Below are 135,153 nucleotides of genomic sequence, written 5' to 3'. Positions count from 1 at the left end.
GTTTATTAAATTGTTTGTTCATAGTTAAAGTTAACTGTAGTAGAATGTAAGAATAAAAGGCAACAATGTTCCATTGGCATTGGGTTGTTGAAGTCAGGTCCTACCCTACCTTTTCCTTGTGGGCTTTTTCACCCCCTGGCACTTTAGCAATGCACCCATGAAAGTCCAACAAAAGCATTAAATACAACCACAGCTGTGTTGGGTCCAAGTCACCTTGAAAAAGTTGAAATGAGCAATATTGAAACAGTAACCTAGACGATAGAAATGGTCAGGTAGTCGGTAGTGTAAATTATGACTTAAAGGCACAAACATTAAAAACACTTCTATCAGTCCAAATAATATTGATATAGTGTTTTAATTGTCTCTCTTTCTTTGAGGAAAGACTCTTTAGATATCTGAGGGTCATTAAGGAAAGTGACTGGACGACTAAGTCTAGCACACAAACCAAATTAAATTGATATAGTGCTTTTATTGTCTTTCTTTCTTTGAGGAAAGACTCTTTAGATATCTGAGGGTCATCAATGAAAGTGATTGGACGACTAAGTCTAACACACAGACCATTAGTTCAGTTTCTCAGGCGCAACACAAAACTTAATGGGAAAACACAGGAGAATTTTCATGGCCTCAAATGACATGTTTGTAATGTAGTAAAACTTTGTCAAGGATGGTCTTGAAGGTGATCCAAGGAAATTTTGTTGCTAATATGAAACAAAAGAAACATGACTGACGGACTGAATTATGAGAATTTATAAAACAATTGATTAACGTTAACATTTAGGTCTGCTCTGAGAACATCATCAGTGTACGCTTAAAGGAGCATTCCAGAGTTTTAACCAAATTTTAAATCTGAATATTTCGAAAAGCAGAATAGCTATAGAAATGTTACTAACATTGTTAAATGTAAAAAAGTATTCCTCTGCCAAATCTGCTAGTTTTTAATTGGAACCACTACGACGTATGAAAACTAAAATTTGGTTCTAGAGTCGCCATTTGATATGGATACTAACCTGTTCTGTGACGGCATATTGATACGTATTTAACTTGGTTCTATATGTGTTGATCTTGGTAGGAACCACTTGTAAAAAGTACTGGTAAATCATATTGGCTACAAAAAAGAAAGAAAAACACATTTTGTTTCTTCAACGATGCTTAAAAGAGAAATGAAATAAGACACATCTCCTATAACTGACTTGTGCATAATATTTTAACCAGGGGAGATGAGGAGGGGTAGAGTGGGGGAGGGGGTGCGGACAGGATATTGCAACCATTCCTAGTTTACAGTACATCAAATATACCTGATATTACCCAAACTTTCTTCAACTTTGTATTAAAAGTTGCAAAAGATAGCATCATTTTGCATCTAAGCATTCAAAGTTGAGTAAGTAGTCATCACATCTTGATCCTCGCTACATTCACTCGTTGCTTAATATACACACAGTAATGATATTGTTCATCTACACTGCACACAAGTGTGTAACATGTTTTTTAGATCCTCCTGCAAGCAGGAACTCGCAAAGAAGCCTAATTGGCTTATCAAAGCCGCAAGCTGACCGAAGTCAGTCTCTTAGATTCATATTTAACGTCCATGATTATGAATTGTCAATTATCAACAACTCTGTAAATGGACGACATACATTAATCTTGGAGTGACTCGAACTCAGGGCATTATGATTGAAATGGCACCGGCGTTAACCACAGAGCTAACACTCCTTGAGACTCTTCAACAAACAATTTACTCTTTAAATACTCTTTAAAATAATCTTTAACATACAATACAACTAACATACAATCAGTTATTCAGCAGGGGCGTATCCAGGGGGGGCGCAACAGGCACGCGCCCCCCCTATTGGCCGTCACCAAAAAAAAAAAAGTTTAGCAAAAAAAAAAAAAAAAAAAATTGATGACGACCTTTATGTGAGATGTCGGTGATCGCTCAACCCCCCCCCCCCCTCCCGTATGCTTTATTTTTTGTTTGCCAAAAAAAGGTTCTGGCGAAGTTCGGCGGCATAATAGTTTTAGAAACATAGATGGTAATTGTGTTTGTATTATCACTATAAACACTAAGTGACATGCCAGCCATACTAAATTGTGCATTTTGTGTCCATATTTACTGGAAATGTTGCTTATTATTAAGGTCGAAAAATGGATCACATATGGCCATGGGCGGCGATCCTGGGTGGAGGGGGGATATATCCCCCCATGAAAATGGGTGGAGGGGATGTAATGCACCATATCCCCCCCCCCCCACCAAATGCCAGGGATAAGAATATTTTCATGCCTACATTTATGCATCTTCGTTAATGTACGGCTCTTTTTTAGCTTCATTTCTCGCCTACCATAAACGCGGTGCGATCTTTTCAAATAAAGCGTCTTTATAAAGCAAAAATAGTTGACTGTAGGCTTCATTGGCCCTATAACAACAAAATGTATTATTGCGCCCACGGTATTGATATAGTACATATATGCACCCTCATAGTATTCATATAGGCCCTATAGTAGGCCTACACACGTACATGTTCCCTCGAACAGCTGAGAATCTCATGTAACCAGGGTAATGCTTAATATACGTTTCACCTGGATGCCCTAGCAATCGGTACCTAGGAATGTAACTATGTGTAATTGTGTATTGCATGTGTATAGGCCTATAATAGCCTGCATGAGGCCATTTTCTTCATCGAATAATATAAAAGAGCTCTCGAACATTCTAACGTTGCGCCTGAAACAAGATTGACAGGGGCAATTTTCCCAAAATAATACCCGAAATTAAAAAAAAAGTATTTTGGATCCTGATTATGAGATATTTCGGACATGACATCCCTATTTTAAAGTTGGGTATATGCCGCTTGGAAACCTCGGGAAGTGCCGTTTCCGGCCATCTAGAGGGTTTGTTAATCACAAAATTTTCTTGTACGCTTCGCTTCATGGTGGCGCTACGCTAAGATAGTCAACAAGGTCATATCCCCCCCCCCCCCACTCGGAAGTACAGATCGCCGCCCATGCATATGACACCATTTTGCATTTCAGCCCTTCTTCGAAAGCAAAAATTGTACACCCCTCCCCTTAGACCCATCCCCCAGGACGGCGATCATTCATGCCTGACGCCCCCCCTATTGGAAAATCCTGGATACGCCCCTGATTCAGTGTACAGCAGGGGTTCTCAATAGGCAGTCTGAGCCTTTGAAAGTTTTTAATCCAGAGACCACCCCTACAATTTTGCACGAGACGAATGTATTATAGTGCATGCCTAATGTATTATAGTTTTGAGTACCACACCTACACTGCATTTTGTTCAATCCAGTAGCAATTAGAATTTTGACTTTTTTTGGTCCTTCTGGTCAAACCAAAAATGTTCTCTGGCTCCCAGTATTTGCATGGTCGGGCATAGCTAACACGGAACACAGAAATTTTACTGAACGTGAATAAATACGATGTGACCTTGAAAAATGAACAGAGAATATAACTTACAATCATTAGATATTTTCGAATCACCATCTAAAGGGTTGATCACGCCCGTTCCCGGTACACCAAAGGATAAGTGATCGATTCGATGTGAAAAGTTTTGCGCTGTGAAAAAAAGAGACCAAACAGATCAAAACTTTTGAAACTGACATATCTCAATTATACATTGTATTGTCAATTAAAACCAGTGTAAGGTTACCCTTCTGTGCTTTTGCAAATGTTAAGATATATGTATGTATGTATTGTATGTATTTTAGATCCTCCTGCAAGCAGGAACTCGCGAAGAAGCCTCATTGGCTTATCAAAGCCGCAAGCTGACCGAAGTCAGTCTCTTAGATTCATATTTAACGTCCATGATTATGAATTGTCAATTGTCAACAACTCTCTAACTGGACGACATACATTAATCTTTGAGTGACTCGAACTCAAGACCTATGCATCAGTTTTGTGAGTGTTTACCATGGAATTCACGAAATGGCTTAAAGTGTTCCCTCTTCTCTGTACTAGTTTACATTCAGGATATAGTGTCCAGAATAACTCACCTACTCCTTTACCAATCATTGATATATGAGCGTGCCCCCTGTTGAAAGGAATGTTCTGTCCGATAGTGACGTGGAAGTTACCAGCTACCTAAAATGTAACAGTTTGAAACCAAATTCTTCTCTCAATAACTTTAGCACTCCTTTAATACTTCTTAATTGAGTTAAATTAGCACTTAAAGAGAGTCTTGTTAGTTCTTATTAAGTTTGTTTTGCTCTCTTTCTTTTTTGTCTAGTTTTCCTTACAAATTTCACAAGCCGACAACAGTTTATCAAACTCAGGCACCCGTGACAGACCTGACACCCAGACCAAAGCCATTTGTGCACTTCCATAAGAGTGAGTTTGGAAAGGAATTACTTAACCACCGGTTGAACTGGAAATGGACCTCGGGAATAATGATTCTAGTATTTTAGCAGGGTATGGGAAAGTGCACCAAATGTACTTAAAATAGTTGTCACTACACAAAACTAGATTTAATGAGTATAAACATATGTCACAGGTTTGCAGCGCTTCCATGGATAACTGGGATGAAAAACTGTTACGTTACCGAGAGAAATAAACTCAGCACAGACTGCTGCAAGTTTCATTGCATTTTCTTAACTTCCATTATATTGCCCATGGCGGTGATCTGATCGAATCCTAGCAAATCACACATACTAATATGTTTGTCTTATATCTATCAATTCTTTTTCTATTCTTTAAAGCATATTGTCAGGTATTATACCATTAGTTAAAACTTTCTCTCTAATTGTTTTTAATGAATTACAGGACTAGACAGGTAAGGGAGGGGGGTTGTTATAGTTAGGGGCACAAAGGTCTTGCTCTTAGGGATAGAACTGACTTCTTCAAGATGTAATTCCATTGATCCATTCTTACTCCTCCTTTCCTACAGTGGTACTTATATTCATATCTCTTGTCTTTATGATAATATTATGATAAACAAGTAAATAAAAAAGAACTGAAATGTAACGGGAAGATGAGGTCATAACGAGGCCGTGACGACCGAAACTAAACTGATCTCTATTATACCACTCCTCTGTATCTCCCTACGAGATGGAGGGTTACTGTACGTTGCAAGTTTGACCAAATTTTGGTTAATTTCTCACCTTATTAACAGTAATGGATCCATGAATTCTACATGCATCAAAAGGTTTTTCTAATTTCGTAGGCACTGGCCTATCATGTGTTAGACCTTGATAACCTGCCTTCAGCATCACTTCCTGAATAGCCTGCTCTTCGGCCACGGCCTCACGGATTTTCCTTATCGTGCTAGAAGAGGCAAAAGGAAAAAAATTATCAGGAATTTGCTGCGGTTGTTATCGATTTGAAACAACTTGTCACATTGTTACTGTTTATTTGAACCTATAGCACCATCAGGGTATTATAGGCCTGATTTTGTATGTGTTTCAACCACTTTAAAGTGGAGCAACGTGCAGACCATCACCAAAGCTATATCTGATGAGAGGAGCTGGTCGTTCTTCTTTGCTGAGTTAGTTTTTCGAGAGAATTCCACAACAGATGGTGAATACATGGAGAAGCTCTGTTCCAGCACGGAAAATTTACAACCACGTGTGAGCTTTGCAAGTATGCATCATTTGCATAGATTTAACAGCATCATACAAATGAAACTTGTACGTAGAAATTGCGACCACATCCATCATCACAAATACTTTTTTTTTCTTTTTCCGATTCAATTCAAAATTTATTTCTCATGTGATCGTACTGAAGAAAACATAACACAAAAGTAAAGTAGAAAAATAGCTGAATATGAAGGAGACTAGAAAAGAGAAATACTGACAATGGGCTGTAAAGAAAAACGATACTGTACGACAAAGAAGCTTCAATTCAACAAAGATATTGACAGATTACAGACGAGAATGTAACAGGGCAGAAGAAAAGAAAAGGAACCAGAATGCTGGTTTCGATGATGTAACATAAGCAGTTTTCTTCATGAATCTGACCTAAAGTATAGTGAGGGTGTACAACCAAATAAGTGAAATAAGAAAGGGATTAAGGCACTTACTTCATATTTACAGTGTTCAAATTGTACGATTTATTAGTTTAATACTTGTGTATTAGACAAGCCAGTGGTTAGTTCTTAGTATGCCAACCCTGCATGATTGTATAGTGTATTTTTTATAGGTACATGCCACTATCGGCATTATTACTCACTACTTTGCTATTACAACTATTTAATACCACTTATCTTAAGTTTATTTAATACTCACTTATGCCATTCATTCTCCTCTTCACTCATAGCAAAGTAAACTGGATCAGTCTGCATGCTGTTATCGTAATTGATAGCTACATCTCCGGATATATCCACTACGTCGGCACCAAGGTCTGGGGGGGGGGGGAAGAAGGAAAAAAAGGGCGAATATATTCACTTTTATTTTACTGATAACAAAAATAAGAATGGTTTTGTCGTAGATATTTCACAATTTTTGACTTATTCAATGTTCACAGACCCAGGCTACGAAATTATCGAAACGACATTTTAATGTAAACTTTACAGACTTGTCTGACAGCACTAACTTATCTCCTACTTTTGTAATTCCTGTTTTCACAATGGCATAAAATCCATCTTAAATTGAGTATTGAACCATCAGGATAAAACTTTTCAAAAACCGCTTTATGGTGGTAAAATATTACGTACATCGTGAAGGTGAATTCTTCTGCTTGAAAATCTCAAGATTTAGAAAATAAATTTTGGCATACAACACTCACAACAAAGAAGTGGGGAGGGGAGGGGGAGGGGAAGAGCACTGGACATACCTTAGACCCTCCCATGGTATAGAATCCATGCTTCTTATTTCTGTTCAAAGCTATGACCCATCACAAGGAGCTGCAAATACATCTACTGTCGGACGTAAGATTTAAGACTCCTTACATTTTACAATTATCGACTTTGCCGTTTGGACAAGCTGAAACCGTAAAAGATGTGATTATACATTCGTGAAAACCTTCAATGTTTCTAAGCAATCACTTACGAGCACAATGCATAGCGACAGTCAAATCGGCATTTATTTGAAGTTTGCTGTTCAAATCAGCATCCACGTCATATTGATATTTCATCCGAGACTTCAAGAAAAAGCGAACCTCGGAGACGACCAGAACAGCAATCAAAGAGAATGTTAGAAGAGCAACTGGGAAAGAAACAAAGATAGAAAATGAGGTTGTCGCAAACTTGCATGCTGAGTAAAAATTCCACACATGCATTTCATTATTGCATTCTACATATTGATCAGCATAATTCTCTTTTGGTATCAGAAGGGAGAATGTAGTAAGTCTATATTCAAACCTCATTAAAGGGTGTGAAGACTCGCGCAAAAAGAAACGTCTTATGCCGGTAATTTGACCTAGTTTCGTATGAGGTGTAACAGAAGTGTTAAACACCACCATCGACCCCAGAAAATACACACACAGCTTGCTACCGTCGGTAATTAGACACTAGTGTACAGTCAGTACATACAGCTGCGGTCAATACCCACAGCACAGTGAACAAACGATACAGTGATGAACATCTCATGTCCAGCTAAAGATAACAAGGTATAACGTTTCATTACTGTCTGCATTTTGTAGCGACACAAACAAAACATCACTTGCAAGCAACAGAAAGTTAACTTTTTCAGATGGCGGCACGCGGTTTGGGGAGGGTCTTCGATGCCTTTAAGTTAGAGCCTTCTGCAGGTAATATCATAATGGGAATATCCCTAGTACAGTACTTGTACTCATGCTATTGTACTGAATACTACTAAGACTGTTAAGTACCCACTGGTGATATCATCAGCTACTTCTTTTCTCATAAGTTGATTTTTTTTCTAAGGAATGAAGAAGGTTACACCCCCCGCCCTCCCCCCCCCAAAAATAATATATATTTTTTTTTACAGGGTTTGCTTGCAAAGTGTGAGTATATTGGTTAGTTAACATACCATGAGAATGTTCACAATTTTCATGTTAAACAAAGTTAACTCAATGACACTATACATCAAAGTAAACTGTTTGCCCAAATTTGATTTATATGTGACACAAGATATTCATGTTTGCTTTTAAGGATGTTGATCGATTGAACGACTGAGTGATCGATCAAATTGATTGATTTATGAAATGACAAACCTGTTCCACCACCAGCAGATGCTTCTTGGTAATCTTCTGGGACCTTTGCAAATGCGTCCAGCTCCCTCACGACCTTCAGGGTTTGCTTTCTGTTAAGTCGTCTCATTATTGATCCTTTCACTTTATGTTTCCATTTCTTTGAAATCAATAAACTGCATGGATTGATAAAATGTAGGATGTATCTGCAAAAACAGGGAAAAAAACATGAGAATACATTTTTCTCGAAAAGGATGATGCAGTGTGTGTGTACCCACACAGTAATCTATAGATATATATTTTAAGTACAGGTATCAAACAGTCCCCTGCAGTGTAGCATATTAAAGGGTGTGAAGACTTGCGCAAAAGAAACAACTAATGCCGGTGATCTGACCTAGTTTCGAACGAGGTGTAACAGAAGTATTAGACACCACCATCGATCCCAGAAAATACACACACAGCTTGCTATCCTTGGTAATTAGACACTAGTGTACAGTCAGTACATACAGCTGCGGTCAATACCCACAGCACAGTGTATAAACGATACAGCCATGGACATCTCAGGTCCAGCTAAGATAACAAGGTATCACGTTTCATTACTGTCTACATTTTGTAGCGACAAGTACAAAACGTCACTTGCAAGCAACAGAAAGTTAACTTTTTCAGATGGCGGCACGCGGTTTGGGGCGAGTCTTCAATGCCTTTTAAGTATGTATCCCACACAGCAGGGCCATAGGAATCAGATCACAATGTGATCAACAACTTAACCATTTTGAAAATGGTATATGCTAATATATACATATATAGTCTATCAACTTTACATCCCAGTTAAATTGACATACAGTATTACAGTTTAAATTGACTTATAAAGTCTTTTGAATTTGACCAATTTAAATAAGTGTACATGTTTCATAATTGTCAATATCATTTGACATTCTTAACAGTTACCATAACCAGATTAAATATCTATGGATATGTCAAAAAACAGCATCTACAACAAGTCACACCAGTTTATATTAATGATTTACCTCATTAATGAAATTTGCTATCACAATTTCGAGAATGATTGACAGCTCTGAAGTTATTCATGAATGTCGAACTGCTCATGTCTTGCCACACAATTTTTAAATAGTCAATGTTTAAGTTACACCAGTGATCACTATTAGTTTCTTGTGACAACTGATCCTGATTAAGACGGTTACAACACAGAGTTAAGGTGTTCTGCTATCGCCGAGGTCTATATATGTAGCTGTAGTGTTGGCTAGTTAAAGTTAAAGGAATAAAGGTCTATAGCCTAGCTACTGTACAACTTAGTTAGCAATATATTTACATTGTTGACAAAAAACACACAGTACACTTAAGCTATCATGGGCCTACAGCAGTGGCGATCACTTGAAAAGAATGTAGCATCGTTATATACTTTCAAGCAAATTCACCCAATGCAAAGCCTGGGTACGAAAAAAAAACCCGAACAAATTGATCAAAATATCGCACAACTGGTATTCTAGCAAGGTAACTACAGTATGACCGTGAGCAAAGTGTCCCACGTAGCCATTGATAGGCCTATCATGAATGTAATTTGTGCATGTAGCCTATGTATGTAACTTAGACCTATGCTTGAATTACTAGCCTGTATGTATGACTGTATGAATACGTCATATTGACGCAAATAGTGCATTTTTATCGTACAAAAAAATTGGGTTTCTTTTAGCTGGTAAGGATTATTTTTTACCAATGTCATCCGAATGTGTTGTTAAAGCTGTAGCGCACAGGATTAGAAATTAACATTGATAAGTATGGCACGCCAAGAGAGATGTAAAACAAAAACAGTAGGCAGTGTCAGTTTTTTCCAGTATACCTTTCAAACAATTTATTAATAGAAAGTTTAGAATAAACAATTTAAAAATAGGAAATAAAATCAATAAATATGTATGAAAGTGAGGTCATAGAGTTACGGATATCTTCCCATAATTTCGTTATATGACGGTTTGTGCTTTCAATCACCTTTGACCTATGGTGAGTTTGACTCTGTATAGCGAGTCATCACTGACTGAAGCCCAGAAGTCCATTCCCTGACCTACAAACACATCAGTTTTGAAGTTGGTTTGGATTTAATTTACTTTAATGAACTTACATAATGCGAAAATTGAGAACCTAATTGCCAATAATAGGCATGATGACTTCGGCCATGTTGTCATTTTGACATGCTTTAAAAACCTTTGGCCTCTGACCATTAGTGGATGTCACAAGTGAAAAGAATTAAAACCCATTAGGCATACATACACTAAATTTGAAGTCCATATTCCTTTTTTAGCTAGCGTGATATGGAAGTTGGTGAGATTTATGACGAACCGGTCACAGACGACGAAGGTAAGGTAGAACGACTGTATCTGTAAATGATGGAGGGAAATGGTCAATTTAGAAAGTATGGATCGTTCTGTCAGCACGCCACACCAATTAGTTATAAATCTTTCTTGTAGTTTATGCGTAGCTGTACGTACATGGGATGACCTAATGGTATTTTATATACATATATACATACATAATAGGGAATTGACATCTCCGCTAAAAGGTCATATTTCAATGGACATACAAGGGAACTATGATATCCTGGTCAAAGAATACGGTGGTACAAAATCTCAATTAGCCCTGCTTCCCATATCTTCCATCCAGTGTCAATCATTAATGTTGTCATACCGGTCAATTCTACAGGGTTCGTCGGTCCCGCCGACTCGAAAATACATTACAGGGGTTGCAACCCATTTGGCGGATATGTCTAATTCTTTAATTCGGGCCTTCTACTCCACGGTGGGTTTTTAAAGTGTTCGTTCACTGAAAAATTACCAAACCAATAAATGAAATGAAAAACAGGAGTGTATGAGTATGGAACGCCGAAAGGGTTGTATTATGTTAATTGTTTAATTCTATGCTGCCTGTTGACGTCTCCTTTGATGTTGTTATCTCCTTTGATGATGTTGTCTCCTTCGATGTTTTTGTCTCCTTTGATTTTTAGCCTTAGTTAGTATAACCATAGTAGTATTTAGTATCATATTATTAATATTAAAATGTGTTTAGGTGCAACTTCAAGGAATGTGAGCCATAGTGGGCTAATATAGTGGGCATATCGGTGCTCAGAATTATATGTTTACCATAGATATACCACAGATAATGATGCAAGCAACAAAAATGCGTTAATGTGAAGTATTTATTATGCCCCAACCTGTCAAAGGGTATACCCGCATTGACAAAACTATCAGCTAGCCAAAAGAAATATCGCGGAGAGAGACTCTCGATCCATGCATGAAACTGCAATGCGCTGTTAATCGGGTGAGTATAAAGAATGTAACTTTTTAATTAGAAGGAAATCATATAAATAGGTGTTTCTTGTGGCTATATATATGGGTAAACATGCATAAAACCGAAATAAAAAGTTTCGTATTTCTTGCTTGGCAGCTCATGTTACTTATCTATGGAATTTACTATGATCCTTCCGAAATGTATCAATCATGGATCCTGAATTAGTGTGCAATACGGATCAACTCTGGGAATCAAAAGTTATTTTCTATTGAATGTAATTTCGATTAAGTATCATGCATTTACGTACAAATATGTCTTTGGTGGAACTTATGCAATCTCTCGTTATTGTAAACAGTTGAACCCGCATATCTAGTAAGAAAATATGTGTCATTTATATAGCTTGTCTTATACAGCTTGTCTAAATTTGTATCGCATTAAAGCATTTCCAAGAACGGTAGGATATATTTCTTATCAACGAAATTAACACTGAACTCTGGACCATGCATGTGAACATCCATTATCCGAATCGTGCATTTTCCATTTCCGTGAATTTTCGAGCTGATTTTACTTTTTAATTTATATAGTTCAGCAGTATCGTCAATTAGTAAATCATAATCTTATATATTTGATATTTACTGTAAGCCTATAATAAAATACCTGCTATATATCTAATATCAAATCAAATCTATTCTTTGGAGGGCTCGACAGCTTGTTGAAGGTCCATTTGATTCTAAGGTGCTTTATCAACAGTACATGTAGTAATTTGACGTACGTTACTAAACTGGTCGTCCTAATGTGGTTGGCCCGACGGCAGATTTAATATATGGCCCATCTAGATATCCAAATGAAAAAGCCATGAGCCTTAAAGAGCACATGGGGAACGTTTGCTTTACCGAATGAAATTATCAATGTACTTTAGCCTCTTCGCCACCTAACGTCCGACGTGCCAGCCTCGCGGATGGTTGGTTACTTTTCCAGTACTTCTCCCATGGGACCCGGGAGGCTGCACCGGCCTAGTCACGGGACTGACTATGAACATATGAATAATAAATAAAAATATAAAAAATAGAGTTGTTGATATATAGTCTTGACTTAGTTGTCGATAGTGTCACGGTGAATGTAGGCCAAAGTTCCATTTTATAAGTACTTATTCGTATTCATATGATTGATGTAATGTATTTGTCAAGAATACACACGAAAAAAAAAATATTCATACCTAAGTCTGTAATTAACTTGTCATATGAATTTCTTTAGAAAAGCGGGTACAATTTTCCATGTTGCGTGCCTACAGGCTGATACTGTTTTTCAGCCAAAATATTCTCTTGTCGCAAAGTTACTGCAGGCATGATGATAGGCATGCCAAGGTCAGTAGAAAAGTCATAGAGAAGATACAGAAGGTTGTCACGGAAGCTCATGTAAGTGACATTATAGAAGGATATAGCCTATTTACTACTGTCATATCAGCATGGTTGCACATTCCTACTATTTTTCACTGGAAATAAATAAATATTCATTTTTAATTAACTTTAACCATTCCAATTGAATTGACTCTAGGATGACGTCCACTGACAATACATTGAAACGGATAGGCCAGGAACTTTCATCTCGAGGGATGCCAATGATCGGGATATTCTACGCCACTCTCAGTGCTATTTGCTTTTCCACTGAAGACATGATACTTTACCAAGTTATTGAGAACTTTCATCCAGCTTTCATATTCGTCTGTAACTCATTTGTAGTCCTATGTCTATGTTTAATGTTTGCTATCATTGTAAAACTTCGTTGGCATCCAGTTTCTTCCACCCAAGTTTTGCTGATCATTCTCTACGGCAGCTTTGATTTTACATCCCAAATAGCTATTTCTTTATCTATATTTAGCATTGGTCCAGGCAATGCCGTTGCGTTGTTCTTTACACTCACAATTTTCTCTGTAATTTTCAGTGTTACTTTTCTGAAGGTCAAACCGCGATTAAAAGATTTATTCTTTGCAATTTGTTCAACCGGTGGAGTAGCACTGATAGCTTTGGCACTGGCACAGGAAGATTTATCCAAAGAAGGATTCAGCTTGCCAACACCTTACGGCATATGCTCGGCCATCGTGGCTGCAATGTCGTTTTCAGGATCGCTTGTTGCTGGGAGGAAGCTAGCGTGTTATGAGAATTCACATTTTCTTGTTAATCTTCTGTCATACTCTTGTCAATATCTCCTGATTTCCATGATTTTGTGTTCCTTCCTTGATGGTTGGTCTCTACCAAAGACACCAAGAGATGTTTTGACGCTTTCAGGAACTGGTGTGACTACCTTTGGTGGGTTTCTATTCGGATATCTTGCCGTCTGTAGGGAGAAACCTACCACAGTCTCTATCATATTAACATCAGAAATTGTTATGACCTACGTTGGACAGTTCATTTTCTTCAATTTTAGTTTCCATTGGCAGATACTAGCTGGATCTGTCTTAATAATATTTTCGTGTATAGGTACAATTTTCAGTGAGGAAGTTGATGAGATTTCTGACCGTGAAGCAGTTTCAGAGGTTGAAGGTAAAGAAGAGGATGAACAACGGCCAATATTGAAGTAAAACTCAACTTACTGCAAGATCTTTTATTTATCTTTAGCATGCAGCGACACCATTTGAAAATGATGGAGGTGAATGACACTGAGGAAGTATGCCATGTTCTGTCAGCATGATGCTTTGAAAGAATGTGTTTATTGAAACTGATGAGTGCCTGCTATTAAAAAAATGGTCGTGTGACAATCCATATCTATATACGTTTCGTCTTATTAATACTTTGCACATAGCCTTTTGTTTTGTGGAGGGCAATTTAAAAGTAATATAAAATGATGTTAAGAAGATACGGTAAAAGAATATGCGGGCAAATGAAAGTTTAAGTACTTTCATCAAATCTATGAAAGTCAATCTATCGTCGATTGCATGTTACATATCTATGGGCATGTTGGTTTATCGTTCCCAAACGATACACCTATAATATTAATCAGTTCTCTCATATAAATTATATACAAACGTTATAAACAAAATAAGTTATGTATAAGCTCATTTCTGGTATATCTTATTAAATTTGAGTATGAAATATTCAATATGAAATGGAATATGAAATTTGAATAATTTGAATATGAAATATTCAATATGAAACATTCATCCTCTGCAAAAGATCCTGCTGGGATCAAAACGTCAAGCCATCTTACTTTTACATATTAATTTGAATATCTTAGATATTAATTAACTGATCTGTGAGTCTGTGATTTGTCTGATTGCACTTTGTTCTTCACACTGATTGTAAGTTCACAATGGTTAATACAATAAGTGGAAGAAAGAAATGCAGTCTTAACTAATATACATTGCCCATTGCAATGTGTTTTTCTGTGGCGCATTACATAGGCTATCATCATATTTCTTCTTGCCTAGAGGCAAATAAAGGCCTCCACAGAGCGTCTCCATTCGTCTCGGTCAGAATCTGCGTTTCTGGTCTCATTCCATGATCGCCAACCAGTTTCTGGTCTCATTCCAAGATCGCCAACAAGCGATGGTCCACTGTCTTGTCCTGCGCCATGTTGTTTTTGGTCGCCCTCCCTTTCTCCTGCCCCTGGTGCCCAAGTCATGCTGCTGTTGCTTTCGTTGTTTGGGTTTTGGCGCAATATATGCACAATGAATTTCCATCTTCTTTTCTTTATTTCGATGCTTTTCGATGCTTCGATGCATTACATAAACTTCTCCTGATATTTTATCTTGAACTATTTAGTTGTACAGTTAGTTGTATACGGTCGCGCTAGAAATCAATGTACGAAACAGATTGTTTGAGCTCTCTATAGTGTTCAACAGACGACTCCGGCGCTAGCAAGATCATGCATGTATATTAATTAATGTGCAAACCATTAGCTGTTATACGTTGCTGCAGGGACATAACTATTTTGCACGATTGAAGTAAATTGTATCAAGGCTTACATGAGGAAATGAAGACACTTTTGAAATGCAACAGTGAATTTAGATCGCGTTGCTAATAAAAAAAAATAATCAATGTAAATGATCAAACCCGCATGTTAAACGTGAGTGTTGGGTGCTTGCAGTTTCTGATATCAATTATTCAGACTTTTCAGGATAAATATCGTTTTAAAGCTCAAGATCAATTTATCGAGTAATATTTAAAAGTCGTAGAGACTTGTACGTAGAAAGTTTTCGCCAATGATATTACCTATGGAACGCGAAAAGGGCAACCATATTTCGTTGTCTAAACTAAGTTTGTTGCAGTCTAAACTTAAGTTGTTGCTGCTGTTTTACCACGTTGTTGCTCAAACTCACGTTGTTATTTTAACTTCCGTTGTCTAAACATACGTCGTTGTCTAAACTTAGGTTGTTGCTATCGGCGCGGTTCAAAATTGCTCAACCGCGTAATGTAAACCAGAATGCAAAATGCATTGAGGTTTCGATGACTTCAGTACACTAGAAAGGTGTTAGTATAAGCAGAACTAGCTGTTACTATAGAAATGGCCCGAACAACCATTTTGATACATTAACACTACGGCATGATAAACACAGGTCAGTCTACTGTACGTGGCTATACACACCTGCACCAAAAACAATAGGGGTCTTGGAGGTCCAAGTCGAGTCCATTTGGAGTCACCAAACGCAAACTTGTGGAAACCTTGTTTTATAAGCTACCGTATCTCCCACAGCCAGCCAGGCTATCAGATAACATGTGCGTTAGTACAACTCATACGAGTATAGGAGGCTGCACGGTAAACAACTTTTAAAATGTTATACTTATAGGTTATGCATATACGCTGTGAATGTTGGAAATCAAGTACAACGTCGAGTGTCTAGACAAAGTACCAGCATAAAACTACTGCACTATTAAACTGATTTCATTGAGCCCCTCCAACAATGTGTAGAGGTAATCTGGGAATGTAAAGTAAAGTAAAAAGTCAAGTAAAACGAGTGTCGAGACAAAACTGCCAGCATAAAATACTGTACTTTAAATTGAATTATTGAACCATTACATGATGTCTGGATATGTTGTGAATGTCGGCAATCAAGTAAAACGAATGACAGTAATATTACTAAAGACAAATTTTTCGTCCCGATCGAACACCAATTGCGTTTATTATATGACCTATACTTTTACTAGTGTTTATAGTTGAGAAGATGCGATCTTATCACTGCCTGTACTTTGTGAATGCTCTACACAATATATATATTGCGGATGCCATCCAGTGCCCTAGCTTCGCTGTTTTACAAGGGCTGCCGTCCGACCTTCATTTCGCCTGCCCTGCCACTCTTTCCTCCTCTCCAACTCCGTATATAGTACCTCGATGCTTTGACCTGCTTTGACCTCTTGTTACTCACGAAGCGCAGACTACATCCAACCATAGAGAAACTGATCCAACATTTACCCTGGATGCTTTTCAGTATTTGGAAACAACCAACTCCACGAAAATTATAGTATTTAAATAACATTTTTACGCAATGTCGAAACTTCAATGACTACTTTTGACGATGTATGACTGCAGTAGTTTATGCACACGAATTAGTGTTGCACCAGAATCATGACTTGAAGCACGTGGTCAAAGGGACCGCAAAAATTTACGCAAGTTTGCAACGAAGAAATAACTGTGGTATAAATGCACATTTTACATTATCAACTCTCAAAAGGGAGAGAACATAACATACTGTGAGACTTAAAGTCCTTTTCAGTATCAGAGATGTTGTGGTTGCTTCCCGCAAAATTCATAGATTGTCTCAACTCATAACTTTCTGTGATAAAACAATTATTCAAATATGACATTAACAATATAAATGTAAATAACGTCCTCGGATTTGTATCAACTATCATGTAAATATCGTTAACAACGTGATTTTGTTCGACAAATCAGGTTGTTAAGGATATTTACATGGCTGTTGCTACAAATCCGGCATGACATTAACGATTACCCACCCCCCCCCCTTTTCGCGTTACATAGTTAAACCATCATACTTTGCGTTCATTGAGCACTGAAGATGCAAGCATTTTTGCAGACAATGGGTAAGGGACTATTAACCAAACAAATCTCGGGAAATTTGAGAAAACATCATTGGCTGTATTTAGCATGAAAATCTCTGTAATAGATATGTTGTTAGCACTGCACGGAAGCAACTTGCGGTTGATTGTTATAATTTTTTTGGAAAAGAAAGAATGATGTTCGTTCACAATGTGGTCACAACGGAACTTTAGATAGCAACGAAAGTGTAGATATCAACGTGAGTTTAGACATCAACGTAAGTTTAGACATCAACGAAAGTTTTAGACATCAACGTGAGTTTAGACATTAACCGTAAGTTTATAAATCAACGTGAGTTTAGACATTAAGGCGCGTTTAGTCGTCAACGTGACTTTAGACATCAACGCAAGTTTAGACATCAACGAACAACAGCAACATGGTAAAACAGCAGCAACAACTTAAGTTTAGACAGCAACAAACTTAGTTTAGGCAACGAAACAAACTTAGTTTAGGCAACGAAATACGGTTGCCTTTTTCGCGTTCCATAATTACCACGTTTTCTGCATATAATACTTTTCACTGGAAATTCAAAGCCGCCGATCCAGTGGTTTGTATAGGTTTATTGACTATATACTGATTATTGTTATTTAATTATTTAATTAATTGTTATTTATTTCAAGCGGATCTTAAACACGGTTCACTGGTAACGGAGTTTTATTTGTTTGTCTCCTTCTATGTTGTTGTTCCCTTCGATGTTGTTGTCTCCTTTGATGCTGTTGTCTCCTTCAACGTTGTTGTCTACTTTGATGCCGTTGTCTCCTTTGATGTTGTTGTCTCCTTTGAAGCTGGCGGCGCTGTTCACTTTTATGACGTCAAAATACGTAAACAAATTCAAAGAATTTAGTGCTTCAGAGCTAGCTAAAATGTCCGAGAGATACCGACTAGCCCATCTTGAAAGGGCCAGGTTATACGAACAAAATGAAAGCAGAAATGATGGTAATCTCTGTAAAATCGGTGCAGAACATACGAAAGTCTTTCAACCAAAGAAAAAGAGATTATATGTGGTCAAGTTACAGGCATGTACCTAGCCTAACATTATGTATATAATTTATAGCCTTAGTTAGTATAACGTTCCCCATAGTAGTATTTAGTATATTATTATTAATATTAGTTTAGGTGCAACTGCAAGGAATGTGTGCCATAGTGGGCTTATATAGTGGGCATATCGGTGCTCAAAATTATATGTATACCATAGATATACCACAGATAATGATGCAAGCGACAAAAATGCGTTAATGGAAGTATTTATAATGTCCCAACCTGTCAAAGGGTACCCGCATTAAAAACTATCAGCTAGCCAGAAGAAATATTGCGGAGAGAGACTCTCGATCCATGCATGAAACTGCAATGCGCTGTTAATCGGGTGAGTATGAAGAATGTAACTTTTAATTAGAAGGAATTCATATTAATAGGTGTTTCTCGTGGCTATATATATATATGAGTAAACATGCATAAAACCGAAATAAAAATGTTTCGTATTTCTTGCTTGGCAGCTCATGTTGGTTATCTATGGAATTTTACAATGATCCTTCCGAAATGTATCAATCACGGATCCTGAATTATTGTGCAATAGTAAGAAAATATGTGTCATTTATATAGCTTGTCTTATAAAGCTTGTCTAAATTTGTATCGCATTAAAGCATTTTCAAGAACGGTAGGATATATTTCTTATCAACGAAATTAACACTGAACTCTGGACCATGAACATCCATTATCCGAATCGTGCATTTTCCATTTCTGTGAATTTTCGAGCTGATTTTACTTTTTAATTTATATAGTTCAGCAGTATCGTCAGTTAGTAAATCATAATCTTATATATTTGATATTTACTGTAAGCCATAATAACATACCTGCTATATATCTAATATCAAATCAAATCTATTCTTTGGAGGGCTCGACAGCTTGTTGAAGGTCCATTTGATTCTAAGGTGCTTTATCAACAGTACATGTAGTAATTTGACGTACGTTACTAAACTGGTCTTCCTAATGTGGTTTGCCCGACGGCAGATTTAAGATATGGCCCATCTAGGTATCCAAATGAAAAAGCCACGGGCCTTAAAGAGCACATGGGAACGTTTGCTTTACCGAATGAAATTATCAATGTACTTTAGCCTCTTCGCCACCTAACGTCCGACGTGCCAGCCTCGCGGATGGTTGGTTACTTTTCGAGTACTTCTCCCATGGGACCCGGGAGGCTGCACCGGCCTAGTCACGGGACTGGCTATGAACATATGAGTAATAAATAAACATATAAAAAATAGAGTTGTCGATATATAGTCTTGACTTAGTTGTCGATAGTGTCACGGTGAATGTAGGCCAAAGTTCCATTTTATAAGTACTTATTCATATTCATATGATTGATGTAATGTATTTGTCAAGAATACACACGAAACAAAATTTATTCATACCTAAATCTGTCATTAACTTATCATATGAATTTCTTTAGAAAAGCGGGTACAATTTGCCATGTTACGTGCCTACAGGCTGATACTGTCTATCAGCCAAAATATTCTCTTGTCGCAAAGTTACTGCAGGCATGATGATAGGCATGCAAAGGTCAGTAGAAAAGTCATAGAGAAGATACAGAAGGTTGTCATGGAAGCTCATGTAAGTGACATTATAGAAGGATATAGCCTATTTACTACTGTCATAACAGCATGGTCGCACATTCCTACTATTTTTCACTGGAAATAAATAAATATTCATTTTCAATTAACTTTAACCATTCAAGTTGAATTGACTCTAGGATGACGTCCACTGACAATACATTGAAACGGATAGGCCAGGAACTTTCATCTCGAGTGATGCCAATGATCGGGATATTCTACGCCACTCTCTGTGCTATTTGTTTTTCCACTGAAGACATGATACTTTACCAAGTTATTGAGAATTTTCATCCAGCTTTCATATTCGTCTGTAACTCATTTGTAGTCCTTTGTCTATGTTTCATGTTTGCTGTCATTGTAAGACTTCGTTGGCGTCCAGTTTCTTCCACCCAAGTTTTGCTGATCATTCTCTACGGCAGCTTTGATTTTACATCCCAAATGGCTATTTCTTTATCTATATTTAGCATCGGTCCAGGCAATGCCGTTGCGTTGTTCTTTACACTCACAATTTTCTCTGTAATTTTCAGTGTTACTTTTCTGAAGGTAAAACCGCGATTAAAAGATTTATTCTTTGCAATTTGTTCAACCGGTGGAGTAGCGCTGATAGCTTTGGCACTGCAACAGGAAGATTTATCCAAAGAAGGATTCAGTTTGCCAACACCTTACGGCATATGCTCGGCCATCTTGGCTGCAATGTCGTTTTCAGGATCGCTTGTCGCTGGGAGGAAGCTAGCGTGTTATGAAAATTCACATTTTCTTGTTAATCTTCTGTCATACTCTGGTCAATATCTCCTGATTTCCCTGATATTGTGTTCCTTCCTTGATGGTTGGTCTCTGCCCAGGACACCAATAGATGTTTTCATGCTGACAGGAACTGGTGTGACTACCTTTGGTGGGTTTTTATTCGGATATCTTGCCGTCTGTAGGGAGAAACCTACCACAGTCTCTATCATATTAACATCAGAAATTGTTATGACCTACGTTGGACAGTTCATTTTGTTCAATTTTAGTTTCCAGTGGCAGACACTAGCAGGATCTGTGCTAATAATATTTTCGTGTATAGGTACAATTGTCAGTGAGGAAGTTGATGAGATTTCTGACCGTGAAGCAGTTTCAGAGGTTGAAGGTAAAGAAGAGGATGAACAACGGCCAATATTGAAGTAAAACTCAATTTACTGCAAAATCTTTAATTTATCTTTAGCATGCAGCGACACCATTTGAAAATGATGGAGGTAAATGACACTGAGGAAGTATGCCATGTTCTGTTAGCATGATGCGTTGAAAGAATGTGTTTATGGAAACTGATGAGCGCCTGCTACTACAAATGGTCGTGCGACAATCAATATCCATATACGTTTTGTCTTATTAATACTTTGCCCATAGCTGTTTGTTTTACAGTGGGCAATTAAAAATTAATATATAAAATGATGTTAAGAAGATACGGTAAAAGAAAATGCGGGCTAATGAAAGTTTGAGTACTTTCATAAAATCTATGAAAGTCAATCTATCGTCGATTGCATGTTACATATCTATGGGCATGTTGGTTTATCGTTCCCAAACGATACACCTATAATATTAATCAGTTCTCTGACATAAATTATATACAAACGTTATAATCAAATTATTTTATGTGTAAGCTCATTTCTGGTATAGCTTATTAATTTGAGTATGAAATATTCAATATGAAATGGAATATGAAACTTGAATAATTTGAATATTCAATATGAAACACTCAGCCTCTGAAGAAGATCCTGCTGGTATCGAAACGTCAGGCCCTCCTACTTTTACATATTAATTTGAATATCTTAGATATTAATTAACTGATCTGTGAATCTTTGATTTGTCTGATTGCCTTTTGTTCTTCCTACTGATTGTAAGTTCACAATAGCTAATTCAATAAGTGGAAGAAAGGATAGCAGTCTTAACTAATATACATTGCCCATTGCAATGTGTTTTTCCGTGGCGCATTACATATATTATCATCTGTCTTCTTCTTGCCTAGAGGCAAATAAGGCTTCCACAGAGCGTCTCCATTCGTCTTGGTCGGAATCTGCGTTTCTGGTCTCATTACAGAATCGCCAACCGGACCTCACTCTTTCTATGTCCACTGTGCTGCGCAATGTTGTTTTTGGTCGCCCTCTCTTTCTCCGGCCCTCTGGTGCCCAAGTCTTGCTGATGTTGCTTTCGTTGTTTGGGGTTTGACGCAATATTATGCCCAATGAATTTCCATCTTCTTTTCTTAATTTCGATGCTTTTCGATGCTTCAATGCATACGTCTCCTGATATTTATCTTGAACTATTTAGATGTACAGATAGTTGTTTACGGTCGCCCTAGAAATCAATGTACGAAACAGATTGTTTGAGCTCTCTGTAGTGTTCAACAGACGACTCCGGCGCTAGCAAGATCATGCTTGTATATTAATTAATGTGCAAACCATTAGCTGTTATACGTTGCCGCAGGGACATAACTATTTTGCACGATTGAAGTAAATGGTATTAAGGTTTACAAGAGGAAATGGAGACACTTTTGACATGCAACAGTGAATTTAGATCGCTCGTTTACACAACAGTGTAGTCAGATGGAACCTCACGTACTAACTCAAAGAGATTCATTATTGAATGTTTTACACGGAATACAGAGGAGAAAATGTTTAAATCTCTTCAGATAAAGATAAAAGTCTAATCTTACAGTGTGCCAATTAACATATTTCGTCTGTTCTAATATAATACCTATCATTTACTACATAGAACAAATGTTATGTCAATTGCATCACATTAGATATTTAATATAATTACAAGAGACAAATATCGTAATAATAAACTAAAAATAAATAGTAATGCATTAATATATTAATTAACTTCACATAAACGGTAATGGACTACTGTATTCCAATACACAGTAATGCATTATTGTAGTGGTAGATGGGGCACTTCAGCAATGTAAACTGTTCCAGTTGAGAATCCTGGCGTTGCTAATTACATGTTAGTACTATGCTTGTTACAATTAAGCGGCATCCGTCACAGACTTGGCAGTAAAACAATCAATATAAATGATCAAACCTACATGCAAAACGTGAGTGTTGGGTGCTTGCAGTTTCCGATATCAATTATTCAGACTTTTCAGGATAAATATCGTTTTAAAGCTCAATATCAATTTATCGAGTAATATTCAATTGACGTAGAGACTTGTACGTGGAAAGATTTCTAGTTTTCGCCAATGATATTACCACGTTTTCTGCATATACTACTTTTCACTGGTAATTCAAAGCCGCCGGTCCAATGGTTCGTATAGGTTTATAATTATAATTGTTATTTAATTTTTTAATTAATTGTTATTTATTTCAAGCGGATGTTAAACACGGTTTACTGGTAGATGTACTACTATTTCTTAACGGTGTTTGATGTTGTTGTCTCATTTGAAGCTGGCGGCGCTGTTCACTTTTATGACGTAAAAATACGTATACAAATTCAAAGAATTTAGTGCTTCAGAGCTAGCTAAAATGTCCGAGAGATACAGACTAGCCCATCTTGAAAGGGCTAGGTCATACGAACAAAATGAAAGCAGAAATGATGGTAATCTCTGTAAAATCGATGCAGAACATACGAAAGTCTTTCAATCTAAGAAAAAGAGATATATGTGGTCAAGTTACAGGCATGTACTTAGCCTAACGTTAGGTATATAATACGTAGCCTTAGTTAGTATAACGTTCCCAATAGTAGTATTTAGTATATTATGATTAAAATTAGCCATAGTGGGCTTATATGGTGGGCATATCGGTGCTCAGAATTATATGTTTACCATAGATATACCACAGATAATGATGCAAGCGACAAAAATGCGTTAATGTGAAGTATTTATTATGCCCCAATCTGTCAAAGGGTATACCCGCATTGACAAAACTATCAGCTAGCCTGAAGAAATATTGCGGAGAGACTCTCGATCCATGCATGAAACTACAATGCGTTGTTAATCACGTGAGTATAAGGAATATAACTTTTAATTAGAAGGAATTCATATGAATAGGTGTTTCTTGTGGCTATATATATATATATATATATATATATATATATATTATATATATATATATATATATTTCGGTTTTATGCATGTTTACTCATATATATATATATATTATATATATATATATTATATATATATATATATATATTTCGGTTTTATGCATGTTTACTCATATATATATATATATATATATATATATATATATATATATATATATATACATATATATATATATATATATATATATATATATGAGTAAACATGCATAAAACCGAAATAAAAATGTTTCATATTTCTAGATTGTCAGCTACTGTTACTTAGCTATGGAATTTTACAATGATCCTTCCGAAAGGTATCAATCATGGATCCTGAATTATTGTGCAATACGGATCAACTCTGGGAATCAAAAGTTATTTTCTATTGAATGTAATTTCGATTAAGTGTCATGCATTTACGTACAAATATGTCTTTGAACTTATGCAACCTCTCGTTATTGTAAACAGTTGAACCCACATATCTAGTAAGAAAATATGTGTCATTTTTATAGCTTGTCTTATACAGCTTGTCTAAATTTGTATCGACGTTAAAGCATTTTCAAGAACGGTAGGATATATTTCTTCATCAACTAAATGAACACTGAACTCTGGACCATGCATTTGAACATCCATTATCCGAATCGTGCATTTTCCATTTCCGTGAATTTTCGAGCTGATTTTTTTTTAAATTTATAAAGTTCAGCAGTATCGTCAGTTAGGAAATCATAATCTTATATATTTGATATTTACTGTAAGCCTGTAATAAAATACCTACTAGATATCTAATATCAAATCAAATCTATTCTTTGGAGGGCTCGACTTCCCGTTGAAGGTCCATTTGATTCTAAGGTGCCTTAATGATCAACAGTACATGTAGTAATTTGACGTACGTTACTACACTTGTCGACCTAATGTGGTTGGCCCAACGGCAGATTTAAGATATGGCCAGGGGCGCACATCCGGGGGGAGATGGGGGGGGGGGTATACCCCCACATTTGGTCAAGGGGGATGGTCTACACAATCATCCCCTCCACTTTCCAGTCCGATATAAAAATATAAAAATAAGTTCAAATTAAATTAAAATAAAATAAAATAAATTAAAGTTAAGTTAAAATTAGGTTAGGTCAAAATGCTGAGGTTGCAACCTCAGTACTTTTGCAAGCTGTTCTCACTCCAGGGTTCCATACACTGCAAACAAACAACAACAAAATGTAACGAATATAGGCCTATGATATAACGTGTCGGGGCGTCAGAACATGTTGAGGATGAAGGGATATGCTTAGCCTACTTGAAGAGCTTGCATCGTGTTGACGTCTAAATGCCTCTTTAAACACTTACATACATTTGCTAGCGTTCAAAAAGCCTCAACTATGTTTCTGTATCACATGCCATGTGCACAAGGATGAGCTGGACAAGATCGACGCTGTGGATATGGCAAGAGAGTTTACCAGCCGATCCGACGTAACAAACTTCGGCAATTTCTAGACAATTTGCACAGCCCAAGTTACTCCATTAGGTTGGTACTTGATTTGTCTTGTACGTGTTCTGCGTAAAGCACTAATGTTTTTCCAACCATGAATGTCCATTCAGGGAGGCATTAGAGTAGTAGGGCAGTCGCGACTCGCAGTAAACTGATGCAAGAGTTTAAATCACTCAACTGGTATACGATAATCCCCCCCCCCCCCCACGTTCATACTGTTGAGTGTTATCCGGGGTAGAGGGTAACAGTCGAATGGGCTTCCAAGCGGGGGTGACTTTTACCCTTGAAATTCTCACATGCCTGTTACTTCTCCACCAGGATGGAGACTTGCCAGCTGCTCGGATTCTTTTGTTTCACTGAAAATATAAGGGGCGATTGTCTCACTTCTCCCCGAACTATATGTGACGGTTAAAATGACACGTATAGGGTTATTTCCACTGGTCATAGACTAATTAGCATAATATGCAAGGTGTTTGTAGCGTATTCAAGAGTAAATGCCAAAACGTATTGTTAGGGAGCGAGGCGCGCTAAATAAAAACAAAAGGTCTCTTACAAAGAATGAATATTTGAAACACATGCCCCTAATTGCAAGCATTGCTTCCAGGTGGAATGGGCAAATGAAATGGAACACGAGGTTTAGAAACTTCACTTCACTCTGAGCATCTAGGCAGAGCAGACAGCGGTTTTAGGCGTTAGTAAATAGGGCGTCGATCACAGTATATATGTCGTGGAGAGAGGCCTAGGGTATATATTACCGGGAGAGGCTACATTGTCTGGGTAGACGGTATACTTGTGTATTGATATCTGTTTGAGAGTACCCTTCACCGACCACATGGAGACACCTGCCCCATGCCGTGACTCAGAGGCTGTCTAAATCTTTTCACGTAAGTGGGAATTTGTTTCAATTGATTGACTAAGGAAAATATATTAATATATATTAATTTGGTAGTTTGTAGCTAATATTAAATGTCCTAATATGAGAAGTGTGTTTATAAGTAGTGTAGTATAGCTCAATGGTAAATGGGAATAACCCATATGTGGATTGAATTGTACTTAAAACTATAGTATATGACATAGGGTTAATTTGAAATGCATGGTTTGAATATTAATTGCCGGAGAGACAAATCCGTTTTCGATTTGAAGGGTTGGGAATTGGCTATATAATAATAATGTTAATTTTAGGGATAGTCCACTTTTATTACTGTATAACGATAATGTTGTCCTAGTTAGAGCAGCTAGGGGGATTGAGTACATGATGTAAAATATTCATTTTACTGACAAGAGAAAACATCATTGTATCAATTTTATTACAGTATACCATTTCCTGGGAGACGAAACTCAGTGCTCCGTTTTGTGTTATATACTGGGAACGTTAAGTCAGAGCCTGTTTAATTTAGAGAGGAGCCACGAGACGGAAGATCCGTGCGTATAGCAGCCAACGTTGAGGCCCTCCCTCCGTCTGTATATTGGGCGATAACATCATATATGGTTATACGCAAGAAAACATTATTTAAAAGAGATATCGACTAACGACAGATTAGTTAATAAGGGAATTGTCGTGGAGAAAAAAAAACCCGACTTCGTTAGTTAAAAGGAACCTTTTCTGTTGAGTAAAAGAAGGGCACCAGTATACGTTAAGATTATGTTATGTAAAAGACTTAATGTAGCAAAGCAGCTTATGTGAATTGTAGTGTACAATAATAAATTTTCGTTATTTATAAGCATACTGTTACATTTCATCTTTTTTCATAAGTGTTAAAAGAACCCGAGTGGGAATTTATTATTATTTGAATTTCCCACGTCACACTATATATATTCAGCTGTTTTTCATCTGTAAGTTGTGTACACACATAGTGAATACTTTCATGTAATATGTTGGTCACCTATTGCACCTTATTCTCAGTTCGAGTGAATTATCGAGGTTACATGAACGTTTTCATCAGCCTCATACAAAAATATGTATTTCCTGTAACGAACGATATCATTCGAAAAAAATAAACTTCCCAGATCTCTTAACGTACGTAAGTATGGACATCTGAGATGGACTATCGGTAAATCCGTTCATCATTTGTCATCTTCTGTCCGTCTTTCCCATTTAGTGTCCTACTAGTGCCCTAACAACTGGGGAACGTTGCAACTCTGATCGAGTGATCGACCCTGCAAACCTCATCTTCGAATTTTGTTGATGTATAAGAAGGAAAAAACAGAACATTGCGAAACGCAACGCTATGATAGCAGTGGGTCACCCTCACAATTTGAGAGTTTGTCGGAGAATCCTGGATGAAAATTGATAACTATTATTGGATTTTGTCGATTGGAGTATCGGCGTCGGGGAGTAACGGCGCTGACGTCAGGGAGGACACTGATAGCCATTAGCCGCCAGGAAGGGATTGTTACAGAGAACCGTCTATATCGACCACAACACCGAATATGGACGGTGAGGCACTTGAGTAATGAACATGTATGGACTATGGATGGGGTGATGGACAAAGGTAATAGAGATACAGAAGGTGAATACGGGAGCATGGCAGACAGAATAAATGAAAGAGGATGCACAATTCATTATGATTATTGTACCATCTCAACTCATCTGACATGTATTACTTTTTTCATAGATTGAATATTTTCTCAATAATTAAGGAATTGCATACATGAAATTCAGCTTAAAACACTCCGGGGGGCCGTTTCCGGCCTTCTTGGGGTTTTTTAAAGCCTAAAATTTTCTTGTACGTTCCGCGCCATCCGATGGTGGCGCTCCGCTTAGATAGTCTACTAATATCACCCCCCACCCCACTCGTCGGAACGGATGTGCGCCACTGGATATAGCTCATCTAGATATCCAAATGAAAAAGCCATGGGCCCTAAAGAGCACATGGGGGAACGTTTGCTTTACTGAATGAAATAATAAAGATACGTTAACCTCTTCGCCGCCTTACGTCCGGCGAGCCAGCCTCGCGGTAGGTTGGTTTCTTTTCCAGTACTTTTCACCGATGGGACCAGGGAGGCTGCACCGGCCTAGTCACGAGACTGACTATGAACATATCAATAATAAATATAAATATAAAAAATATAGTTGTAGATATATAGTCTTGACTTAGTTGTCGATAGCGTCACGGTGATTGTAGCCAACGTTCCATTTTATAAGTACTTATCCATATTCATATGATTGATGTAATATATCTGCCAAGAATACACACGTAACAAAATTTATTCATACCTAAATCTGTAATTAACTTATCATATGAATTTCTTTAGAAAAGCGGGTACAATTTGCCATGTTACGTGCCTACAGGCTGATACTGTTTTTCAGCCAAAATATTCTCTTGTCGCACAAGTTACTGCAGGCATGATGATAGGCATGCAAAGGTCAGTAGAGAGTCATAGAGAAGATACAGAAGGTTGTCATGGAAGCTCATGTAAGTGACATTATAGAAGGATATAGCCTATTTACTACTGTCATAACAGCATGGTCGCACATTCCTACTATTTTTCACTGGAAATAAATAAATATTCATTTTAATTAACTTTGACCATTCAAATTGAATTGACTCTAGGATGACGTCCACTGACAATACATTGAAATGGATAGGCCAGGAACTTTCATCTCGAGGGATGCCAATGATCGGGATATTCTACGCCACTCTCAGTGCTATTTGCTTTTCCACTGAAGACATGATACTTTACCAAGTTATTGAGAACTTTCATCCAGCTTTCATATTCGTCTGTAACTCATTTGTAGTCCTATGTCTATGTTTCATGTTTGCTGTCATTGTAAGACTTCGTTGGCGTCCAGTTTCTTCCACCCAAGTATTGCTGATCATTCTCTACGGCAGCTTTGATTGTACATCCCAAATGGCTATTTCTTTATCTATATTTAGCATCGGTCCAGGCAATGCCGTTGCGTTGTTCTTTACACTCACAATTTTCTCTGTAATTTTCAGTGTTACTTTTCTGAAGGTCAAACCGCGATTAAAAGATTTATTCTTTGCAATTTGTTCAACCGGTGGAGTAGCGCTGATAGCTTTGGCACTGCAACAGGAAGATTTATCCAAAGAAGGATTCAGTTTGCCAACACCTTACGGCATATGCTCGGCCATCTTGGCTGCAATGTCGTTTTCAGGATCGCTTGTCGTTGGGAGGAAGCTAGCGTGTTATGAAAATTCACATTTTCTTGTTAATCTTCTGTCATACTCTGGTCAATATCTCCTGATTTCCCTGATATTGTGTTCCTTCCTTGATGGTTGGTCTCTGCCCAGGACACCAATAGATGTTTTCATGCTGACAGGAACTGGTGTGACTACCTTTGGTGGGTTTTTATTCGGATATCTTGCCGTCTGTAGGGAGAAACCTACCACAGTCTCTATCATATTAACATCAGAAATTGTTATGACCTACGTTGGACAGTTCATTTTGTTCAATTTTAGTTTCCAGTGGCAGACACTAGCAGGATCTGTGCTAATAATATTTTCGTGTATAGGTACAATTGTCAGTGAGGAAGTTGATGAGATTTCTGACCGTGAAGCAGTTTCAGAGGTTGAAGGTAAAGAAGAGGATGAACAACGGCCAATATTGAAGTAAAACTCAATTTACTGCAAAATCTTTAATTTATCTTTAGCATGCAGCGACACCATTTGAAAATGATGGAGGTAAATGACACTGAGGAAGTATGCCATGTTCTGTTAGCATGATGCGTTGAAAGAATGTGTTTATGGAAACTGATGAGCGCCTGCTACTACAAATGGTCGTGCGACAATCAATATCCATATACGTTTTGTCTTATTAATACTTTGCCCATAGCTGTTTGTTTTACAGTGGGCAATTAAAAATTAATATATAAAATGATGTTAAGAAGATACGGTAAAAGAAAATGCGGGCTAATGAAAGTTTGAGTACTTTCATAAAATCTATGAAAGTCAATCTATCGTCGATTGCATGTTACATATCTATGGGCATGTTGGTTTATCGTTCCCAAACGATACACCTATAATATTAATCAGTTCTCTGACATAAATTATATACAAACGTTATAATCAAATTATTTTATGTGTAAGCTCATTTCTGGTATAGCTTATTAATTTGAGTATGAAATATTCAATATGAAATGGAATATGAAACTTGAATAATTTGAATATTCAATATGAAACACTCAGCCTCTGAAGAAGATCCTGCTGGTATCGAAACGTCAGGCCCTCCTACTTTTACATATTAATTTGAATATCTTAGATATTAATTAACTGATCTGTGAATCTTTGATTTGTCTGATTGCCTTTTGTTCTTCCTACTGATTGTAAGTTCACAATAGCTAATTCAATAAGTGGAAGAAAGGATAGCAGTCTTAACTAATATACATTGCCCATTGCAATGTGTTTTTCCGTGGCGCATTACATATATTATCATCTGTCTTCTTCTTGCCTAGAGGCAAATAAGGCTTCCACAGAGCGTCTCCATTCGTCTTGGTCGGAATCTGCGTTTCTGGTCTCATTACAGAATCGCCAACCGGACCTCACTCTTTCTATGTCCACTGTGCTGCGCAATGTTGTTTTTGGTCGCCCTCTCTTTCTCCGGCCCTCTGGTGCCCAAGTCTTGCTGATGTTGCTTTCGTTGTTTGGGGTTTGACGCAATATTATGCCCAATGAATTTCCATCTTCTTTTCTTAATTTCGATGCTTTTCGATGCTTCAATGCATACGTCTCCTGATATTTATCTTGAACTATTTAGATGTACAGATAGTTGTTTACGGTCGCCCTAGAAATCAATGTACGAAACAGATTGTTTGAGCTCTCTGTAGTGTTCAACAGACGACTCCGGCGCTAGCAAGATCATGCTTGTATATTAATTAATGTGCAAACCATTAGCTGTTATACGTTGCTGCAGGGACATAACTATTTTGCACGATTGAAGTAAATGGTATTAAGGTTCACAAGAGGAAATGGAGACACTTTTGACATGCAACAGTGAATTTAGATCGCTCGTTTACACAACAGTGTAGTCAGATGGAACCTCACGTACTAACTCAAAGAGATTCATTATTGAATGTTTTACACGGAATACAGAGGAGAAAATGTATAAATCTCTTCAGATAAAGATAAAAGTCTAATCTTACAGTGTGCCAATTAACATATTTCGTCTGTTCTAATATAATACCTATCATTTACTACATAGAACAAATGTTATGTCAATTGCATCACATTAGATATTTAATATAATTACAAGAGACAAATATCGTAATAATAAACTAAAAATAAATAGTAATGCATTAATATATTAATTAACTTCACATAAACGGTAATGGACTACTGTATTCCAATACACAGTAATGCATTATTGTAGTGGTAGATGGGGCACTTCAGCAATGTTAACTGTTCCAGTTGAGAATCCTGGCGTTGCTAATTACATGTTAGTACTATGCTTGTTACAATTAAGCGGCATCCGTCACAGACTTGGCAGTAAAACAATCAATATAAATGATCAAACCTACATGCAAAACGTGAGTGTTGGGTGCTTGCAGTTTCCGATATCAATTATTCAGACTTTTCAGGATAAATATCGTTTTAAAGCTCAATATCAATTTATCGAGTAATATTCAATTGACGTAGAGACTTGTACGTGGAAAGATTTCTAGTTTTCGCCAATGATATTACCACGTTTTCTGCATATACTACTTTTCACTGGTAATTCAAAGCCGCCGGTCCAATGGTTCGTATAGGTTTATAATTATAATTGTTATTTAATTTTTTAATTAATTGTTATTTATTTCAAGCGGATGTTAAACACGGTTTACTGGTAGATGTACTACTATTTCTTAACGGTGTTTGATGTTGTTGTCTCATTTGAAGCTGGCGGCGCTGTTCACTTTTATGACGTAAAAATACGTATACAAATTCAAAGAATTTAGTGCTTCAGAGCTAGCTAAAATGTCCGAGAGATACAGACTAGCCCATCTTGAAAGGGCTAGGTCATACGAACAAAATGAAAGCAGAAATGATGGTAATCTCTGTAAAATCGATGCAGAACATACGAAAGTCTTTCAATCTAAGAAAAAGAGATATATGTGGTCAAGTTACAGGCATGTACTTAGCCTAACGTTAGGTATATAATACGTAGCCTTAGTTAGTATAACGTTCCCAATAGTAGTATTTAGTATATTATGATTAAAATTAGCCATAGTGGGCTTATATGGTGGGCATATCGGTGCTCAGAATTATATGTTTACCATAGATATACCACAGATAATGATGCAAGCGACAAAAATGCGTTAATGTGAAGTATTTATTATGCCCCAATCTGTCAAAGGGTATACCCGCATTGACAAAACTATCAGCTAGCGTGAAGAAATATTGCGGAGAGACTCTCGATCCATGCATGAAACTACAATGCGTTGTTAATCACGTGAGTATAAGGAATATAACTTTTAATTAGAAGGAATTCATATGAATAGGTGTTTCTTGTGGCTATATATATATATATATATATATATATATATATATATATATATATATATATATATTATATATATATATATATATTTCGGTTTTATGCATGTTTACTCATATATATATATATATATATTATATATATATATATTATATATATATATATATATATATATTTCGGTTTTATGCATGTTTACTCATATATATATATATATATATATATATATATATATATATATATATATATATATATATACATATATATATATATATATGAGTAAACATGCATAAAACCGAAATAAAAATGTTTCATATTTCTAGATTGTCAGCTACTGTTACTTAGCTATGGAATTTTACAATGATCCTTCCGAAAGGTATCAATCATGGATCCTGAATTATTGTGCAATACGGATCAACTCTGGGAATCAAAAGTTATTTTCTATTGAATGTAATTTCGATTAAGTGTCATGCATTTACGTACAAATATGTCTTTGAACTTATGCAATCTCTCGTTATTGTAAACAGTTGAACCCACATATCTAGTAAGAAAATATGTGTCATTTTTATAGCTTGTCTTATACAGCTTGTCTAAATTTGTATCGACGTTAAAGCATTTTCAAGAACGGTAGGATATATTTCTTCATCAACTAAATGAACACTGAACTCTGGACCATGCATTTGAACATCCATTATCCGAATCGTGCATTTTCCATTTCCGTGAATTTTCGAGCTGATTTTTTTTTAAATTTATAAAGTTCAGCAGTATCGTCAGTTAGGAAATCATAATCTTATATATTTGATATTTACTGTAAGCCTGTAATAAAATACCTACTAGATATCTAATATCAAATCAAATCTATTCTTTGGAGGGCTCGACTTCCCGTTGAAGGTCCATTTGATTCTAAGGTGCCTTAATGATCAACAGTACATGTAGTAATTTGACGTACGTTACTACACTTGTCGACCTAATGTGGTTGGCCCAACGGCAGATTTAAGATATGGCCAGGGGCGCACATCCGGGGGGAGATGGGGGGGGGGTATACCCCCACATTTTGGTCAAGGGGGATGGTCTACACAATCATCCCCTCCACTTTCCAGTCCGATATAAAAATATAAAAATAAGTTCAAATTAAATTAAAATAAAATAAAATAAATTAAAGTTAAGTTAAAATTAGGTTAGGTCAAAATGCTGAGGTTGCAACCTCAGTACTTTTGCAAGCTGTTCTCACTCCAGGGTTCCATACACTGCAAACAAACAACAACAAAATGTAACGAATATAGGCCTATGATATAACGTGTCGGGGCGTCAGAACATGTTGAGGATGAAGGGATATGCTTAGCCTACTTGAAGAGCTTGCATCGTGTTGACGTCTAAATGCCTCTTTAAACACTTACATACATTTGCTAGCGTTCAAAAAGCCTCAACTATGTTTCTGTATCACATGCCATGTGCACAAGGATGAGCTGGACAAGATCGACGCTGTGGATATGGCAAGAGAGTTTACCAGCCGATCCGACGTAACAAACTTCGGCAATTTCTAGACAATTTGCACAGCCCAAGTTACTCCATTAGGTTGGTACTTGATTTGTCTTGTACGTGTTCTGCGTAAAGCACTAATGTTTTTCCAACCATGAATGTCCATTCAGGGAGGCATTAGAGTAGTAGGGCAGTCGCGACTCGCAGTAAACTGATGCAAGAGTTTAAATCACTCAACTGGTATACGATAATCCCCCCCCCCCCCACGTTCATACTGTTGAGTGTTATCCGGGGTAGAGGGTAACAGTCGAATGGGCTTCCAAGCGGGGGTGACTTTTACCCTTGAAATTCTCACATGCCTGTTACTTCTCCACCAGGATGGAGACTTGCCAGCTGCTCGGATTCTTTTGTTTCACTGAAAATATAAGGGGCGATTGTCTCACTTCTCCCCGAACTATATGTGACGGTTAAAATGACACGTATAGGGTTATTTCCACTGGTCATAGACTAATTAGCATAATATGCAAGGTGTTTGTAGCGTATTCAAGAGTAAATGCCAAAACGTATTGTTAGGGAGCGAGGCGCGCTAAATAAAAACAAAAGGTCTCTTACAAAGGATGAATATTTGAAACACATGCCCCTAATTGCAAGCATTGCTTCCAGGTGGAATGGGCAAATGAAATGGAACACGAGGTTTAGAAACTTCACTTCACTCTGAGCATCTAGGCAGAGCAGACAGCGGTTTTAGGCGTTAGTAAATAGGGCGTCGATCACAGTATATATGTCGTGGAGAGAGGCCTAGGGTATATATTACCGGGAGAGGCTACATTGTCTGGGTAGACGGTATACTTGTGTATTGATATCTGTTTGAGAGTACCCTTCACCGACCACATGGAGACACCTGCCCCATGCCGTGACTCAGAGGCTGTCTAAATCTTTTCACGTAAGTGGGAATTTGTTTCAATTGATTGACTAAGGAAAATATATTAATATATATTAATTTGGTAGTTTGTAGCTAATATTAAATGTCCTAATATGAGAAGTGTGTTTATAAGTAGTGTAGTATAGCTCAATGGTAAATGGGAATAACCCATATGTGGATTGAATTGTACTTAAAACTATAGTATATGACATAGGGTTAATTTGAAATGCATGGTTTGAATATTAATTGCCGGAGAGACAAATCCGTTTTCGATTTGAAGGGTTGGGAATTGGCTATATAATAATAATGTTAATTTTAGGGATAGTCCACTTTTATTACTGTATAACGATAATGTTGTCCTAGTTAGAGCAGCTAGGGGGATTGAGTACATGATGTAAAATATTCATTTTACTGACAAGAGAAAACATCATTGTATCAATTTTATTACAGTATACCATTTCCTGGGAGACGAAACTCAGTGCTCCGTTTTGTGTTATATACTGGGAACGTTAAGTCAGAGCCTGTTTAATTTAGAGAGGAGCCACGAGACGGAAGATCCGTGCGTATAGCAGCCAACGTTGAGGCCCTCCCTCCGTCTGTATATTGGGCGATAACATCATATATGGTTATACGCAAGAAAACATTATTTAAAAGAGATATCGACTAACGACAGATTAGTTAATAAGGGAATTGTCGTGGAGAAAAAAAAAACCCGACTTCGTTAGTTAAAAGGAACCTTTTCTGTTGAGTAAAAGAAGGGCACCAGTATACGTTAAGATTATGTTATGTAAAAGACTTAATGTAGCAAAGCAGCTTATGTGAATTGTAGTGTACAATAATAAATTTTCGTTATTTATAAGCATACTGTTACATTTCATCTTTTTTCATAAGTGTTAAAAGAACCCGAGTGGGAATTTATTATTATTTGAATTTCCCACGTCACACTATATATATTCAGCTGTTTTTCATCTGTAAGTTGTGTACACACATAGTGAATACTTTCATGTAATATGTTGGTCACCTATTGCACCTTATTCTCAGTTCGAGTGAATTATCGAGGTTACATGAACGTTTTCATCAGCCTCATACAAAAATATGTATTTCCTGTAACGAACGATATCATTCGAAAAAAATAAACTTCCCAGATCTCTTAACGTACGTAAGTATGGACATCTGAGATGGACTATCGGTAAATCCGTTCATCATTTGTCATCTTCTGTCCGTCTTTCCCATTTAGTGTCCTACTAGTGCCCTAACAACTGGGGAACGTTGCAACTCTGATCGAGTGATCGACCCTGCAAACCTCATCTTCGAATTTTGTTGATGTATAAGAAGGAAAAAACAGAACATTGCGAAACGCAACGCTATGATAGCAGTGGGTCACCCTCACAATTTGAGAGTTTGTCGGAGAATCCTGGATGAAAATTGATAACTATTATTGGATTTTGTCGATTGGAGTATCGGCGTCGGGGAGTAACGGCGCTGACGTCAGGGAGGACACTGATAGCCATTAGCCGCCAGGAAGGGATTGTTACAGAGAACCGTCTATATCGACCACAACACCGAATATGGACGGTGAGGCACTTGAGTAATGAACATGTATGGACTATGGATGGGGTGATGGACAAAGGTAATAGAGATACAGAAGGTGAATATGGGAGCATGGCAGACAGAATAAATGAAAGAGGATGCACAATTCATTATGATTATTGTACCATCTCAACTCATCTGACATGTATTACTTTTTTCATAGATTGAATATTTTCTCAATAATTAAGGAATTGCATACATGAAATTCAGCTTAAAACACTCCGGGGGGCCGTTTCCGGCCTTCTTGGGGTTTTTTAAAGCCTAAAATTTTCTTGTACGTTCCGCGCCATCCGATGGTGGCGCTCCGCTTAGATAGTCTACTAATATCACCCCCCACCCCACTCGTCGGAACGGATGTGCGCCACTGGATATAGCTCATCTAGATATCCAAATGAAAAAGCCATGGGCCCTAAAGAGCACATGGGGGAACGTTTGCTTTACTGAATGAAATAATAAAGATACGTTAACCTCTTCGCCGCCTTACGTCCGGCGAGCCAGCCTCGCGGTAGGTTGGTTTCTTTTCCAGTACTTTTCACCGATGGGACCAGGGAGGCTGCACCGGCCTAGTCACGAGACTGACTATGAACATATCAATAATAAATATAAATATAAAAAATATAGTTGTAGATATATAGTCTTGACTTAGTTGTCGATAGCGTCACGGTGATTGTAGCCAACGTTCCATTTTATAAGTACTTATCCATATTCATATGATTGATGTAATATATCTGCCAAGAATACACACGTAACAAAATTTATTCATACCTAAATCTGTAATTAACTTATCATATGAATTTCTTTAGAAAAGCGGGTACAATTTGCCATGTTACGTGCCTACAGGCTGATACTGTTTTTCAGCCAAAATATTCTCTTGTCGCACAAGTTACTGCAGGCATGATGATAGGCATGCAAAGGTCAGTAGAGAGTCATAGAGAAGATACAGAAGGTTGTCATGGAAGCTCATGTAAGTGACATTATAGAAGGATATAGCCTATTTACTACTGTCATAACAGCATGGTCGCACATTCCTACTATTTTTCACTGGAAATAAATAAATATTCATTTTAATTAACTTTGACCATTCAAATTGAATTGACTCTAGGATGACGTCCACTGACAATACATTGAAATGGATAGGCCAGGAACTTTCATCTCGAGGGATGCCAATGATCGGGATATTCTACGCCACTCTCAGTGCTATTTGCTTTTCCACTGAAGACATGATACTTTACCAAGTTATTGAGAACTTTCATCCAGCTTTCATATTCGTCTGTAACTCATTTGTAGTCCTATGTCTATGTTTCATGTTTGCTGTCATTGTAAGACTTCGTTGGCGTCCAGTTTCTTCCACCCAAGTATTGCTGATCATTCTCTACGGCAGCTTTGATTGTACATCCCAAATGGCTATTTCTTTATCTATATTTAGCATCGGTCCAGGCAATGCCGTTGCGTTGTTCTTTACACTCACAATTTTCTCTGTAATTTTCAGTGTTACTTTTCTGAAGGTCAAACCGCGATTAAAAGATTTATTCTTTGCAATTTGTTCAACCGGTGGAGTAGCGCTGATAGCTTTGGCACTGCAACAGGAAGATTTATCCAAAGAAGGATTCAGTTTGCCAACACCTTACGGCATATGCTCGGCCATCTTGGCTGCAATGTCGTTTTCAGGATCGCTTGTCGTTGGGAGGAAGCTAGCGTGTTATGAAAATTCACATTTTCTTGTTAATCTTCTGTCATACTCTTGTCAATATCTCCTGATTTCCCTGATATTGTGTTCCTTCCTTGATGGTTGGTCTCTGCCCAGGACACCAATAGATGTTTTGATGCTGACAGGAACTGGTGTGACTACCTTTGGTGGGTTTCTATTCGGATATCTTGCCGTCTGTAGGGAAAAACCTACCACAGTCTCTATCATATTAACATCAGAAATTGTTATGACCTACGTTGGACAGTTCATTTTCTTCAATTTTAGTTTCCAGTGGCAGACACTAGCAGGATCTGTGCTAATAATATTTTCGTGTATAGGTACAATTGTCAGTGAGGAAGTTGATGAGATTTCTGACCGTGAAGCAGTTTCAGAGGTTGAAGGTAAAGAAGAGGATGAACAACGGCCAATATTGAAGTAAAACTCAATTTACTGCAAAATCTTTAATTTATCTTTAGCATGCAGCGACACCATTTGAAAATGATGGAGGTAAATGACACTGTGGAAGTATGCCATGTTCTGTTAGCATGATGCGTTGAAAGAATGTGTTTATTGAAACTGATGAGCGCCTGCTACTACAAATGGTCGTGTGACAATCCATATCCATATACGTTTTGTCTTATTAATACTTTGCCCATAGCTGTTTGTTTTACAGCGGGCAATTAAAAATTAATATATAAAATGATGTTAAGAAGATACGGTAAAAGAAAATGCGGGCTAATGAAAGTTTGAGTACTTTCATCAAATCTATGAAAGTCAATCTATCGTCGATTGCATGTTACATATCTATGGGCATGTTGGTTTATCGTTCCCAAACGATACACCTATAATATCAATAAGTTGTCTCATATCAATTATATACAAACGTTATAATCAAACTATTTTATGTATAAGCTCATTTCTGGTATATCTTATTAAATTTGAGTATGAAATATTCGATATGAAATGGAATATGAAATTTGAATAATCTGAATATTCAATATGAAACACTCAGCCTCTGAAGAAGATCCTGCTGGTATCGAAACGTCAGGCCCTCCTACTTTTACATATTAATTTGAATATCTTAGATATTAATTAACTGATCTGTGAATCTTTGATTTGTCTGATTGCCTTTTGTTCTTCATACTGATTGTAAGTTCACAATAGCTAATTCAATAAGTGGAAGAAAGGATAGCAGTCTTAACTAATATACATTGCCCATTGCAATGTGTTTTTCCGTGGCGCATTACATATATCATCATCTGTCTTCTTCTTGCCTAGAGGCAAATAAGGCTTCCACAGAGCGTCTCCATTCGTCTTGGTCGGCAGCTGCGTTTCTGGTCTCATTACAGAATCGCCAACCGGACCTCACTCTTTCTATGTCCACTGTGCTGCGCAATGTTGTTTTTGGTCGCCCTCTCTTTCTCCGGCCCTCTGGTGCCCAAGTCTTGCTGATGTTGCTTTCGTTGTTTGGGGTTTGACGCAATATTATGCCCAATGAATTTCCATCTTCTTTTCTTAATTTCGATGCTTTTCGATGCTTCAATGCATACTTCTCCTGATATTTTATCTTGAACTATTTACTTGTACAGTTACTTGTATACGGTCGCCCTAGAAATCAATGTACGAAACAGATTGTTGGAGCTCTCTGTAGTGTTCAACAGACGACTCCGGCGCTAGCAAGATCATGCTTGTATATTAATTAATGTGCAAACCATTAGCTGTTATACGTTGCTGCAGGGACATAACTATTTTGCACGATTGAAGTAAATGGTATTAAGGTTTACAAGAGGAAATGGAGACACTTTTGACATGCAACAGTGAATTTAGATCGCTCGTTTACACAACAGTGTAGTCAGATGGAACCTCACGTACTAACTCAAAGAGATTCATTATTGAATGTTTTACACGGAATACAGAGGAGAAAATGTTTAAATCTCTTCAGATAAAGATAAAAGTCTAATCTTACAGTGTGCCAATTAACATATTTCGTCTGTTCTAATATAATACCTATCATTTACTACATAGAACAAATGTTATGTCAATTGCATCACATTAGATATTTAATATAATTACAAGAGACAAATATCGTAATAATAAACTAAAAATAAATAGTAATGCATTAATATATTAATTAACTTCACATAAACGGTAATGGACTACTGTATTCCAATACACAGTAATGCATTATTGTAGTGGTAGATGGGGCACTTCAGCAATGTAAACTGTTCCAGTTGAGAATCCTGGCGTTGCTAATTACATGTTAGTACTATGCTTGTTACAATTAAGCGGCATCCGTCACAGACTTGGCAGTAAAACAATCAATATAAATGATCAAACCTACATGCAAAACGTGAGTGTTGGGTGCTTGCAGTTTCCGATATCAATTATTCAGACTTTTCAGGATAAATATCGTTTTAAAGCTCAATATCAATTTATCGAGTAATATTCAATTGACGTAGAGACTTGTACGTGGAAAGATTTCTAGTTTTCGCCAATGATATTACCACGTTTTCTGCATATACTACTTTTCACTGGTAATTCAAAGCCGCCGGTCCAATGGTTCGTATAGGTTTATTGACTATATACTTATAATTGTTATTTAATTATTTAATTAATTGTTGTTTATTTCAAGCGGATGTTAAACACGGTTTACTGGTAGATGTACTACTATTTCTTAACGGTGTTTTATTTTGTTGTTCTCTTCGATGTTGTTGTCTCCTTTGATGCTGTTGTCTCCTTCAACGTTGTTGTCTACTTTGATGCCGTTGTCTCCTTTGATGTTGTTGTCTCCTTTGAAGCTGGCGGCGCTGTTCACTTTTATGACGTCAAAATACGTAAACAAATTCAAAGAATTTAGTGCTTCAGAACTAGCCAAAATGTCCGAGAGATACCGACTAGCCCATCTTGAAAGGCTAGGTTATACGAACAAAATGAAAGCAGAAATGATGGAAATCTCTGTAAAATCGATGCAGAACATACGAAAGTCTTTCAACCTCAGAAAAAGAGATATATGTGGTCAAGTTACAGGCATGTACCTAGCCTAACATTATGTATATAATTCATAACCTTAGTTAGTATAACGTTCCCCATAGTAGTATTTAGTATATTATTATTAACATTAGTTTAGGTGCAACTGCAAGGACCGTGTGCCATAGTGGGCTTATATAGTGGGCATATCGGTGCTCAGAATTATGTTTACCATAGATATACCACAGATAATGATGCAAGCGACAAAAATGCGTTAATGGAAGTATTTATTATGTCCAACCTGTAAAAGGGTATACCCGCATTAAAAACTATCAGCTAGCCAGAAGAAATATTGCGGAGAGAGATTCTCGGTTCATGCATGAAACTGCAATGCGCTGTTAATCGGGTGAGTATGAAGAATGTAACTTTGAATTGGAAGGAATCCATATAAATAGGTGTTTCTTGTGGCTATGTATATTGGTAAACATTCATAAAACCGAAATAAAAAAGTTTCGTATTTCTTGCTTGGCAGCTCATGTTGGTTATCTATGGAATTTTACAATGATCCTTCCGAAAGGTATCAATCATGGATCCTGAATTATTGTGCCATACGGATCAAATCTGGGAATCAAAAGTTATTTTCTATTGAATGTAATTTCGATTAAGTATCATGCATTTACGAACAATATGTCTTTGGTGGAACTTATGCAATCTCTCGTTATTGTAAACAGTTGAACCCGCATATCTAGTAAGGAAATATGTGTCATTTATATAGCTTGTCTTATACAGCTTGTCTAAATTTGTATCGCATTAAAGCATTTTCAATAACGGTAGGATATATTTCTTTATCAACGAAATTAACACTGAACTCTGGACCATGAACATCCATTATCCGAATCGTGCATTTTCCATTTCCGTGAATTTTCGAGCTGATTTTACTTTTTAATTTATATAGTTCAGCAGTATCGTCAGTTAGGAAATCATAATCTTATATATTTGATATTTACTGTAAGCCATAATAACATACCTGCTAGATATCTAATATCAAATCAAATCTATTCTTTGGAGGGCTCGACTTCCCGTTGAAGGTCAATTTGATTCTAAGGTGCCTTAATGATCAACAGTACAAGTAGTAATTTGACGTACGTTACTACACTGGTCGTCCTAATGTGGTTGGCCCGACGGCAGGTTTAAGATATGGCCCATCTAGATATCCAAATGAAAAAGCAATGGGCCTTAAAGAGCATATGGGGAACGTTTGCTTTACTGAATGCAATTATCAAATATACTATAGCCTCTTTGCCGCCTTGGGTCCGGCGTGCCAGCCTTGCGGATGGTTGGTTATTTTTCCAGTTCTTTTCACCTGGCTCCCATGGGACCCGGGAGGCTGCACCGGCCTAGTCACGCCACTGACTATGAACATATTTTTGGTTGTCGATAGTGTCACAGTGATTGCATGCCAAAGTTCCATTTTATAAGTACTTATCCATATTCATATGATTAATCTGATTGGTGTAATAAAACTTTGTTCATATCTAAATCTGTAATTAACTTATCACGTGAGTTTCTGTAGAAAAGTGGGTACAATTTGCCATGTTACGTGCCTACAGGCTGATACTGTTTTTCAGCCAAAATATTCTCTTGTCGCACAAGTTACTGCAGGCATGATTAAAGGCATGACCACCTGTTGATATAGCATATATACTACTGTCATAATAGCATGGTCGCACATTCATACTATTTTTCACTGGGAATAAATAAATATTCATTTTTAATTAACTTTAACCATTCAAGTTGTTTTGACTCTAGGATGACGTCCACTGACAATACATTGAAACGGATAGGCCAGGAACTTTCATCTCGAGGGATGCCAATGATCGGGATATTCTACGCCACTCTCTGTGCTATTTGCTTTTCCACTGAAGACATGATGCTTTACCAAGTTAGTGAGAACTTTCATCCAGCTTTCATATTCGTCTGTTCCTCATTTGTAGTCCTATGTCTATGTTTAATGTTTGCTGTCATTGTAAGACTTTTTTGGCGTCCAGTTTCGTCCACCCAAGTTTTGCTGATCATTCTCTACGGCAGCTTAGATTTTACAGCCCAATTGGCTATTTCTTTATCTATATTTAGCATTGGTCCAGGCAATGCCGTTGCGTTGTTCTTTACACTCACAATTTTCTCTGTAATTTTCAGTGTTACTTTTCTGAAGGTAAAACCGCGAATAAAAGATTTATTCTTTGCAATTTGTTCAACCGGTGGAGTAGCACTGATAGCTTTGGCACTAGAACAGGAAGAATTATCCAAAGAAGGATTCAGCTTGCCAACACCTTACGGCATATGCTCGGCCATCGTGGCTGCAATGTCGTTTTCAGGATCGCTTGTCGCTGGGAGGAAGCTAGCGTGTTATGAGAATTCACATTTTCTTGTTAATCTTCTGTCATTCTCTTGTCAATATCTCCTGATTTCCATGATTTTGTGTTCCTTTCTTGATGGTTGGTCTCTGCCCAGGACACCAAGAGATGTTTTGACGCTTTCAGGAATTGGTGCGACTACCTTTTGTGGGAATTTATTCGGATATTTTGCCATCTGTAGGGAGAAACCTACCACAGTCTCTATCATATTAACATCAGAAATTGTTATGACCTACGTTGGACAGTTCATTTTCTTCAATTTTAGTTTACAGTGGCAGACACTAGCTGGATCTGTCTTAATTATATTTTCGTGTATAGGTATAACTGCTAGTGAGGAAGTTGATGAGATTTCTGACCGTGAAGCAGTTTCAGAGGATAAAGGTAAAGAAGAGGAGGAAAAACGGCCAATATTGAAGTAAAATTCAACTTACTGCAAGATCTTTAATTAATCTGTAGCATGCAGCGACACCATTTGAAAATGATGGAGGTAAAAGACACTGTGGAAGTATGCCATGTTCTGTTAGCATGATGCGTTGAAAGAATGTGTTTATTGAAACTGATGAGCGCCTGCTACTAAAATTGGTCGTGTGACAACCCATATCCATATACGTTTCGTCTTATTAATACTTTGCCTATAGCTGTTTGTTTTACAGAGGGCAATTTAAAAGTAATATAAAATGATGTTAAGAAGATACGGTAAAAGAATATGCGGGCAAATGAAAGTTTGAGTACTTTCATCAAATCTATGAAAGTCAATCTATCGTCGATTGCATGTTAGATATCTACGGGCATGTTGGTTTATCCTTCCCAAACGATACACCTATAATATTAATCAGTTTTCTCATATAAATAATATACAAACGTTATAATCAAACTATTTTATGTATAAGCTCATTTCTGGTATATCTTATTAAATTTGAGTATGAAATATTCAATATGAAATGGAATATGAAATTTGAATAATTTGAATATGAAATATTCAATATGAAACATTGAGCCTTTGAAGAAGATCCTGCTGGGATCGAAAGGTCAGACCATCTTACTTTTACATATTAATTTGAATATCTTAGATATTAATTAACTGATCTGTGAGTCTGTGATTTGTCTGATTGCACTCTGTTCTTCACACATTGTAAGTTCACAATGGTTAATACAATAAGTGGAAGAAAGAAATGCAGTCTTAACTAATATACATTGCCCATTGCAATATGTTTTTCTGTGGCGCATTACATAGGCTATCATCATATGTCTTCTTCTTGCCTAAAGGCAAATAAAGGCCTCCACAGAGCGTCTCCATTCGTCTCGGTCAGAATCTGCGTTTCTGGTCTCATTCAATGATCGCCAACCAGCGATGGTCCACTGTCCTGTCCTGCGCCATGTTGTTTTTGGTCGCCCTCTCTTTCTCCTGCCCTTCTGGTGCCCAAGTCATGCTGCTGTTGCTTTCGTTGTTTGGGTTTTGGCGCAATATATGCGTAATGAATTTCCATCTTCTTTTCTTAATTTCGATGCTTCTCGATGCTTCGATGCATTACATATACTTCTCCTGATATTTTATCTTGAACTATTTAGTTGTACAGTTAGTTGTAAACGGTCGCGCTAGAAATCAATGTACGAAACAGATTGTTTGAGCTCTCTATAGTGTTCAACAGACGACTCTGGCGCTAGCAAGATCATGCTTGTATATTAATTAATGTACAAACCATTAGCTGTTATACGTTGCTGCAGGGACATAACTATTTTGCACGATTGAAGTAAATTGTATCAAGGCTTACATGAGGAAATGAAGACACTTTTGAAATGCAACAGTGAATTTAGATCGCTCATTTACATAACAGTGTAGTCAGATGGAACCTCACATACTAACTCAAAGAGATTCATTATTGAATGTTTTACGCGGAATACAGAGGAGAAAATGTTTAAATCTCTTCAGATTAGGATAAACGTCTAATCTTACAGTGTGCCAATTAACATATTTCGTCTGTTCTAATATAATACCTAGCATTTACTACACAGAACAAATGTTATGTCAAATGCATCACATTGGATATTTAAAAGTAATTACAAGACACAAATATTGTAATAATTAACTTCACATAGATAATAATGCATTAATATATTAATTAACTTCACATAAACGGTAATGGACTACTGTATTCCCATACACAGTAATGCATTATTGTAGTGGTAGATCCCCTCTTCAGCAATGTAAACTGTTCCAGTTGAGAATCCTAGCGTTGCTAATTACATGCATGTGAGTCTTATGCTTGTTACAATTATGCGGCATCCTTCACAGACTTGGCAGTAAAACAATCAATGTAAATGATCAAACCCGCATGTCAAACGTGACTGTTGGGTGCTTGCAGTTTCTGATATAAATTATCCAGACTTTTCAGGATAAATATCGTTTTAAAGCTCAAGTTTAATTTATCGAGTAATATTTAATTGTCGTAGAGACTTGTACTTGGAAAGTTTTCTAGTTTTCGCCAATGATATTACCACGTTTTCTGCATATACTATTTTTCACTGGGAATTCAAAGCCGCCGGTCCAGTGTTTCGTATAGGTTTATTGACTATATACTGATATTTGTCATTTAATTATTTAATTAATCGTTATTTATTTCAAGCGGATCTTAAACACGGTTTACTGGTATAGATATGCTACTATCTCTTAACGGTGTTGACGTTCTAAATTTCAGCCTGCATGCCGGGATATATGCGACAATTTGTACTGCTACACCGGATAACTGCCAGCCTGTCGTATAGTATTCGTGATGAAATATTCATTCTACTTCTCCTGTGGATGGCAGAGTGTCTTCTTCCGTTCAGCAGAACAGAAAAAGTTACACTTAATACCGTGTACAGATTAAAGAAAAACCGAAATATCAAAACAGAACGGAGTCTCTGGCAGGTTCAAATGGCCATGGCTACCAACCTCATCGGTTTAAAGAGTTTCAAGATATGTGGGAAATGGCCGTGCTAGATTCATGTTACCGTCCCCTGGAGGGGAGAGAGTAGACAGACAAATATAAATTTTATCTGATAAAATGGCGTTGCTGTATTCTCCGTACACATAACAATTTAACATTAACCCTGAAACAACTTTAAGATGTAGCACTTCACCTACAGTAGAGACTTGATGCCTCTCTTGTGTAATTAATGTAGGTATTGACATGTCTGTTACTGAACAGTTGGACAAATAAGTGAATGAGTGTCCTTACTTCTTTACATAACAATATTTATACTCAATTAACAGCACAATGATCAACTATATGATCACTCCTTGAGGTCATGAGGCTCCTTATACAATTTGTATGATTCAACCCTATTCATTTGCTTACCACGCTTCCCTATGCACTACGTACTGTTACACAAATGCATAAAACCTAGAGCAACTGCTACCTAACACACATTATAATACAGACCATGCCTACAGCTGTCAAACCTATGCTAATAGACTTTGTATTAACAGTACAGCCTTGCCAACATAATATACTATCACATGGACGTATGGTCAACGTAAGCCAACGGCCTGGCCGTAACTATGAAGAAAACTAACTTTATAATCATTGTAAATATGGCAACAAGCCTGCTTTAAGTAATCAAAGAATGACCGCTGAGGAGTCATTTATCGTTTGTAATCATTTAAGGTAAAATTAATACATTATGTACATACCTGGAGGGGAGAGAGTAGACAGACAAATATAAATTTTATCTGATAAAATGGCGTTGCTGTATTCTCAACCAGCAGCGTGCCCAGCCCCCGCAGTAAACAAACTGACAGATTGGAATCTGCTAACTTCTGACAACCTGAATCGATGCGAACGCAGTCGTATAAATGACGATAATACTGCCAATTGGAAAATGACAAGTTTTTTTTGTAGGGGGCATAATTCATACCTGTCACATTCATACAACATATTTCCCATTTAACAAGGCCTACATTGCTCTAACTATGAACATAACATTACATAGGTAACTGATTGGACGAGAAGGTTGGCTTCGTGTTGAAGTTTTATTGTATAGCCAATCTGATATATTCCCTGGTTTGGTGTATTTTCTGAGCCGTCATTTCGCGTCAGTTCATTAACGAATTAGTTAAATGAAAGTACTGCTAAATAATATTGGACATAAATTATTAAGACGTTGTTACAATACACCAAGTAAACGCAATTTTCATTACTGAACGTAAGTGTTGGCTGCAATAATGCAAGGGAAGGTAAAGCGGCCTACAGTTGTGAAATTGAGGAACGTGAAAATGAGGAACAAGTTGGTGCAAGTTGATTCTGCTGGTACTACGTTCGTAAGTCTATACTTTCAAGGTCGCGGATCCTAATCTGTTTGGTGCGATATTTACATGAGATACAAGGCTATATATACGAAAGATTGCCGGTTAGGCCGCCATCGACTACATCTCAAACTCGGTTTCCTTGTACACTCCAATGGAACACGGCAACTCGATGGAACAGAAATGGCTAAATTGGGATACGACCATCATCAGACGTTTGGCCGATGCGTTTTGTTCACAAGCCAAAGCATCCATTGGGATAGGATACGCCTTCCTGTGTGCTATTTGCTTTTCGACGGAAGATATGATTGTAAACGGAATTGGTCAGAACTTTCAACCTGCGTTTATTTTCGTTTGCAATTCGGTGACAGCGCTGATTCTATGTGTAACGTTTTGTATTATTTTTCGGCTTAAGTGGCGGTTAGAAACACACGTGCAGTTGGCGTTACTGGTCCTTCATGGCCAATGTTACTGTGTGTCGCAAATTTCAACTGCATACGCTATATTCAGCATAGGTCCATGGAATACAATGGCTATGGCTTTTACTCTGACTACATTCTCGACCATCTTCAGTGCAGTATTTCTGAGAAGTATTCCTAGTATCAAAGATTTGTTGCTCGTGATTTGTTCTACTGGTGGAGAAGCTTTAATCTCACTTTCACTTGAACAAGAAGTAGTTAGCAAGAAAGGATTCAATCCACAGTCCACAGTATACGGTCTCATTGCGGCAGTCTTGTCGGCATTGTCTATTTCTGGGATGCTTGTCGTCGGCAGAAAGTTAGTGTTTGATGAAACTTCACAAGCTCTTGCCAATGTTCTAGTATCGTATTCATGTCAATTTACTGTCTTGTCTGTACCTTTCTGTGCTTTGCTTGACGGGTGGTCTGTTCCTAGGACACCGACAGATATCATTGCCTTGTTAGCGACTGGTTTAACCTCTTCTGGAGGGATGGTACTTGGATACCTCGCCGTATGCAAGGAGAAACCAATCATAGTGTCAATCATATTAACATCTGAGATCGTTTTAACCTACGTTGGTCAATGTGTCTTCTTCACGTCTGACTGTTTATATTGGGAAATCGTAGTTGGATCATTGTTAATTGTGATTTCTTGCATTGGAGCTGTACTTACTGTACTTAATAAGAAGGAAGATGCGATTGATGATGACGTGAGAAGAAATTCTGAGGAAATTGACGACGAGCACCAACCGATTCTGGAATAAAGTCAAATAATGTAGTGAGATTAGGCTAAATTGTAGAGAGCCTATACTCGTAAGCTCGTAAGCATTCTGGCTCAGTTTTTCTGTACCCAATATTCGCCCATATAGGTTTTTTACTCGGGCAGTTTGGAAATCTACTATATACCAGTGCAAGATTACGTACTCGGACTAGCGCTAGCAGCCCTGTTCTCGTACTCATAGTAGGGAATTATATTTGTACGCATACTGTTGTGCATTTCAAGTCTGCATTTACAACTAATCGTTGCAAACTGCCGTATGTGCTACATCAAGTAAAGAATGGCGTATATAAAAGATTGAAATGTCATATACGTTTTGTAGTATGTTATTATTACTAATCTTACGTATGGAAATATCTATAGATCTCAACTATGCATTACAGGTGTGTAACAAAGAATCGATTGATGTATGATAATTGATATCTCTATAGAATAGTGTGGGTAATCAAAACGATTGTTACAAGTCTATCATTCCAAGGTGTACAATTAAAAGATGAATATATATTATAGCATTATGCAAATTATATAGTTGTTAATTGCATAAATAAAGATATTCCAATTGCTACACAGATATGGTGAGCTAAACCAGCATGTTGAATGGATAGCGGTCTGAGGAGAGGTGATACATGCTCAAGCCAAATACGCTTTTCACCAAATGCAAATAATTTATGACTGCTCTATGTTTGTTATACCTTTATTGATGTATCATATTTAAAGATTAGCTTTGCGGTTGCTACATAAGAAGATTCATGAAATCATATACGGATTTCCTGGTACGATGAAAAACACGACTAAAACTGTATTACAACATCATCGTCGTCGTCATTATCGTCATTGTGGTATTATATCAATAACATTGATTCTAGCAAGAATTTCTTAACTTCAAACTAACATTATACTAATTAATAGTGAACGTAGTGTGTGCATATGTGTGTATCTGATCGGGTTAAGTAAAAACAGGATGAGCTCTTAGATTCAGCAGTTGATTGTTTGAATTTGCAGGTAGAGACATCACTGTGAGTTCCGGAATAGCCTAATTAAGATAGTGAAACCAATCAAAAGTATTCAAATTTCAAGATATGTTTTTGGCTTTTGAAAAACATTGTATACATTGCAAACGGAATCAGCAAACCCATCATTTTAATAAAGTGATATGGTTGTAATCGTTTAATCTCGTCGACTCTTTCAGTGCAAATTATTGGTAAAACAAAAGAAAATATGGTACCAATTTAACAACATGTTTATTCTGTTATGGGAATATAATTGTTGCTTTAATATACAAAACTCGATCCTGAAGAATTTAGAAGAATCAGAGATAAATAGTGAGAGTAACTGGGTTATGGGAACAGGAGGCTAGGGAATTTTTTGTCATGCAACGACAATACCCAGTAAACATTTTGACGTCGGATCGACGTCGGGTTCAGGTCCAGATGGTCGGTTAAACGTCGGTGTCCAACATAAGTAGTAGTTCAGACGTCGGATTGACGTCACAAATTAATCCTTTCAATTTCAGACGTCCTAACGACGGCGGATGGACGTTTGTTAATATCGTAGTTATATAAAGGTAGTCTTTCCGACGTCGGATGACAGCCCTTTAATATACGTCGCGTGTCTATGGTCCATCCGACGCCGAAATGACGTATTATAATAGACCTATAATAAAAGGTTCGTTGGATCGACGTCGGATGAACTACGGACAGGCGACGTCGCAATAAGAACGTCCCTCCGACGCTCAAACGACCAGTCAGAATAGACTAATCATAAACGGTTCGTTGTATCGACGTCGGTTCAACTACGGACAGGAGACGTCGCACTGAAAACGTCCCTCCGACGCTCAAACGACCAGTCAGAATAGACTAATCATAAACGGTTCGTTGTATCGACGTCGGTTCAACTACGGACGGGCGACGTCGCACTGAAAACGTCCCTCCGACTCTCAAACGACCAGTCAGAATAGACTAATCATAAACGGTTCGTTGGATCGACGTCGGTTCAACTACGGACAGGAGACGTCTCACTGAGAACGTCCATTCGACGCTCAAACGACCAGTCAGAATAGACTAATCATAAACGTTTCGTTGTATCGACGTCGGTTCAACTACGGACAGGCGACGTCGCACTGAAAACGTCCCTCCGACTCTCAAACGACCAGTCATAATAGACTAATCATAAACAGTTCGTTGGATCGACGTCGGTTTAAGTACGGACAGGCGACGTCGCACTGAAAACGTCCCTCCGACGCTCAAACGACCAGTCAGAATAGACTAATCATTAACGGTTCGTTGGATCGACGTCGGTTCAACTACGGACAGACGACGTCTCACTGAGAACGTCCATCCGACGCTCAAACGACCAGTCAGAATAGACTAATCATAAACGGTTCGTTGGATCGACGTCGGTTCAACAACGGACAGGCGACGTCGCACGGAAAACGTCCCTCCGACTTTCAAACGACCAGTCAGAATAGACTAATCATAAACGGTTCGTTGGATCGACGTCGGTTCAACAACGGACAGGAGACGTCTCACTGAGAACGTCCATCCGACGCTCAAACGACCAGTAAGAATAGACTAATCATAAACGGTTCGTTGGATCGACGTCGGTTCAACTACGGACAGACGACGTCTCACTGAGAACGTCCATCCGACGCTCAAACGACCAGTAAGAATAGACTAATCATAAACGGTTCGTTGGATCGACGTCGGTTCAACTACGGACAGACGACGTCTCACTGAGAACGTCCATCCGACGCTCAAACGACCAGTCAGAATAGACTAATCATAAACGGTTCGTTGGATCGACGTCGGTTCAACTACGGACAGGCGACGTCGCACGGAAAACGTCTCTCCGACTTCCAAACGACCAGTCAGAATAGACTAATCACAAACGGTTCGTTGGATCGACGTCGGTTCAACAACGGACAGGAGACGTCTCACTGAGGACGTCCATCCGACGCTCAAACGACCAGTAAGAATAGACTAATCATAAACGGTTCGTTGGATCGACGTCGGTTCAACTACGGACAGGCGACGTCTCACTGAAAACGTCCCTCCGACACTCAAACGACCAGTCAGAATAGACTAATCATAAACGGTTCGTTGGATCGACGTCGGTTCAACTACGGACAGGAGACGTCGCACTGAAAACGTCCCTCCGACTTTCAAACGACCAGTCAGAATAGACTAATCATAAACGGTTCGTTGTATCGACGTCGGTTCAACTACGGACAGGCGACGTCGCACTGAAAACGTCCCTCCGACTCTCAAACGACCAGTCAGAATAGACTAATCATAAACGGTTCGTTGGATCGACGTCGGTTCAACTACGGACAGGAGACGTCTCACTGAGAACGTCCATCCGACGCTCAAACGACCAGTCAGAATAGACTAATCATAAACGGTTCGTTAGATCTACGTCCGCTCAACTACGGACAGGCGACGTCGCACTGAGAACGTCCCATCGACGCTCAAACGACCAGAACGAATAGACTAATCATAAACGGACAGGCTAGATCTACGTCCGCTCAACTACGGACAGGCGACGTCTCACTGAGAACGCCCCATCGACGCTCAAACGACCAGAAAGAATAGACTAATCATAAACGGTTCGTTAGATCGACGTCCGTTCAACTACGGACAGGCGACGTCGCACGGTAAATGTCTCTCCGACTTTGATATAGTTGGTTGGATCGACGTCGAATGAAGTGTCGACAAGAGACGCCATATTAAACGACGTTAAAACAACAATTCAAAATAGACCAGTCATAAACGATTCGTTGGATCGACGTCGGCTGAACTAGTTCGGTGTTGGAACGGCATTGGCGATAGAAGTATATAAGCTTCCCTCTTTATACGCTCCAATGACTATCTAGAAATATACTATATCATAAACAGTTCGTTGGATCGGTGTCGAATCAATTATGAACAGCGGGCGCTTACGTGAATACGTATACCTTCGACGTTTAATACAGTTTATTTATATAACGTAAAATAAACATTTCGAAATACGTGTATCCATGACATCCAACTTAACACTGGCAATCATATGCGACTCAGACGAAAGCTGTGAAAGTACCGTCAGTATATACAACAACTTCTCGCTTATCATGCCGTTATTAAGGTAAGTAAAACTTAAATGAATCCAATAAAAGGAGACATATTTTCAGTAAAATGAAACTATAGAGCAATGTTAAACATGTTAACAAGTATATTGCAAATCTACACTCGTTTTCTTCCATAACACTTGCACTGCGAGTGAAAGAAAGAACCATATCTGGTGCAGTAATATTGAGGTAACGTTTAACTTAATTGATTCGGTCATGGCAGCTCCATATAACAATTGTGAATCAAGTAATCGTTTGACGCACTAGAGCATACCTCGTTATACCACATCCCATATCCTCACAAACACATCCCCGACTACGCTTTTATAACACTTCCGTAGACAAATGTGCGTCGGCAGCGCTTTCATCTTCTGCTGAGCGAACGTGAAAGAGGAATGTCAGTTTTCCTAATATGCGCTGTCCAAGACTATGGTAGCGCAGAAGGGACATTGCATTGAACAGTTACCGACTTTTCTAAACCACAAACAACGGTAAATTGTCGAGTTGACGAGACGATAACGTCATAAAATTCACAAACTTGGTATTGAATGTTGTTAATTTATTAATTTTCTGTAATTTGCTGAGTCGCACACTGAGTTGCTACTATCTCAAAAATGACAGAAATCGGAAAATGTTGACGAGATAAAGTATCTCCTTCAAGTTTCTGCAAATTGGCAGGTTACCAACTTTAACAAAACTACAAATATCTGAAAAATGTTGAGATGGTAACGTGATTCTAGAAATTGCCGTTTTGACCGTACAACCGACGGATCTCGTCAACGGATTAATTTTCTGTAATTTGAAGAGTGCCAAACTTTTTCAAAGAAAGTCGGGAAATTAAAAAGAAAATTACTCTTCAATGATTTGACGAATTGCACTATACTAATCTCGCGAACATAGCATTATATAATTGCGTTGAATTTTGGTTGCTCCATAGTGGAATTCAGTGTTGTTGCTTGTTCATTTTTTAAATAATATTTACGAGTTGTAATTGTGCAACATGACACTTTAACGGTGGTCATAAGGGGACATGTCTCACACATTATAGAATAACTCAACTTCTTGCCAAAACTCGTGGTTCTGTCGGGTACCGACGCTTTCTTGACATGTCTGTCAAAAAGCTTATACCTGTACCATTGGTTTAATTCTAGGTAGACTGGCCACTGTTTAGCCATGTAGTGCCCCCCCCCCCCCCACACACACACAGAAACACTCATTTGTAGGGAGTTTCATCCGCCATTTCCGGTCACAATCTGTTTGTTAATTTGGTGTGGGCGCTAGGGCTGTTGCCACGGCAACTCAATTTTAAATTGGAATTAATGTAAACAACATAAAAACAGTACGACTCTTTCATACCGTTTTATATTTTCACAGCACAGCAGACTACCCCCAACCTCCGCATTAAATCTCATGTATAGGCTGGGTCATGTAATGTATGATTAGCCATGACCCATGATAATTGGTCATATAGGCCCAATAATCACGTGCAAATAAACAAAGGGTCAAGTTTTTAATGCTTTAGTATAGGTCAGGCCCATCTTTTAAGTGTTGCCGAGGCTGAAACTTCTAGAGTGTGGGACCTCCTTTATAGCTACTGGTTATCTGCTAACTTAGGTAGATCAAACATAGCTCCTGCGCCAGAATGCGATCTATTTTCGCGGTTATAAAACACTACCGTATTTTATTCTTAAATACGATCGTGCAAATGCCGAACCTGGCTTAAGAAATAGAAACAAAATTGACTCCTCGTTCAAAACGGTCTTTTAATGAGTCAACCATTCGGACAATTGAAAATACAAAAGATTACATTTTCTTAGCACAAAGTACGTCAGTACAAAACTGTAAACATGCAAAATAAAGCCTACATATAACGTTCGGACATTCGGTGAATTAAAGGCTGTTGACAAAAGGATCCAAACTAAATTAGAATAAATTACTTCCAAATATTTCTTGTGCAAATAGTGTGAGCTATATCACACTAAAATTTGATAAAGATCTAAGCCTTAATAGCACGATTCTGTAGAGCTGTTACTGTTGAGTACTTGAGGCAAATTAAATTTTCCTTGACTGGGGGGGGGGGTAGTATAGCGATTACATGGGGGGAGTGCCTCTTCGACTTGCAAAATGTGTGCAAGCAAAAAGTCAAACAAAAGGTTTCATTCGACAATATTTCACACCTGCAACTTTCCATATTACACTACTTGTATAATATTTGGATCAGTATCAGATCTTTAGTTAATTCTAATTTATTCAGTTTCCGGAAACGGGGACCAAATATGCTATGTGTATCATCCCTTGCTCGTATAACTGATATGAATCCCACACGTTAGATAAGTCATATATTCCCTTTAGTGCAAACACACGCCCTTACATATTCAACATTGAAGGTTTCCCGCGTAAATATTAACATAAATAATCACTCTCCTACACAATGACCGGCTGGTCGAATCGTACGTACGTACAAGTATGATAGGTTGCTGTAATCATACACGTTTTACATGCACGTGTTTGATCTCGCAGCTTGCGAGGCATGGATTATATATGACAAACATTCCACGTCTAACATACATTAACCGGCCGTTATAGCTATAACAAATTGATCAGCATCAAACAGGGATTTGCGGTTACGAGATTTTTCGGAGTACAAGGTTTTTATATAATAAATGCAAAACTAGTGGCAGCGGTCTCAAAAAAACAAAACTGCCAAGGATTCGATAAAATTTGTGGAAAATAAGGACCTTGCTCTGTATACTTATGTTTTTATACTATGTATAGCCTATAGGCTCAGATTTATTTACCAACCTAGTGTATGCTGTTGTATATACTGCACAGGCGGTAGGATGTTATAGCCTAGGCCTTGTCTGTTTTTTGTTGATTCCTCGAATTAAGTTATAACCTATACTGGAGTATAGCAGAAACTGAAATGATAACGTCCTCATTGTGTTCCTCTTTATGAAGTCGGACAAGGCCTAGACGTAGGAGGTCAATTTTATTTTTTCAAACATTAAAAGGCTAGGGCCTAGGTCTATTCTTCGAACGGTATAACAATAAAGGTAAATAATTGAGCTTAGGCCCAGGGGTTGCTACAATTTTCGTCCCACTCCCAGTTTCAAACTGCCCCAAGCTAGGATCACCCCCCCCCCCTCCTATATCGTATTCTTAAACATTACCAAAAAAGGCACCAAAAGTGGTTTTTACCATATTCGATACTATCCTAGACTAGGGCCTAGAGGCTAGTTCACAATCCCAAAGTAGAGAATGCCCAGGGACACTGGGATATTAATTTAACAATAACAGTTTAGGAAAGACAAAATCCCCACACCTGTCTTGAATACTGAATATAGTTCCCTCTGAGACTAAGAGGATATTTTAGGCCAGTTGAGCACAACTGCCCGTAGCTTAAGTCTCGAATTTTCAACATTTCTTCTTTGCTATGGCTTATTGTAAAACCAATATCGTATTGGAAAATAAGACGTAATGTACAATTTCAACTAAAGCACCACCCCTATCTCAAAATAGATAAGAGTAAAGTTCCTAAACAGATTCAAGAGCCCAGCAACTTAGACATTCCAGTCACAAATACTGCACTAAATTTTACTTCTAGCCCCACAGTATCACAAACAGGCCATGACAATGTTAGGCTTAGCACTAGGCCTTCTGAAAGCAAACACCTCTTCAACAATACATTAAACAATCCTGGAGTTACCCACAGGCCTAGTAGTAATTCTGAAAGTGAATTTGAAGAGCTTTCACAATGTTCTAGTAGCCAGTCAGATGTTGATGAAATGAGCCTCTCTGATCAGTTGGGGGAATGGGCTACATCAAACAACATATCACAAACAGCAGTATCTAGTTTGTTAAACATTTTAAAACCATACCACATAGATTTGCCAAAGGATCCAAGATCACTTCTAAAGCCCATTAAAGACATTTCTTTTGAAAACATAGCAGGGGGCAAGTACTATCACTTTGGCATTGCTAACTACATTAAATCACAAATGCAGTTATCACAGCCATGTAAAGAATCTATCTCAATTAAAATTAACATTGATGGTCTACCCCTGTTTCGCAGTTCAAATATGCAGTTCTGGCCAATTTTGGGGATCACTGATCAAATTTTTGACAGTACACCATTTCCAATTGGAATATTTTCTGGAATGTCGAAACCATCTCCAGTTAATGAATTCTTAAAACCATTAATTGACGAGGTTACAAGTCTCGAAGAACATGGTATTGAGCATTGTGGGGCAAAATACCAATTTTCAATATCTGCTGTTATTTGTGATGCCCCGGCTCGTGCCTTAATAAAGCGTGTAAAAGGGCATTCCTCCTACAAAGGCTGTGATCGGTGCATACAAACTGGAACTTGGATGGGAAAAATGGTGTACAAAGAAAGTGCAGATAGTTTAAGAACTGACGAAAGTTTCCAACAAATGCTTGACGAAGATCACCACCTTGAACAATCTCCATTTTCATCTACTTCTATAGGATTAGTTTCCCAATTTCCATTAGATTATATGCATCTGGTGTGTCTGGGTGTTACTCGTAAACTGCTGGGTTTGTGGATGAAAGGTCCGCTCAAAACTAGAATGCCAACCAGAGTGATCAATGCAATTTCTGAGAAGATGATTTCACTTAGAGAGTTCATGCCAAGAGAGTTTTCAAGAAAACCTAGATCACTCCGAGAAGTTGATAGATGGAAGGCTACGGAGTTCCGTCAATTCTTAGTCTACACTGGTCCATTAGCCCTTTCTAGCCAAATACCAGTGAACCTTTACCACAACTTCATGCTGCTTTCCGTTGCAGTTCAAATTCTGTTGTCACCAAGGCTTTGTAACCAATCATCATTGATTGATTATTCTGAAGAATTATTAAAACTGTTTGTTGCACATTTCTCCAAATTGTATGGCAAGGAAATGGTAGTGTACAATGTACATTGTTTGCTTCATCTTGCTGATGATGCACGTAAATATGGTCCACTAGATAATGTTTCTGCATTTCCATTTGAAAGTTATTTGGGCACATTGAAGAAAATGGTGAAAAAGCCATCACTGCCACTGCGGCAAGTAGTTGGGCATCTGTTGAGAAAGGGGGAAATTCAGAAAAGCATGAAGAACAATGAGTGCACTATCCTCAAACAAGAACATTCAAATGGGCCAGTGCCAGAAGGACATTTAGCTATGTCACAGTATGCCTACTTTTATCACAAAGATTTGAATGTCCATATAACTCTTTGCACTGGGGACAATTGTGTTCAAATAGGGAATGATGTGTGCCTAGTGCAAAACTTTTTTGTTACCAATGATGATTTGTATGTGGTTTATCGATCATTCACTCACAAGGAAAATTATTTTAGCTATCCTTGTGAATCAAAGTGTATAGGAATTTTACAAGTTGACAGTATAAGTGAAAATCTACAGGTATCACATTCGAGGGAAATTTTCAAAAAATATGTACTTTTACCGCATAGAAATTGGTTCATTGCTATGCCTATCCTTCATTAAAGAGCAAGTTTATATTAAGGAGACTTGAGGCCAGTTACTGTTAGTTTAAGTTTAATGTTAAATACATTTTAACACTTCATTTACTTACATATATGATCATCACTTTAACATAAATTAGAAAAATTATATTACTCAATCTTAGCATGGACCCATTGTATCACATTGTGGAGTTTACGGACTCTAAGGAGATAGCCATCATCAATGAGAAATGGATGGTTTCTGAGGGTACTTGTTTGTGGCCCCCCTTCAAATCTTCAGGAAGTTTGGCAAAGGCTCTGAAGACTACCACAGAGCCCGAGACAAGTTGGAAGGCTTTTAAAATAAGAAAACTATATGCAACAAGTAAGTAAAAATTATGTTAAATATAATTGAAGGGTGTGTCTTCATACTCTCTATTTGCCCCCATTTCTAAGTACTGGTTTTAATACTTGTTGCTAATATGCTACACAGCCCAGCCCAGAAGTTTGAGATGAAATGTTGGAGAACAGTAATAAATTAATGCAGTAACTACCATTGAACGCACTGTTTCACCACGATGGGCTATGAACTCACAAGTGCTCTGTCCAGTGGTTACCTAATCTATAAGGACCCCCTCCCCCCACCCTGTCTCATGCCCTTTGTTTATCCTTCTCATTTTGGCTGGGTTATCCAACTGTTTCCTGATATTTTTCAATTTACCAAGGAATAAAATAAAAATGTAACTTCACAAATTCAAAGTAAAGGTATTCAAATACATGGGGCATATTTTATATTATTCCATACAGATTCATATGACAAGGCAGTTTCCAAACTAAGGCAGGCTGAAGATGAGTCAGACCTGCAGACAGGAGATGAGGAAGTAACCATAGGAAGAAAACGAAAGTAAGTCCCAACACAGCAAAAAGACTGATAGAGTCACACATGTATACAAGCAGTGAAGCACCAAAGTATAATTATCACCAAGTTTCTCTTTTCAACTGGGGTGGGAGGGTGATTTGTTAGCGTAAAAGTGGTCAAAGTAAGATAGATTTTAGGTTATCATTATTGTATTATGGTAATTTAATTTTTATTTTATTTTTTTATTTTATTGCAGACCTAATCAACGTTATATGGTTGAAAGCTCGAGTGATGAGGAGTTTCCTGCCTCACCAAAGCGACCCAGACCACCATCATTTCCATCAACTTCAACACCTGTAACTCCGCTTGCTCTATCTCCTGCCCCACCACGCTCTCCAACCCCACCTTGCTTCCCCAACCAAACTTTGGACAATAGTGCAGCCTCTTCTTTCCATTGCCCTGGTAATTTTCTTTTAACTCTTTTCAATTATTTGCAAGCATTGTACATTAGCTCTATTGATTTACAGAATTTTCAGCTTCATTAAATTAAAGCAATTGACACATGTTTGAATTGTTTCAATTAAAACCAGAATGCAAAATGCATTGAGGTTTCGATGACTTCAATGCACTAGACTTCTGCTTGTTAGTATATAACCAGAACTAGCTGTTACAATAACACTATGGCATGCTAACACAGGTCAGTCTGTACGTGGTTATACACACCTCCATCAAAAACAGTAGGGTTCTTGTACTCAATGTTATGAATCCGCACACCAAGTATTACAAACCAAACCAAATCGCTAATAACTTTGCACATTAAGGTTGCAGAGGAGTCCACTTATGGGCAATTTAGATTGGAATATGCCCACGAAACTTGAAAGAATCAACTTGAAAGAAGCTAACACAGGGCACTGGAGGTCAACCTGAGGTCAAAGGTCACCCAAATGCAGGTCGACTATTGTATTACAATAGCGTAACTCCCAACCTTGATGGACATTTGGTTCTCAAGTTATTGCAAAAATACTAGTTTTTGACCCCTGATTGACCTTTGTTGACATTGGATCACATGACTGTTATGTTTTGAAACAATCCCTTACCCCATTCACAACTAGTCCCAAAATATCAACCTTGTTGGAACCTGTCAATGGTAGTTTCACAAGTTGAGAAAAACTAGGCCAACATTACAGCCAACTCCATGAAGTGAAAACAAATCTCAAGTTCACAGGTGCTTGACCTAGTTTCTTCATGGCATCTGGCCAAGAAATGTTTTGAAATTCGTGGTACCTGTGCAACTTACATCCAACCAGAACTACCAATGATCTACAAATATTTTCTAGAGAAGGCATGCTTCGCCATTCAAATGCACTATTCCATCAAAATCACATCAACTTTTTAGCAAAATATCCATACGGATGAGTGACAAGTGTTGCAGTAGCTCTAGCACTTTTATATATCTATGGTCTGCAAGCAAGCCTTGGAAGACACTGTTTTACACACACACACACATGTATGTAGCTATGTACATAGTAATTCAGGACTTCTAGCGACACACTTAAGTCAATGGGGATATTGTCGCGAGTTCGGATTCAAATCTACGGATGCCCGTAAGATCATTTTCAATTGTCAATAGGCTCTCCTATTCTTATGAGGCGAATCGCCCATGTCATCTACTTATAGGCTGGACGATGGGAGATACCTATATTATGAAAAGGTTTTTACAAGTTGACCCCTGGTGACCCTAAATGACCTTCGACATCCACCAATAACGATAGGCTTTTTGTACTTAATGTGGTCAACCTACATACCAAATATGAAATCAATCCAAGCTTTGCTTCTTGAGATATCATGTTTACAAGCTTCTCACTATTTGACCCCTGGTGACCTTAAATGACCTCTGACCTACACCAAAAACAATAGGCTTCTTGTACTCAATAAGGTACTCCTATGTACCAAATATGAGAACTGTCCAAGCTTCCCTTCTTGAGATATCGTGTTTACAAGCTGGGCGTCACAAACGCACACACACACACGCATGATTGCAAATGTTACGATTATCATCGAAACCAAAAATGCTAAGGTATGAAGACAAAGTAATATTTGTTACTATTTAATATTATTTATTTATATTCTTGTGAATTGTTATTTATTATTAAATTGATGCTAAATATGCAACAACAAAAAATGAAAGACCTAATGTACAGTATAATTTTTAAGGGAACACAGTTTTACTATGACATATGGAGTTTATAGGAATGTAACTAAGTTTATTTTGTTGTTGTTAACTTTTATTAGATTTTGAAAAAAGGGTAATCTCGATGCTGACGGAGATTAAGGCGGAGGTTCAGCACAACAAGTTGCTGCTAAAAACACTGACTGAGGCAAACGTCCTACCAGAGAGTGAAGAAGACGATTGGCTAAATGAATTTCCTCTAAAGTCCCTTGAAGGTATAACTTCTTTGGAGGAAAAACTTAAAAATGACACAGGATCAAGGAAAAAACTGGTAAGAAATGTTTTTTGTGTGTTTTTGATTGCACGTTTTTAAAGAAACCAGTAGTGTAAGCGTTCTATGATTGAGTTTTAGACTAAATGTAACTTGCTGTAATTTCGTGCTCCATCAATTTGTAATATAAACTTAATGAAAACCTTTTCACAGCCATATTAAATAGACATATGATGCTATGTGGTCTATAAGTCTCATATTTCAACCCAAGTTATAAGTGTAGATGGCACAGTTTAAAATTTGCTCTATGAGCCTTATAATTGCATATTGCTTTAAAAATTGCACTACTTTTTTTTCAACTGGGAGTGGTAGGAGTCTTACAGTTTTAAACAATCTTGCCAAACTCTTAGATACTTATGCACCCAGTGACCCCACTCCTGTCATACGTGGTATGTCATAAGTCATACCTCTATCTGAGATATATTTGCATTATTTTTTTGAAAAAATTGTATCTCTGTTAACTACATACATTTTGAAATATATTACTTTTTAATTATACTTCTTGTAGTAATGTTTACGAAATACATATTTTTAGAAAATAAATTAATTACAACTAATGTAATACTAATAGTAGTGTGGTGGTAAATAACAAGTAAACAATTCATAACTTATTACAACTGGATAACATAAACTTTGTTCCTTAATAAATTTCATTTTTTTTTTCGCAATCACCTCCTTATATAGGTCCAGAAGCTGTCTATGATAGGTGGGACCAACTTGGATAGTAGTGTGAGAAGGATTTTATCATTCCTAATGAGCAGTGCCTTGGCCACAAAATTCAACTGGTTAGGCAGGGGGAGTGCCGAAAAGAAAGCCTTTTCTACCCTTCTTCTGAAAGATTTGATTTTTAGTAAGTATACAAATGCCTATAATAAAAAAAATAAAATCGTCCCAGTTGTTCAAATGGTATATATACTGTGACAAACTAACAGTGCTTCAATGATGCATCATGTTACATGTAGAAAAGCTTCACACTGAACTACACACAAACATTATGCATTGTATACATCTTTCCCAAAAGGCCAAGGCCCATATTTTAACCATCAAGCAACTTTGTGTAGATTTAATGGTTTTGTCAGACTGCAATGTGTGACTGTAATTCATATAAGATAATGTACTCATCTTTGCAAAGCGCTGAGCAGAGCAGTAAAATTGGACCAAGTTGATAAGTATCATCAATGCCCTCCAATCATTTGGGATGAGACTTGCCTGAAATAAACAACATAATATCAATTAAGCCATGCGGTCAGTCATTAGATTACATTTTCTCTTGGTTTATTCATGTGATTATACTTATAATTGCTCTTCGTTTTTTCCTATTGTCCCTAGGGGCCATCTCAAGAAACCCTTTGACAAAAACAGCAACCCAGTCACAGGTGGAAGCAGTCATTAAATTATGGCTAAAACATGCTGCAGACCGGACTGGTGCCCGCAAGGACAGGCAGGCACAACAGCCAGATTGTCAGCTTGATTAAAGTCAAATACTTTAAATTCAACATAAGCCTAGATCATCTTTCCATTATCAATATCAAGACTGCTTTCCCATTGTTTAACTTTAGTGTGATACTTTTGAACTGTCATTAAACTGTTCCTTTCACTTAACATGCCTTGTAAATAGTAATGGCTATATTATAGTCTTCTAACACATTTTGAAGACTATAGCAGTAAAAGTAATCAGTAAAAAAATCTTGCAGGGTCTACATCCTTGCATCAAATGCAATTCCATTCTCCTAGTGAAAGATATTTTATTACAATTCAAAGTAGTCCTTAGCCTCATATCAGCCCAAAGTGCCTGCATGACATATAAACTACATGCTGGAGCCTGGTGGTATTCTGTTTGCTTCCTGGTTCCTCCAGTGCCTTTCCCAGAGGATGGTGCTACTTTTTTTCTTACAAATTAAGAGTGCTTAAATACAAAATGGTGAGTTATTATATAAGATTGGTAGTGACCAGAAGCCATTCTGGCAATTTTCTTATCCCACCATACTTTTGGTGACTATTATCAAGTTACCACCCCCAGTTTAAAAGTAGTCTGCATAGGCCCCAAATTATAGCACTTTATAATTGCTAGACATTTTCAAAAAGTATTTTCCTGGAGGTCGTTATTCTCCAAATTGTTCTCGGACATTTTCTTAATGAACACCCAAGACGAAAGAATTTCTCAGTGGGGTAAATTTCTTCGAAGGCGGTAATAAAAACAATTTAAGAATTATGACCAAAGGTGACCATATTTAAATTTCTGGCATAATTCGCGGAAATACTGCATACCTTTAAAATTAGCACTGCTACATGCTGGTCGATACGCAGACCGACTTTACAAAAAAAAAAAAAATTCTTACAAAGGAAATCCCGGCCTGAACTTTAATCTAAGTTAGAGGGTGTTGGGATTCAGGCATTAGCCAAATATGCTACAAATAAAAATAGTATATACAAATATTGTACTGCAACTATATACCAACTGCTATTGAAAACATCGGTTGATACTTGATAGGTCCACGGCATATGCCCTTCCTGTACAGACTGTAGTGTTATCCAGGGCATGATCAATTCGGTATCTTATTTCTACTCTGCAGTAATTGACTAAGCAACTGAGAACGAGTAACATGATAATTAAACAACTGATGGGATAAATATGTTCTTACCTATCAACTCTATCGATACTGCTCATTCCGTGTTTTTGGTAGCACGATACAAGTGTTATGAGGCGGTTTACTGCTACGAGTGTGACGACGCCTTGTGAGCTCGGTATAACTGGTATCTCGATTTCTCGCCCTTGCTCAAGTAAATGAGTTAAATATTCCGTTGATTATAAGATTACCTCTCTCGTCTCTAAATTAAAGTCCAATTAGCGTTGTTAAGTTACTTCAAGATACTGATAAGAAACCATGTTTACTTAAATAGCCTGTACGTCCGCAAACAACGATCACTAGCTAAGAGCGATTGTTTCGACTAACTTTTCCCTACTGACATGCCTCTGAAATAACAACTCTTGGGCTCACTCATGTTCGGGCATCTGGTCACTCATTGGTTCAATGTTACCTAATTCATCAAATCTGTCATTGAAAGGACCAACCAAGAGTGAGAAAGAAACGTCACGTGCTGTTTATCTTTTTATTGTTTTTTTCTGAATTGACTAGACGTCTGAAATAGCGGGTCAAGCAATTTCTTATGTTTTTCTTTTTAAGGGATTGTGGGAACCAAGGGAATGTCAAAAGTGCAACGAGGTTAATGACCTTACATCTTGTAGATAGACAGAATGTGGTATATGCACAAAGGCACCGACATTTCCAATCTACGTGTCTAGTAACGACTCCAGAACTGATGTAAAAATATTTATATTTCGAAATTTCAGTTGTATTACAGACTAGGCAATCACTACTTGTTTTGGATTGCTGTTATGGGAAAATGCTCGTGGCTTTCAATATTTATTTTTTAGATTGTTTTATTTTGTTGGTAATTTTCCTTTTTGTACTTCTCGAGTGTTTTCGGGATTTTCCCTACCTCTAGTGTAGTGAATGCGAGAAGGCATATTTTGGTGGGAGATTAGTACCGTGACCTAGCGGTGTCAAACCTATTCTACTTGTAAAATGCGATACCAATAGGACTGCATGGACTATTTTCTTTACATTTGTGTAATGAACCGTAGGCGGTTGCAGTGATATTACGGTAAATCGTTACCGCCATAAGGGCGACAGAATTTTTTTTTTTTCTTTCTTTCGATTGCGACAGCTTTTCTCCATAAAACCCACCTGGTCAGAGTGTATTTAGGTTAAGAAACGTTGGAATCTAATTCGGAAGTTTGTTTTCTGAAATTCATAAGGAAACTATGAATGGGACTTTAACATATGGCATTTCATCGGCGGTGGGGTGTAACTCGTACGACAATGTACATGTAGAGCGCTCCTTTTTACCACAACGGTTTATGTTGACAAGTTGGGAACAACAGTCAACAACTTCCATTGCCTTTTAATAAACATGCAGCTGTAGTAACATATAGTCTGTGCTATGTAGCGCATTTTACCTCTATTAACTTTATAGTAGACTTTTCTTGTGACTTTATCATATTATTGAAATCAAATATAAAAGGGCCGTTTTCTTTTAAAACGAAATATTTCAATCAACTCATGTTTTTCATTTTTCGATTTAAAACAAACTTACCATACATTGTTAGTAAACTATAAACCAAGCCAGAGTCAATCCGACGTTAAAATGATGTGTTACAAAGACGTCCACTTAACGTCGTTTGGTATATCGAAGAGACGGCCAAACGTCGGACCAACGAATAATGGACGGTTTCATCGACGTCAAATCAACGTCGACATTAAATGTTGGAAAAACGTCCAATGAACGTCGTTTGAACGGTATACCGAAGAGTCGGCCAAACGTCGGACCAACGAATATTGGACGGTTTCATCGACGTCGATTCGATGTCGACATTAAATGTTGGAAAGACGTCAAATGAACGTCGTTTGAAAGGTATACCAAAGAGTCGGCCAAAGGTCGGACCAACGAATTGTGGACGGTTTCATCGACGTCGATTCGACGTCGACATTAAATGTTGGAAAGACGTGAAATGAACGTCGTTTGAACGGTATAACGTAGAGTCGGCCAAACGTCGGACCGACGATTATTGGACGGTTTTATCGACGTCGTTTCGACGTCGACATTGAATGTTGGGAAGACGTCCAGTTAACGTCGTTTCAACGTATACCGAAGAGTCGACCAAACGTCGGACCTACGATTATTGGACGGTTTCATCGACGTCGATTCGACGTCGACATTAATTGTTGGAAAGACGTCCAATGTACGTCGTTTTAACTGTATACCGAAGAGTCGGCCAAACGTCGGACCAACGATTAATGGACGGTTTCATCGACGTCAAATCAACGTCGACATTAAATGTTGGCAAAACTTCCAATGAACGTCGTTTGAACGGTATACCGAAGAGTCGGCCAAACGTCGGACCAACGAATATTGGACGGTTTCATCGACGTCGATTCGACGTCGACATTAAATGTTGGAAAGACGTCAAATGAACGTCGTTTGAAAGGTATACCAAAGAGTCGGCAAAAGGTCGGACCAACGAATTTTGGACGGTTTCATCGACGTCGAATTGACGTCGACATTAATTGTTGGAAAGACGTCCAATGAACGTCGTTTGAACGGTATACCGAAGAGTCGGCCAAACGTCGGACCAACGAATATTGGACGTCTGAATCGACGTCGAATCGACGTTGCCCCACTTTGCAAACGGAAACGTGGGAGACGTCGGTCCGACCATTTCACGCGACCCAAACCCAACGTCGATCCGACGTCAAAATGTTTACTGGGTATTTGCTGTATGGTGCTCTGTCAGTCTCGTGGAAAGCTTTACTTGGTGTATTTGAGAGATCCGTGTAAACTGTCAGTTTACAATGCCGAGAATTTCACAGCGAATGTAAACGAGTAAATTTTGCACTATTCAAATCTTTTTATAAGTTTGTCATATAGTGTGATGTTTATATACTTTACTTCTATGATGTCTGTTATAATGCTGTTGTCTCTTTTGATTTTGTTGTCTCCTTTGATGTTGTTGTTTCCTTTTATTTTGTTGTCTACTTTGGTGCTGCACATGTCTCCTTTGATGCTGACGGCGCTGTTCACTTTTAATGTAGATGTACATCACAACTTCCGATGTTAATATGACAGAGATTGTGGTAGGTTTTTCCTGGCATACGGCTAAGTATCCAAATACCATCCCACCAAAAATAGTCCCGCCCAGGGGCGGCGATTTGTTTCAAATATTGGGGGGGGGGGCATTTGCTTGGTGCAGGCGCGTAGCAACTTTCATCCCCAAAATTGTTCGCGCGCTTCGTGATGGTTACTGGTTGGTTGCTACAGCCTTATTTCCTTCATTATCGGCAAACCAAATTTCACTACGGATGCGGTCCGTCTAGCTAATTTATTTCGAAAAAAAGTAAAAACTACTTTCGGTGAAAGTCTGTGACGTTTTTGGTGATATTTAGCAACAAATTATGACACGGTCAGACAGGCGCGTAGCGAGGAATTTGCCAAAGGAGGGGCGAATGTATTAGGCAAACTATCTTGGCGTAGCGCCACCATGAATTGGCGCGAAGCGTAGAAGAAACTTTTGCCCGAAAATGTCTCCCAGATCGCTGGAAATGGCACTTCCCAGGCCTTGTAAGTTGCATCTATTTTCTATTTTGATATTACTAGCGATATCATAAAACAACTACAAAAAAATATGCTCAAGGGGTCGCCCTCTTCGCCCACCCCCCCCCCCCCCCTTGGTTACGCGCCTGCTCAGGTTAGAAATCTTGTAGGAAACAGGCCAAATGGAAACCTAATTAACCCATATCGATGAGGATCATATATATGATTGTACGTACTTACACTCATACACAAGAGATGTACAGACATTATGATCATAATCATGAGTGACAACTTGCTATACGGTCACAGGTCACAGAAACGACCACGAAGAGTCATTAACCTCATACAGCATGTGCTGGATGCAGTTTTAGCCACCGCCAAATAGGATTTGGATAAATGATCTCACGCATTATTTTCTATTTATAGCCACCAAAAACAAAATTATGCCACCAGATATTGGGGATATTAGATACTATTTCCCAACCTAAAATATTGGGGGGAGGACATGCCCCCCCCCCATGATCGCCGCCCAAGGTCACGCCCGTTGCTGAGAGTAAGATGACTTCTTTGGGTGTGTTTGGTAGAGACCATCCACCACATAAGGATCACAAAGGAGCACAAAATGAGAGACATCAGTGAATACTGACATGAATAAGAAAGCACATTAACAATAGAATTTTTCCAACTATAAGAGATTAGGAGAACGCCACGGCTGCCGCGATGGCTGCGATGATACCGTATACGCGGCCGGAATAAACAGGCTAAACACTTTTCCGGTTATCTCTTTATCCTCAAGTGTCATAGTTATTAAAAAATACTCCGCCCATCGAACAATAAATCACAAAGAACAAGTCTTTAATCTGAGGTTTACTTCTCAGAAATAGTATACGCTAAAAATTAATGAAAAACGTGTGAGACTAACAAAGAGAGCTATACGCCATTGCCAGGCCCTATGCTGAATATCGCGAATGAAATACCAATTTGTGACACACAATTAACGATGCCAGTGAAGGATGACTAATTAGGCTAACTGGAGATAGTACTCGGGCCGCTATTGACGTTTTGAAGCCACAGCAATCACCATGCATAGACATATTAAATGACTCGGATACCACGGAATTTCAGAGAAAACAAAAGGTTGGATGGAAATACTTACCAACGTCGTAGAGTACAAAATCTTCTGCCACAACTGAGTTAATTCCTGTAAGATGATCGAACGTTTCGTGTCACTCAGTGGCAATATATATCGGAGTGTTCGTGTTCCACAATGACCCACACAGCGGTGTAGTATAACGATTCGAACCTATGGCAGGTGGTGGCAGCGGTGTGCTGTAAGCAATATGACAGTTAAGAAGACTTTAAATTAACGTATTTCCATGGTCGTTCGACTACACCCCTTTATTCTCTCTCTTGTTCGCTTTCTGTTTGCTTAAATGGTGTGAAGACTCGCGCACAAAGAAACGTCTCATGCCGGTAATCTTACCTAGTTTCGAATGAGGTGTAATAGAAGTGTAAGGCACCACCATCGATCCCAGAAAATACACACACAGCTTGCTACCGTGGGTAATTCAGCACTAGTGTACAGTCAATACATACAGCTACGGTCAATACCCACAACACAGTGTACATAGCAGCGTGGACATCTCAGGTCTAGATAAAAGATAACAAGGTATCACGTTTCATTCCTGTCTACATTTCGTAGCGATAAGAAGAAAACTTCACTTGCAAGCAACAGAAAGTTAACTTTTTCAGAGCGCGGAACGCGGTTTGGGGCGAGTCTGCAATGCCTTTAAAGATGACCCACCTCTCTCTAGTATTTTTTTGAAGGAGTCCTTCTACTATCACTTCGGCAACCCGCCCTCAACCCTAAACGTTTGCTGACTTCTTCTAACCTTTCACCTACTCAACGGAACCACCAAGGGCAATGTCGGTTTTTTGTCATCCTTTTCTATTACAAAAAACAAATCTTACTTATTTTTTTTACAAAGTTACCGCCAAGGAGCCACCCTCACAAATCATTTTTCCAAATAGTTACTAGCTTAAATATTGATTCATTGGTGCCTATACAAATGTGTGGCATTGCACGTAATTTCTTTACAAGAGAGAGGGTTTGTTCGTTCAAGACTATTGTTTATTCTGCATGTATAACGCATGCATGGCTATAACAGACTAATTATATATAATTTCTACCAACCATGCTTTATAACTGCGCAATAAAAATTTAATTACATCGTTGTATATATGATTGTTCTTTTCATCGTAGGCTTTATGCAATATTAAACATGCAAGTAATGTGACAAAACTGTTATTGGTGTATTTACTTACCAAGTGGCTGAACGGAATGATCTACGATGGAATGCTTACGAAACACAGCGACACATCTTTCCCCACTCATGGGGATCTCCTGTGCGGTGTTATGTGCTCTCTCATTCGGCTGCGAGGACATGCTTCTCTACAGTACCTCCGAAGTTACTCACCCAGCTTTGATATTCGTCTTCAATTCTGTCATCGCTTTTTTGATATCCGCCTTCTTCTTCTTTGCGGTTTTGAAGCCGAGACTCAATTTCCTTTCGTCTGGTGTTCACTTCGTACTTGTGCTACTTCATGGCATGCTCAGCTGCATCACACAGATCACCATCACAATCGCCATTGTCATTCTTGGTCCAGGCAACGCAGTCGCCATTTTCTTCACGATGCCAATCTTTGCTACTCTATTTGACGTTCTCTGCGTCGGTCAGAGATGCATGAAGATCAATTTTATGTTCACTATTTTGTCCTTCGTTGGAGTAGTTCTCGTGTCCAGACCATCGTTCGTTACTGGCGAAGAAGAAGACGAATACCTTCAACGACGTTTCTTCGTGAAAGTCGTAGGTGTCGTCTGCGGAATCATCGGAGCTATGGCCTTCTCCGGAGCGCTCTTTGCCGGGAGGAAATTAGCCGAGTTAGAGACAGATACAATTGTTACTGTATTGTCGTATTCATCACAGTATTCTGTAGTCTCTATTACCCTGTGTACCGTATTAAACGCATGGCGAATCCCGCGTCAAACGGAGACCATCATTGCGCTTTCAGCGACTGGTCTGATAAGCCTTTGTGGGATGGCCTTGCATTACCTTGCCGTCTCGTTCGAGAGTCCAGTCACCGTTTCGGTGATTCTCACCCTCCATGTTGTGTTTGCCTACGCGGGACAATACATCTTCTTCACTTTTCCATTCCACTGGACCATTGGTATAGGATCAGCTCTCATTATGGTGTCATGTGTCGGCGTCACGATGTCTCGACACAGAGAACAAGTTGCAGCTCAAGACGAGGAGAAGGAAGAAGAACTCCTGGCACAAGACACTGAGGAGAAAACTCCTATCCTGGAGTAGAATCATCTCTCCCGCTTGAACAGTTTCCTCGTTTCTGTATAGTCACATCTCAACCAGAATCAAACTCTCCTCTTTTTATCTATTGTTAATTCAAATCTCGTATATATACCCAAAGACAACAAAATCGCCAAATATTTGTGTAGTTTATATGTATATTTCTATATAATTTCTTTTACTGTTCTTCATGAGGCGTTATCATATTAACTTTATTAACACTTCAGAATATTACAGAATTTCTTGAAAGTATTTAACATCCACCAATTGTCGCTGTTATATAGTCAGTCACACACTATCATTACATCATCTCAGTAAATACTAATAGCCTATGTCATAGCCAGTGTGACAGTGTTAAAGGATTGGTTCAGTTGTCATACATGTTTATGTTATATGAAAGAGGACAATAAAAGAAACACAATGGTGGAAAAAAAAAACTGTTCAAATATCTTCTTCGGTTAAAGAGATATTTAAGTGTAAAGTTTTATCAGATTGTGTAGACACTGCTGAAATCTGACTAGCTGTGATGTCACATCCTCACATTCCTGAAAAGTCTTTGTTTTTTTCTCTAAATATTTTGTGAGATTTCATGACTTTCAACCAAAAGATATGTCAGGAGATCTCATATTTGTCAAAGGAAGTATTTAAGATTAAACATCTGAAGAATTTTTGATTATATTATTTTCAAATGTGTTCAAAAATGTAAATAATTTTTAAAGAAATATATTCAGAAATGTTAAGGAAGTGAGGATGTGACGTCACACCCTCACAGTAAGTCTTTCTACACCAGTCGTTTTCAAAGAAATTTTGATATCTTCAAAGTGTCATATATCTTTAACAGAGCATGCTATCATGGTAGTTTCTTCACTGTTCTTTTTGTGCTCTTTCATACAAAATAGACATGTCAAACACATGAACCAATCCTTTAAATCATAATATAATCCTGTCTACGAGTTATGCGCACGACAAGTAAGTTAAACATATACAGTAATGATGCTTGACATACATAAACCTCTAGTAATTAAAACAGTGTCAGAAAGAACTTAAATTCAGTTGCCAGCATACTTCACTTCAAAGACCATGGCATTATCAAGCACACCAAGGGCCACACTTTTTAGTCCTTAAAATCAATTATGATTGCACACAAAAGCAAATGTTCCGAAATAAACAGAGGGGAGTTCTCCACCCCCCCTCCTTCCATCCACCCCCTCTTGGACCTTTCAATAAAATAAAGCCATCTATAGGAAGCGGCGTTGACAGCCATGTCAGGCCTGTGAGGATAACTATGTCACCAGGTCCAATATTTAAAGTCATCATGAACCCATGATGTACATTCATGGGCCTCATGAAGAATTTTCCGATAGGCGGAAAGACATAACCTGTTCCATCCTTATCCAGACTAAGGCATGGGGTCAATGGGGGGGGGGGTGTTAATGAAGGGGACCTCTCTCACTATCATCATGCCTGTCAGGTGTGAAGTCACACGTTTGTAGATGATACTAGACTAGCAATGAAGGGTCCTGATCGATGAATATTCATGATATTAACCTGGACCAGAGACAGGGTAACTACACGATACTCCAGAAATTCAAAAATCTTTTGTGGGTAGTCCTCTTGACGGTAGTGAGCCAGTTTAGGCCTGGGGACGATAACACCACTGGGGGCCAATATCTTGCACTCTTAATTTGGTTTTTGGTTCTATATTATGAAAAATGTGAATAAACTTCATTCTTTCCCACAAATCACCAGTTAATAACCTGACCTTATTAAACTTCATAAAAGTTTATTAATTTGACTTATCTATTTTAAAAACTATTAGGAAACCAATTTAAAATTTGAAAAAAAAAGATGGTATTAATTAACCTTATGTTTTTTTTCCTTCAATTTAAAGAGCAGGCAAAACTGAAAAAAAAATCATTGAATTTCTTTGAAACTTTTGAATAAAACGCTGGTTGTACAAACATTAGGAAAGGAACACTGGTTATTGAATGAATGGTACTAAAATAAATGATAGGAACTAAGATAAATGATGGAAGGTACTAAGATAAAAGATAAAAGATAAGATCGTAAATGGAAAACTCTTATCTGGGTTACTAAACTAACTACATTTATACCGAACCCAGGGGCCGTAGCCAAATCGTGTCAACCTTCCCAAAGGCTTAGATTTTCATTTATCATATGCTCAGAAATAAAACCTTGTACTGTACTTCAAAAATGTAGTTTAAATAATGGAGATGATAGCACTGTTTTACATTTAAACCAAAAAATATATATAGATCAAGGCAATATTATTCTTGAGTTGTGTGGTATAATCATGAAAAAGTATGACATATTTGGCTGCATTCAGAGGTTGGTGATTTGGTATTTGCTATAGGACTTTTTGGAGGTGGGATAATATCTTCTACAATATGTTGTAAATATCACATTAACAATACTGCTTGCTTGTATATAACTTTTGTCCTAATGTAATTTGCTTGCTGGGGACTTGAGCCTCGTTTACACAATACAAAAGAGTTGTGTGTTGCACACCTGTTTCAGCTTCGTATTGTACTGCAAACGCGTATCGCAAGAGATGAGCATCAGGAAAAGAAATAGAACTTCGGTGATCAATTTTGTGCAAATGTAAACGGAGCTCTGGGTTGATGCTGGGATCCATGGGTTAACCTTTCACTATGTCATTGGCGTTCCTTTCACAGGGTTATTTAAGTGAGAGCAGTTGATGACAGCACTGTACATCGCATGACTTATACTTTCGCGGCTTTTCTTCTGGCATTAAACAAACTTCAAACTTCCTGGTCGTCGATCAAAATAATGAAAAGGTTCCAAATCGACTGAACTTGTTGTAGCATTTGGACATTGAGAGCGGGGTCGGTGTTTGTTTATAGCGACTACAGTAGGTTTCGTACGAGTAGGTCAAGAAGTCCTTGGTTCTTATCATCATAGCTTCATGATTTCGTTACTGATAAATATCACCTTTCATTATCATGTTTGTATTCTCTTCCCAGAGTCACAACCATAGCCACCTTTTAGATACTGCGCAGTTTTCAACACTGCTAAATGCACAGGTATTTTGAAACGTTGATGTCGATAGCTAATGTCATCATAGCTTCATCATTTCATTATGGATAAATATCATCTTTTTATTATCATGTTTGTATTCTCTTCCCAGAGTCACAACAATAGCCACCTTTGAGATACTGTGCAGTTTCAACACTGCTAAATGCGCAGGTATTTTGAAACATCGATGTCAATAGCTAATGCATCTCATATACGATATGAGCATTATATCATATGCCTGCTCTCCACAGTAACTGATGCAATGCCATCAAAGATTTTGGTTTGTCCAAATAGCGGGCAAAAAGGTTGATAAATAAGCAAAAAACAAAAACATGGTAGTAAACAATTAACTATGGATGTAGAATAATCAAAGCCCTGGTTTGAAAAATTGTTGTAGGCTAATGATACTTGTTTGGAAAATTGAGTAACCAACTACCTAACTATTAAAAAAAAAAGTTATGAAATTATGATGCCTTCCATGGTATTTCTGTGGCAAGAATTGAAAACATATTAATATTGTGCTTTGTAATAGGGAAACAATGATTCAAATCAAATTGCCTTGTTTTTCCACGTTTGGTTTCACTGTGTCTGTGTTTTTTATTTTGCTTCTTTTTTTTTCTCTCAAAAATTATTAGTTATTTCTATTCTTATTATACAATGTCAAAATAAGTCAAACTGCTCTTTAAGGTCTCTCACCAACAAATGAAAGGGTTACGTTAAAGTGAAAGTTGGGGAAGCCGACCCTTTTTATAAACGAAGGGTCGGATCACTCTACAAAATGTTTGACCTTAAAGACTCATCACCCCGGTTCTCGCCCTCATGATCTTTGACCCAATGTCAAGTCCATGCTCAATCTTTTTCTCCCTCTTCTGCACCTTCTTCTTCTTCCTCTGATCCAGGGATGGGAGTGGATGCTCGAGAACTGCTTGGTGAGGGTGGGGCTGACGGTGGGCGTGGATACCGGAAAGGCTGTACAGAGATAAACATGAGAGGAGTAAAAAAAAATTAAAAAAAACGTTTAAAGAGATCCCATAAATATAGGGTTCCACTATATTTGCTTACCTCATGACATAAGTTTCTATAGTACTTTAAAAAGGCAGCTACCACCATTTTCTATTTTCTGAATTTTCTATGGTTTTCATTTATGGAGGTAGCCAGAGTGAGGGGGGGGGTGGGGAAGGATTTTCTGGAATTTGAAAAGTTTTGTAAACATTGTATTGAGAATTCTCAGCTTAAAAGTCGTAAATTGTTGTTTGGTTCACATGCTTGAAAGTCCTTGAAAACGGCATCCCCTGACTGTAGATGTAATGTTCATTATAGGATTTTTAATTTTGGGTATTCCTCCTGTTTGTTTTAATGGAGCACTGATCTTGATCAAGGGTAAAATGCTTCAAACTGTCGAAACCCCCCCCCCCCCCAAGCCCCTCTCAATATCCTGTCCGCTAAACTCTAGATATTCATTGATTGAATTTGAACTATTTTGATTGGCTAAAATCTTTACTCCAGAAAGTGAACACAGTGGGTGGTCTATAATGCCATCAGGGTAGATGCTCTTCAAAAGCTTTAAATTTCCTAGAATAATCTTTTTGTGATACATTTTGGAATATCAAACCCACAGTAAAACGTAAAAACTGACATCAACAACCCCCAATTTTTTTTTTTTTTTTTTCATTACCATATCTCTTTCTTCTTCTTCTTCTTGAAAAAATTCCGGATGAGTTTTGTGAAGAGCTAAGAAACGAGCCTTCCTGTAAAACTGTGAGAGAATGAACCAAAAAAAATACTTTGAACTGCATATATGGACTATTTCATGGTTATCAATCAGCACACAAGTTCTTCCAAGAACTATCAGAGGGAGAAGAGGTGTTTATACTGTTTTGGAATGTTTCAAAGTAACCAAAAAATAAGATAAAAGTGTATTTAATATGTAATAATTTAAGTTATTGGTGAACAACTAGAAGGCATCTATAAATCCAGGAAGCAAGCAACAAAGTGTTGACAATATTTTGATGGACTGCATCCAGCAGGGATGTCCAATGTCGAGATATTTCGAGTCTTAAAGACTCCGTAGGTTAATACTCACGATGCCCAGATTCCTCCAGTCCAGAAGTTCGCTGAGGCGTTCCGTACGGTTTCTCTGCAGTATTCGCTGTCTCCTGGTGAGCCTCGTGAAGTCAAACATGTACTGCGGGCAGAATCAAAAGATAAAGAGTGATGCTCAAAACTGACGGCTGACCGTTCCAACTGACCCACCACCTGACTCTACGGGAGACGAGTGACCTAGTCTTTCAATATTGTCAGGATACAGTCTCACGACTACAAACGACAGATGCTCGCACACAACGTACTGCTCTCTGTAAACGGCCGGTGTTCGTTTTAAAGGTCACATGTAAAATTCATTATTACCCTGTGATTGGTTTACATTGGACCAAAACTGGGGGGGGGGGCAGTCTCAGTGGTGCACTGAAGTTTCATTAAGTTATGCAAAATAAATAAACTACGAGGGGTTGTTAAAACGGTGGAGGGGAAGACCAAGGGAAGAATATGTGGTGGAAGACAGTATTTTAAAAGCACCCCATCATCGAAAGGGAATGGAAAACTGTTCAGAGGTAGAAAGGCAAAGTCATGGAGATATGACAGGAATAGCCCACTCGTGGCTAAATTACGGTACGGCGATAGGGTGGAGTCGGAGACAGTTGCAGAACGCTGTATAATGTAAACCCACATGTAAACCTCAATAGCCGCATACCCCCAATGCTGGACAGGTGACATCATGAGTTGAGCACCGCAGTGTGGTGCAAGCTTCATAGGTATTATAAACATCACTTTCTGCTTTCTTCATTCAATATTCAACTCACTCACCCCAGGCCTGATCCCCCAGGCCTGATCCCCAGGCCGGATCCCCCAGGCCTGATCCCCAGACTTGATTCCCGGGCCTGATTCCCAGACCTGATCCCAAAGCCTGATCTCCACACCTGGGGTTTACACGTTGAGTAAGGGAGGGTGTAATATACAAGGTTTAAGGTAGACTCACCCCGGCCAGCTGCTGGACTGATTCATCGGCCCGCTTGAAACGTCTGTCCACTATGTATATTCCATAAGAAGTGGGATCCGCGACGTGTTCAGCCATAAAGAGACCGAACCCGGACAGATTGGTTGTGACGCTGGGTATACCCATTACTGTACATTCGGCTGTTGGTCAAATCCATATAGTGACAAAAAAAGCGTCTAAACAACAGGTTTTCTCCAATGTCTATCTACTATTGAATAAATTCATGGCCAGTTCTGTTTAGAAAGTTTAAAGGGGGAGGGGGGGGGGGAACAACTTGGCAAATAGATATTAAACGATACACACAAAAGTGGACACAAGAGTTGCTAAGCAGTGTTTATCTCTGAATTTGAGTGTGGGTAAATATTTGTTCATATTATACCTCTTATCATATCATATCTCTTTTTCCACAGTTTTCAGAGGGTTTAGTTTCCTTACTAATGTGGCTGGTGTGTGAATAGCTTTTAGTTGTATAAAATCCCATAACAACAAAAGATTTGAAGCTGTTGCATCTAACCAAATTGGAAAGAGCCTGGGTTGGAGAACAGAATGTGGCCCTACTAAAATCTTGGCTAGCGCTTCCAGAGTTCCTCACATTAACTAATTGATACTCTTAACATATATATATATATATATTAACATATATAAACATATAGATATATATATCGGTGAGAAGATAAAGGGTGATAAAAATCTTGGCATGACAATGTAATACAAGACAGGAGGACTTCCATCCACTTAACATCCTTTCTGGCTTCGGTCGATTCAAAACATCCCACAAATGAGAGTACGGTGCTTGTAACCACATTAGCTTTCCTTATAAAGTATTTTGCCATCTTGGCAAAATGAAATGATACCATGACCAAAGACACTAAATGCAAAAGTTTATACCTTTTCGAATTCATTGTATAGCCAGCCCAAATTAAACCCAATCATGTAGAGATAATATTGGGGACAGTTGATGAAGGTACAGTTTAGCAGTACTCATATCTTACCGATTAAACAAAGTAATAATATTTTGTATTGTTTGTATAGTGAAATAAGTCCGTTGATACGTCTGTACACTCAGGGGGATACAAATGCTGGTTGATTTATCTTGTGTGTTTGCCTTTGATTAAAATACCAATTTAGCTTTGGCAACTAAACCATTAAAAAGCTGATGTCAGGATGTTAACCTACCAAATGTTACTCGGAAGGAAAAAAATCGCACAATTAATCACGCTATTTGAAAGGGACACTCACTAAATGAAGGTTAAAGGGATATATTTGGGTGGTTGAAGTTCATTTCTTTACTCATTTTGTGGAAACTTTTTTCATCTTTAGACTAAAAAGCGAGATCCACATTCTTTTGCCTGCAGCAGAGATATGCAATTGTTTCAAAATTTGATGATATTTGGTGAAGGCATCTGGTAACACAGTAGTGTGAACGATGCCATTATGGCAATGGAATTGGCCTGTGAATTTCTTTACAATATTTAAATCATTTGCCATAGAGAGGAAAATAATATTTCTAGCCCCCCCCCCCAAAAAAAAATAGAATTATCACTTTTTTATAGAAATGTAAATACAGAAAATATTGACAGCTAAGCAAACATTCCAAATGTATCAGACCTCAAGAATAAATCAACAAGGAAATTTATCATCGGAACGTAATTATATGGAGATCATCTACCCTGATGACATCAAAGACCATCCAGTATAATAGATCTACTAGATACAGACATATCTTTATGGCGGAATCTCCCCTTGGCCATGCCGATGGGAAACTTCAGCGTTTCAACAGAGGGCGCTGTTATATCAGTCCTAACGGAGCAATAGATACGGTGTAACTCTGGGTCCTACCTGTGTGTGATCTTTATACTGTTTACAGGTCTCCAAATATTGTGTAAAGTGCTGTAACATATCTCAATCTATGTGATGCTCGTTGTGTAAAATAAATTTTCAAAAAGATCTCGTCATCAATAATTTTAAGATAAGAATCGCAGAATATAAGTCCAGTATAATCCATTTCGCAGACTTGGGTACCACTTTATGCTTAACCTCAGTGTAATGGGATGTGATTGAGGTTTCCCCTGAGAAGATTCTGTGATTGATTGATGACCAGACGTGTGTTACATTGCCAAGCGAATGGTGGGCAACATTTTGTTGCTAGAATGTGCTAGTCATGAGTGGTGAAAACCACCGTATGTTAGTTCAAACTTTGGGTGAATTGAGGAAAGTGTAGAGTCTGGACTTTGCCCACACACACACACACTTACTCTGTGTGTATCCCCAGGGTTCATAATATGTCCATGTGTATAGATTGAGATAATAACCTTACCAGGTGTGTATCCCCAGGGTTCATAATACGAAGGAAAGACACCTAGATGACACCCGCGGACAAACTGCTCATAGTCGCAAGCGAAGAGAGGGTTGGTTGACGACAAGAACTCTGGATGAAAGATGACCTTTACAAAGCCAGAAAATAACAAAAAGAATCTCATTTCTTCTGACCAATTTCCAATTCATCGTCGGGTCCAATGATCGGTAACTACCAACATTCATGATGAGGGGGGGGGGGGGTGGGAGGGACAAAACATTGTGATCAAAGGATGAAATATCAAGATATCTGTTCCCAATACTACCAAATACACTAACAAATCTGTCTACACAAAATAGAATTATAGTCAAACTTTAAAGTATACAGTACACCATGTATATATATATCTTATGACAACTGAAAAGAATGTTTCATCCAATGAACCTCAAACCCAAAGGTAGAGAAAGGGGAGTGCAATATTTAAACTAACATGTGGGTAGAGGGGGAGTTTCAATGATACCCTACCCTACCCCCTCCCCTCTCACAATTGATGCAGTACAACATCCTATAGGGATACAACTTAAATCAAGAAATGAAATTGTGTTCGAATTATAAAATATTTATTGCACCTTGACTCGATCAGTCTTCTTGTTGAACAACTGAATTCTTCTAAGGTTTCCCAAGACGGGATCCGTCTGATCGTCGATGACGTTATGGGTGCATATGGGCGGTAACGAGGGCCGTTGGGAAGCATAGATGCATCTCTTGAGTTGTACTAGATCCTCTGAATTAAGAAGGTCTTCACCCCTCGGGATCTCTCCTCTGAGATGAGAAAAATAATTACCACCATCGGCAATAATCAGAGACTAGATTGACAAGATATGCGAGAACTTAAATATCTATAGCTCTGTGTCTATACATGATACTGTTAAAGTGGTATTCCTGTTGCAGAAATGCAGACAGTTTGAGAATCATAATTAAAGAAAAATATATTCCAATTCTCTTCATAGCTAAAAACATGCCGTCTTACCTTACTTCTAGATAAGGTTTTTGAATGTAAACTTTTTTTGATAGATATAGATATTCAGAAAGAGGGATATCTAATTTTGCAATAAATGTTTAGTTTTGTCGAGTTCAGTTTTTTTTCCCGAAGGTAAGTAAGCCAACACAAGCTCATTTGAAACCTTCTCCATGTAATGATCGTTTGATGAACATCGGCCGGCTCATACCAAGCATTCTCTCTTTAATGAGTGTCCAGAGAATGAGGGCATGGTGTGTTGTAGTGTTTACAGGGGTCCAAAAATTGGGAACCGGGTACCTGAGAGAAGTTGTTTACCCTTGTGTATCGCGATTTTCAAGAAGTAACATATCTTCGACCACATGGTAGCCTAACATCACACTAAGTCAATGGGAAAATCTTGCCTAACCATCGCTTTGCAAAACAAAACAAAAAATCACACTTTGCGTAGGGAAATTAGGAGCTGGGTAGTATCGCGTTGGGCAGGTTGCAAACACTAGTGTGTTGTAACTGTGTTCCACCCACTTCTACTGCCAAGACCGCCACCAACCGCCCCTGTCCGACAGACATTTTTACCACTTTCTCAAATGCCAAGGGAGGTGAAGGCACACCTCCCTTGGCATTCATCATCACTGCAGAGCAGCTTTGGTGAACGAAGTCATTTTGAAATCCCAATATAAAGCAAACCAGAAAAACACAAAACTTCAGGGAAGACCTTTCTCAACAACACCGCATGGCAGCAAATTCGAATCTTGTTCCTGCTGTGAATGGTAACGATTGTTGGACTGACAGGGAGTGTTAGCTCAGTGGTTAACACCGGTGCCTTTCAATCATAAGGTCCCGAGTTTGAGTCACTCCAAGATTAATGTATGTTGTCCAGTTAAAGAGTTGTTGACAATTGACAATTTATAATCATGGATGTTAAATATGAATCTAAGAGACTGACTTCGGTCAGCTTGCGGCTTTGATAAGCCAATGATGGCTTCTTCGCGAGTTCCTGCTTGCAGGAGGATCTAAAATACATACATACAAACATACATTGTAAACACTTCACCATGCCTAGTCGCTGTAATACATACGGCTTGCTCTGAATGGTACAAAGGGATAATAACCCAACACAAATGTAAAATACAGGCTATAAACTGAATCTTAACCAAACAGATCAACACATAACCAGTCAAAGTCCATCTAAAGATCCCTCTATTTACCTTAAAGCCATTTCAAAGACTCTGCTGCCGAGTTTCTTCTGTAAATCGGCGACAGTTTCCTTCAGCTGTTTACAAATCGCCTGACCTCTCAGTGATTCCACGTTGAAGTTATTCGTTTTGGCCGGGAAGATTAAGAACGCAACAACAGTCATTTCACTCTTCGAAGCCTGTTGAAAGTAAAAATGGATTCACTTTTTGTCTTGCTATGTTCTGTCTTGAACTTTATCCACGCTTTAAACAAGGTTATTAGTAAAGCTTTAAAAAATTACCGAAAGAACAAAAAACAAAGAATCCAGAAACTAGAGAAACAGAAAAAGAGAAACTAGCCTTACTAGAACTATTATATCCCATGTTGAGGTTTCATTGCAACATAATTTTCAGTTGATTTGATGACTTGTGGGCAAGATATGATATAACCTTGTTTGTCCAAATTTTTCAACAGAAAATTTCAAAAAGGTTTGCTATGTATGTGCCTAACATATATTTCAAAGAGGACAAAAAAAACCATTTCATAATATTGTGTGAAATATTATCTCTAATCCCTTCCATATTTTTTTTGGGGTGGGGCTGCTTTAATGGAACAGGTCAAAGGTTTACCTTTAAGTAGTAATTCAACTTGGCCAGAGATTCTAAAAATAAGTCAGCACCTTTGTTTGAATACTCGTAGCGGCCGGCGATGAAGAAATAAAGCGTCTTGTCAAGGTCAAAATCAAAATGGCTAGCGGATAAAAATGAAAATAGAAAATTGTAGATGCAAAAGATTTCTTACAATTGCTCAGGAGCACAAGTAGTGGAAATTGGTAAAAGATACACCATTATATTAGTTTTAAAGCTGCCTTTTGTAACACACACAGTAATAGAGGTAGCCACATTTTTACTACACAAGTAAACCTCTTTTGGTATGCAAAGAGATTAAAAAAAAAGATGGGTCGAATATCCTAGAATGGTAAATATATTCTATTTACCAACACGACTGATTAGAAGATTACTGCACTTGGACTGGGGTTTTAATAGCCGTGGGTAGCATAAGACCTTTTAACCTATTAACCTGCAAAACCAAAGTATTGTCAACCAACCATGGCCACACACACCCACACAGAAAGAGAGAATCTTACAAATAAAAATAAGAAAAATGCCGAGCGGTGTTAACAACACACTAAATGAAAGATCAGATGATGGTTTGAAGTTTCTTTCATTTTGTTCGGTACCCTTATGATTCTGATGGCTCACTTCTGGTCCACTTCCCAAGCAATATCCAGCGATCGCAGACATCACACACGTCTGTGGGAAATCCTGCAAGGTTTTCCAACGCCTGATTTGACTTTCTAGCCTATTTAATGGTCACCTGTTCAAGTTCACTTACCCATGAAAATGGCCTCTGACAAAGTCATTAATCTTTTCCTTTGACTTGGCGTGAAGATTCTGAAACTCGTGCATAGCTTGAAACTTAACCACATTGAGACCGTTAGGTAGGATCAGATCTAGCAGAAAGAAAAGAAAAGAAAAACTTACAGTTGTTTTATACTATTGACAAGTGGTTTGGACAAATGTAATCATACACAAAAATTGTCACTCATAAATTCATCATCTTTAGTAGATTATTCCAACTTTTTGTAAAAAGAAATGTTCGCATTTTATGCCCATGTCCATATTGCTTTGTTGGGTTTAACAATTTTACCATCTTTCAGACATGACTTTCTTTCATTTTGTCTAATATTGCCAACACTTTTGATCTCTAAATCATGGCTCTCTCATCTATACCAGTGGTTCCCTACAAGCGCCCACCCCACCCCCCACCCCCCTGCCAAGATCCAACAAATGAGAGAGTTTCATTTGGCCCATAACAGAAAAATTGGCCAGCAAGCTAACTTTGTTCGGGTATGTGGGCCTTTAAGGCCTTAGGTTTGAGCACTGTACCGACCTAATTTACATACTGCCCAATCTTGGTATAATGAGTATAACAATTGTGTGGATCTCTGCTCCAAATAATGTTTCTCTCTAGTTCTTGGTGAGAGGGTGGGAGAGGGGGGTGGGAGAGGCCGGGGGTTTGTGGACCGGCTAAAGTCGGAAAAATGTCAAACCGACAGAGGAATTCAAAACAGAAGAATCACTGCCTGAAATGATTTATACTAAGTACTTACTTAGTATAAATACAACTAGTGAGTTCTATAATTTTTACCTGGCCTCCTTTTAAGTAGATGTTCGCTCTCGTCGGCTGTAATTTCGGAGACCGTCGTGAAGATGTGAGCCGTAGCGGCGGCTGCCCTCTCGATACAGTATCTGTGATATATTCCACGATCACCTGCCTCCTTGTCCAAATTAAACTAAGAAATAAATCGCATACGCCTTGGATGAGTTTATTTGCATTTTTAAATATTGAGTATCTTGTAAAGTCATTGATCCCTTTTTTGTCTAATTTGAATCATATTAAATTAAAGATGTTAGGCCACAAACCCAACATCCTAGACTAGCTATCGCCTGGGGCTTGATAAGCCATTTCAGGGTTGGAAAGCTTTCCTGAATTATCCATAAAAAGGTTCATTATATATGCAAGTTCCCACCATTGTTTGCAAAGTTGCCAACACACTCCTGATACATACAGTAAGGGTACTTAACAATGAATGAAAATAAAATGTTCAACACTGAACTGATGTTCACTCTTTATTTATTTTTCTAAATTATTTTCTTAGCACCTCTCATGTTTTGTGTATTTTGCTGTTTTTTTTTATATTTCTGCATTGTAATTTCTCAGCAAACAATCCTGAATGTCCCACAAACCAGATTTGGATGGTTGATACTAAAGGTTTCCCAATCCTGAAATCTTTTATAACTACAATAAAAAAATGGAATTACAACCAGCTGTTTCATGGAGAGTAAGATTACCTTATCAAGGTTGTTGTAAAAATCCACGTTTCCCGCACAGAGATATCTGCCCAGCAGAGTCGCATGAGTTGTAAACACCGTCGAGATATCCACCCTCTTGAGTTGACATAGGAGTAAACCGATCCCTGACAGCCATTCATGGAAATGAGCTATGATTAAAGGGGATTCCCATTCTTCAAAGACACTTCGAAACTGGATTGGGGAGAGGGGAGGGGGGGGAACAAAAAAAAAGAGACAGCACCTTTATATCAATTGCTGTCAAAGCTACTTGTTACTGGAATGATGAATTTGTAAATAACCCGAGTTCTCTTAATATTTGTGATAGATATTAAACTTGCATCTAGGGAACAACATGTTGAATTACAACTCCCCCTAAACACAACAACTTCCCCCCCAACCCACTCCCACCCCTTCCCTCAAATGAAGTATATTTCTTTCCTTTCTCTTCTCCTTTTTTAATTTCTCTTTTTCATTTTTTAAATATATATTTTTTTAAGATGTTCAAAGTCTTTAACCAACTCTGTACAGTAATGAATTTCTCGAATAATGTTTAATTCGTGCTGAACTTACATCCGATAAGAACCAAGTGCACAGGTTTCCAAAGATGGTGGCGTCATTGGATTCTTTGTCGTGCCAGGGAATGCCGATGTGAGCTAAATCCCAAAGCTCGTTCTTCCAGTTTTCCAAAAACCTCGCGGAGGTACTGATATCAAAGAGGATGACATTGGGCGAACCATCGATCAGCCACTTTCCAGTAACCACCTTAAGGAAAGAAAATTAGTTTAGTACTTATTTAAATTAGCTGATAGCATAATTCTCTTTTCTGTATCCACTTAAGGGCTACACTTATAGGTAACTGGAATATTAACACAGACAGAAGCTAGAAGAACTTCAAGACTTTACCCCCGTCCCCACAAAAAAAATATATATATATGCAGAGCAACTTGAAAAACACTGGATTTGATGATTAAAGACATCACTTTAGGATCGGAAAGGTATGGTGCGGGTCGGGGGAGGGGGACGGTAAAATTCTGAACCTCTCTGACAGATTTAATTAGGGATATGACCCATTATAATGGACCAGAGGTGATCGAGAATTCTATAAAGGACGTGTGACCAAGACAAGAGTGAATTTCATGTCCTGTAATTTTCTCTTGTATTTCATCGTTCTTTAGTCACGTGTAGTGAAAGAGAATTCTTTCTGGACAAGTTGACATAATTCTATACTCTCTACCTTTAAGCCTTGATCTGTCATCTTCTTGATGGCTCTCCTGATGACCTCGTTCTCGGGCTCACAGACTTCGACTTCTGTCCTGACTGTGGCTTCGTTGTATGGTCCGAGCATGCAGTACTGGTCCCCCAATTCATCAGTGGTCACGCCTGCCTTGGAACGCAGGACAGTGTATATCCCACCGACTGTAGAAAAGAACAAAAGTAAAATTCTTGCATTTCACAGATGGTGCAAAGAAGTGGTCCACAAACTTTGAAGGCTGACAACAATTTTTACTGGCTCACATTCTAGCAGCTTTCATGCGGGGTTGACCTACTGTACGTCCCATCAGACGTAGATATCAATCCTTGAAAAAAAACCTGCAACCCACCTAAACGTTTTGTGAAACACTTTGGCATTGCGCCACAATATATATATATATATATATATATATATAAAGCTTTCTGGTCACTTCGCCCAACAACCATTTCGCCCAACTGCCATTTCGCCCAACCAGCCTGGTCATTTGGCTCAACCAGCCTGGTCATTTCACCCAACCAGCATGGTCATTTCGCCCAACCTTGTTGGTCATTTCGCCCAACGTTTTTTTTACTAATATTCAATCAGAATACTATTACTTTTTCTATTTCACTGGTTCAATTTGATATATTTTGGGTTATATTACTTCGTGGTAGGTAAATAAAGTGAGGTCCACTCGATATCGATCGGAGTCTGAGCAGTTATTTCGGGTATAATGGGAGGGTTACACTCAACCCTTTTTAATTCCCCAGTGAATGAGGTCGCCAGGAGGAAAATCCTGTGGCGACTAGATCTTTATTTTTCCCAAATTCTGGTCACCCAGAATGAAACTGTGATCGCCACTTTGATATGCTAAATATTAGTACAAAAAACACTAGGCCTAGGCTCAACATCGAGTAGCACTACTGTCAGTACTGATTACAGTAACGTTGAACTATAGTATAATTACTGTAAGTTCTAATTCCCGCGCTTTGATAGTTGTGGCAATATAAGGCCTGTGTGTACACACATGTATGGGACAATACTGTAACGTAAACGATAGCTACAGTACCACTCATGTATAACTGGACATGTGTATACGCGCACAGAATCGTATAAAGACGTATAAACACGTACAACAATTTAAGAAATGCTTACCGTTAAATACTGGCATTAAACAATACATTTCGTATTTATTCCAATCAAGATCCACAAAGGATAAAAATGCTAAGTAGAGCTTACTTAAAGAGAAATAGAAACTGCATGTACATGGTCATTTTAAGTATCCAAATACTATACAAAGAGATTCAGTTCACCGAAACACCCCTTTTCCTTACCACCTGAAGAAAACCGTATACAAAGAGATTCAGTTCACCGAAACACCCCTTTTCCTTACCACCTGAAGAAAACCGTCTTTTATAAATTATAGTACCTTACAGTACTTTACATTTGATACAAAAGTTGCTTCTACAACAGCTTCCCAAAATTTTTGTGTGTCGCAATAGGTTAAGTTTTAACCGCACAGTACAATAATTTGCATATTACACCAAAATTTACACTCGGCGTCCAGATGGCGGGAAAATGTTCAATGTGTTGTTGTTGTGTCGTTCGGTTGTTCCTGTGGTGCGATGAACTTGGGCAAGTTCAATTGTCGATGCCCTACTTATGTTCCGTGACCAATGTCAATGGGAATTAGATGCATGTTACAACGGTATGGTACGCAGACCACTAAGACATGTGTGTACAGCAGTCTTAGGAAATTATTGTTGCCCTGAACTTTGCGAAAATTTGGAATGGGAAATCCATTCAATATTAATTTTATAGCAACGTGCGTTTAGTCAACTGGTACTGTAAGTACATTTCAGTTTTTTGTAAGCATTGGTGAAATTTTCAGTTGCAAAAACTGATTGCCACAGTATTATAGGGCTGGCGACTAGCATTAATTTTTCCAGAAATTCTTATCGCCAGCCAAGAATTGTGGTCGCCAGTGCGACTATGGCAACCGTAATTAAAAAGGGTTGGTTACACTACTTTAGGCGGTTATGCATACAATGGAGTTACATTATTATTCCAACAAAGGGGAATCGGTGTGGCATAATATCACCGTTTCTATTTCACTAGTTCAATTTGATTTATTTTGCTCATAGCAGTTAGGTGTTAATCTAGTTCTACATACTGTTAATCTAATGTCATAAAAACAAAGGGGAATCGGTCTCCATAAAAACCTATCAAACCTAACCCCTAAAACACTGATCCATCCTCAAGTTTCCTTAATATTCGGTTCGTATCCCGTCATGTTAACAATTCCCGAACGTTTCCTTACTAGTTAAGTTATACAAACTAAAGGACTTACTGTAGTTCAACAAAAAGTACACCAAGTTTTGACTTTCAGAAACGTCTCACGAACCCCCTGGGATGGACTCACGCACCCCCTGGGGTTCATGCACCCCAGATAGGGAATCCCTGGTATACAGTAAATTCGCTATAAAGGGCATTAATGTTCTTCTAAAACCTGAAAGTGGTGATGATCTCGCTGAGTTTGCTCAACTGTTTCTCGTTGTATCCTTCATCAATGTGATTTTATTGATGATTTGACCAGATTCCACCAGAAATAGCAGAACTATAGTAAAGCCTAAAGGTTGGAAGTCAAGCTGCTTGAAGCAAGCAAAAATGTCTCTAGGCCTAGTCTAAATTCGTGTGTGCATTGAAGTTTACTGCATTAGTCTGCTAAATGGGTGAAATAATCTAAAACTGATGTTTAATTGTTCCACTGTACACATTTTGGTTTTGTATGTTAAAGCTTTGTAGATTGAAACAGTGGTTACAAAATGACTTACCAACACTGGCAACTGGGCACTGCATGTCTAGTTATGTGCAGCTAGGCCTAGGCTTATTATTATGTACAACACAGTAATTTTGGGGGGCACCAGAAGTTGCTGCATACTTCCCTATACCGTAGGCCTCTGGGCTAGCCCTGTACTACTACTAGTTCAGGCTACATCGAACACGTTGCCATTGGTGGTTATACTAACTTTGGTACTTAATGTACATATACACAATGTAACTAGGCTATTGGCAATGAACTTTCCCCATTATTATACACTGACTTAGGCCTAGGCTAAAATATGAGTGTGACAGGCTCACGGCCACTCACCCTTGTTGGCAACTTCCCAGGCCACTTCAAAAACCCATCGGTTCTCTTCCTTTGCGGACAGCCCATGATCCAGTTCTCCGAACGCATGAATATCGTCCAATTTTAATGCCGGTAGGCTTTTCTGAATCCGTGCCAAGCGGGATGAACGTGATTTCGCAGCCATCGTTTAAACTATTTTAAAGGACCTGCTGTGGGGTATGGAGACAGTGAAGCATGCAGTAGGCTTGTAATCAAGGTTTTCCTCCAGACGACCGAGGCACTACCCTGGATATTGTAAATCTATAGGCGTAGGCTATGCTGTGATCACATAAATTCTGTGATAAACTTCACATGATACTTTCAGAACCGCGTCGTACCACTTGAGCTGATATGCTAAAGGTCATGTCCACAGTCAACAGATTATGTGAAGTTGCGTAAGCCCCTAATTGGCTCGAACATACACACATCGCAGAAATTCAGTATCATGTACACATGTACAGACTTCGATCGAAATTTACTGAACCGGCTTGAAGCTAGCTGCAAGTAAGAGCAGTCAAAAAAATTTCAGTGTGGGTGCTATGTATAATACCCCTGTTGCAATGTAAAGTATTTCATTAACTAATTAATTAGTGGCACATGTACATGTCACTCTAAGTGAATTTAACTCTTTTCAAAACACTTAGGGTGACATAGCATAAAATAACACTTAATTACGGCGACATTGGAATGTTTCATTTCAAAAATGCTTATTGTAATATTATAGCAGTTCCCTCTCAAACCTACAAGAACATGACACAGACTCCAAAACCTCTGCAGTGGTAGTCCAGAATGTCTGCTTTGTTAATCATACAAAAAACTCATACCATATACCTTCTTAAAAGTAACAGTGAAGACACCCCCTAATGTGACCATTAAGTGTTAGTACATGAGGGGGTGGGGGCGATTTTTAAGAGGGCTCAATCAAAATATGTTAACAAATCAAGTGTCCTAAAGAAATAAGTTGTTTTACTGTAGTTTAGACTGCTCTATATTTTACTAAGAACGTAAAATGGCGGCAAGTTCCTTTTCAAGTTGATACTAAGTTTTTCGGATCATGAAATTACAAACTCCTCTCATTAAACAAGATCCAACAAAATATATTTTACAGAGGATATAGAATTCTAGTATATCATTTGAATAATTAAAACGTGGGCGCATGCGTGACTCCACAGGGCAATAGCGCTTTCACTTATAAGATAGTTTCACTGAAGAAACAAAGACTATTAAAGATACGTCACTTATACCTAGACATTACCGGGGCGGTGGGGCAATAGATACATTCATTATCTTTTACCATTAATGATGAAAAAACATTGGACACTCATGTAGATGATAGTTCCTGGTGTGTTATCTATAAAAGCAAACAAAATGTTCTTCTAGCCCCACCGTCCCAAAAGCTTGTAAAGGGGATGAAGGTAAAGGTCACTTTTGCATATTTTAATGGAGCAATGTTATGTTTTTCAAAGAACTAGTCTGCATGATCATGTGAAACAATTCGTAACCCTCTCAAACCTTAATTAAACAACCTTCGAGTCACTGATGAAATACATCTCTTATACTCAATGTGCATGACCTAATTTTGACCTCAGAAAGATGTTTTCTGTTACGATCTTTGGGGAAAAAAATAACTCCCCTCGGTTACGCCCCCCCCCCCCTACACAAAAACAAAATACAATGCGAGCCGGAGTTCGGTCCCTAAATTCATTCAAATATCCCATGAATTCCATAAGTGATGTCCCCTAAGTTTACTTTTTGGACTACTCTTTCAATTATGCAATTTATTTTTTGGAAAATATACTTAGTTTTTAAAGATATCTTTCAATGTAAATATGCAAGTTGCAGATGTTGGCGTCTGAGTTTATCTTTTGTAAATTTGTCAATAATACGACATTGCTAAGTTGTAAGGTAGCCAAACGATATTACCATGCAACTATGCAAGTGTATGAAGATGATGGTATCTATAGCTTTATCCTGTGTGTTGTCGTATAGCTCCGAATTTTCCTTTTTAATGATATTAATACAGGGTTGGGTTTAGTTGCACAAACTGTATCAACGTGCAAAATTGAAGAGTACGGATTTTTCAATGAGGACATAAGTTATAATAGCCTATATATTTTCCATCGCGTCGATGAGGGTCGGATGTAGCTTCTGAAAGAAATAGAAGCTTTAGGGAGGTCCCTTGACTTGAACTTGAAAAAATGTTCTCAAAATAGTATCTTTATTGTGATACTTGTTTGACCCTACAAGAGCACTGATAACAGTTTCAAAGTACCTGCTATGGTGAATCAGAACATACGTTAAGATATTTTAATCACGTTTATTACCACGTGGTAAAACTGGATTACCATAGATTTAATTGACGGGAATACCTTAAAATATTCTTTACCGCGTGATGATATATGATATATACCAATTTGTATTCGTCCAACATGGTACATCTTCATATTACTTTGCCTCTTGTTTTTATACAATTTACCTTACAAAAAATACAATCGTTATAAAAAATTCCAAGCGATTTCGTATAGTAAACACTTAATTTGAGCTACGACGATAATAAATATTTTTCGTAAACGGGAAGAGGATTAGCATTTTTCTGTAAAAGTGTTCGATTGACTTCCGTTATGTATCCATCAACTATACCATGCATTTCCGGTGTGTATGGGTCAAAGGTCATTTGACTAGCATGATCTTGCCGTCCTTTCATTGGTGCATAAAAATGAACAGCACATTGTATTCTACGAGGTAGTACTGGTTGACCCAGAAACTTGACCATACGCGTTAACTCATGAATTGGATTTTCTTCTAAGTCTTCGTAGAATACGATCATCAGTCGTTCACAGAGAGTGATCCAGTTTATGGCAGTATCTCTCCACTTTTCAGCGTAAGTTGGTAGAAATTTTGTCCACCTTTCTGTTAGACCAAAAAAAAAATTGTCAAATATTTTAAGTCTTTAATATTCACAATTAGCTTCATAGAATGCATAACGGCACCTGTCTCTTAAAACTAATATTTCTTTTTCGATTTTCTGAAAGAAAAACAAAAAACTAGACCACAAATTGCAAATGTATCAGCATTGTGAAAACAACAAGTTACTCTTAAGCTGATGTAAACTATGTAACTATTACCTTATACTATTGTGGTTTACACAACATGCGCCCGTTGCATTAAGAGTTACGCTCAATCTTTATGTTTGACTTATTGTTGACTCATGTACTACAAATGAGCGTAACTCTGTGAACAGTGCCTTGGAATTGATACCATGTAGTATTGTTCTGTCCTTATGTATGTGGTATGCAGCACTGTCACAACTTAGTTTACATAGTATATAAGTTCAGTCAAAGCACATATAGACTTATTAAATAAATATAATAAAGGGGGGGGGGGGGTGTGTTGATAAGAATCTTTCTGCTGAAGATTAAAACTGTTGACAATAAACATACTAGAAAAGAGGAAGCAGACGAACAAACAAGAGTCAAGTTTACAAACAAAGTAACGAAAGAATGTCCCTTCAGAAGTATATACTCACCATCCCGGTTTCTCATGCTTCGTATTATTTCAGGCATAGAAACATTTCGCAGTCGGCTGTAGAATCTCATAAACTCAGAAACCAGTGAGTAATATGGATTACGTAACAGAAGGATTGCTCCATTATCAAAGTTGGGTATATGATTCTCCCCGTAAAAATGAGTCTTCACACAGACGCCTTTTCGAAGTTTGAAATCCTCCGAACCAGCTTTGAACCCTGACGGAAAAAAACCCCAGAGATAAAGTAATCGCCTAAACCAATCAACTACTTCAACGAACTTCGAAAAAGAAAAATACCTGCACCCTGCGTCCTGCATCCTACACCCTGCACCCTACACCCGACACCCTACACCCTACATCATTACAATATGTGCCGGTTGCTGCCTTGCCATCTGTCACCTGCCGCTTGCCATCAGCAAATTAATATCCACTAAACCAGCCTCAAGCTCCCATCTCAACCCACCCCACCCACCACCTTTATATCTCCAACCCTAGTGTACTTCTTTGTAGGGGGGAGGGGAAGTGTCTTTTCCACAAAACGGAATAGGGAGGGGGTTAAGGGGGTGGCACGTGCCCTCTTCCCCGCCCTCGTCTTTGCTGCCTTTGTTAATATCACACACACACATACACACACAAATCGGTTCTGAAGTATACTTACAATTCTTTAAATCTATTTTTCGTTCTGCCTCCCAATGGGCGCTTCCTGTAGAATATTTGGTAGCGATCTGTATGAGTGATCTGCTCCATGTATTACCAGAACGCGGAAAGCTGGCTAAGGCGGTAAGGGGCATAGAATACGCTGGTGCTACCTCGATATCCAATAGTGTACTCTTGCAACTTTGGAGATCTGAGGAAAGACATTTTAAGCGCAATTTGAACCATTGTATTTTTTGTGTAGGGCGATACAGGAATCAAGCAATAAGGCCGACTTTTAGAACGATAAAAATCTAGCTCTGTATACGGAGAGATCAAAGGTCATAGATCCTTATTCAGCGATTACCGTCTTGATAACATCTGGATAATGTCTAAATAACAATATGACGGCGGTAGACCTCTATATCGTTAATAGCTTTCATTAACATTCAACGGTCTAACTGTACATTTATTGTCCTAATATCCTCATCAAATATACAAGAAACATTTAAATTATCGTTATCAATTGGGTCACATAGGGAAGATGACGTCATTACCAAGGCAAAGTAAAAAATGTATGGAGAGATGTAGAAATGTGACATGACCTATTTTAAAGCGAGAATCGTAATAAAATCAACAAATGTAAAAAAAAAATGAAACCAGCTTTCATAATGATATTTTTCAGATATTTTAATTTTAATTTTAATGATATGATTAATTAATTTATAACTCACCGATTTTTTGGAATTTAGAAGTATCTACTCGAACATGTAATATATTGTTTAGCGTTCTTGATTCATTGTTGATTTCTGAGTAATAGGAACAAAAGAGAGAGAAAAATGAAAGAAAGCATACTTTGTTCGTTGTGTTTAGCAAAAAATCTTGATTTATATAGCAGGCATATTCTTGAATTGATTTCAAAAGGTTGTTGGTTTTATTAGTAACATTGGAAACAAGAAAATGCGTACAATTTTGATTTCGTTAATAGGTCTATAGGCGCTGTTTGTTGAGTGTTATCATGCATGGATAAACTTTCAAGTCGATATTTATAATTGCTGATGCAAACTGAATATTCAAATGAAATTTCAGGCTATTGAAAAAAAAATACTAGCACTAATATGTTCTCAGTATTTCCATTGTTAGAATATGTCATCGAGACTGAAGTTCTGTCTTAAATATTTGTTCACAGGATGACCTAGAGACGAATATCTGTCTTGACATGTTATAGTCCAATAAAAAAGAGAAGAAAAAACAATTAAAATCCCAGCAGGATCACAGGATCACAGGCAGACGCTGAAGGAAAACGTAATACTTTGTAGTTGTTATATCCTTACATTTTCTTTTAATGATACCGCTGCGAGGATCTCTTTGATCCTTATGAAGCTAGTGTCCCCATTTGCCTGCCATCGGCCTGTACTCAAACATGGAGATTTTGAAAGTATAAACAAAACACGTTTTCATTTTATTTTATAATGACTATAACGTAAATGCACGCGGACAATTCATGTATACTTAACTTACTCGTATCGTCAGTTCGGTTGTTGTATTTGATTGGTCTAGAACCTCGGCTGGAAATGACGTCATTTCTTGGTGGTGCCATTCTTTTTGATCCAGCGACTTCATCTGTTTTTAAGACACTTTTAGCATAGTAACAGCAGAAGATGACTAACCATATGGTAAACAAGGTCAATGGTATAACACGAATGGACTTCATAGCTGATAAAGGATTCTCTGATAAATGTGAAGGTAAAGGAAAGAAAGGAGCTAACATTAATATCTCGTGGTGAAACACAAAACTTTGATATAATAATCATACAATAATTTATTCTTATATAGCGCCATACAGTAAACTATGCAATCTCAAATCACTTCACAGATATGTCATTGTTAACATGATGATTTTGAGACTTATCATGCGTTCACATGCAGAGTAACTCCGGGTAAACCTTATCGAACCACGCCATATAACTGACAATATTCATGACGTGACTTGATAAGGTTTACCCAGAGTTACTCAGCGGTTAAATGCAAAACAGGGTACTAAATTCATCATCAGGTTAAAAATACCTTTCAGGTATTTTGCATGTGTAACATAATATTTGTAAATATATTTTCAAATATATGAATACCTGCAAAATAAGTGAAACTAGGTATTTGTATTTTTCAAAGTTACGTATAGTAGAGGTCTTTATGCCAATCACCAAGTACGATACTTCGGAGTACGTAAGTTTCGGGTACCAAAGTACCATAATCCAAGTACTGCTTGTTGGGACTCGTAATGTGCAGTAGTCGTCCGAGGGTGAGTACCGAATACTTTATATCGAGGACGAACACTTGAACACCCCGAATACTTCACATCGAGTGCAAGTATCGATTAATTGTTAAAATATCCGTGTTTCGAGTACCCGAGTACAGAGTACTTTTCGAGTACTACGCACTGGTGCATACGTTTTCAGTGTTACATGTTTATAGGTCTCCAACCAAAGTTGTTACAATGAAAAAGAAAAATTATCACAATAGACATACTGCGATCAAGTTATACCGGTGTATTATATGAAATATTCAAAGAAATGAATACCAACCGTTCTTGCCACGAACGTCAAGGGTTTTGTTCTGAATTTTGTTATGGCGCCTTCGTATGTCGTTAGTTAGTGTAGCAATTTTTTCGCTTTTCTGGAATTTTCTTTGTCTTAAATTCTATCTATATATACAGACAATGGTTATCTTAGATCACCAGAAAATTATTTCCCTTTTCTTGTTATCATGGTGACTTTATCTGAAACAAAACTCATCGATGTCTAACTTATAGTTAGCATTGAGCTAGTCCTTGTATAAAGACGTTGACTATGATACGAAAATCCAAATGACACACTTCCGGTCACTCTTAGCCCCTTATCATTCAGAAGGCCATTATTACATAAACAGAAAAAATCTGTAAAGTTCCATATCACATTTTTATCAAAGGACAGGATGTCTATTCAACACTAGAGAAACATCAGTTTTCCGTCGCCAAATAACTGATACGACTGGAGGATCAAGTCTAACTAAACATCAAGCAGACGGTATCTCATATCCGGCATCCATTTCCCGCCTTTGAAAGACTTAACAAAGCCGTTTTTAATGGAGATTATTACTATTGTATATGAACTATTTTATCTATCTCAATATAGTCTGCCAAAATGCAAGGTTGCTCGATTCATATATAACCGGTTTGCTATCGCCGCAGGCTCCTCCTTGTTGCTGTATACAGGGATTAGCCATGTGGGACGGCGGAAAAGTTACCATCGTCTTTGATAAATGAATAATTACTTTTAGGTTTGATTAAAATGTCCATCGAATTGACTTAAATCATATCATTCTAACTTGAATTGAATTTATTTGAGACATCACATTATCTAACTAGCTTTGAAAAAAAAAAAATCAAATTTGTACCAATTCCCGGTATCCAGGGGTAGATACGGGACAGAGTACGGCCCTGGGATCATTGAAGCCGACTGCCGGGTGTCCTTACCCCCCAAAAAACTTAATATATTTATTATATAGTTGATGTAAACGAGTTTGGAATTGACAGTTTTTTTAAACATCCAACGTACAGGATTCCACCTCCAGAAATAAAATGTTAGCCTTGAAATTGTGCATCCTGTGCATTTTTAAGATACAAATTAGGTCCACACGCATATTGCAGTTTTGTGCTAATAACTATACTTTAGAATTTTTGTGTGAAGTTGAAGGGGTGGGGTGGGGAGGCGAGGACACTCCGATTGTCTTGGATCCGCGTAGTGGCTGAGTGCTCTCTCTACTAAATGTATAAAAAAAGTCACCCAACTGAACTTGTTGGCTCCGAATGACAATTGAATTGGAAAGGCACTTGGGCCCTATCCTGCACCCACCCCTCTCGTACTCACGTGCGAACGCACGCTTCTGTATTTGACTGTGACGGGGAATGTGTTTAGGAAAGCATTGGTGATGACTGTTATAAGACTTAGTACTCGGGGGATTTGTGAAGCTATTATAGATAGAAGTGCAAGGTGAACTATACCCGCACTCGCTTGTACTCATAACAATGAGAACTCGGCGTGTACTCTTACTCATGAGTTTGGTATTCGTACTACAAGTCCAAAAATTATTCCCGAGGCACATATTATACACACACACACACATATATATATATATATATATATAGCCTAATATATATATAATTGAAATCGTAATGAGTTTTAAAATCCAGAACAGTGAAAAATCCAGAACAGTGAAAAACTAGCCTAATATAAAACAATTATACATCACAGAAAACATACTTCAATACAAAAATAATAATAATATCAATATAAAGTATTACAAGCTAAAGAAAAAGAGAATACCGTAACACGCCAATACTTTAAGAGAAACATTAACGTGAGGAAACTTACAAATTAAAAGAATAAAAGAATGACGTAAAATCCAAGTACTGGTTATTATGATGCAACATTAACGATTTAAAAAAGAATTAATTAATTAATTAATTAATCATTTATACAGTGAGGAAATATCACTTACATTGTTTTGCAGAGACTCGAATGTTGGCTATATTTCCGAGTAACGTTCAGCTGGTTCGTGCAAGGATCTATCGTTTATAGTGAATTCTTAATTTTTCCGTCCACCTTGTCAATAGTTACTTTCAAAACACTTCCTCAAATAATCTGGCCTTTCAAATCCTAAAAATAACATCTCGACTGGGAATGACCAAGGTTTATTATCCAGCACATTCCGGGCAGAGATACTTATCTCATGTTGCAGTGTACATCTTATGCATATTCAAATCTATGAATATTCATAAGTTAAAACGAACAAAAAACGGGCGGTGGAGGAGATAAAGAAAAAGATAAGTGTGGAAGAATCCTTTAAAAATCATTCTTAGTTCGTTTTTTTTTAGAATTCATAATGTAGTCAGGCAAAATTTTGCATGTGCCAACCAGTGCAAGAGTAACAACTTCTGGAGCCTTTATTAAGCACCAGATCCAATCCCCCCCTGTTTTACAGACAGAGCCCGCCATTCGACCTATTAACTTTCTTTGCTTTATTCATTGATTGTTCGTTCTTATTCACATTTTTTTGTTGTATTTTTACATATTAACACCTGTTTAATGTTGTCAGTACTACTCCTCCCCTTCCTCCCCTTCATTTCTTCCTCTCTCTCTCTCTCCCTCCCTCCACCCACCCCTCCCACAAGAAAATAAAATCACTGAAAAGTCAAATAAATAACTAAAAGTCAAATAAAAACAATAAAAAGGTTTAAACAAATGTTGTTGAACTTTCAGCAATCATTTCACCGTGACCCTCAATAATATATGCCTTGCCTAAATATGTGAATGCACAGTTTAAACAACCCCTGGTGAATGAATGTATGTTTATGGTGGTGGCGGTGGGTGGCGGTGGATTGGGTAAGGGTTGGGGGGGGAGGGGGATATGATAGGATGTGAGAACTTCATGGAATTATTAAACTCTTAGTGATTCTACTAGGGCGCTAAAGTGGTATAGTTATATGGTGACCTTTATAACATGTTTGGTCAGGTGGCCCTCCGTCCTGTTATTTTTACTTCGATATGCACGTTTCCGTCGTGATAAAGCTTAACGTGTAACTAAAGGTGATACCTGACCCTTGTTATAAGCGGGCCTTTACACCCAGCGTACATCTTCAAATCCACCCGTCCAAAACTAACAAAGGGGAGACATATCACTACACTGCAGACATCTCTTACGTAATCTCTTATCAGCGTACAAACAGTGTGTTGTATATTTTGGCTGATAGGGAAATGCTACAGTTCTGATGCATAATCCGGAATGAATTCTTTTTTATTTAGTATCCGGTTGGAGATATCAATGAATTCCCTACTATAAGACTGATTGAAAGAAAAATAAGTATAAAAACGTATTAACGATCTCGGCCCTTTACTATACAGTTACAGGAGTGTTAGCTCAGTGGTTAACGCCGGTACCTCTTAATCATAAGGTCCCGAGTTCGAGTCACTCCAAGATTAATGTAATAATCACTATGTCGTCCAGTTACAGAGTTATTGACAATTGACATACAATTTATAATAATCATGGACGTTAAATATGAATCCAAGAGACTGACTTCGGTCAGCTCGCGGCTTTGATAAGCCAATGATGGCTTCTACGCGAGTTCTTGCTCGCAGGAGGATCTAAAATACAAACAAACATTGTTAAGCTTTTAAGCTTTATGGAAGACTTCCCTCCACTTTGTACTTTTGTGGCAAACAAATAAATACGGTAACACACATACAAAAGCTTCATTACTGTCCGAACAAAACCCTTCATTACTGTCCGAACAAAACCCCTCCACAAAATGCTCACAGTTTACCAAGATTTCGCACGATGCCTCTCTTCCCTACTATTGTTAAACTAATATTTCTTATTTTCTCCTTTTCCTTTGTCCTTCCTCTGTCTCATTCTTCTCTCCTTTCATCTTTACCTATATTTTCTTTTCTACATGTCTCTTACAACTAAATTCAATGTGTATTTCATTCCACAGAGATCAACTGAGTTACCGTTTATCCCATTCCAAATAAAAATCCATTACGTGCTCTATGTGTTACCAAGCCCAACACTTGCCCCGCCCCTCCCTTCCTCCCTCCCCCTGGCTCTCTTAATACTGTTTCTTCTCCTTACAGGATCCCCTTATAACCATGTTTTCCTATATGGCTCATACAATTAAATTAGTATTCCCTCGCACACGACAGCATCGGTCACGACCAAACCTAACAGTACCTCGATCGATTACAAAATATTTCTTCGTCTTACTGAAGGAATGTCCTCCAGGAATCGAACACGTCTCAACCCCAATTAACGAAATTATATGCCGAAAATGCCAAGAGAGATCATGGACGCCTGGTATACACATGTCGTTGTGCTGGAATTTATTTACGTAACAAATGTACCATCGTACCAAACGTATGTTTCAATCAAGTGTCGATAATTTATTGTCCAATTATTGTTTGATACATGTATGGCACCACAGCACACATGCAAGTTCTCAACTTGCATGTTCAACCTTCCCCATGTGCACCCCTCCCCCTCTCTTAACATAAAACGTGATCGCGGAGGCTTTGTAACACCAGGCGATTTTTCCAAATGTTTGAATCCTTTTGAATTTATAGTTAAAGAATGATTATTAAATTATACACTTTCCGAGCCTTATAACTGCATGGTCTCATACATTGGATAATCTCCCCCATTGAGAGTTTACATTACTCCAATTACCGCTATGGTTCCGGTAGCATCTTTTGCAGTCATTTTGGCGTTCCAAAGAAAAGGAGAGCATGTTTTTGTTCTGTCATATCAAGTATGCACGCACAAGGTGGTATATTCCACATAGAGTCTATATCAATCCGCCTAAATGTTCTAAGAGCCCCCCAAAACAACAACAACAACAACAGGAGAACATCTTTAACGATATGCTATAAATCAAGATCTGACCTTTAGTGGCTTGGATGTTAAAGAGCATGAATGGAAAAAAATGTGGTGAAAAAAATTCAGGGAAAGTGAGGCAATTTTAGACCACTTATAGTCCTTCCAAGAGCAGCGTACGAACATTGTTTCCTACTGAGTAAAGAGGTTTGTGTACTCATGATACGGAAAACTGAAGATGCCATGAATGGTCTACTTTGTCAGCTATCCAGTGAGTGGCATGGTTTAATTAGTGAGAACTTTTATAAGGGCTTATAGAGGCCACATTACTTTGATGATTTAGTGTTAAAGTCAATGGGACATTTATATGGAGTACCTACCACAAGTTCTTAACATCTGTTTTGCTTTATCAACCTAACAACGTATATGTATATATGGTGTACCTATGTATTACAATTTTTCAAAGGGAAGTTGTAGTGAAGTAGGCCTACAGACCCCCTCCCCCACCCCAGTTTTGTTGAACATCTCTCTTACATATGAACACATATCTTATACCTTGGAAGGGGAGGGGAAGAATATTGATATCGAGAGAGTTCGAAGGTTATAGTCGGGCACTGCCCTTTTTTCAGCCCCGCACGAACGGTCACACTGTTACAAGCATGAGGTCTCGTGGTATTGTGTGAAAGGCGTATGTACGCTACGCCGACTAATGTTACGAACCATATATACCACGCCATGTATGCGTGATACCATGTTTCTTTGATTTTGTCAACTGGTCAACAGAGAACTATACTGTAATAGCTAAATAATTATATCTCTCATTCTAGGGTATATGCAGACCCCTAGAGGGGGGATTGGGAGGGGGAGGGGTCGTGAAGATTTCGAGGGTCAATGAGGGCAAACGATTCGTCAATGTTTTCAAAGTGAGAACAGATACAAGATTGTTAATTTGGGCCAAAAAGAAAAATCCCAAGCACGTGACAAACATTATTTCTCTGACGCCAGCCGTAATCATGGGGGGACTGAGATCATTAGTGATTATACCTTTGTTTGAGGGTCCGTGGAAGCCTAAAGGGTCATCTGGTCGACAACCTTAGAGCTCAATGAGACAAAGGAAGTTCATTATTGCCATCATATTTTACAAAGACGAAAAAAAGTACTACATTGTGGCGGACACTGTCAACATTTTTCTAATGACATTTTGTTTCTATTTTTTTATTTCACTTACTAGTAACTTATTTCACTAAAGAGTATGGTATATGAATTGAGGGCTCCTATGGGAAAGCAGTGTTTCTGCACTGAGCAGGACTTTCCTCATTAAAGATGACAATAATGAAAAAAATATATATATTTAAAAAAAAATAATAATAAAAAATAAATTACCCGTATATACCTCAGTATAAACAAAACAGCGATCAAAATTAGTCCTCCGTTTTAAGAAATTATTTGTTACACTATTATTCTTTTTTTCTCCTCTTTTAAAAGCCTGCGTACATGAAGTATACATGCGATCAGCTGCTACAAAAATTATTGTATTTCGAGAAACTGTCATTACACAAGTGCAATAATTATAGGGATTGTAGTCATTATAACTTAATTTACAATTAACATTTACAATTTATAATTTAATAACTTAATTAACACATAGTAGCCTAAACCATTATGTCTCCAAACTTTTTTTTAATTTTTTTTAGAAATATTCATCCTTCCTTCTTGAAACCTTGAAACCCCCTGCTCGGCAGGACTAAAAACATAATTCAGAAAATATGTTTCGAGCAATTTGATATCTAGAGCACCCTTAGATATAAGAATCTCTATCTCTTATGAAGGTAAGTGTCCGCATATAAAGCAGGAGGCCCGCGTTCGAATCCCGGTGGAGGCTGGAAGTTTTTTCACTGTTCTGGATTCTCCAACTCGCTCCAATTTCAATTATATATATATACATACATATAAATATAAATAAATATATATATATATAATATATATATATACATATATATATATAGATAAATAGATACAAATGGGTAATTTCATGTCAGTGCGTATTTCTCATACGTAGGTAACGGATTTCCGCCTTTCTGTAATAGCGTTTTATTAACTTCTTGAATATAACTGTCTAAAATAGCGTGCATTTCTGGTGTGTATGGGTCAAAGTTCATATGACTGCGATGTGCTTCCATTGGTCTAAAGTTGTATATGGCGCACATGATTCGTCTTGGTGAGAGAGGCTGACCAAGAAACGTAACCATTCGGGTTAATTCACGAACAGGATCTCTCTCCAGATCCTCAAAAAAGACGACTAATAGTCTTTTGCAGTTGTTTATCCAATTAATGTTTGTCAATTTCCATCTCTGAAATTGTGGGAGAAGCACTTTCGTCCAGTGATCTGAAAGAAACAAGAAAGAAATTGACCATTACTAATCAGCTACCAAAAATTAAAATAAACAAACAGCTCAAGTACCGTGATGACGTCACTAACCCTGCTGCTGCTGCCAGGTGCATTATCAAAATTTTACCAAAAGTTTTATAAATTTGTATCCCTAACAGTTAAAAAAAATGCTACTATGATAAGATGCGATGCTGACCAAAAGGTGCAGGGAATTTCCAGCAATTGCTCTACACACTGAACTTTAGCCCCCCCCCCCCCCGCCAGAGGATTCCAAGAGACACCTAAGCTCGTGATTAATCAGGCACAGATACAGGGCGAACCCCCCTCCCCTTCCCCTCCCCCTCCCCTCCCCTCCCCCTAAACTAACAGTCTTTATTAGCACAAGCTTGCGTGTAGACCTAACACATAGCCTAAATAATTATATTCCTCAAAATGCATTCATTTCACGTTTAGAGTTTGATTTGTTTTTGCTTGAAGGGGGTGGGTGGGGGGGGGGGGAGTACCCCAAACCCCAAATGAGTGGAAGTCGGCTCCAACGACATCAAAGCCACTCCTTCATTTTCAATATTCTGAGTCCATGACAGGCTTACCGTTTCTACTTTCCATCGATTCCACCAACTGGTTCCGGGAAATATTCTTCAGACCGCCAAAGAATCGGAAATAATCGGAAACCACGGAGTAGTATGGATTCCTGATTAATATTATTGCACCGTTATTGAAGATAGGAATGTGATCAATTGAAAACTCGTGGGTTTTGACACATACGCCTGTCTGGCGCATATAATCTTCTGTACCAGCTAGAAACCCTGAAGAAGAAGAAGAAAAACGAAACATGAAGCTCTAATATGAACATCATTATTAACTTACATATTTTCCAAAGGTCGATTGTAAGGGTTAATTTAAAACTTAGGCTTTCCGAATCACTTTAGAAGTTCCTTTTCGATTTATAAGTCATCGGAAAGGTTTTCAATGTTATATAGACATCGATTATGGTTAAAAAATGTCAAATGGCGTGCGTGCATGTAAGGAGGGGGGGGGGGACCAGGGGGTCGTGCATCATCAGATGCTGGCAAATACCCCTAACCCCCATTCAACTGCATACAAAAAAATCAAGAATATTTATTACCTCAACTTTGCAATTAGACCTAATTATAGAATTAATTAATGATTTAAATATACCGAAGGATGCGGGGGGGGGGAGGAGGGGGGCGAAGTCGATGGGACGGGGGAGGAGGGGACCTAGAAGCTACGTCACCTCTCTTATAATATTCTTAATTCGCGTCTGACCCTTCCATTAAGATTCATGCCCCCTTTACCTAGATCAGACGGGAATAATTATTTTTTCAAGAAAAGTTTCTTACACTCCTGAACGCGTTGTCTGTTTCTTTCACTTTCCCAGTGCACACTTCCAGTGGAATAACCCGTCGCTACTTGTAAAAGTGATCTCGTCCATGTGTTACCCGAACGAGGAAAGCTGGCCAGGGCTGTAAGGGGCATGGAATAGGCTGGTGCTACTATGACGTCATCCATCATGGCTTGGCATTCCTCTTCATCTAAATCATCTTTGAAACAACAAGGACAGTATTTATAAGTAGTACTATAGAACGGCAATAACGAATAAAACAAAATAACATTTATAACCAACGAAAAATGACCAATGAACAGAAAAGAATGGAATCGGAATAGTAAGTAGAACTAGATGTAGATGTTAGTTCATTTAAGGAAGCTCAGCTTAGTTTAGATTAGGGATATCAAAGAATCATGAACTGACACAGCGATTAAGATTGCACCATTTCGCTTGATGGTTTTACTATTTCGCTTGATGGTTATACTATTTCGCTTGATGGTTATACCATTTTGCTTCATGGTTATACCATTTCGCTTGATGGTTATACCATTTCGCTTGATGGTTATAACAGGGAGATGTTATGAAACAACTCCCTGGTTATACCATTTCGCTCGGTGGTTATACCAGGGAGATGTTATGAAACAACTCCCTGGTTATACCATTTCGCTCGGTGGTTATACCAGGGAGATGTTATGAAACAACTCCCTGGTTATACCATTTCGCTTGATGGTTATACCATTTCGCTTAATGGTTATACCAGGGAGTTGCTATGGACCAATTCCCTGGTTATATCATTTCGCTCGATGGTTATACCATTTCGATTGATGGATGTTGAGAATAAACACCAGTTTATATCAAGTATGTATTTTCTTGGACATGACTGTATGTGTAAAGTATTCGTGTTAATTTTCTCTCTCCATCCTGGTCCAGGGGTTTATCAAAGTTTAAAAGAAAACAAAAAGCACGTTATGCGACGGACGGCATTTTGTCTACCTACATGATACATATTTTTCTTCTTCAAATGTCGAGGGAGGTGAGCAAGCCTTTCCTCTGACAAGCGTATATAAAAAGAGTTGCACATCAGGTCTGTCTTTATTTGCCCACTGCTTTCTGCTCCCATGATAATTTCTTTTCTTTCATTTATTTGGGAAAAGGTTGTAGTTAAAAATCAGTTTTTAAGTTTATATATAGGAAACGATAAGAATGCTAGCTTGCTGATCAAGTATATGGTCAGTGTTAAGGTACACGAAAGAACGGAATCGGAAAAGTAAACATTACCTATTCGTGGAAAGTTTGTCACGTTGACCATTGGATACAGCAAGTTCCCTCTACGCTGCATGGCTACCCCTGTCGGAAGACGAAGAGACAAGATAAGACATTGATGTAAAGGACAATCGATACTTTCTTTACATGCCAAGCGAAAATAAAGTATGAAAACAACGGACTAATCACTCGTTACTAACATTTAACTTTCATGTTCGAATTTGCATATATATATATATATAATATATATATATATATATATATAATATATATATATATATATATATATATATATATATATATTTATATATATAATTGATATTGTAGTGAGTTAAAAAATCCAAAACAGTGATAAGACTTCCAGCCTCCACCGGGATTCGAACCGGGGCCTATTTAAGTGATTTTGTTCTTGTAGGTTTGGTACTACGTATATGGGTACACGCTTCGTAGTTCAGTGGATAACAATATGAAATACCCATAACAATAGTTTACTATTATAGTCATTGCTCCATGGTTTTTATCCTGCATCATTTGTGTTAAGCACATGAGCAAGGGAGCTAGACACCACTTCAACAGCTCTGTCCTAAAAAGGAAATCCAGTTGTCAGGAACTGTAAAATGAGAGATCACACACTTTACCCGGAACGTGGTAAAGGTTGGATATCAACGGACGTTATGTGGCCATCTTAATTCATGATAATCGAAAGCATAAAACTAACCAGAGACAGCATATAGCAGTTACGTATATTTTTCTTACTACCCTGGCGGCCTAGCAGAGTGGGTTTATTGTCCTTCGATATCGGATATGAAGGATGCTACAGATAAGGTTTCACGTCAAATTGAGACGGCTCATTTCGAGCAAAGGTGTTTTTCTTAGATAAGTAAGGTCAATTTTATTTCCATAAAAATTGATCATGTGAGACACCTTTGACTATATAGATTGTGGGATGGTTGAGAGGCTGTGGAGGGGGGGGGGGGTTCGATGGAGAGTAAGGGAGTGAGTGTCTATGGCGCGTAGCTAGGGTAACACAGGGGTCCCGGTTCATGAGTGAGATACGGGGTTTTCGCTGTCCTTTTATCTAAATTACATTTGACACGACGTCCATAATTTGATAAGCAATAATGATCTTTCTCGCTGACAGCTATGATTCATTGGCTGAAAATATCGGAACCAACCCTAGAAGTGTCCCCCCCCCGGAGATGATTGGGGAGGGGCTGGTTCAATGAACCACCTGAAGCGTCCTATATGTACACCTCTGGGGAGACATGACTATCACAGGGAAAATCAAATTAATGAATAAAATTAATATTCAAAACAACATACCGCTGTTTGTACTTCCCTTTCTTTTCTTCTCCTTGGGACTGACGTCATAGACAACGGTGTCTCGTTGAAATTTGATTGGTCGACTCTGACGGTCGGATAGATCAGGATGAGTATTTCGAACGATGTAAAGCATGAAGAGTATAAGAAATAGCCCTGTCCAAGAATATTTGGTGATCTTTTGTGTCGCACTCTTCATGTCCATGGCTGCGTATTTTAAAAATAAAAACATAATAAAAGGCCTAGGAATTACACGAAAATATGAGTAAGTAACTTTCAGTCAATTTACTATTCGTGCTAACCAACTCAAAATCATTTGTGAATCCTAAGGCGGGATCTCGATATATATATGTATATGGTATATGATATATATATGTATATGGTATATGATATGGTATATGATATATATATATATGTATATGTATATGTATATATATATATACATATATATATATATATATATATATATATATATATAAATATATATATAGTTAAATATCATGCCTGTTGGTTTCGCCGCTCATTTTAAACAGCTATAATGAATGTTGCTGGTGACACTAGACTAATCCCACACTAGAGGAGGCCGTACGAGACACATATAACCCAAAAGAGTGCACTGCAGTATTTAGTAACAGATGAGTGAACTGTATACAGCTGTTTTAGCGATGTAAGCTATATCTGTATTATTTAAGCTTATTGTACTCAGTGAAATAGTTTGCCCCTCATCTGTAAGCAATGAGTGTGGATGATGGCTTCCAGGCACGGGAAATGACTCGTGGAACCAGTAATCTCCGACTACACCCTATTAATGTTGTACATATGGCAATTTACTTAATTGTTATAGAGAATTATTGTTTTCTCTTGTTTATAGACTATTAAGCTATTTCAAAGATTTTTAAAATTGTGGGAATTTTGTTCAAAATATAGATAACTGGTCTCGTAGTATATAATGGTACATTAATCGACGCGAGACAGTTTTGTCTGATGAGCTAAGATTATAGACCCATACATGAAATGAATCAATGATTCTCTTTCAAAATTCGATGCAATTCGGCGGAAAATAGTGACTTGTCTGTTTCAAAGTTGTAAGTGAAAGTCCTGATGCGACTCCTCCCCTCATCCATTTTTTACATGCTTCAAAGTTCAAAAACCTCTCCGAGTGTCAATCATAAATACACTTGACCAGTTCTTTATAAGTTAATCATAATATTGCTGCATAAATGTCCAGTCATGCCTATATAATACACCAACAATATCTTTGTTAAATGGCCTTAATTACTACCGTCCACATATACGTGGTCCATTGCAATTCACTGACACGAATAAACCAGGGAGCTGCTATAGCCAATGCTACCAAGCATATGGTAACCGCGGCCTCGGTCATTGAAAAGATGGTAATCTCTCAGGCGAGCGGGAAGATAACAAAAATACGACAGGAAGATAAATATTTTGATGATCCCTTTTGTTCATTTTGTGTTTCAGCTCCCACAGTATTTATATATATATATATATATATATATATATATATATATATATATATATATATATATATATATATATATAAATAGTGAAAAGAATGTGTCGCAAGTGGTATGACAGATAAATATTAAATTAATAAAATTCAATACACCAAATTCCACTTCACAACCGGTTTCGTCCTTTTAGAACTTGGTCATCAGGTTGAGGTCAGAATCCAACCTCGGGCCTTCGCGTCACAGACATGAGGCAGTACAACTCGGCCAAAGTGATTCTATTGTTGTTAATGCGTAATATATTCATGTCTTTGTGTACATGCTAAATATCTTTGCACCGTATAGTAATCGTGACCTAAATCAAACGTAAGTCTCACATACCAGTATAAGAATATACCTGTAAAATTAACCAGATAGACAATAAGGCAAAATGTTTAATTTGCCCTTTGATAGGCTAATTTGGAAATAGTTCCCAAATGTTGAATGAAGAATTCTCAATTTGTGTTGACATTACATATGGTCAACTGAAACAATTAAAATAAATAATAAATTAGAATGGAATGAATCATATGAAATTAAGTTCAGAAAAGGATATGCTTACTTCTGAGAGTTCTCTTCCTTTTTTCACAGCCGACGAATGCCAAAAAATATCGAATCCAATGATTATGGAGGCGTTATAATCCAGAGTAAACGGTATTCTTGTTTTTGTTGAGGTAGCAAGCAAGCCTTTGTGCTCAAGGTAATAGCTTCGTCCAGACAGAAGTGCACAACTTCCTTTGTTTCCTTCGTGTATGTTATCGATTACAATGAGCACGCAGTAAAGGAAAACACAATTTACCGGTAACAGAGCTTAACAGAGGAAATGATCATTGTATGAGAAGAGACCTCTTCTTTTCCTGCGTGGGGTGACTAATATAGGTCTATACCACCGGCTAGGCCTGTGAATATCTGATAAAACATGCATGCCTGCTTGCTCATATATAAGAAGCAAATGAACCCCCCCCCCTCCCCCCACCTCATTTATTGTCCAATTCATCATTTGTACAAACGGTAACAATAGCTACAGTGCATTTAGTGAGCTTAAACAGAGATAACAAAACAAATATACATACGTTCTAATTTTAATTCCCTGCATGGAATACTGTATAACGGCAGATATACATTAGCAAAAATAAACCCCAGCGAATTATTAATTTAAAGACTTGTGCAGCTTTTCATACTGAAAGAAACGCTTATTTTTACTTTTCTTTGAAACTAACTTTTCAACTTTTAACAAGAATGAAAGGTTATAAAAAGAACTCATGATCAATATTCGGACTCATGTTATAGTTTGCTTACATTTGAAAATATAATTACTTTGCGTGAAAAATCAAGAAGTTGAAAGGATGCTTTATAAATCTATTGTAAATCAAAGAAAAAAATGTCTTCTTTCGAGAAAATGAACTGACGGTTCAGAAAACGTTCTTCAACATCTAAAAGAAATGAAGAAACAATATGAAATTTCCAAAATAAATGATACAACGTCTGCTCCTCTCTAAAAAGTACATAAAAGCTCTCAACTATGTTCATAAGAAATAATAGTCTATTCGCCCCTAATATATCCGGTGAGTAAAACAAATGTGAAAATATTAGAGTTTTGCTTCCCAAACCGAATACCATTGACACTAGAAAAAATTGAGGACCACACTTTGTCGTCAAAAATGAAATGAAGCGGTTCCATTTTGCAACTGCTTTTGAGTTGCTCCCAAAATTTGAAATATAAAAAATGTAAACAAATTTAGACACCCCTTTCATGAGTTTGTAGGGAGTCCCAGCCACGTTTGGAAGTATAGGGAGACAGTATACCCTTCAGCCGGCTGGAATGGCCGAAATAATACCTCAGTAAAGAGAAAATGGACGCGTATTTAAATTAAATCTACGAAGGAAAGTTGCATAGGGAATGACCATCCCATCGGGATTCAGAATATCTTCTACATAAATAACCCCCCCCCCCCCCGCCCTCGAACATAAAGCGGTACAAAAATAATATTTATTGTTGACTTTGATATAGGAGTTATTCCAAATAATTTGGTTTCCGAACTCTCTGTCCGGGACCTTAAAAGAAGCGTTTTGCCAATAGCGAAAAACGTCCGCAAAAAAGACGTTATTTATATTATGAATATCTGCATAATTGCAATTACATCTAAAAAGAAAGCTTTTACCAACACGGGCGAGTGAACCATCAAAAACAATTTCCAGTCACCAGGCCTATGTTGGTATAACGACGGATCCAAGTACATTTTAACCCTGCAATGAATGAATCCAAGTGAATAACATTTAAACCCCTAAGACAGATAGGGTTTATAATAGTACGACGGTTAATTTTCTCTTATTTCCCCAAATAAACTTTAAAATAACGCCATGAAGGTTACGCATATACGAAGATCTAGAGAAGGCATGGTATTTTTTTTTATTACGTACGTACGTAATAGTTATTACGCACGTATGTCATATTTATTACGCACGTACGTAATATCTATAGCGTATACGTAATATACGTACATACTGTAACATATTTGTCTTCATGCAAGATACGTACACCACAGAAGTCAAGCTTATAGTTTACTAAAAGATGCCGGAGTCAGACAAGGTACATTCGTTTGACTAACACCACAGGTATGCCTGTGCTTATAGGCTTGCCACAATATAAACATGGCCACATCCACAATGTCTGAATGTTTCCTGCGATACAAGAAAAGGCTCCTCAGAATGCGTCTGAGAGCTCTTTCGCTAACTATTATCCGATGCTTTGCTGTCAAAGTAATAAAGGATTTCCTTCTGGCTAAACCCTAAATTAAAGTACATACGAACAAGTTCATCCCTCTCCGTCTTTGATATGAAGATGTACCCGGCAGTATATAACGTAGGCTCCCTTACGTTAGACAAGTGTTAACATAGGCTACAATAAACGTATACGTATAGGCCTACATTCGTTATTATTATTTAATATACGTGATAATCACTATATAAGTACGTACGAAGTATTATTACGTACGTACGCAATACATTTTTTTTAACCAGTCCTCTACAATCTTCGTACGAATAAAATAATCGGGAGGAAAACAAAGTTGGGATAGGGCAAAAGTCTTTCCGATGATGTTTTTGTTAACGGGGGGGGGGGGGGGGGCTTAGGTCCCTAGCGGACCACAAATTGAGCACCTGCTTAAGGCGAGAAAGCTTGGGCGGAAAAGGAGAACAGGTCCTCGCGATTAGTTGTGAAAGAAACTCCTTACATGTTGACTGGGCCACCGTGGACCAGGTAACTGCAAAGTCGTCGACGAAAGCGGGCTTACTATCAACATAAGGGCCTAATGTGAAAAGATTAGATTTATCATAGTTAACCTTCAGATCTTAGACGACATGAAATTCCTCAAGAATACGTACATCTTCCCTAAGGGAACCGGCATTTCCATCTATAAAGAGAGTGATATCATGATATGCGTTCTGCAAAAGTTTAAAGGCGATATCGCTCATAGACTTTATTTTGAGGGCGCTGGCATTACCGAGGTTTCAGCGAGGTTTACTGGGACCCCGATTAATCACGTGACCTCGGTGGCAAATTTAGATCAGTGAATAGCACAGGCAATCGTATGCGTAACAAACCCGTACCCATGCACACATAATGTTATAACACAGCATTTCAGTTTACTGTACTGTTTACCGCATAGGATTTTCGATCACAATTGGAGATACTGATACCCCGAACACTATTGATATGGAGGGGGCCTCGGTCTGCAGCGCAAAGATCTCCGCACAGACCAGAAAAAAAGATAGGGGGTTTCTCTCTCTCGAAAGATATCAGTCTTAATAATCGCATGGTATTAGTACATTCCTGACAGGCTTTTGTAGTTGTATGACGATTACCCTTGCTGCTTATCCAAATCTAAATTAGAAAACGAAATTAAAGTCGCCCCCAATGATAATATTCTCCCCATGAAATGCATTCACTAAATGAATGAAATCTTGATAGAAAAGAATGTCGATCTATAGGTTTGGCCCGTCAGAGACAAAATTAGAGTAAAAAGACGATCAGCTATTATAACATCGAGAATACCATACCGACCATCCCTATATGACTCTCAGCTTTAATAATGTTTATTGAAAGATACTTTTTAAGAAAAAGTCGCCCAGGAAAGAACCTGGGCACGAAAACCAAACTACCGAACGACTGATCCGCTTCGAACCCCAGTCCCCTTGCATCGGGACTGTGACTGTGTGATCATCGTCAGGTGTGAATCATCATTCCCCTCGAAAGGGAACAGATACTACACATGATCTTAGCCAAAAGGCCGAGAAGTTTATTAAAAGAGAAAGTTTAAACAAGATACACACACACTATACACACTTTACTACGAATAGAAAACATGAGCGAGAAATATTTTACCTCCCCATTCATTCCTCCAATACTTGTCATCGTCTGGCGAACTATTCGTCTCTTGAAGATAATGACGTCGCGTTTTTTAGCATGAACTAAAGCGAATACCTGCCGCCGCTTTGGAGACTGCCTAAGACCTAAGAATAATGTTTGAACCTTGGGTAAAGGTATACTGTAAAAGAGCTATCGTATACGATAACTTGTATACAAGTTGACTATATTCTTGATTATAAGCAGTATACAAGATGAAGTGCAATTGTTGATAAATATATGTGATTGAGTAGTGACCATGAGGTGAAAACTACAATAAAAAAGTGAAAAAAGAGTTAAAGTCAACTGAACTTGCCATACCTACTGGGATGCAGCCGAAAGTCCAGATAAAAGGTGGAATATGGACGAGAATGTTTGCGGCGAACAAATACAGTTTCTTCTCAAGTATAGAGGAATCCATACTCGAGTTAACTTCCTAGGCTAAGATGCTGATAGTCATAAAGGGCGGCCATTTTGGCTTCTCCAACAACTTCCAAAAAAGTGTAAAAACGTGCCATTGCTGAACAGTCTGGTGACTTCTTCGTTTTTCATGGAGATCTAGTAAAGATAAATCATCGACGATGAAGTAAGGCGCTCTGGCTAGCATTCTTCGTGCGTTTGTCATCTCGAACGTTTTGTCCTCGTAGAAGGAAAGCTCGGGTTCCCATCTAGGCGTCTTCCATCTCGATGGGCTAGCTCTATTTATGTTCTATACCAACTTTATGTAGAACTTCTGTTACAATATCGTCGCAATTTTCCTTTTCACGTTCTTGATAACCGATAATTCTAATGTTGCTTCTTAGGCTAGGGAAGCGCTCGAGGCTTGTTTATATCTGCGGATGGTGACTCTCCTAATTTCTTTAACGTTTGAACTTCTTTCGATAATTCTTCGTTCTAAAGGTTTAAGGCGTTGATCGTCCAGTTCCAATGATTTAATTCTTTTCTCATGCTTATTTAGGGCCCATATATGAACTCACTTTTCATTGCCTTCAAGTCCGAGGCCACTTTCTCCACGGTCCTCACTCACAATGACGAAGTCAAAATATTTTTTCCGGCTCCATATCAAAAGAACGTTCCTGTGATAGTTGTATATCGGCCATTGCTTTAGGCTGGCAGTTAGGCTGAGTGGCCTCAACGCTGGGCGTTGCCTTATTAATTCCTTTAGGTCTTCCAGACGGAATAATATAAGTGAAAGTATGCAATACTGTCCTTCAATGGCGTAAAACTGAGTAAATATCCAAAAGCCAAAATTTCACTTTTAAAAGATCATGGATTTCGTGTTAAAATTGTTATATATATAGAGTGGCGTAGGAAGGTACTTTTGAGTGGGGGGGGGGGGGGGCTGAAGACTGATGGCCGGCCTGGGGGAGGGGTTTGGATTTTTTTTGCATTTCCAGGTGGCCTCAGATGCAATTTGATGCAATATAGCACACTTCAACCCACCCACTCCATTTTGTATATAATTTTGCATTTTCACCTGGCCTTAGATGCAATTTGCTCCAAATGAGATTATTTTCTCATTTGGAAATGAAAAAGGGGTTTTCTGACTTGCGAAGTGGGGGGCGGAATGATACTTCCGCCCCTCCATATTTTTCACTGGGGGGGGGCTGGCCCCAGCCCCCGGTTCCTACGCCCTTGTATATATATATATATATATATATATATATATATATATCATTATACAACTCATTGTCTGACGATCGCTAAAACGAGTGAAACTCCGAGTTACAACTACTAGTGTTCCACTAGTCTCAACGAGTATCAAGATATTTTCCGCTCTGTCCACTGGACATAGGGCACTCTGCGCCAAGATAGACGCCAACCAACCAATTCTATATATATATATATATATATATATATATATATATATATATATATATATATATATATATAAATATATATATATATATACATATATATATATATACATATATATATATATATATATATATATATATATATATACATATAAATATATATATAATATATATTCCTATGAACAACATTGTCCTAATCACTCTAATAGGCATTACATAAAATTCATGAAAATAGCAGCAAAACTGGATGAGCGTAACACTCCATATTAGTCATAGTCTGCACATATTTCATGAGTTTCTCAGATTTATCAAAACTTCAGATGGGTATATGTGTTTATACCTTTATTTATGGATAAGAAAAGAGCTTTATTAAAGAATTCAACAAATTTTGAATGTAATTATCACACACACACGCACACACACACACGCACACACAACAGATGTACTGAATATGGGGCAAATTGACTATGGTGTCCGTAGTACTTTAACCCAAAAGACCAGACACATAATTCAAACCTTATATTTAACATAGATTGAACAAAAGACAGAGTAAGATATAGGAGAGTGCCATGCAAGTCTGTATATGGACCATTTTCAGGGTTCCACATATCCCACTCAGTACTGGTGTATATATGATTGTGGGCCGATATATGGTCAAATGTGACTAACCGGGTCTGGCAATTGAGAAAACTATTGCGTTATACCACCGACCTTTCATTTCATTGTGTCTTACCACTTGGTATACATTCACCCATTGTAAGTCCATGAACTCATTAATGCCAAAAACACTGTGTAATGACATAATATTCCGGATGCATTAGCTTGTAAACGGCGCCAGGCTGGCAATATCTTTCTATTTCAACTTGGGTTGAACTTTTATTGCGCACTGTCCTATTTCTTTTATCATGGTAATATGTTATTGGTTTCTATATAGAGACACTCAACATTATTCTACAAACTTCCTAGCAGCCAGACAAAAGCAAAACGAAATGTCCAAAGAGCAAGACAAGACCCGCAATGAAATGTCCTCAGACCGTACAAGACCATCTGACCAAAATGGGCAAAAAGACCCCTGCAAAACTTAACATTCCTCATAATTTTACCCCCCCCCCCCCCCAAACAAGACTCTAAAGAAGTGTAAACAAAACAGAGACTAGGAAGTATCTCAAGGACCCCGAAAAAAACCCACAAAATGTCATCAAAAAGATCGCAACAAATTTCAAAATAGATGATCGACAGAACTCTAAAGAAATAAATAGGCTGTGAGAGTACAATGTCGCAGATTTTACAAGGACGGTCTGTGACATATTGCAACCGACTCGGTGATCCAACTGGCGGCGCTGTTGTGGCCTTGGAAAATTCAACAAATCTGGTGCCTCGGACCATGGAGCTATAAACAGAGCCTCCAAGCTCGGACGGAACTAACACCCTTCGAGATAAAGATTTAATCGACGCTTTTGGCTTCACAATCTGGCCGCACTTTTGAGTCGGAGCAGGTCGCGCACCGGTTCCGGGCTTGTAATCCGGTAGGCCATCCTCCCGTATCTCCGTTACTTTTTTTTTCTAATTCCCTACAAGTGAATTTTCAACTATTTTCAAATCTGGTTAGAATGGTCACTAATTTGGTGTTTATTGTTAACTGTTCAATTTGTTGTACTTTCGGAAAGAACATGTGTTTCTCCTATATGGATGCAGTATTTCTTGATATTACTGCGGTTTGATGATATAAAACTTGACTTTTGAAGGAAAATATGAATGTACCTTAACCTCAGACTCGTTGTGATATTGTTGAGAGGTACTGCGCATGTGTACTGTAACATGAAATAAAATTAAAAAAACTCAAAACTAAAATTAAGGCGTGTTTTTTCCTACAGAGTAGCCAATGAATAATTTAATGGGACTAACATATACTTTGCTTGCGGGAGGATCACATATACATATATACATACATACATACATACATACATACATACATACATACATACATACATACATACATACATACATACATACATACATACATACATACATACATACATACATACATACATACATACATACATACATACATACATACATACATACATACATACATACATACATACATACATACATACATACATACATACATACATACATACATACATACATACATACATACATACATACATACATACATACATACATACATACATACATACATCTATACATACATACATACATACATACATACATACATGCATACATACATACATACATACATACATACATACACACATACATACATACATACATACATACATACATACTTTCGGACTACTTTTGGGAGGTCGGGTGTAGGTCGGTGGTGGAGGTGTTGGTTGGTTATTCGTATATGTCTGTGACATAGGCAACTGTTAACATATCACTACCGTCAGGTAAGTAGTTGTATTCTTCTATAAGGAGGGAGGGGACGGAGGGAGGTGAGGGGAGGAGGGTGGAGAACGGTGTCCAACCAGAGTGTGGAATGGGGTTCCAGATTCTGTTCTTTAGCCATGCGTAACACAGTTAATCAGTGATATATAACAAAAAGCTAAAACCTAGAAAAAGACTGCAAAATTTATTCAGTATGACGTCATGCCACGAGACAATAGAAGGGCTGACAAACTTTGTTCATTGACGACATGACCATGTATGTCGTTCAATTCTCAAAAGTGATGGTGGGGGAGGGTTGTGGGGGGGGGGGGGGCGGGCTGTATTTTTGAAGTGGTTATTGATAGCTTACATAGACTCACGAAGAAAAAACGAAAAAAAATATTGAGATATTGTATATTAATGAGAGGCGTAAATAGATTACAATATTTATGTACACACGTCGTAGTAAAAACAACACATAACGAGCCAGGAACATATGACTCACGTAGCCATCAAAATGACTCACGTGATTATCAAATGACTCACATAGCATTCAAATGACTCACATACCAATGAAATGACTCACATAACCTTTTAATGACTCACATAGCCATCAAATGACTTACATAGCCATCAAATGACTCATATAGCCATCAAATGTTTCATATAGCCATCAAATGACCCACATAGCCATCAAATGACTCACGTGGCCATCAAATGCCTCACGTGGCCATAAAATGACATAGATAGCCATCAAGTGACTAATATAGCCTTCAAATGACTTACATATAGCCATCAAATGATTCACATAGCCAACAAATGACTCATATAGCCATCAAATGTCTCGCATAGGCTCTTAATGACTCATATAGCAATCAAATGACTCACATAGCCATCAAATGACTAGCATAGCCTTCAAATGACTCATATAGCCTTCAAATGACTCATATAGCCATCAAATGACTCGCATAGCCTTTGAATGACTCATATAGCCATAAAATGACTCACATAGCCATCAAATGACTCATATAACCATCAAATGTTTCATATAGCCATCAAATGACTCACATAGCCATCAAAAGACTCACGTGGCCATCAAATGACTCACGTGGCCTTCAAATGACTCACAGAGCCATCAAATGACTCATATAGCCATCAAATGTTTCATATAGCCATCAAATGACTCAAATAGCCATCAAATGACTCACGTGGCCATCAAATTCCTCACGTGGCCATAAAATGACTCAGATAGCATCAAATGACTAACAAAGCCTTCAAATGTTTCATATAGCCATCAAATGACTCAAATAGCCATCAAATGACTCATGTGGCCATCAAATTCCTCACGTGGCCATAAAATGACTCATATAGCCATCAAATGACTCACAAAGCCATCAAATGACTCATATAGCCATCAAATGACTCACAAAGCCATCAAATGACTCATATAGCCATCAAATGACTCATTTGTTCATCACGTGTAATGCTATAGTCACCTCTCTTAGCATGAGCTTCAATCTTTCCAGACGTTAAATCAGAAAAATTAAATTCTTGCATTAAGGAAAGACTGTCATTAAACAGTTATTATTGTTATTGCACAAAGTAAAAAAATAATGCTTCAAGAAACTGTAACACACATGGTTAATTTGTAACACATGATTAATTATGCTCACATCAGAAAGTCATTATTTCAACAACTTGCAGGAAACTGATAACGTGCATCAAACTTTCAGAGAAAGATCTTTGGAACATTTTGACGGCACAATAAATGTATATATATATGCTCACAGAATGATCAACAATGTATATAAAGTCAATTATTTCCTCTCACTTTGACCAGTGAGTTGAAAGGCCTGTTAAAACCGAAGTAGCCTCTATGATACTTAATAGATATATTTACAAACCTGTATTCAGTTTTGCCTTTCACATGACATTGTACTTACGACATACATTTCGCAAAAAAATAATACCGTTGCTAAAAAAAAATTAACAAATAAATAAACCCTGTTGAGAAGGAACATGATGACAGATTTGTTAATTTATTTGCTTTTTTTATATTTTTTTTATATAGCGCTTTATACCAGCGATAGGTCTCAAAGCGCTTCTACATACGTTGTATCACCCCTGATCAATGATAACCTGTCCCAGAGACAATCCCTCCAGTCGGCAGCAGTTATATACTGCGCCCAATGACAAGTTACCTCACAGGTAACCATTTAACCCCTGGGTGGTTAATACTGATATGTTATAGTCCAACAAGAAATCGAAGGTGTCATTAATGTATTTATATTGCTCTTCTGTTTTTACAAAATATACACCTTACACATATATACTTGTACCATGGAATGCTGTTTGAACGCTAAATTGATGATGATATTGGCTCCTCGCAGTGCGGGACTGGAATGTTAATATTGATCTATTGATTGATAAATTCTGATAATATATACAAAAAGCGGCTCTTTTTTAACTTCAACCCTATACGACAGGACACCATTGAATGATATTAAACTGTTTTTGTTTTTAACAATAGCCTAGAATTTGTTATGCATTGTAACCCTCTTATGTGAAATGATAAACGTCTTACGTCTTTCTATTGTGCCATCCGAGGAACAGACAGCAGCCGTCGTTTATTAACCATCTACAAACATATCAAAAAAGGTTAACCATCAGGGGGGTAGGAAGCTTCCAAAAAGTGGGGCCCCCGGCTCCTACCCCCTGTCAACCATTAAACGTTTTTATCCAATAATGCTTGAGATTAGGTAATCGACCTGTCTTGGTCGTAAAATGTCCTCTTTTTACAAATTAGTCTGCAACGCCTGCCACATATTTTTTCTTGTATTTGAGGATCTTTGTGTGAACACTGTATGATTAACTACACTGTAGACATGAACATATTTCCACACAGTGTTTACACAAAGAGCCTGATGGTGTTAAGAAGCTATGGAGGCTAATTGTGGAGCCTGAGGTCGATTTACGACAGTGGCAGGTCGATTACGTATTCTCAAAACTTTCCTAGCTATGGCGTGCTATAATTGGAGCCAATAAAGCAGATCTTTAAATGTCTCGTGACGTAACTGAATCTTTTAATTAAGACTGACGTTTGACCGTTTCGTTCTTGTGTCATGTCACGTGATGTCACGTGATAGATGATACTCCTCCTAGTTAAAACTAATTTGAAGAAGGAAAGATGTTCGAAATGTGAAAATATGTAATATTCATTTTCATCCGTTCTAATTTCGATCATTATATTATATAATGTATCAGCTTGGAAGACATTTTGAAAAATTTTTGTTTTTTTTGTTTTTTTGAAGATATTTTGAAAGATTTTTGTTTTTGTTTTGTATTTTGTGTAACCTCAAAGAAATGTAAACAAAAACACTAACCAAATATGTTTAATTACAAATTCTGTAGTAAAGATAATTTTGAATATTGAATTACATATAAGCATACATTACGTAGGATGAAAATAGTTTTCGTAAGTTGGTAAAGGAGTCGCGTTCTTCCTAATAAGAGTTTGATTAATCTCAGAAATGTAACCATCTAAAATATTATGTAACTTTGGTGAATAAGGGTCAAAGGTCATTTGACTCGTATGGTTCAGCCTGCCTTTCATGGGAGAGAAGCTATGGACTGCACACTGTATTCTGTCTGGATTTATTGGTTGTCCTAAAAACGAGACCATTCTGGTCAGCTCACGTACAGGATTCGACTCGAGGTCTTCGTAGAATACTATCATCAGCCGTTTACAGTTTTTGATCCAACTTAGTGCGGTAAACTTCCATTTTTCGTACTGTGCCAGGAATTTCTTCGTCCAATTTTCTGAATATAAAGTGAAAGATTTTGTTTTTTCCGTTATTTAATGTTGTAAGTAAATACCACCCAACTTATGTTCGTTTATGGACTTAGGCCTATTAGGCAAAAACAGTTAATCCTTATGAGAACGATATTTGGGTGACTGAAATTGATTGCTTGACAAAATTATTATTATCACTACTCTCTTTGCTTGGAAGAAATATTATTTTCCTCTGTGGATAAATAATGTTAAATATTTCATAGGAAAACGGAAAATATTTACAGCTGACTTATAATTATGACATGCCAGAAAGATTTACAAAACATTACAAACTTATATAAAAAAAATAGATACATTAGATGCAAAAAAAGGAAGACAAAAAAAATAACCTCTTCGCCATTCACAATGATATGAGAATCTGTACTAAATTAGTTCTTTTAATGGTCTACAACACAACAGAATTAATTGATTTGAGTTTAAGGTTCATCCTTTAAGACAACTATCAAGCGATGTCGAAATAAGCAAAGTTCAGTGAAGACTTGGTCAAGTCTAAATATGACATCATCAAGCCCGGCAAAAACTGTTTGGATTTTTGACAGGTTTTCTTTTCAAAAATGTATCACAATGATGTTATTATTCTGCAATGAATATGATTTAGCAAATGTTGAATCTCAAGTGATGAAGTGCTTAATGTAACGTAACTCAACAAGGAGGTGGGAGGGGGCACGTGGGTTGGAAGGGGTAGAGGGACCGTAAAATATTTCACCCTCCTAGTGTCACTACCACATTGCAAATTGACAAAAAGACACGACCATTTCAACTCCAATGTTTCACACACGTCGCAAGATATTCCTTAAATGTTTGACCGAGATGTTCATCACAACCATCTCTATGATATAAGCTAAACGACATAATCACCTCCCCCTCTCACCCCCTTCCCCACACGCTAACTCTGGCCCTGGTGGTTTTGTGTGCCTTTCAGCACATCTAGCATTTTGGGTCTAGGTGTGTGTGTGTGTGTATGTGTCAATAAATATAGCCCCTCTTTGTGTTATCACTCACCATCGTTGGTTTTCATCATTTCTACTATGCGTTCTTTAGTCTCATTTCTAAGGACACTGTTGTACCTTATAAATTCTGAGGCTAAAGAATAGTAGGGGTTCCGTAGTAAAAGGATAGCGCCCTCTTCAAATATATTAACATGACTTTGGCCAAAGTTATGCGTTTTGACACAGACACCCCTTCTTAGTTTATAGTCTTCTACTCCAGCTTTGAACCCTGAAGAAAGAACGATAATAAAAGAAAACAAAACTTGTTCACGATATAATGGGATGTATCATACATTAATAGTTTTATAGTTATAGTTTTATAGTTATAGTCCCTTATATAATCCCTTATATACTGGTCCCTTATATACTGGTCCCTTATATAGTCCCTTATGTAGTACCTTATATAGTACCTTATGTAGTACCTTATATAGTCCCTTATATAGTCCCTTATATAGTCCCTTATGTAGTCCCTTATGTAGTCCCTTATATAGTCCCTTATATAGTCCCTTACATAGTCCCTTAAATAGTCCCTTAAATAGTCCCTTAAATAGTCCCTTATATAGTCCCTTATATATTCCTTTATATAGTCCCATATATAGTCCCTTATAAAGACTGCCTGACGGAAGTAATGCGTACGCACATTTATAACAAAAAGGATATCAAACAGTAAAATTATATAACTGTCGCATACGACAGAACCTATGAATTTTACTATATGATATATCCTTTTGTAATTCAATGTGCCTACGCATGTTTAACCACTAGCCAGGCATGGCGAGAGGGATGGTCTGTCTAACGGGCTTCTGTCCTGGGCCCTTGGTCAGTTAGGGGAACTCGGGGAAACACGGGATAAAGAATAAGATATTTTTATTTTCATAGTAATGGAAAAATTAAGAATTCAAAATGTAAGTAGGTGACATAATTTTCCCAGGGGCCTATAAGCTACCTCTTGTTGTTTCTGCCTCCAACCTCATTGCCGCACCAGACAAAAACCAGCACCTCAAAGGCAAAAGAAAGGGGGGGGGGGGAGGGAGGGAGGGAGTTTGAGATCGAAAAGAAAACGAACAATATCTTGCACTCGTTTGCGCCCTACATAGTATCATGTACCACTGATTATTACTAAACTTCCTTTGACTCACATTCTTGTACACGTTGTAAGTTTCTCTCAGTTTCCCAGTGAACGCTTCCTGTGTAATACTTCGTTGCGATCTGGATAAGAGATCGACTCCACGTGTTTCCAGAACGAGGAAAGCTTGCAAGCGCTATGAGTGGCATGGAGTTGACTGGAGCTATTTCAATATCCTGACACATAGCTGGACATATTGTTTGATCTAGGAAATAAAAATAAAACAAAAATCATATGTAAGAGAGAACATATATATATATATATATATATATATATATATATATATATAATTGAAATCGTAGTGAGTTGGAAAATCAAGAACAGTGAAACACTTCCAGCCTTCACCGGGATTCGAACCAGGGCCTCCCGCTTTATATGCGGACACCCTAACCACTAGGCTATGAACGCTGATTGTTCGAAACCGGTAAGGAAGGTAGTAATTTCACTGTAGGCGTTTGACACCTGTATCGAACGATACTAGTTTTGTTTTGGTAACATATTTGCCTTACTCTATAGAGATTAAACATGATGCTAACCAACTCGAAATCGTTTGTGATTCCTAAAGCCGGATCTCGAAAGAGATATATATTTATACACACACCACCTTGCCATGCAAAGTGGAATATATTTTCTCTAAAGTTAACATTTCTTTTATTTTCTCGTGAAAGATTACAATCTCGAACATTGTTAAAATGAAGTCATTTTCTTTTTTTCTCTCAATTTTTGTCCGCTTATACGCTTATGAAAATTGTCTGTTAAATAAATTGATTGCAACGAATCGATAATTAACCATAACCTATATCGATCAGTCAGTTAGAAAATCGTTACTGTTGGTATTAAATTAAAGGAATTGTTTTTTTTTTAAATAATATGATTTGTAAATAATACAGGAGAGAAAGACATCCGTCAGCGTTTGCATGGTATAGTAATAAATATTGAAAACCGAATTTGGAATATGTAATATTTATGAACACTTACCTACTGGTTTGAAATCGGAAATATCCACCTGTGGGTAAACAATATTGTCATGCCATACTTCACTGAATCCTGCAGTAAAAGAATAAAGAAAACGACCAAAATTTGTCAATGTTATCATGTGACCAGTTTCTAACATAATTTATATCGCTATACATACTCTGACAGCAGTAGGACCATATGGCTAGCTAGGCAGTTTTTAACACCCCAAAATTTCCCTGACTTGCCATGGTTTGTAATGGTATACATTCACCATCACAGCATTTAACAGCGACGTAGCCAGGAATTTGAAAGGGGGGGGGGCCTTTTTGCGATTGATATGGATTTTCAAAGTTGTAGGCACGACTATCTGAGCGGAGCGCCACCATCGGTTGGCGTGGAGCGTACAAGAAAATTTTTGGTTTTACAAACCCCCCAGATGGCCGGAAACGGCCCTTCCCGAGTGTTCATTCTGGTTCCCTGGCCTCTTGCTAACTTGAGACACCTCATTCAATATCACTTTTAAACCCCAAAAAACAAATGAGTTAAAATAGTACGTAATTCAATACTACATAATGTATTTAAAATTAGCAAGGTACATGTACAGAGTAGTCTTACGTTTCAACTTCTGATACTTATAGATACAAAGATAGGCCTGAAATGTCTTTGATACAACTATAGCCAGTAATTGTCTTTGATACAACTGTAGCTATTAAATGTCTAATTCAATACTACATAATGTATTTAAAATTAGCAAGGTACACGTACAGAGTAGTCTTACGTTTCAACTTCTGATACTTATAGATACAAAGATAGGCCTGAAATGTCTTTAATATAACTATAGCCAGTAATTGTCTTTGATACAACTGTAGCTATTAAATGTTTAAGTTTGCCTAATAAAAGAAGGCGAGAGGTATCCGACGATTGCAATCTGATGCAAATTTCTCAACTGTTTTCTCAACTGAAATATTATCTGCGTAAACGGGTTCTTAACTACATGTTAAAAAACTGAGAAGATCGGATCCTAGTCTTTTTCGGCGGGTAGAGTGTTGAATGAAACGGCACGCGATAGATATGACAGCCTAGATGACAGAAGAATAGGTCACCTAATTTAGCCATATTCTTGCTACGTTCATTTCAATAGTTTTTCCTGTCTATAGAGTATAGACTCTTAAACTCGTCCAGCAAGCTTATCGATTTGAATTATGGGTGTTTTAAAAAAAAAGATAACTTGGCCAAAAAAATATAGGCCCGGGCCTACAGTGCTACATACTGGCTACGCCCCTGATCATATGATATCATAATCAGCAGATTTTGTTTCCTGTTTGAATTCTTTTACATGTTCTTTTACATAATATATCAGAAAGACAAACATAGTGCTCTTTTACAATTTTTCCAGTAGGATGATTCTTGTTTATTGTCCAATGCCTGGACTTTAATACATTTGACGAACTTAACTGATGGACAATATAAACTTTCATATTTTGTAATATTGCCAGATATGCAGTGGCCTAAAAACAAATATCGTTATCGCAGTGTATTAGCAGTGTAATAATTATTACAGGAAGTGCGTATCACGTACGATTGCTAGCTTAGCTTCATAACATGCTGTTCGTGCAACACCTTAGGACGACTCATAGAACGAACGTTGTCGACGTTGTAGTGCATACAGTTCGTGACATTCCATAGAGCGCGGTTTGGTAGGCAACATGTATTTTATTACACAGTGGCCAACTGTAGGCTTGTAATTGGCTATAAGCTAAATTTAGCTAATTGCATCTGCCAAACTAAGTAAGTAGTTGAATCAGTAGGCGTGAATGTTACTACGATTACAATCGAGTTAACGGAGCTGACGAGTATTGCAAGATCAAAAGAGCACTGACAAAATACCATGCTAAAAAACGACAGTTTAAAAAAATCGACACTGAAAGGGGGGCGGTCGCTCCCCCTGCTCCCCCCTGGCTACGTCCCTCGCATTTAATTAGTTACACACCTAGTAAAAGGATATACTCTTATATTTTGTATTAGGGAAAGCTTTAATACTCTATATCAATCTTCTTTTTGTTTGGGCTGATGGGGGTATAATGGTTTATCTTTTTAGAATTAACTTCACAGCATGTGGCTACGTCAAATACAGGTTGGATACTCTTACTACATAGGCTATAGTATAGGAAGTGCGGTCTTCCGGGAGTCAGAGTTGAAGGGCGGGCATCAACAATTTAAGGAGGGTGATATGCACGCACTCTGTAATGTTGGTAGTTTTGTTACGCACTATGGTGACGCAGGCGGAACGGCAAGGTAGTCTACATGCATGGGAAGGGGTGGGATGGAACGGCCCCATGCCCAGGTCTGGTTACGGGCCTAGGCAGCGATTCACCTTCTTCAGTCAAACTAAAGTTTTCCTGGACTTTCCTTTTATCACTCCTCAAACTCGTTCGTTCGTTCGTTCGTTAGTTGGTTCGTCAGTCAGTCGATGAAATTTAATAAAAATTAAACGCTTCCCACGCATATCAATATAATGTGAAAGACACCAGCATACAGTCTACTACTTGAATACCAAGTACTTCTTTCCAAACAACTTCAGCACCAGATATATTTTTTTTTATAATGTACACTTATGTATGCGGCTTTGGTTCAAAATATGCTAACTTGGGTTCAATGTTGATCTCAGCTTTGTTTTGCTTTTCAAATACCTACTTATTCAACTGTGAGAACACTTTCCTCTAAGGAAATACACTAAATCTGAAATAATACATTGTTACTTTTGAATTGGTTATTAGTTTTGCTCCGAAATTTAGAAAAAACAATGGCCAGACAAGATATTTGTTTTGTTATATTAGACAGATTCCAAACCTCATCATACTTCGAAGTATATTGGACATGTTCTATATAGGCCTATAAATATACCACATCCGGTTCTTTTCAATCTAGTATTTAAACTAGGAAACGGCTGCTCGTCCCATTGGCAACCTGTCATACCATGATATCTTTTGGCGGTAAACACTTGACTTTGTCGTCTTGGTAACGTGGAGGGTTCATCTACATGTCACATACAGATCATACTAGAGACACTGCGTGCAAAACACTGGTCATCATAAAGTCCATTTAAGATTGATTGTCTTAGACTATTCACGTTTTACACAAACTCTGGAAATAACAGAACAAAAGTCTAGAAGTTATTAGGGAAAGTATAGTAAACGCACAATGCATAGCTTACAAAGGCTATACCGTCATATCGCGTATAAAGGCAGGAGGTTGGGGGGGGGGGGGGGGGTAATGTAATGAGGGGGGTTAATGGGTGGAGAAGGCAGTGGCGTGCGCAAAGTGAGTCCTATAGTCCATGGTCCGCACCGTCCTTGTAAGTTGTGGGTAAAACATTCAGACTAGTTGTTTTTTTACATTCAGGACGTATTTCCTTACAGGTTTGCCTAAGTCAGTCAGAAGTGAGTGGCGAGGAGGGTGGGTGGGTGGGAGGGAGGGGGCTTGGGTTGTCCACATTTGAAATTCTGTGTACGTCACTGGTGGGAGGGGTGTGATGGGTATTAGGTGACAGTTATGTGAATAATGATGGTCGCTAAACCCTGGTTGCATAAAGCGTGTGCACTTGCCAGTACGTCTTTACTCATTAATCGGAATGAATTGTAACGTTTAATTAGCGGACTATTAAAAAACAGGTTTTTCGATCGTGTTGAAGGATCACCTAAACACAAACTAAATATCAATATATGTGGTAGACCCTTTGCAAAATAGTGTTATCCGTCCAGGCGGTGGTTCAATAGCACGATTTTGAAAATTTCCCTTTAAATACCTGATGCTCATCAAGTTTAAAAGTGGCTGGAATATTTAGTCTAAAAATACTGACAATCAGATCAGTTCCTCACGTGTAAACATAGAACTCAATATGAAATCATAAAAGTATATGTTAAGGATCAAATAATATATATGTAAATATATATATTTTCTTTTTGCGATATGAATTACAAATTAGTCAAGGACAAATGGCTTTGTCTGTCAACCTAGTGTGCTCTATTGTATATACAAAGATTAAATTTTTTTTTTTTTGAGTTATTAAAATTTATAAGACAATACATTGACTACAAAACATTATTGAAGAATATTGCTCTGATATATATAGCCAGTTAAAAGTGACATAAAAATGTGGACCCTATAGCTGACCATTCTTGACATATTTTGGATTTCAACCCGACACATGCGATCAAAGAAAGAAGAAACCCAAAAAACAAGAACCTCACCTGAAGATAAATTTGAGAGGTGACCTTTAATTTCCGTGATATGAGACGCGGAAGTGACATTAATAACGTCACCAGGTTGATGCTTTAATCGCTTGCTTCGTGAACTGGATCTGACGTTGTAAGTATTACATATTATATACGTACAAAAGAAAATGACGCAAACGGCGGGCCAAAAGCAGCGGCTGAGACGGTGTTGTGCGCTAACAGCAGACATTCCTGAAAGAAAGAAGAAAAATATCTGGATAACACATCCCATAACGCTCTAAATATTGTCTTTAAGATTTTAACCTGCAGTTTTGAGAATTTAAGTAAAAACCTCAACAGCTATAAGAGGTATATATTCCGTGTTTGTCATATGAGATTTTGCTGATCGATAGAGATTCCGATACTCAAATATTGATCAGTGATTGGAACCTTTCAAACCTTTTTTGGTCAAACATAAAATCGTCTTTCATGGCAAAAAAAAAAAAAACAACATTTAATGGTTCTCCTTGAACCGCACCAATGTATAACATATAGGGGCAAAATATTCGGTAAGTTTTGAATCCTTTAGCATGCTAACATTTTGAAGCAACCATTAGTATAGGTCTCACCAGACGGGGAGGAAGTTATGGGATGGGCTACATCCATCGAGCCCGGGGTGGGGGGGGGGGGGTTATCAGGGTCCTGAAGAAATATTGGTCAAAGAATAATGTTTTTTTTTTTCATTTTCATGGTGTACTTATTGATAATAAGTGTACAGTTCAAACAAAGAGCTCGGTGATATAATTGTCACCAGGGTTTGACCGTGCACGCGAACACACTGTATATTCAAGGAATAAAATGTTTTGAAGCGTAAAGCACATTCGGTCCATACCCCCCCCCCCCAAAAAAAACAAACAAACAAATCAATTTAAAAAAATCTGTCGGACCGATCAGAGATGTGTAATAAAGTTTCTGTCAAGGTAATCAGATCAGCGTTCAAAGGTTATAGAAACGGAAGTAAGTGATAATTGAAAAAAAAAATCGAAAACAATTTTGACTTCGATATACCTTTCGGGAACTTTTAGACGTTAGTTTAATGAGTTACTAGGCCTATGTAAAGAGTGATAAAACAGGTGAAAATAGCTAATCTCGACGTCAGGATGTATATACGGTGGAGGTTAAGGTCATCCAATTGTTTAAAGAACTTTCAACATGTCTCTTTTTACCGGTACCCCCAAAGTATCTGAATAACCGGGTATTTTATAGCAGAGAAAAATCAATTGTCAATGATTTATAACGTTTTCACATATGATTAGTCTTAGGAAACAGATGCGAACGATCTGAGACTGCTTATTACAAGGTTAACCTTTTCGAGAATGTTTTTCTTATTCAAGTGAAAATGAACTGCCAATTAAAGTTTTCATCAAGCGCCCAAATATTAGTATCTCGTAGAAGAGTGGTATTAGCTCGTACCAGGGGCAGATGGAGTTTGCATTTAGCTCATTGAAACAGGAATAATAATAATTATTATTAAACCCTATATCTACAAAACCACACGACGAAATAACTTAACCAATTCACGGGCGTCAGGTGATATTGTATACGCTTCACAAAATGGTCGTAAAATTTCGTTCCGGGTACCATCTTGTTAAAAGTAGTGGGGTTTCATGTACGTTGAGTCTTTTTTTTTCTTCACAATTTAGTTTAAAACTATACTTGCATATTTAAGGGATGAATAGAATGCTAACACAATAACGTAATAAGATGAGGCGGCGTATCCACGATATTTCGTACTAAGAGACAGGGCGGGGGCAAGTACAGGCCCGTAAAAATACCGGGGCGCAGAGGGACCGTGCCCCCCTTCCCCATCCCGTGCAGATACAGTGCCCCCTCTGGCCCCATCTGTGCCATCGTAATGTGTACCAAAAATGCACAATTTACAGGTCACGAGTATTATGCGCCCCTCCTAAAATAATTAATACGACTCTAAGCTTCGTGCGTTTGGTTGTCTGTTTTCTGTTATATTCACCGCTTACTTAACCCCCCATTTCCAAGCCACACAAAATATGTATGTGGAGGGGGTGGGGTAGGGTGGGGCGGTTGACATGCGGCATGATTGTTCCATACTACAAACAGTGTTGGGGGAAATGCCCCCACCTAGAGATAAAGAGCTGGGGTAAGAGCGACGGGGAGCGGGACGTTCGGCCGGGAGGATGAAGGGGGGGGGGCGGGGAGACGAGAGGAGAGGTGGACGAAATGATGAGGTGAATGAAATATTCAATTACTTATGTATATAGGCTCCGTAAAATTCACTATTATCAAGGAGTATACAAATAATTGACTAAATATCGAAACATCATTATTATTCGACGTTATTTTCAGGGCAAACGCAACTGATCAGGAAGTTAAAACATTATTAAAAAAAAAATTGAGACAAATCTTATGTTAAAATATCATTTTACCTTTTAAGATACACGCCATAGACATGTAATGTGCAAGTGTACAAAAGAGGATAAAAAACAATGTCAACAGCGAGTGAAACAACAACACGGCAAACATAACAACCAAAGCGAAGAAGAAGAAGAAAAAAAAGAAGAATAATAATAATATGAAGAAGACAGTATGAGAAACAATACGACCTAGGAATGCAATTCAGACACGAAAATATGACGAAAAACGAAGAAAAGGATTAAATTCCAAACAAAAAAAAGTAAATGAATAATTAACACACCTCTACACCCAAATATGGGAGATAGTAGTTTGATGTTCATTTGTGTCCTTTTCTCCACTATAAAAGAAAAACAAAACTTTATTTGGTATAATTGATAGAAATTCCAATTTTAAGGAGAGTCGTCGCCAGTTCACGCGATGTAATTTCGTTTCACGTCTGTGCTCGTTGACTTACACAACATATTCTATATGTATATATATATACATGATGTAGTATATACTATATAGCTGAGATAACCATGTCAGAAATACATAGAAGCCGAAGCCACACCAGGAAACAATACACATCACGCAGGCCACCTTGACGGTGAACAGAACGTTTGAACCAAATACCAACAGCTTACACTGTTATATATAGATATATATATATATATATATATATATATATATATATATATATATATATATATATATATATATATATATATATATATATATACGGAACATTGAAATACATTCGTATGCCCCAACTTACCAGCTGGTTGGTTATTATAACCTTTAGTGATTAACAATTCCAAGCACGCTTATATGCAAATTAGAAAACTCATTGCTTGTACGGATCATGGCACGACATAAGGAATGGGAGAATATCCACGTGCAGCAGCGGGATGGCGACCAATGGGGAAATAGACGCCTGTGGCATCTCAACGTATAGGGCCCCTTGACAGGAGTCATTTGCCAGAAAGTCGAAAAATGGGCTTGGCCTAGGCCAGGGTTGTCCAACCTTTTGCAGAGGAGTGCCACATGGAAAGATTATGATGAAGGAGGGGGCCGCATGAACCCTACGCTCGATTTTTCGATTTTTTTTTGCCCGCGGAGCGCACTGATTTATTTTCCTTCCTGATAAAACAGATGAATAAAGTTCAGCCGCCCCCCCCCCCTCCGCTAAGAGAGTGTCACACAACTGACCTGTATGCAGTTTTTTGGACCCAGAAGGTTCGAATGATTGATTATATAGCTTCAAATTGTTATCAATAAATCTGCTCACTAAAATTTCGCACCGTAGAGCATCTCTGGCGGGCCGGACGCAACCCTGCGGCGGGCCGAACTGTGGCCCGCGGGCCGTAGGTTGGACAACCCTGGCCTAGGCAAACTCAAATGGGGATGTTGGGTATGTGTGGAGGGAGGGTGGGGAATTAGGGACTATCCTCACCTATCCCCACCCGCTCCGCACTCTATCTAATTATACATGCAGCTTAGACAGGCCATGTGGTTTCGTTTGAGTACATTTTCATCTGAGGTGCTGAAATTCTAACTTCTTCTGTTTTTCTTCTCTCAAAGTGAAATAACGTGGTTGCGATTAGCCCAGTCAGGGGAAGACAATAACCACCTTACCATTGAGTGTAAGCGCCGAGGGCTAAAGGCTATTTATTGCGCAAGTGTTGTATAACGCATTTTTTCACCTAGCGCGTTGTTAGACACATACACGTCATGGCGCTAACAATGTAAACTTGTACTTAAAGCATTTGCATAGCGACAGAGGTTTTCCCTTGAAAACATTGAAGAATGCAGCTAAAATGCACAAAAAAAAGTAGGTTTACTTTTATAGTATCTGGTTATATGAAAACATACAGTTCACGTGAAGTCATATTATAGATAAGAGGTTACCCAGGCGTTATTCGTGTAATGCTCATGATCAAAGTCATATAGCACAATGTTTTGTCGCATAAGGCAGATTCCTTAATCATTAGGGGCTTGAGTGCCTATACAACTCTAGTTATTTGACAGTATATAAAGTATAAATATTCTTGCTGTGTATATTGTAATTTAAAGAGACTTTTTAATTCGATAATTGTAATTTAAATTACAAAGTATTTTCGTTATTCACACGCCTGATTTAATCACGGTTATATTCGTTTCAATTCCCGGCACGCACGCATCATGTCCTTTTGCGTCTTTAACGTCTGTCTTGTCCAGCTGTCATATGATGACTTAAGGATAATAGTTTAGAATACATCATTACTCATATCAACATATATATATATATATATATATATATATATATATATATATATATACCCCCTCCCGACGACACCACCCCCTGTCGTGCGAGATAGTCTCCCCTAGGTTTCACATGCATGAGCTTAGTCAAGTTAGGCCTATGAACTTTTCTTTAAGCCAGCGAATATTCTGAAATCAGTTTATTTACCATGAATATACTGTACGTGATTTAAGCAATTTTGAAATTTGGAAGAGATATAAACTACGATATAGAGCCGATGAATCCTTACCTGTGTATCTCATGAAGCGACTCGCGTGAATAACATCCCTCGTGTAAGGCTTATGTTACCGATACCTCGAGCTGCATGATCATAACAAAGTCGAACCATAACAGAGTGAATTACGGTAACATATCATCTAGCCTACATGTCGGTGAACACGACCTGCATTCAACGGCCAGTCATTTTTGAAAGTGCTTAACAATGCAATTATTTTGGCGTGACCTTTGCCTTGGATGTGAACTTAATGCTGAAACTGAAATGTTGTTTGTCCAATAGTTCAAGGGAGCAAATTGTTTTAGTATGGATGATATGATATTTAATTAAACCAATAAGTGTAGCCAGTTCATATTAGTGTTTCCGCTATATAGCTATCATACTCTAAACATGTAACTTAAAAGATTGTTTGCTCGATAGACCATGGAGGTAAAACAGTCTGTTCGACTATAATTATGTGACAATTCGATAAGCAAAGACACAAATGGGATACAGGAAGGAAGTATACCCGGTTAAAAAACATTGAATAAATCCAGTTGATTCCGTCTGAACGGAAAACGGTGTTGAATTAACGATGATAGAGGAATAATAGCAAAGCGGTCAGACATTTCGGGAACGACTATTGTGAAGGGAAAAAAATTGATTGCTTTCCAAGACGTCTACTCCAAATGAAAGGAGAAGCAAACCAAAATATCAATTTTTATAATGATTTAGAAGTAATAAATAATGATGATGGTAGTGGTGGCGGTGATGATGATTGTGGCGGCGATGATGATGATGGTGGTCATGATGATGATGATGGTGGTGATGGTGATGGTGATGAGGATAATGATGATGGTGATGATGATGGTGGTGGTGATGATGATGATGATGGTGGTGATGGTGATGATGATGGTTATGATAATAATGATGTTGGTGGTGATGATGATGATGGTGATGATATTAATGATGATTATGATGATGGTGATGATAATGATGATGGTGATGATGATGATGGTGGTGGTGGTGGTGATGATGATGGTTATGATGATAATGATGGTGGTGGTGATGATGATGATGATTATGATGATAATGATGATGATGGTGATGATGATAATGATCATGGTGAT

The 135,153-nt window shown here is 37.9% G+C and overlaps 10 protein-coding genes and 1 non-coding gene across 18 annotated transcripts in view; 5 read left to right on the top strand and 6 right to left on the bottom strand.

Annotated features, from left to right (window-relative positions):
* Nucleotides 1-9,949, bottom strand: part of LOC139969720 (endoplasmic reticulum-Golgi intermediate compartment protein 2-like) — a 16,781-nt gene extending 6,832 nt beyond the window's left edge. Inside the window, exons 1-8 of one of the 4 annotated variants that reach the window (XM_071974909.1) lie at nt 9,824-9,949; nt 8,116-8,297; nt 6,990-7,145; nt 6,228-6,342; nt 5,106-5,268; nt 4,002-4,089; nt 3,466-3,564; nt 1,008-1,105 (exon numbers count right to left, since the gene is read on the bottom strand). In XM_071974909.1, coding sequence (XP_071831010.1) covers nt 1,008-1,105; nt 3,466-3,564; nt 4,002-4,089; nt 5,106-5,268; nt 6,228-6,342; nt 6,990-7,145; nt 8,116-8,221 — 825 coding nt within the window. In that variant the 5' untranslated portion in view covers nt 8,222-8,297; nt 9,824-9,949. The other 3 variants (XM_071974910.1, XM_071974907.1, XM_071974908.1) reach the window with 3 other exon arrangements.
* Nucleotides 9,950-12,784: 2,835 nt separating this feature from the next.
* LOC139969717 (solute carrier family 35 member G1-like) lies at nt 12,785-18,671 on the top strand. The gene is made up of 2 exons (XM_071974903.1): nt 12,785-12,803; nt 12,943-18,671. Coding segments are annotated over exons 1-2 (1,026 nt in total). The 5' UTR covers nt 12,785-12,801; the 3' UTR covers nt 13,967-18,671.
* Nucleotides 18,672-26,186: 7,515 nt separating this feature from the next.
* Nucleotides 26,187-31,621, top strand: LOC139970164 (solute carrier family 35 member G1-like). 3 transcript variants are annotated; one of them, XM_071975804.1, is made up of 3 exons: nt 26,187-26,465; nt 26,895-27,069; nt 27,681-31,621. In XM_071975804.1, exon 3 carries the CDS (start codon nt 29,137-29,139, stop codon nt 30,157-30,159), a length of 1,023 nt encoding a protein of 340 aa, XP_071831905.1. In that variant the 5' UTR covers nt 26,187-26,465; nt 26,895-27,069; nt 27,681-29,136; the 3' UTR covers nt 30,160-31,621. The 3 variants fall into 3 exon arrangements, with proteins under 3 accessions (XP_071831905.1, XP_071831907.1, XP_071831906.1); XM_071975806.1 differs by lacking the exon at nt 26,895-27,069; XM_071975805.1 differs by having other exon boundaries at nt 26,187-27,069.
* Nucleotides 31,622-34,955: 3,334 nt separating this feature from the next.
* LOC139969716 (solute carrier family 35 member G1-like) lies at nt 34,956-46,448 on the top strand. The gene is made up of 4 exons (XM_071974902.1): nt 34,956-35,434; nt 35,864-36,038; nt 36,651-42,063; nt 43,467-46,448. The coding sequence occupies exon 3, from the start codon at nt 38,107-38,109 to the stop codon at nt 39,127-39,129; it is 1,023 nt and encodes a 340-aa protein (XP_071831003.1). The 5' UTR covers nt 34,956-35,434; nt 35,864-36,038; nt 36,651-38,106; the 3' UTR covers nt 39,130-42,063; nt 43,467-46,448.
* A 7,234-nt stretch (nt 46,449-53,682) lies between these two features.
* Nucleotides 53,683-65,173, top strand: LOC139969714 (uncharacterized). Of its 2 annotated transcripts, none has more exons than XM_071974899.1 (7): nt 53,683-53,711; nt 59,341-59,540; nt 59,963-60,059; nt 60,271-60,476; nt 62,307-62,515; nt 63,200-63,365; nt 63,845-65,173. In XM_071974899.1, the coding sequence occupies exons 1-7, from the start codon at nt 53,698-53,700 to the stop codon at nt 63,988-63,990; spliced, it is 1,038 nt and encodes a 345-aa protein (XP_071831000.1). In that variant the 5' UTR covers nt 53,683-53,697; the 3' UTR covers nt 63,991-65,173. The 2 variants fall into 2 exon arrangements, with proteins under 2 accessions (XP_071831000.1, XP_071831001.1); XM_071974900.1 differs by lacking the exon at nt 53,683-53,711 and adding an exon at nt 55,422-56,342.
* A 5,939-nt stretch (nt 65,174-71,112) lies between these two features.
* Nucleotides 71,113-72,039, top strand: LOC139970220 (solute carrier family 35 member G1-like). Its single transcript, XM_071975859.1, has one exon. The coding sequence runs from the start codon at nt 71,113-71,115 to the stop codon at nt 72,037-72,039; it is 927 nt and encodes a 308-aa protein (XP_071831960.1).
* Nucleotides 72,040-74,237: 2,198 nt separating this feature from the next.
* Nucleotides 74,238-90,384, bottom strand: LOC139969712 (glycogen [starch] synthase, muscle-like). Its single transcript, XM_071974898.1, has 14 exons — nt 89,930-90,384; nt 86,782-86,963; nt 86,118-86,309; nt 85,548-85,739; nt 84,844-84,988; nt 84,028-84,145; nt 83,262-83,382; nt 82,665-82,831; nt 81,068-81,260; nt 80,460-80,586; nt 78,125-78,282; nt 77,174-77,275; nt 76,766-76,846; nt 74,238-76,059 (listed from the first exon to the last, which is right to left on the bottom strand). Exons 1-14 carry the CDS (start codon nt 90,090-90,092, stop codon nt 75,940-75,942), a joined length of 2,061 nt encoding a protein of 686 aa, XP_071830999.1. The 5' UTR covers nt 90,093-90,384; the 3' UTR covers nt 74,238-75,939.
* Nucleotides 90,385-92,144: 1,760 nt separating this feature from the next.
* LOC139969715 (sialate:O-sulfotransferase 1-like) lies at nt 92,145-98,820 on the bottom strand. Its single transcript, XM_071974901.1, has 6 exons — nt 98,642-98,820; nt 95,627-95,836; nt 94,840-94,914; nt 94,131-94,319; nt 93,474-93,689; nt 92,145-92,857 (listed from the first exon to the last, which is right to left on the bottom strand). Exons 2-6 carry the CDS (start codon nt 95,817-95,819, stop codon nt 92,490-92,492), a joined length of 1,041 nt encoding a protein of 346 aa, XP_071831002.1. The 5' UTR covers nt 95,820-95,836; nt 98,642-98,820; the 3' UTR covers nt 92,145-92,489.
* Nucleotides 98,821-102,694: 3,874 nt separating this feature from the next.
* Nucleotides 102,695-110,214, bottom strand: LOC139969711 (sialate:O-sulfotransferase 2-like). Its single transcript, XM_071974897.1, has 6 exons — nt 109,906-110,214; nt 107,836-108,039; nt 106,528-106,596; nt 105,263-105,463; nt 104,492-104,707; nt 102,695-103,898 (listed from the first exon to the last, which is right to left on the bottom strand). The coding sequence occupies exons 2-6, from the start codon at nt 108,035-108,037 to the stop codon at nt 103,543-103,545; spliced, it is 1,044 nt and encodes a 347-aa protein (XP_071830998.1). The 5' UTR covers nt 108,038-108,039; nt 109,906-110,214; the 3' UTR covers nt 102,695-103,542.
* A 3,230-nt stretch (nt 110,215-113,444) lies between these two features.
* LOC139970346 (U2 spliceosomal RNA) lies at nt 113,445-113,644 on the bottom strand. Its single transcript, XR_011794124.1, has one exon. It is a non-coding gene; the product is annotated as a U2 spliceosomal RNA (small nuclear RNA).
* Nucleotides 113,645-118,359: 4,715 nt separating this feature from the next.
* LOC139969710 (sialate:O-sulfotransferase 1-like) lies at nt 118,360-134,450 on the bottom strand. 2 transcript variants are annotated; one of them, XM_071974895.1, is made up of 7 exons: nt 134,060-134,449; nt 131,830-131,886; nt 129,135-129,350; nt 124,906-124,974; nt 123,941-124,132; nt 122,815-123,030; nt 118,360-121,778 (listed from the first exon to the last, which is right to left on the bottom strand). In XM_071974895.1, the coding sequence occupies exons 1-7, from the start codon at nt 134,070-134,072 to the stop codon at nt 121,411-121,413; spliced, it is 1,131 nt and encodes a 376-aa protein (XP_071830996.1). In that variant the 5' UTR covers nt 134,073-134,449; the 3' UTR covers nt 118,360-121,410. The 2 variants fall into 2 exon arrangements, with proteins under 2 accessions (XP_071830996.1, XP_071830997.1); XM_071974896.1 differs by lacking the exon at nt 131,830-131,886 and having other exon boundaries at nt 134,060-134,450.
* Nucleotides 134,451-135,153: the final 703 nt, after the last annotated feature.

This window comes from Apostichopus japonicus, chromosome 7, assembly GCF_037975245.1.
Source record: "Apostichopus japonicus isolate 1M-3 chromosome 7, ASM3797524v1, whole genome shotgun sequence".
In the NCBI taxonomy this organism is placed as follows: Eukaryota; Metazoa; Echinodermata; class Holothuroidea; order Aspidochirotida; family Stichopodidae; genus Apostichopus; species Apostichopus japonicus.
Note: the sequence above shows the minus strand (reverse complement) of the source record. Positions and strands in the feature narration are given on the sequence as shown.

Excerpts from the sequence above, each read along its gene's own strand:
- LOC139970164 (XM_071975806.1), top strand. The coding sequence starts at position 29,137 with ATGACGTCCACTGACAATACATTGAAATGGATAGGCCAGGAACTTTCA.
- LOC139969716 (XM_071974902.1), top strand. The coding sequence starts at position 38,107 with ATGACGTCCACTGACAATACATTGAAATGGATAGGCCAGGAACTTTCA.
- LOC139969714 (XM_071974899.1), top strand. Across the intron at positions 60,060-60,270 it reads ACCATAGGAAGAAAACGAAA|ACCTAATCAACGTTATATGG; the intron begins GTAAGTCCCAAC and ends ATTTTATTGCAG. Across the intron at positions 63,366-63,844 it reads TCTGAAAGATTTGATTTTTA|GGGCCATCTCAAGAAACCCT; the intron begins GTAAGTATACAA and ends TATTGTCCCTAG.
- LOC139970220 (XM_071975859.1), top strand. The coding sequence starts at position 71,113 with ATGCTTCTCTACAGTACCTCCGAAGTTACTCACCCAGCTTTGATATTC.
- LOC139969712 (XM_071974898.1), bottom strand. The coding sequence starts at position 90,092 with ATGGCTGCGAAATCACGTTCATCCCGCTTGGCACGGATTCAGAAAAGC. Across the intron at positions 84,146-84,843 it reads TCTACTTAAAAGGAGGCCAG|ATCTGATCCTACCTAACGGT; the intron begins GTAAAAATTATA and ends TCTTTCTGCTAG. Across the intron at positions 78,283-80,459 it reads ACCCTGGGGATACACACCTG|CCGAATGTACAGTAATGGGT; the intron begins GTAAGGTTATTA and ends TTTGACCAACAG.
- LOC139969715 (XM_071974901.1), bottom strand. The coding sequence starts at position 95,819 with ATGAAGTCCATTCGTGTTATACCATTGACCTTGTTTACCATATGGTTA. Across the intron at positions 94,320-94,839 it reads TTCTAAATTCCAAAAAATCG|ATCTCCAAAGTTGCAAGAGT; the intron begins GTGAGTTATAAA and ends GTCTTTCCTCAG. Across the intron at positions 93,690-94,130 it reads AAAAATAGATTTAAAGAATT|GGTTCAAAGCTGGTTCGGAG; the intron begins GTAAGTATACTT and ends TTTTTCCGTCAG.
- LOC139969711 (XM_071974897.1), bottom strand. The coding sequence starts at position 108,037 with ATGGACATGAAGAGTGCGACACAAAAGATCACCAAATATTCTTGGACA. Across the intron at positions 105,464-106,527 it reads GACAAACTTTCCACGAATAG|ATGATTTAGATGAAGAGGAA; the intron begins GTAATGTTTACT and ends GTTGTTTCAAAG. Across the intron at positions 104,708-105,262 it reads CAGACAACGCGTTCAGGAGT|GGTTTCTAGCTGGTACAGAA; the intron begins GTAAGAAACTTT and ends CTTCTTCTTCAG.
- LOC139969710 (XM_071974895.1), bottom strand. Across the intron at positions 129,351-131,829 it reads TCCCATATTTGGGTGTAGAG|GAATGTCTGCTGTTAGCGCA; the intron begins GTGTGTTAATTA and ends TCTTTCTTTCAG. Across the intron at positions 121,779-122,814 it reads AATGATGAAAACCAACGATG|AAAATTGGACGAAGAAATTC; the intron begins GTGAGTGATAAC and ends CTTTATATTCAG.